Raw genomic sequence first — 144,179 nt, 5'->3', positions numbered from 1 at the left:
TCACAGCTATGTTTCTATCCTAACAAATTGAATGAATGCACCAAAAACATTTGCAAAATCACATTTCACACATATCATACTCGTTTTCATAAGTTCCTCAGAAACTTCTTTCACCATTGATCCACACTAAAAAAAAACATGGATCGCATTATTCAGATCAGAGGTTTGATTTGAAGGCGTCCGATTGATAAATCAAAGGATCGAAAATAGGAAGAACGACAAAAAAAACACACACACACACAATCATGAACAGTACTGGTAAAATAAAATGCAAATGAAACGATGTTTGCTTTTACCATGTAATCGGTGGTGATGAATGGATCATTAACAGCGACGAGTTCAATATCATCGCTCTGAAGAGCCACTCTAGCCACCAAACGCCCAATCCTTCCGAATCCTAAAAACATCACCACAAACACGCACAAAAACTCAGATCAAAATCAACTGAAAAACCTGATGAGAAGATGACATTACCGTTGATTCCAATCTTGATTTTGCCCATGATGTTCTCAAGCAAGAGTAACGATGAAAGACAGAGAGTGAAGCGGATTTAGAACTAGGGTTACAGTGAGTATGCATGTGATGGTGTATATATATATATATATATATATGAGGGGATTGGGGTTGGGGCGTTAGAAAAGGAAAGGAGGGAACGTGAGGCGGATTTGTCCATGGAGATCGGATCGGAGAGCGTGAAGACTGGGTCGGAAGTGGCCGAATCACCGTTGATTTCGAAGACTTCTGTCTCACGAAACTCCATCTTGTCCACCAAATTACGGTTTTGTTTCTATTTTTCTTTTTTATTAGGTAATTAATGAACGGATTTAGAATGAGTAAAAAGGTAAATTTACTTGGACGAGGATAGATTGCCCCTTTGGATTTGGACTCGTTCCCGCCTTCCCTTTCTTTAAATTTAAGTCGCTGAGCCCAACCATAGCAATGTCCTTCTTTGGTAAAGTTGTAGAAAAATAATTATAGAGATTATGATTTATAGTTTTGAATATAAATTATTAATTTATTTGGTACTGCTATAAAATTATAAATTTAAACAGTAGAGTAGTGTTTGATTAATAAGTTATAAAATAGTTTTTTACTGTATAATTGTTATTTTTATCCTTATATGATATAAAAATGATTATTTTGTCATTTTTCTCAGTTTTAGTTTTCATTAATAAAAGTTAATATAATTAGTATTAATTAATATAAAAATTGATACATTTGCTAAAAATGAATGGTATTATTATTGTCACAATTATTTTTCATTATAAATTAATTAGTATTAATTAATTGCTTAATTAGTATCAATTAATATTAAAATTATTAATTAGTATCAATTAATGGCTTAATTAGTCTCAATTAATACTAAAATTATTAATTAGTATAAATTAATTTTAATATTTAATTTTTATTAGTATCAATTAATATTAATAATCAACATTTGTTATTAATTAATATCAATTAATAATTAATTCATTACAAAAGTATACAATATTAATTTATTAATAATTAATACCAATTAATATTAATTTTTTTAATTAATATTGATTTTTTTCTTTTTCTTCAAAAATATACAATTTTTTATTTTTTAATTAATATAAAAATATACAATATGAATTTATTAATAATTAATACCAATTAATTTTTCAATTAATATTGATTTTTTTCTTTTTCTTCAAAAATATACAATTTTTTATTTTTTAATTAATATTAATATTAATTAATATTAAATATTTTAGTATTGACAAGAGCATTTAAGTAATTTTAGCCCCTTCACACCAACTGTGCACTTAAGTCAAAAATTTAAGTATCCTGACCAACTTTTTAAGATAAGTTGAGAAATAACTTGATTTAAGCTATGGTTAACTTAAATTGCACTAAACACAATATTTTAACTTAAATTAAGCTAAAAGCTAAAATAAGCAGCTTGTAAGATCTACCAAACAAGCTTAATATCTTATATTAATCAAATTAATCTTTTTTATGATTTTTTTTATTAGTTTTTTAAAATTTTTAATAAAAAATAATAATAATTTTTTATAAATGTGTAGACTAGTAATTTTATAATTTTTTGCGAAAAAATATACAGAATAATAAAGAAAAACGAAATTAAATTTTTTTAAGAGGTTTAAAAAGCCAAATAGTCAACATTTTTTTTTTGCTTATTTTGGATTTTTTTTTTAGAATTTTCAAAAATATATATTTTTAAAATTCATCTACACAAGAGGACCAAAAAAAATACTATAAAAATTTGCCATAATTTTTTTTAAAAAAAAAAAAAAAAAAAAAACACTAAAGACAAAATTAGGACAAAAGTGTTATTTAGGAATATCCAAACAACCACTCAATCGATAAACGTGTGCCCAATCAATTTTTTTTTGTTTTATGTAGAATATCTTGAGCCAACTTTCACGAATCAAACTTAGTCACTATAGTCCGAACAAGCTTTTCGAAACAAATTTTCATGTGATCCATCACCTCAAGCGGTTTTATGTTGGTTGATCTGAAATCTAAAAAAAACAGACCCTAAACCTCCCCCCTCAAGCCATTAAGCCGACCCCTTCAGATTGTGCCCAACCAATCTACTAACAAAGAAATTAGAGAACCTTTGCGTGCCCAATTGTTTTTTGTAGCTCACAGCCTCAGTAGTGGCTTAGGTAAGAAACAAAATTACCATGAAATGCACCCAACAAAGGAAATACAAGACACCCACCTAAGAACCACATCGCATATATTCATGATATTAACACAGATGGTATGGAATTTACAGCATAGGAGAGAGAGAGAGAGAGAGAGAGAGAGAGAGAGAACAGTTCATGAGATTTGAAGGAGGCAAAAAAGAGCATAAAACCAATTTTAAGGAATGAATTTAAGCCCTTTGCTCCTAGACTAGATGACAAAGCTTTAGTCACCCAGAAGAAGTCTCACCCCTTGGTACATTGCACCAGGCCTAAGATCATCCAAATTATCAAAGGTTCTATACCCGTTTATCTCCCTCAAACCTATAAAGCCATTACGACTGAGAAAATCCCGAAATTCATCTTCAGTATACAGAGTTTTGTCTTCGGCACGAACTGCCATGCTGTCAGACTCATCATACAGGCATACTTTTATCAAGATTCCTGCCAAACAGTGAGGAAAAAATATCTCTTAGCAAAATCACTACTAGAAAAGTTCCGGCCGTGTTTTGAAAAGCTGTACATTTTACACATACCTTCATCAAGGTGAAGAGTGTAATTGCCCAAAGGCATGTCTCTGTCAAGACTCCGAATGACATTATCCTCATCCTCCAACCAAAATGCCCGTTTAGTTCGTAAGCGAAAAGCAGACTTGATTGCCTCCTTTATTGCATCTGCAGTTCCATCAATACCAATCCTTCTAGTGTATTCACCCCACTTCACTGCTATGACCCTCCCACCATAAGCAGAGTTTCCCTCACCACCTGCCATGACATGCAAAAGGGAAAAGAAAAGAGAAGAAAAGAAGAGACTATAATTAAAATCGAATGTCATGCTTCAATCTGAATAGAGTGAGAATCCCAATTAAGTCAAAGCATCTAATGACTACTCCATAATAGACTCAGAAATATGCATGATAATAGATTCATTTGCTCATGTCCTGGCACGCATAATATTAGGTTGCCATTTACTCGTGCGACCTGGCGCTGACAAGCCAAAGTGGACAAGCGATTCATAACATAGATTATTCTGCTGTAAATGCAGGCATCAAGACTAAGATTAACAATTGTCTCCATGAAAATAAAGTGAGCTTTATTTACAAACAACATTCATATAGGTGAATACTGAAAAGTTCCAAGTTCCAAAGAAATGAAAGTGCACCATTTGATATCGCAGCAACATTAATAAAATATAAGTCCTCGTGATTCAAAAATATATGGGACTTGTTTACCCATTGAAAAATATTTTTCAATTACCACTAAAGTCATTATTTTTCCAAGTTGAATGACAACAAAAATAAAAAAAAAAAAACAAAAAAAGGAAGATACTTTTGTGAAAATGATCAAGAAGAAGTAAATGTCTAAACATACTTTGCCAGAAAAAGTAAGATTTAAAGAGAAGTAAATTAGACAGATACCATTTCCAGGGGTTTCTCTCCAGTTCCAAGGGGGTACTCCACTGGCTGCAACTGCATCAGCTGTGGTAATGGCAAGCGGGTCACCATCATGATCTAAAGATCTTTCGACGTTCACCGTTGACCGGCCACTAGCTAAACACAGAGCAAAACACAAGCCAGAAAAATTAGAGAAACACATGAACCAGTAGCGCAGCATATCAATTCAAAATTAAAAATTGCCAAAGAAATTATGCAACTTACCTACTACAAACCAAATGAAAGGAAAGGCTAAGTTTTAACATCTTGACATTAAACCATGTATAAGAGTGATATGATCATTGATCAAAATTACAAGATTAAATGCCATGCCAATTCACGACCAACTAGTGAGGTTTTTTTTGTAAGAAGCTAAAGAGTCACTGAATTTAATATAATAAAAAAATTATTAAACAGGTCCATAATGCACACAAGCTCCTATGGTCATAACTACTAAGATTAATGATCATCTTTATTGTTAAGACATATACTTTCTTACTCAATAAAGCATTAAATCTAAACTATTTGAAGTTTGTTATGGAAAAACTTAGAGCAATTGTTACTAACTGTATAATACATTGTTCCTCCCAATGTACCCATGTTCATTGAATATGACAAGAACAAGAGTATGAGATATGTTTCCAAAACCTGTATAATATTTAGATGCATCTACATACCCATACTCAACTTTTGGATACATATCTCAATAACCAAATATTTAAATTTAGGAAGATTTGACAAACATTCATACCCAATACTTGTATCCTAGTACATGAAATATACATTAGATCTGCATTTTATTCATATTTGAGAGCCTAATCTTGTTTTGCAGAGATAGAGCCAATTTATAGGCTTCATCAAATCTAATCGCCATATGAAAACCTTCTAAACCACTCACTCCTGCCCAATATCGTAACTTAATAGGACTCAAGTATCAAATCAGTAGGAGTCCTACAAGAACAATATGCACGTTGTCTTTTTGCAAGTCCTAGCCCACATCAACTATGCTGCATCAGCTTCCTGATGGATTGAAGACAAAGGGACTGCATATAAACTTTGTTCAAAAGGTATCATGAAGCCACTATTTGAATTAACAAACTTCATGAACCCAAAACACCACAATAAAAATGATCAAATCATACTTTTTCCCAGACATCAATTAACTTCATCAGCTGAAGATCCATGCATGCAATTTATTATTGCACTCTGAGAACTGAGCATGAAATGGAGACCAACTCTTAAACAAAATAATGAAAGATCAATGTCTTGTAAGAACTAGAAGTCCAAAGACCAATTCCTGAACACAGATAGACATTTTGACAACAAATTATAAACCCACCACTACATCAAGCAGCTGCATTCCAATTCACACAAAAATTATGGGATTAAAACAAGCCTAGGTATCAAAGTGGAGTAGTAGACAATTAAAAAAATACACAGAGAGTGGTAGAAACAATACATCCTCTACTCTTTAGCAGATTCAGGGTAAAATTGAAAATTAACTTTTGTTATATAATGATAGACATTCATTTTGGCATACAAGTAATCCATGAATGTTAGCCATAATATGGTAATAAGGTCTTGACATAGACGTGATGTTCCCATGATGAATCAATTGATTTAATGTGGGTATCACTCTTTCCTGCATCCTTCCAACTCCTGGCAGAGTTGGTGAGTTGTGTAATAGGCAACCATTTCGTGTGGTTGGGGTCAACATGTTAATATCTGATTCTATAAATAAAACAATTAATCCTCAAATATGTAAAAGTTCATTTATTCCTTTTGGTGGAGTGGGGGGAAGAAAAAGGAAATCATTTTAGAAGGCAACAAATAAATGAGATGTGCACTGTTAACTTGATAAAAAAATTGTACCGAAATGCTATGATAAGTCGATTTGTAGCGAAGTACCTTCCACTGAACCAAATGGGATATTGCCATCCTCAAGACCTGAGAAAGAGTACCAGGCAGGAAATCATTTAGCAGAACAAACACTGATACCTTTGCAGGAGAGGCACAAAGCAATATACTTATAATAAATAAAAAATAAAAAAACCCAAACCAAAGGCACCCCTTTTATAAAACTCTGGAACAGTAAGAGCAAGAAATAGAAATGTCAACATAAATAGCTAATTTTCACATGTGATCACAAAATGAAACGGAGTAACCCAAAAGGCAGTGGGTAGTTATGTATTTGGTAGTTAACAACTTCTGTTAGAGCATCTAAAACCCTTCACCAATTTTTCGTCTAAATTTATTCAAAATTTGAGTAAAAAGCTAGATTTGATATAAGCTACTCCAATCCTTTCATCAAAATCTTTTAAAAATTCCCCTCTTCTCCAATGCTTTATATTTTCAAATTCAAATTTGACGAGTTCTCAATTTCATAAAAAAAATAAAAAAATCTCTCCCTTGATTTGATGAAAGGATTGGAGATGGTTTTTTAGCATTTTAGGTGTTATTAAACATGCACAGATAGAAATTAGCTCAAAATGCAGAGTACATGTCTAGTTATAATCAAGAAAACATGAAGCCATCAAGTTCTTTTATCTCTTTCAGAAGCAAAATTTGCTTATTTTTTAAATGGAATGAGCCAGAGAAGTAACTCCAAAAATGGTAATCATGCAGTATACAATTGATTCTCCATACAAACATTGAATTTCCCAATTCGAAGTCTCAATCATTACAGATACCCACTTAACCCAAAGCAAAATTAAACTAGAGAGAAATAATTACCTTTATCAGAAAACTGAATAAACGAATCAATTTTTGAAGAACTTGGACCCTTATACAGACCATTCTTGCCCCTATCTCTGAGTAAGTCCTCGAGCTCCTTGTAATACAACATTTTGGCCGAAGCACTAGTCTTATCTAGGTGCTTAGCCTTCTTGAACTCCTTCAACAGGTTCCTCCACTTGTCTGTACACATAGTCGCCGATCGATCGAACCCTTTGTCTCTCATCTTGGCCGAGATCTGTTCCCACAAGTGTTTGTTCGACTTGGAAGTGTTGAAGAAACCATCAACATCGCGGCGAAAACTGATCAGACTCCGAGTCTCTTCCTGGACCCAAGTCTCCGCTCTCTTCTTCGGAGCTTTCACTTCGAGGTCTTCTCCGCTACTGTCGCCGAGAATCATCTGTTGCTGCTGCTGGTGATGGTGATGGTGATTGTGATGTTGATGGTGAGGTTGTAAGTCGCCATTGGAGGAGACTTCGATCACCATGTCTCTGTCTCCTCCTTCTTTGTAGAAGTGAATCGGAAGAGGCTTCTCTGACAAATACATGTCTCAGTCATATATGAACATGAAACCCTAAACTCGAATTATTATTACAGTCTAAAGATCCGAAAACAGAAATACATACAGAGAATTAGGGTTTACGAGAGGAGAACTGGGGATGAACTGGGGAGTCTCTGGCAGAGACTGGGGAGTGGGGATTCTGTCTCTGCGAGAAGAGATGAGAAGAGGAGAGAATTCATTCATCAGGGATAATCGTCGTACACGTGGCAATGGATATCGTGTGATCGAGTAATATAGGGCGTTGATTTGTTGTGTGTGTGTTTGTAATGGTTTTGTATTGAGCAATGAGCCTTTTTTTGTGGGGCTATATCAATGGAAGGGATCGTATGTAACACACAGGTAAATCTTTTGCGTACTAACGAAGTCCAACACCGCAGGGTTGTGATGGTCGCATCTTCTATGGTTATAATTAGGGGTTGTTTGGGTATCTAAATAAGTATATTTTTTGTCTTTTTAGATTAAAAAATTAAGGAAGACAATATAAATGTTTAGGTTAATTTTTTGACTTTTTATGAAAAATGTGTAATAAAAAATTATAAAAATTAATTTGTAGGAGAAAATTATAATTAAAAGTTATACAGCTGTAATTATTGATTTTTGATGAATAGTATTAAGTTTTTAACTTTTTAAATAATTTTTTAACTTTTTAATTTTTTCTAAGCATGCCAAACTTAACCTTAGCATAGTAGGGTCAATTTTTTTTAGGCAAAATTCAACCAAATCTGATGCTAATGTGTTGTGGTGGCACATGTGCAGCATTCCTTAGTATCCAATTTTCCATATATTTGTTTTGTAATGTGAAAAATTCTAAGGCTTGGTTGGTGAAGTGGATTGATTTTTTGATTTTTTTGACTATTTTAATTTGAGTTAAAAAGTTTGGTTTGGAAAGCACTGTTTAGCTTTTTTAACTTTTTTTATAAGAGGAAAGTGTAATGATTATGGGTTGAATGTGATGTTTTGTTTTTTGTAGCTAAAATAACCTATTTTGTCTTTTGTGGCTAAAATAACCAAAAAAAATCCCAACCCAACTTGCCAAACGGAGCCTAAGAGATTTGTTAAAATTTTTATATAAGTATAGCACTCTCGTGAATTAAAAAATTTGATAAAAAATTTAATAATTTTTTAAAAAAATTTAGTATTTTTCATATTTCTTTATAAGTGCATCGGTACACATTAATAGAACCTAAATTTAGCTATATATTTACAACATTTTTTTATATAAATTTGACAAATAAAAAAGACTTGCACCAAATACAGAAAAGCTTGCACCATATACCAAGTTTTAACAAGTGACAACCGAAATACAAACCAAAAAAAAAAAAAAAAAGCAAATATATAGGTAATTTCCACAATTACTATTTTCTCATCCTTCTCAAGAAAACAAGGAAAAGCTTAAGCAGAGTCCAAACAACTGCGAATTTTCTTCATCCCGTATAACTTAATTCAGACATTCAAAATACAAAACAGATGTACTTCCAAAGCCCAAAAACAAAAACAAAAACAAAAAACAAAAAACAAAAAACAAAAAAAGAAGACCACGAAAGAAGATTATCCATTGTACACATACATGACACCTTCATTAGCCACCACTTTATTTCTTCCATCTAACCTGACAACTAAACTGACTCACATGAGCAAAACAGGCCCAGAGATCCTCTATCTTGAGATTTTGATACAATCCAATGACAGTGAATGAATTGGGAACAAAGGGACGTGGATGTCTGGGAACAAAGGATCCTTGGCCAGCAAAACAGATTATTATTAACACCAAACGCCTAGGCACCATTACTCACACTTGACACCATTTCACTAGCCACCAGTTTATTTATAATCCTTTGAAGTGCAGAAGCACTCAGCCCACATTTACTGTCATCGAAGCAGGATCGACCTTCTTCAGCTGCTTTGCATAGCCGAGGATCCAAAGGCACCTTTCCAAGGAAAGGAACACCCATTTCGCTACACATTTTTGCAGCACCGCCACCACTACTATCAAACACTTCAGCATAACCGACCAAATCTAGCATTTCCGGTGCCTTCTCTCTCATACACTTTATAGCCCATTCTGTGACATCTCTTTGTTCGCCTGTTTCTGTCACCTTCATAAATTTGAAATCTGACACCGGTTGGCATAAGCCACTCATGTTCTCAACAACACCAAGAACTTTAAGTCCAACCTTCTTGCAGAAACTCACTTCTTTCCTGACATCAATCAAAGAAACCTGTTGTGGGGTGGTGACTATTATCGCACCGTCAATCCCAGTTGCTTGGAGAAATTGGACAATTGAGATGTGCTCATCTGAGGTCCCAGGTGGGGCATCGACTACTAGAAAATCAAGCTCGCCCCAGTAAACATCCTTGAGGAATTGTTTGATGATACCGTTCTTGCGTGGGCCTCTCCATATGACGGCCTCGTCTGGGTTGGGCAGCATGAAGCCAATGGACATAACCCCAAGGTTGGACTCAACATAGACCGGAGACCATCCAAGGTTGCTCTGGTGGATTTCCTGACCTTCTAGACCAAGCATCTTTGGGATGCTTGGGCCACAAATATCAATATCAAGGAGACCCACCTGAAAATCTTTAGCAGCTAGGGCAAATGCAAGTTGAGCAGAGAATGTGCTCTTCCCAACTCCACCCTTCCCAGATAAAACGAGTATTTTATGCTTCACAGTTGCCATTCGTTCTGCAATCCCGACTAAGTCTGCAAAAAAGCAGAACAAAGAAGAACAATACGACATAAGATATCAGGATTTTTTTTTTCTTTCCCTGATGCATGTAATAAGTTCCTATAGACTGCTTTCAAAATGCACATTAAAAATTTACGCTGAGAACAAGAAGTTGTGTCAATTTAAGATATACTGACCATCAAAGCCAGGCAACAAAGATGCATTTCCTGTGACATGTTACTGGCAATAATAAACCAAAAAGAAGCCAATGCAAAAAAGAGTTTATGCATCTTAAATCATATCCAATAATTGACAGTTTTGCAATTTTCTTTCCTCCCTTTCTCTTTTGTCAATGCAAGATAAGAGAAAAGGAGAAACAATCAATCTTACCAAACAAAAAAGCTAATACATTAGTGATTTACATTTTGGAGTGCATATTCCAAAGCATGATACACTTTTATTCCAAAACAGTAAATTTAGTCATTGAATTTCTTTTTTTCTAAAAGAATAAAAGAAGACATAATACTCTTTTAGAAATGTATTTCACATGATTAATTTGAAGAATAAATAATCTACATCTTGTTAGATATTTGATTGTTAAAAAGAAAATTGCTCTTAAAGAACTTCTAATAGTGTAATCTATATAAATCTACCCATACCATAATGAATTTTAGAGCATTTGCCATTCCCATTTTCGTTCTACGTACCCAAAAAAAAAGATCCCAATCAGGTGAGATTAACTACATGAATCCTAATTATTATTTTCTTAACGCACATAAAAGGATATCTACTAAACTTGGAAAATGAATTCATGGAAAATCCAATGCATTGAGGGAAGAAAATAGACAATAAGTTGCACCATTTCTCACAATTTATTACCTAATTTGTAAACCAAACATGAGAAAGAGTTTCTTTTTCATCATTTCTTATAAGAGTAAATTACAAATATAAATTTGCTTAAAATACATTCAAATTGCCCCTTCTGGACCCCCTTTCATAATTTTTTATTTGACAAAATTAACCCCCCCAAAAAAAATGAAATTTTTAACAACTCTTCTATATAATAATAAAATTATCTGAGTTGTTAATTGAAATATATTTTTAACAATATTAAAAATTATTAATTGAGTTAATGATTTACTCTTATATGAGAAACTTGAAGGGTGGGATGTAATTTGTAGAAGCAGATGAGGCAATTCATATATTAAGTAAACCCTTCATATAATTTATCATCAAAATCACTCAATCCGAACTTGATGTAAGAAAGAGAAAACTTTACAGAGGGAGAGAGGGAGAGGAACCTGGGTCAGGGCCTTTGGGAGCAGTAGCACAAATTTGCTGATTAGGGCAACCTTCACAGGCATCAGATTTTCCAGCAGATTCCGATTGGGGACCTGGGCAATCTGAAATCAAACGAAACCCCAAGTAAGTTTATATCAAAATAAAGAGAAGACGAATTGAATACAGAAATCATGATATAAAATCACAGACGTATTTCTGGAACACAAGGAGAGTATAAACAAAAGAATTACGTTCGTTGGCGTCTTCAGGGATTTCACCTCCGTTCTCCATTTCTTATCTTTGGCGTCTCTCTCTCTCTCTCTCTCTCTCAGAACATCTGATGAGGAGAGTATTCAGTTTTTTTGACCTAAGGCCGCCAAAACAGAAAGAAACGAATGAAGAGAGGAAAATTGCCTATATTTCTGGGGGATAATTGTAGGGGATAAACTGGGGCGGGTTACGTGGGATTGGGAGGTTGTTCAAATCTAATTCAGTTGTGCTGAGATATTGTCCAATCTTGAATTATAACTTAGGTTGCATGTTGAAGCTCGGCTATAATTAAATCTGAATTGTTTAAATTATAAATAAATGCTTTTTTAATTATACTATTAGGTCATGTTTGATTCAAAAGATTAATAGTGAAGTATTAATAATTCTATTAAATTAGTGTAGGATTCACTATCCAATTGGATTAATATTCATTGGATTAATAATCTCACCCTTACCCCATTACTAATAATCCTACAAATTTGTTGGATTAATTATCCATTGGATTAATAATCCTAAACCAAAATGTTAAAACAAACATGAGATAATTGGGCCCACGGATTAATAATCCTAATCCCATGCTCTAATCCACCCAATCAAACATGCCCTTAAATTATTAAAATTTAACTCTATTTATATATATTTTTTAATATAAAAAATTATTAATATTACTAAAAATAAATAATTTATATAATATAATAATGATCTTATTATAGTAGTTTTTATAATTTATTAATGTAATGACTAATAATTTATATATATATTTAATATTTTTTTATATTTATATATGTATAATTTGGGTTTCGAATTGTTCGGGTTGTTTGACGTCTTTGTCTAAGTCTGTCGAAATTTAATTCGAACTTTTAAATTTTTATCCAAACTCGTACCAAATTCAAAAATATTTTATCCAAACCCTAAAAAAATTTAAACTAGGTACACGTTAATCGGATTGAGTCCAGCCAAGTTGTACTTTTAGAAATTTCTGAAACGAAACGTCGTCGGATAGGGAATATACCACCGACTCTAATCCCACCATTGCATAATTAAAACCACAACGCCACGTGCTCGAAAATCAGATGTGTTTAGATCCTATTTTACACCACAATATACCCTGCGTGGTTTTGACTGATTTTCTACAAGTTAAGGTAGCGTTGGGTTGTGCTCGAAAATCAGACGTGTTTAGATCCTATTTTACACCACAATATACCCTGCGTGGTTTTGACTGATTTTCTACAAGTTAAGGTAGCGTTGGGTTTTGTTCTACAATCATTTCTATCAAAAACTAGCGGTAGCCGGTGCGATGCACGAAAAAATAGATTATATATATTTTGTGTGATAAATAAATCATCTTAATCTTAAATTATATCTTAATAGCGACAAGCCATAATATTAAGCCATCTAGGTAGATGTTAATAATTAACCCACAAAATTTTACAATAAAATTTGATAAGTATAAGAAATTATTAATTATAAAAATTGTTGAGAATAATAGTACCACAATCACTTGATAACATCTATACTATATATATAAATTTACTTGGACTTTTAAATCAGTGATGTATATTATCATTGTGGGATCAAATTATGAATAAATATCAACTTTTAATTATAATTTATAAGTAGTTTTTTAAAAAATTTAATCCAAGTTTGTTGCCTTACTTATAAAAAGAACTTCTCAAACAAATCATTAATTAATTATATTAGCAACTATCTATCTTTGATTTCCTCTATCAATGACACACTCATATCATATCAAAGTATAAATCATTCTCCATAGTTTGAATAATACTTGCATAGTTCCTATGTCATTTTAAAAAAATTAATCAAGATAAGAATGTCATAGTATTATAAAAATTATATAAAAGAATAGTTTTAATCCATTTTATTTATAAAAAAATGATAAAAAATTATTTGAATTGTATTTGAAAAAATATAACAAATGATAGCTTTAATCATTATGTACCCAAAAAAAAATCATATTGGTTACTCAACGAAAAAATAGTCAAATACAAATAGAGTCATGAACATTGAATTGAATCATATGGGCTCTAAATTGATAGTATAATCTAGAAAATCAACTAATAATGACATAGAGATATTGACAAATATGTAGTACTTCCCTATCATCTTTGTATTATATTCATTAATTTCATATATTATATGAAAGTTTTATTCTGCCTAATCCTTTAATAAAATAAGGATCAAGAAAACAAATTTGATAAGAAATTGATTCTAAACTTAATTATTGAAAAAACAAAAATTTTGAAGAGAGAATTTAGAGATGGGATTGAAGATATACTATAACGAATGATAGCCTTATAAAAAAATTAAAAAAAAAACATAACAATGATCTAATGCAAATTATTTTTAATAACTAATAGAAAGAATCTCAAATTATTACCTTTTATAAATATAGTGAAGAAAATTAATTTTGTGAGATTTTTGTGCTACCTTCTCCCATGTAGCCTTTATTATTTCATTATTAATACTATTATCGTTCAAAGCGATAATTTTTTTTTTAATAATCTTTATCATTTAGTAGATAATAATCAATAATAAAAATTGTCAAGAGAAGGTTAAGAATTTAATAGGAGATAAGAAGTTATAGATAAGAGCATTTCATAAGATAAAAAATTTAAAATAAAAAAAGATAATATGTGATAAGAGAAAAAAAAATGAGTAAATCAAAATAAAGATTTAGATATATATGTTTTTGATAGATATATAGATTAACAAATCATATCTTTATCTAAATTTTATTATTTTAATTTTTTGAAAATCAATTATTTAATCTTTATCTTTATCTGTAGGTCACGAAATTAATCTTTATAAATTATTTATCAATTTTTATATGTTTATTTATCTATAAGTCATGAAATTATTATTTTTAAATAATTTTTAAAATTTTTATCTTTATCTATAGGTCATGAAATAAATTTTCATAAAATATTTATGAATTTTATATGTTTATCTATAATGAAATTAATTAAAGTACGAAATGAGGGGGAAAAAAAAAAGAGAGTAATTTAGTTTTTTTTAAAAAAAAAAAAACAATTATTTAATCTTTATCTTTATTTGTAGGCCATGAAATTAATTTTTATAAGTTATTTATCAACTTTTATTTGTTTATTTATGGGAAGAAATTTTAAATTATCTATAAGTTATGAAATTAATTTTTTAAAATTAATTGTTTATTTTTTATCTTCATCTGTAGATTATAAAATTAATTTTCAGTTTTTATATGTTTATCTATATGGAGGAATTTCGAAATTCAAATCTTTATCCATAAGTAATGAAATTAATTTTAATTTTAATTAATCAAACAAATAAAAAATGAAGAAAAATAGAAAACATGAAAGGCAATCAAAGAAAGTTGCCACGTAGGAAAGAGAGTGTTTTAAAATTATGATAATTTAAGAATAAATATTTGGAGACTTTTGACAAAACAACTACATTTGGTTATATATATAGTATAGATAAATTAATTGGGTATCGTTTATTTATTTATTTATTTATTTATTTATTTACATTTATACTATATATTAAGCAAAATGGAGTTTTTAATCCCAAGGCCTGTGGGAGCTCCAATCTCCTAATCCTAATTTTCTAAATTTTTGATTTAAAAAAAAAAAAACCTCAGCATTTATTGACATCTCCCAACCCACAATCCCTTTTGACTTCTCTCATAATTATTGCAACACCCTTTTCAATTTCTCCCATACACTATGGTTACACACACAAAAATAAAAAAAGATAAGAATTTAGCTATAAATCTCAAAAAGATATAACATTTAAATTTAAATTATGATTTAATAATATAATTATATATTTTTTTTATGTATATCTATCAAAATTTTAAATCACTTAATGAGAAAAATTAATCAATTTTCTAAAATTATTGATTTTTAATTTACAAAATAGATTAAAAAAAACTATTGACTGATTTATTTATTTAATAACAAAAATATTTCATAATCTCTCCCTCCTAATCTCTCTCACAAATTTAAAAAAAAATATTAAAACTTGCATTATTGTTCTCTTCCCCAAAAAATCAGATAATATTTTTTATTAAAGTTGTAGATATCTGCCTATATTTTATATATTATATTATGACATAACAAAAAAAAATTAAAAAACTATTTTTTTTTAAAGTTATCTAAATAAACTTTAAATCAATAAAACTCACATGTCTATCACATATCTAACTCACATCATAACTTACCTAAATAATAATAATTAAAAACAAATGGAAATCATAGATAAATTAAATTTAAAAAAAAAAAGATACCCACAACTCCATCTTAAATAAACTAGCGGTAGCCCGTGCTATGCACGGGCAAGTAACAAAAAATGGTAAATAATGTTGAACATGCTAAAAATTAACAATTAAATACTATGATATTTATTTAGATGGGTATTGAAATAATATATTTAGTGATCTTACTATATTTAATTAAATAAATTTTAGAAGAAAAAAAAGTAGAACTGAAAATTAAAAGTAAGAGTGGATTCTGTAAATATAAGATATAGATAAAAACAAATTAAGTTTAAATTTGAAGATAAACTATAAATATATATATATAAGAAAATTAGACAAATCCTAGAAAAATGAGGTAGAGAGAAATTCAGTAATTGAAAAAAAAAATAGAGTTGAAATTTAAAATTAAAAAATAAGATAAGACAAACTTGAAAAGAAAAATAAAATCTAATATAACTCTAATAACAGAAGAAATGGAGAGGGTAATAATTAAAAAATTAGATAACAGTGAAATGTCACTTATAATTTTTTTAAATTTGTAAAAAAAAACTAAAATAAAATCGAGGTAGTATGTTAAAAATCATATAAGATTTAAGTAGCACTTATAATTTTTTAAAATTTAAATTTTGTGTAGTTAAAAAATAAGCAATTATGTTATGTTATTATACAAATTTTAACTCTATTTTGTGTCTACTACCTATAATTTAATCAAATTTTGTCTTCTAAAGCTACTTAATTGAAATAAGAAAGAATAAAAAATTATAAGAATATAGAAAGTGAAAATCAGATAAAAATATAATAAACTTAATTAAAAATCAAAAGCAAGAATCGATCCTATAAATATAAGATAAAGATTAAAAAAAAAATCAAATGCAAATTTGAAGATAAATTATACGAATATAGAAAGAGAAACTTAAATAAATTGCAAAAGTAAAAGAGAGCAAAAAACATAATATGAGATTTAAAACATGTGCTTCTTTTCACGTAAGATGTTAAAAATTTTGCATAATTGGTTAAATTACCCGTTTAATTTCTTTAGAACGTTATTTTTGTTCTCCAATCTTTTTGCCTAATTTCATATTGTCATAGAAGTTAGGTTTTGAGATTTATAAATTTATTTATTTATTTATTTCAAATATTCTTGGGTAAGGCATAAATTGATGAAGAAATTTGAATTAGAGTCAAACTCATCTTTTATTTTTAAATATTTTGAAAATCTTTTTTCTTTAAATATTTTGAAAATCTTTTATATCCATGCCATAAGTAATTAAAAAGTGAAATAAAAAATATAAAAAAAGATAAGAAAAAATAAGAAAATAGAATGAGAGTTTAAAAATCACAATTCACATATATAGATAATTGTAAACACAATCCGTGCATAGCACGGGTGATATGCTAGTACTATATATTAAGTAAAAGGGGGTTTTTAACTCCAAACCTTGTGGGAGCTTCAATCTCCCAATCTAAATTTCCTGATTTTTTGATTTAAAAAAAAATATTAGCATTTATTAACTTCTCCCAACTCCCAATTCTTACCTTCATAATAACATTTTAATGCATTAAGAACAACTATAAAAAAAAATTCTTTGAAATCCAACACATATGAATTCCTTGAAAAGTCCCAACACATATGATTATTATTCCTCATAATAACACTTTAATGTTTTAAGAGCAAGTATAAAAAAAAATTCTTGAAAAGTCCAACATATATAATTATTATCAAAATATTAAACTTTAATATAATATAATAATAAAAAAAGACATTTAATTCCTTAAAAAGTCCAACACATATTATTATTATCAAAATAATAAACTTTAATATAATATAAAAAAGGAAAAAAAAAAGACATTTAAAAAAAACATTTAAAAATCAAAATTCACATATATAGATAATTGTAAACAAAATCCGTGCATAGCACGGGTGATATGCTAGTACTATATATTAAGCAAAATGGGGTTTTTAACCCCAAGGCCTGTGGGAGCTCCAATCTCCTAATCCTAATTTTCTAATTTTTTGATTTAAAAAAAAAAAAAAAAACCTCAACATTTATTGACTTCTCCCAACTCAACCTCAGCATTTATTGACTTCTCCCAACCCACAATCCATTTTGACTTTTCTCATAATTATTGCAACACCCTTTTCAATTTCTCCCATATACTATGGTTACACACAAAAATAAAAAATAAAAAGATAAGAATTTAGCTATAGATCTCAAAAAGATATAACATCTAAATTTGAATTATGATTTAATAATATAATTATGTATTTTTGTTATGTATATCTATCAAAATTTTAAATCACTTAATAGGACAAATTAATCAAATTTTCAAAATTATTGATTTTTAATTTACAAAATAGATTAAAAAAAACTATTGACTGATTTATTTATTTAATAACAAAAATATTTCATAATCTCTGCCTCCTAATCTCTCTCACAAATTTTCAAAAAAAAATATTAAAACTTGCATTCATTTTCTCTTCCTCAAAAAATCAGATAATATCTTCTATTAAAGTTGTAGATATCTACCTATATTTTATATATATTATATTATAACATAACCAAAAAAACTAAAAAAATAAATTTTTTTTTTAAAGTTTATCTAAATAAACTTTAAATCAATAAAACTCACATATCTATCACATATCTAACTCACATCATAACTTACCTAAATAATAATAATTAAAAACAAATGAAAATCACAGATAAATTAAATTTTTAAAAAAAGATACCCACAATTCCATCTTAAATAAATTGAAAAAAAAATACCCGAATAGAAACCACACAAAAATAAAAATAAAAATAAAAATAAAAAGATATATCTATCTATCTATCTATATATTAAGCAAAATGGAGTTTTTAACCCCCAAGACCTATGGGAGATTCAATATCCCAATCTGAATTTTTAAAATTTTTTATTTGAAAAAAAAAACTCAGCATTTATTGATTTGGTCAAAATCCTCTGATTAGTATTTATTAACTTTTTTCAATCCACATATCTTTCCACATGCTTGCAATTACTGATTTGGTCAAAATCTCTTGATCAGTATTTAAAATCCCCTCATACAAATAATTATAGATACAATTCGTGTATAGTTACTGCAATACCATTTTCAACTTCTCCCATACATTATGATTAGTGATAAGAAAAAAATCTTAAAAAACATAATTTATATATTAAAAAAATTTAAAACAAATATAAATATCTATAATTATCCCGTGCATAGCACGGGTGATAGGCTAGTTATATATTAAGTAGAAAGAATTTTTAATCTCAAATTTTGTGGGAGCTTCAATCTCCTAATTTAAATTTCTTGATTTTTTTATTTAAAAAAAATCTTAACATTTATTAATTTCTCTCAACTCCCAAGTCTTATCCTCATAATAACACTTTAATGCTTTAAGAACAAGCATAAAAAAAATTCTTTAAAATCCAACACATGAATTTCTTGAAAAGTCCCAACACATATGATTATTATCCCTCATGATAACCCTTTAATGTATTAAGAACAAGCATAAAAAAAAAATTATTGAAAAGTCCAATACATATGATTATTATCAAAATATTAAACTTTAATATAATATAAAAAATGAAAAAAAGAAGACATTTAAAATAAAATAAAATAAAAACATTTAAAAATCACAATCTATCTATACTATATATTAAACAAAATTTGATTTTTAACTTCCAAGGTATGTAGGAGCTCCAATATCCCAATCTGAATTTTTTTAATTTTTAATTTTTAAAAAAAAAAAACCTCAGCATTTATTGATTTGGTCAAACTCCCATGATCAACATTTATTAACTTTTTTCAATCCACATGCATGCATTTATTAATTTAGTCAAAATCTCCTGATCAGCATTTAAAATCCTCTCAAACAAATAATTATAGATACAATCCGTACATAGTTACTGCAGTACTCTTTTCAACTTCTCCCATACACTATGGTTAGTGATAAGATTGTTAAATTATTTTTATAAAAAATCTTAGGAAACATAATTCACATTTAAAAAAAATCTAAAACAAATATAAATATTTATAATTATTTCGTGCATAGCACGGGTTATAGATAATTCACATATATAGATAATTGTAAACACAATCCGTGAACCTAAATTTCCTGATTTTTTGATTTAAAAAAAAATCTTAGCATTTATTAATTTCTCTCAACTCCCAAGTCTTATTCTCATAATTAACACTTTAATGTTTTAAGAATAAGCATAAAAAAAATTCTTTGAAATCCAACACATGAATTCCTTAAAAATTCCTAACACATATGATTATTATCCCTCGTGATAACCCTTTAATGTATTAAGAACAAACATAAAAAAAATTTATTGAAAAGTCCAACACATATGATTATTATCAAAATATTAAATTTTAATATAATATAAAAAAGAAAAAATAAAAGACAATTAAAATAAAATAAAATAAAAACATTTAAAAATCACAATCTATCTATACTATGGCGCTGTTTGGGAAAGACAAGTTCATGCTATTATAGCCTCATTTTGGATATAAACCAAAAAGCATGAACAGTAGGCAGAGGTGCAAATGTCACGACCCAAACCCGCCCCTATAGGTTTAGCACCGTAACCGGCCAGTAATCCAAGATTACCGAAGGCCTGCTTAATAGTAATACAGTAACACAGAGTACAGGGGCATGACAGAAGCCAAAATAGTAGATAAACAATGTCCAATGAGCTGTGACAGTTTGTATGCCAAAAAAACTTTTTCATTTAAATATATACAATCGGACGAAACAGTATGTACATATATACAATAATTTAGTTCAGGGACCTAATCCCTATTAAACAGTACAGTACAGTTTACAGTTTACAAAATAGAATAGAATGGGGAAAACTAAAACACCCCGTAGCCTTAGCTTGACAGGCTCGGAACCTCGCAGTGAGGCACATAGGTTGGCTTGACAAAACTGGAGTTTACCCCGACGCTACTAGCTGCAGTCTGGTGCCTGTACACCTACATATATATATGAGCAGTGAGCTAAAGCCCAGTGAATAACATAATGCGTAAAGGGGTTTCGAATGAATGTCCTTACAGTAATGAAATCAGTTCATTAAATCAGTATTTCAGTCGTTCAGTCAGTACAGTCATATGTGGTACATCCATTAGCATAACAGTACAGTAAACAGTAGGTCTTGAAAGACCGAACAGTAAATGATGGCCATCAATCAGTAAACAGTAGTGGTTCCAACAAGGGAACCGACAGAGATCTCTGTAACAGTAATAGTAAACAGTAGTTACTAAGGATACCACAATACAGTTCAGAATATAGGACATACATTCATTCAATTAACAGTAACAGTTCAGAAAGCAGTGCAGTTCAATTGTTTAGAAGATAATCATTTTGAACATATCTTTACACAATTGTTACTCACTGTCACGACCCAAACCCGGCCCTATGGGTTTAGCACCGTAACCGGCTAGTAATCCGAGATTACCGAAGGCCTGCTTCACAGTAATACAGTAAAACAGAGTACAGGGCCTGGCGGAAGCCAATACAGTAATTAAACAATGTCCAATGAGCTCATGAGATTTTTCATGCAGACTGTCACAGCTCATTGGACATTGTTTAATTACTGTATTGGCTTCCGCCAGGCCCTGTACTCTGTTTTACTGTATTACTGTTAAGCAGTCCTTCGGTAATCTCGGATTACTGGCCGGTTACGGTGCTAAACCCATAGGGCCGGGTTTGGGTCATGACAGAGTGGTATCAGAGCGATACTTACCACGAGTTATACCGCACACACATGTCCAAATGAGCTATAGGGTGTCCTAGAAAAGTTATTAGGGCATCTCATGAGCATGATAAGTGTGTGGTTATGTTATGACTGAATACATACTGATGTGGTAAACTGTTAAACAAATGACTGGTTATGTTTAAAAACTGTTATAACTGCTTATAGTGAAATGGACAATGCAAATGAACCTGAGTCCTCATCTACTGAGGCAAGAATGGAAAGAATGGAAAGAATGATGGAACTGATAACTGCTAGACTTGAGCAACAGAACCAACAGCCCCCACCTCCTCCTCCTCCTCCGGTACAGCCGGAGCCTAATGTGAATGTGAATGATGGGGATATTATTGCTCTCACCCATAAATTCAGCAAGATGAAACCGCCATCCTTTCAGGGAGGCCTTGAACCGTTAAAAGCTGAAGCTTGGGTTCTGGAAACAGAGAAATTATTCGAAGTGTTTCCGTGCTCGGAAGCGAATAAGGTATTGCTAGCTACCTTCACCCTACAAGAAGAAGCTAGAAGGTGGTGGATGTTGATCCGCGATACAAGCACTGTTATGACTTGGGCTCAGTTCAAGGAGTCTTTCTTTGAAAAGTACTTCCCTCAGTGTGTCAGGGATAGAAAAGTGACTGAATTTGAGCAACTGAAACAGGGCACCACGTCGGTTGCCGAATATGAAACGAAATTTACTGAACTGGCCCGTTATGCACCGCACATGGTGGATACTGAGTATAAGAAGGCCAGGAAATTTGAAGGTGGCCTTAATGTTGCAATTCTTGACCGAATAAATGTGTTGAAACTACCGACTTTTGTGGGTGTTCTCGACCGGGCATTGATGGCCGAGTCGAACATTGCAGCAGTGAAACAATCTGAAACACCAACAACTGAATGGCATGGTAATGGAAAAAGGCAGGGTTTCAAATTCAAGAAAGGCAAGCACAACCCCGCCAACAAGAAACAGAACACGGGGTCGACGACTAGCCCCAGCCAGGGGAGTGGGTTCATTCCACCCTGCTCTGTATGTGGCAACAAGCACAAGGGGGTTTGTCACAAATTATCAGGAGCCTGTTACAGGTGTGGCAAGGTGGGCCACATGGTTAGAGATTGTCCTTCTGCTCCTCAGGGCAATAGCAAAGCTGCAGCCAGCGGCGCAGCATCAAACGCTCCACCAAAACCGAACCCTAAAGCTACCGGGAAAGAGCCCATGAGGCAGGGGCGAGTGTTTGCCCTAGTACCGGGAGATGTGCAGAATACCGAGACCGTTGTGTCAGGTATTCTCTCTATCTGTACTCAAAATGCATATGTACTAATTGATTCGGGGTCTACACATTCTTATGTATCGCATGCTTTCTCACGGCACTTGAATAGACCCTTAGAACCTATGAACTATCTGCTAGCCGTATCATCACCCGTAGGAGGGTCCATGACATGTGCTTATATGTACCCTGCATGTGAAATCATTATTGGGGATATGCATCTGTTTATTGATTTACTGCCATTGAACATTGATCATTTTGACGTAATATTGGGGATGGATTGGTTACAAAAATATCATGCCACTATTGACTGTGTGACCAAGCAAGTTGTTTTCCGTCCACTTGGATTGCCTGAATTTGTGTTTAATGGGAGTAGAGTAGTACCTCCTCCGTATTTGATTTCATCTGTGAAAGCTGGTAAACTGAATAGAAAGGGATGTAAAGGGTATCTGTGTTCTGTACTGACTGTGTCTACTGATGATAGTGTTAAAACTGATGTGAATTGCATTCCTATAGTCAGAGAATTTCCAGATGTTTTTCCAGATAATCTTCCAGGAGATTTGACCGACAGGGAGATTGAATTTACCGTTGATGTGATTCCCGGAACACAACCAGTTTCTAAAGCTCCTTATCGAATGGCTCCAACTGAACTGAAAGAGCTGAAAGTGCAATTGCAAGAACTGTTAGACAAAAAGTTCATCAGACCTAGCACTTCGCCATGGGGTGCTCCTGTTTTGTTTGTCAAGAAGAAAGATGGCTCACTGAGACTGTGCATTGATTACCGTGAATTGAACAAGGTAACTGTGAAAAATAAATACCCATTGCCACGTATTGATGATTTGTTTGATCAGTTACAGGGTGCACAAGTGTTTTCCAAAATTGATTTTAGATCGGGGTATCATCAACTGAAGGTTAAACCAGAAGACATTGATAAAACTGCTTTTAGAACGAGGTATGGACATTATGAATTTTTAGTTATGCCATTCGGAGTCACGAATGCCCCTGCTGCCTTTATGGACCTTATGAACAGAATTTTTAAACCATACCTTGATGACTTTATTGTTGTATTTATTGATGACATATTGATTTACTCCAAGAGTATAGAAGAACATGAACATCATCTGAGACTTGCCCTGCAAACCTTAAGAGAACAGAAACTGTATGCTAAACTGTCTAAATGTGAATTTTGGCTTGACCATGTTATGTTTTTGGGGCATGTTGTTAGCAAAAATGGAATTTCTGTTGATCCGCAGAAAATTGAAGCTGTAGTGAACTGGCCTAGACCAACAGATGTGACTGAAGTCCGAAGCTTTTTGGGATTGGCTGGATATTACAGAAGATTTGTCAAAGATTTCTCCAAAATTGCCCTACCACTGACACAGTTAACACAAAAGGGGACATCATTTGACTGGACTGACCAAAGGGAATTTGCCTTCCAGGAGTTGAAAACTCGATTAGTGACTGCACCAGTTCTTACCTTACCTTCAGGTACGGATGGTTATACTGTATTTAGTGATGCTTCTCATAAGGGTCTGGGGTGTGTTTTAATGCAGAATGGGAGAGTTATTGCTTATGCATCCCGACAACTGAGACCCCATGAAAAGAACTACCCGACCCATGATCTAGAACTTGCTGCAGTAGTATTTGCACTGAAAATCTGGCGTCACTATCTGTACGGGGTGACATGTGAAGTATACACCGACCACAAGAGTTTAAAATATTTTTTCACACAGAAAGAACTGAATATGAGACAGCGGAGATGGCTGGAACTGATTAAAGACTATGACCTACAGATATTGTACCATCCGGGAAAAGCCAATATCGTTGCCGATGCATTGAGCCGGAAATCGATTGGAAACTTAGCCTATTTGCTTACAGGACAGAAAGAGTTGCTTTGTGACCTTGAAAAATCTGAAATTGAAATTGTTTTGAGAGAACAAGGTGAAATCTTAGCTGCTATTTCTGCTCAACGGGCACTGATTGAAGAGGTTAAAGAGAAACAGCAACTGGATGACTTCTTGAAGAAGATCATCGAGGAAAGAGAATCCAAACCGAGATCGGGATTCAAATTTGAGAATATTGTACTGAAATTTCAAGGAAGACTGTGTGTACCGAATGATATTGAACTGAAAAGAAGAGTTCTGCATGATGGCCACAATTCGAAATTGTCTATCCACCCGGGGAATACGAAAATGTACCAAGATCTGAAACAGAATTTCTGGTGGCCGGGAATGAAGAAAGAAATTGTTGATTTTGTATCCAAATGTCTTTATTGCCAACAGGTCAAAGCTGAACATCAGCGACCTGCCGGACTATTGCAACCCCTACCCATACCAGAGTGGAAATGGGAGCATATCACGATGGATTTTATCGTCGGATTACCTCGCTCCAGGAAAGGTATGGATTCAATTTGGGTTATTGTTGATAGACTGACTAAATCTGCTCACTTCTTACCTGTCAAGACAATTTATAATGCGGATAAATTGGCCGTGATTTATATTGATGAGATTGTGAGACTGCATGGAGTGCCTGTGTCTATTGTTTCTGACAGGGATTCGAAGTTTACATCGAGGTTTTGGCAAAGCCTACAGACGGCACTGGGTACTAAACTGAGACTGAGTAGTGCCTATCATCCTCAGACAGATGGCCAATCAGAAAGGACCATCCAAACTCTGGAGGATTTATTAAGAATGTGTGTCCTTGATTTTCAGGGAAACTGGGAAAGTCACTTGCCCTTAGCTAAATTCGCCTACAACAACAGCTACCATTCGAGTATTGGTATGGCGCCTTTTGAGGCATTGTATGGCAGAAAATGTAGATCTCCAATTTGCTGGGCAGAAGCTGGAGATGGGCCTTTGCTTGGGCCCGAGATTGTGTATGAAACAACTGAAAAAGTGAAACTGATACAGCAGAGACTGAAAACTGCACAGAGTAGACAGAAAAGTTATGCAGATGTCAGAAGACGGGACAGAGAGTATGAAGTGGGTGATCACGTTTTTGTGAAAGTGACACCAATGAAAGGCCAGACTCGTTTTGGAGTCAAAGGCAAGTTAGCGCCGAGATATGTCGGACCGTATGAGATTATTGAGAAAATCAATCCGGTGGCGTATCAAGTTGCGCTCCCTCCTGAAATAGAACACATGCATAATGTTTTCCACATTTCTATGTTAAGAGATTATCTCCGGGATCCGTTCCATGTAATAGAGCCTACCCACGTAGTGTTGAGTGATGACTACACTTACGAGGAACGACCTATACAGATTGTAAACCGACGAATCAAGACACTGAGGAACAAAGAGATCCCGCTGGTGAAAGTTGACTGGCAAAACCATGGTGGCATGTATGCCACTTGGGAAAGGGAAGATGACATGGCTAAAAGATATCCTGAACTGTTTCCACTAAATCCTGTTTTCTTCCAGAATGAAGGTAACTCGAGTTTAGGGGACTAAACTCTTTATAAGGAGGGGAGACTGTAACAACCCTCATACTGTTTACTGAATAATGACTGACTGATTACCAATAATCACCGATTACTATTAAACGGAACTGATAATGACTGATAACTGACTGAGAATTGAACTGATTAAGGTACTGAACTGACTGACTGAAATTGGAAACCGAATTGATTGAGTATATGTTAGTTAAATTGCATTCTATCTGTTTGACTGTATGATTATCTGTTCATGTTTATATGTTTAAACTGCTAATTGAAGGCCATATCGGCGGCCGAATTAGAAACCGATTGATGCTCCATGATCCTCAGAATTAATGTGATTTTATGGTATAATTATCTGAAAATTGATTAGGTATGATTAAATTAGGTCAATATTGATCAATTGCATAGTTTGATTTATTTACCATTTTGCCACCCATAGTGGCCCACTCAATACACACATTTGAGCCTTATGTACACACTTGAAGAACATTTCATCAGCCATTTCTCATTGTGCTTAGCCGACCTAGAGAGAGAGAGAGAGAGAATTGGTTTTCATCTTGAGGAATTGCTTGGAAATCGAAGAAATTGTTGAGGTTGATTGTTAATTTGAGCTCCCTTCTTGAACTACAAGACTAAAGGTAGCTCCATTGTCTTCTTGTTCATGCTTTAAGTTGACTCTTGCATGGTTCATGTCATATTGATGGAGTGTAGAGCCAAGACATGGTTTAGATGTTGAATTGAAGCTTAATTGTTGCATGCATGTACATATATTGAAGTTTTGAGGTTGTAGTCCATGTTTTCTCACATGCATGTCCATCCTTTGATCATACTCCATGAGTTCATCTTATTTTTGAAGGCTTGAGCTCTTTTGAAACAGCATTAAAGCTTTAAAATGATTTAAAGATCATACATGTCATGTTTGAGGATTGTCCTTGGAAAATGGTTTGAAATTGGGTTTGAATAAAACACCCTTGGGCTTTGATTTCTCAAATTGAGTTTTGAATCATGTTTAACTATGAGTTTACATGTGTTTTCTGGAAATTTAGCCCAAGAGGTCGAGTTTTGATGCTTTTGAACTTAGTTTTGAGCTTGGAGGTGCAATATGGGTTTTCCAGATTTCGCACTTCCGCTCGAGCGGGGGAAATGCCGCTCGAGCGTGGAATCCGAGCATCCAGCATCTCTCTGCACTGTTTTACAGTCCGCTCGAGCGGAGGATTGGGCGCTCGAGCGGAGTCTAGTCTCAAGCTCGAGCGAGCGTCGAGCGGAGATTTCACCCATCCAGTACTTTTACAGCACGCTCGAGCGGGGAAGTTTACGCTCGAGCGTGTACCTTTGTTGCATGACCGCTCGAGCGGGGAAACGTGCGCTCGAGCGGGACTCTGTTTTTCTGAAAATGCTTTTAAATGTACATCTTTGCATCCTCATCCCGTTCTAGGTATTCTTAGGCCTAGTTTAAGGCATCTTGTTGAGGATATAGATGTAGAACACACCGAGGCATTAGGGATTAAGTTGCTATCTTTCCCAACTGTGTAGCTTAGTGTGTGTTCAACCTGTGAACTGTGTAGGGTTGGCAACTGGGGAGACACGCTCTAGCATACTGTAGCCCAGAACTCTGTGAGTAACGATTGTGTAAAGATATGTTCAAAAATGATTATTTTCTGAACAACTGAACTGTACTGCTTTCTGAACTGATTACTGTTAACTGAATGAATGCACGTCCTATATTCTGAACTGTATTGTGGCATCCTTAGCACCTACTGTTTACTGTTACTGTTACAGAGATCTCTGTCGGTTCCCTCGTGGAGCCACTACTGTTTACTGACTGATGGCCATCATTACTGTTCGGTCTTTTAAGACCTACTGTTACTGTTATGCTAATGGATGTACCACATATGACTGTTTACTGTACTGAACAACTGAAATACTGATTGAATTGAACTGTTTTCATTACCGTAAGGACATTCATTCTAAACCCCTTTACGCTTTATGTTATTCACTGGGCTTTAGCTCACTGTTTATATATATATGTAGGTGCTCAGCCACCAGATCGGAGCTAGGAGCGTGGGTTAGACTCCAGTTTTGTCAAGCCAGCCTTTGTGCCTCACTGCGAGGTTCCGAGTTGCCATGCTATGGCTTGGGGGTGTTTTGTTTGTTTTCCCCCGCCTGTCTTCATACTGTCTAATTGTTCTGTATAGACTGAATGTTTACCGTACTGTTATCAAGGGATTAGGTCCCTGTACTGTGTGACTGTAAATTCTGTATAGACTGTACTGTTTGTATATGTTTGAATGCATGAAAAATCTTTTTGGCATACAGACTGTCACAGCTCATTGGACATTGTTTAATTACTGTATTGGCTTCCGCCAGGCCCTGTACTCTGTTTTACTGTATTACTGTTAAGCAGGCCTTCGGTAATCTCGGATTACTGGCCGGTTACGGTGCTAAACCCATAGGGCCGGGTTTGGGTCGTGACACTCACAGAGTTCTGGGCTACAGTAAAGCTAGAGCGCGTCCCCAGTCGCCAACCCTACACAGTTTACAGATTGAACACACACTAAGCTACACAGTTGAGAAAGATAATAGCTTAATCCCTAATTTGCCTCGGTGTGTTCCTACATCTATATCCTTATTAAGATGTCTTAAACTAGGCCTAAGAATGCCTAGAATGGGATGAGGATGCGAGGATGCACTTTAAAAGCATTTTCAAAATTTTTAGAAAACAGGGGTCACGCTCGAGCGTATGTTACTCCGCTCGAGCGGACATGCAGACAAAGGTTTCCGCTCGAGCGCAGACTCAACCGCTCGAGCGTATTGTAAAACAGTCAAAAGTGCTGGATAGGTGAAATCCATGCTCGATTGGACGCTCGACACCCGCTCGAGCGTGAGACACAATGTCCCGCTCGAGCGTCAATTATTCCGCTCGAGCGGACGTCAAAACAGTGCAAAGTACTGGGAGCACGAATTACACGCTCGAGCGCCAGTCACCCCGCTCGAGCGTGAGTTCAAAATCTAGAATTCTCAGATTTGAACTTCAAGCTCAAAATCAAGTTTCAAACACCAAATTCGATCCCCATGGGCTCATTTTCTGGAAAAACACTTCAAAATTCATAGTTTAGCATGATTTAAAACTCAATTTGTAAAATCAAAGCCCAAAGGAAGATCAATTAAACTCATTTTCAAACCAAATTTCAAGAACATAATCCAAACATGACATGCATGAGTTTAGCTAGCTTCCAAGCTTCCAAAACATGCTCCAAGTAGCCAATTGTTCAAAAAACAAGATGAAATCATGGACTTAAACACAATATGAACATGCATATAACATTTTACCATGAAATCTACTCACAACTCACAATTCAAACATGCATGCATAGAATGAGCTCCAATTCAACAATTTAAAGTTAATTCATGCCCGTAATCTCTAAACTTCCATAAACCATGCAACATATGACTTGATTACATGAACAAAAGGGTACAATCTCTACCTTAAGTCTTGAATCAAAGGCAAAGAGGCTCAATTATGCAAATCTCTTACGAGTTCTTCAAGTCACCAAGCTAAATGTGTTGAAATCACTCTATCCCTCTCACACTCTCTTTCTAATCGGCTATAGCTCACAAAAGGGCTGAAGAAAAGATATGCAATGTATATGACCAAGTCTCACAAGTGCCTAGCAAGTGGCCCTTTAGGATGGCAAATTGGTAATTAAGCCAACTATTGCAATTTAATACCATTTAGCTTAATTTAATCATGCCGAATCGATTTTCAGATAATTACACCATTAAATCACATAAATTCTACTGATCATGAAACACTAATCAATTTCTAGTTCGGCCGCCGATAAGGCCTTCAATTTGTAGTTAAACACAAAGGCATGAACAGATAATCAAACAGTCAACAGATAGACATACAATTAAACAGATATACTTAATCAATTCAGTTCCAGATTTTAGTCAGTCATTTCAGTACTTCAATCAATTCAGTTACCAATCATAATCAGTCTCAGTTCAGCAGTAATGTAACAACCCTCATACTGTTTACCGATTAATGACTGATAGATTACCGATAAACACTGATTACCGTTAAACTGAGCTGATTAAAGTACTGAACTGACTGACTGAAAACTGGAACTGAATTGACCGAGTATGAGTGTTAATCTGTATTCTATCTGTTTGATTGTTTATTTGATCTGTTCACGTTCCATGTTTAAACTGCTAATTGAAGGCCTTATCGGCGGCCGAACCGGGAATTGATTGATGTTTCATGATCATCATGATTTATGTGATTTTACGGTGTAATTATCAAAAAAACTGATTAGGTATGATTAAATTAGATTAAAATGAGTTAAATTGCAATGGTTGCCGTAATTACACAATTGCCATTCTTAGTGGCCCACTCAATATAACATATTTGAGCCTTACACTTGACCACATAACACATTTGATCAGCCTTTTCCTTGAGTTCCACCGAGAGAGAGAGAGATGAGAGCTTTAAGAGAGAATTGAGTTCATGTTTGTGAATTGGCTTGAGAGACTTGAAGGAAATTGAAGTGTATTTGCATATTTGAGCTCCCTCACTCCTAATTCTACACCTAAGGTAGATCATTCATCTTCTTAATTGTGTCTTTGAGTTGTTCTTGCATGGTTCATGTCTAATTGTAGAGCTAAGTCATGAATTGGTTCATTAATGGTGAATTGAAGCTCACTTCATGCATGCATGTTTGAATTAATGAGTTTTCGAGTTGAATTCATGGTAAAATGGTGCATGCATGTTCATAATTTTGTAATGGTCCATGTTTTCAACTTGTTTTGGGATCAAGTGGCTCCTTAGAACATCAAATTGGAGCTTCAAAATGATTTGAATTCATGCATGTTTGCATGTTCATATTGTTCATGAAATTGGTTTGAAATTGAGTTTGAATTAAACACCCTTGGGCTTTGATTTCTCAAAATTGAGCTTTGAACCGTGTTATTCTATATGTTTACAAGTGTTTTCTGGAAATTCAGCCCAAGGGGATCGGTTTTGATACTTTTGAACCTGGGTTTTGGCTTGGAGGTGCAATCTGGAATTCCCAGATTTTGCACTTCCGCTCGAGCAGGGGAAGTTCCGCTCGAGCGTGGAATCCGAGCATCCAGTATCTCTGCACTGTTTTACAGTCCGCTCGAGCAGAGGATTGGGCGCTCGGGCGGAGTCATGTGTCTCAAGCTCGAGCGGGCGTCGAGCGTCCGTCGAGCGGAGATTTCATCCATCCAGTACTTTTACAGTACGCTCGAGCGGGAAAGTTGACGCTCGAGCGTGTACCTTTGTTGCATGTCCGCTCGAGCGGGTAAACCTGCGCTCGAGCGGGAATCTGTTTTTCTGAAAATTTCGAAACTGTTTTCTGATCACATCTTTGCATCCTCATCCCATTCTAGGCATTCTTAGGCCTAGTGTAAGGCATATTGTTGAGGAGATAGATGTAGAACACACCGAGGCATTAGGGATTAAATTATTACATTTCCCAGCTGTGAAACTTAGAGTGTGTTCAATCTGTTAACTGTATAGGGTTGGCATTTTGAGGAGACGCTCTAGCCTACTGTAGTCCAGAACTCTGTGAGTAACAATTGTGTAAAGATATGTTCAACTGATTACCTTTGAATACTGAACTGAACTGTTTACTGAACTGGTATTACTGAATGAATGTATGTCCTTTATTTCTGAACTGTACTGTGGCATCCTTAGCACCTACTGTTTACTGTTACTGTTACAGAGATCTCTGTCGGTTCCCTCGTGGAGGCACTACTGTTTACTGACTGATGGCCATCATTACTGTTCGGTCTTTTAAGACCTACTGTTACTGATATGCTAATGGATGTACCACATATGACTGTTTACTGTACTGAGCAATTGAAATACTAATTGAAATGAACTGTTTTCATTACTGTAAGGACATTCATTCTAAACCCCTTTACGCTTTATGTTATTCACTGGGTTTTAGCTCACTGCTCATATATATATGTAGGTGTACAGGCACCGGATCAAAGCTAGAGGCGTCAGGGTTATTCTAGTTTTGTCAAGCCAACCACCGTGCCTCACTGCGAGGTTCCGAGTTCGCCATGCTATGGCTTGGGGTGTCTTTTCCCCCGCTGGTCCCTGTTACTGTTTTGTATTACTGTATAGACTGTTATTCACTGAACTGTACTGTTATCAAGGGATTAGATCCCTGTACTGAATGTCTGTAAATGCTTGTGTAGCCTGTACTGTTGTGATTATATGAATGCATAAGAAAAATCTTTTTGGCATACAGACTGTCACAGCTCAATGGACATTATTTATTTACTGTATTGGCTTCCGCCAGGCCCTGTACTCTGTTTTACTGTACTACTGTTCTGTAGGCCTTCGGTAATCTCGGATTACTGGCCGGTTATGGTGCTAAACCCATAGGGCCGGGTTTGGGTCGTGACAAGTAATCAGTGGTTAATCGGTAAAAAGTGACGAGGGTTGTTACAGTAAAACTCAACAAAAAATAAATAAATAAAATAGGTGTACTGCCATGACAGTGTATGCACAGCCTACACTGTCAAAGTGACAAGTTGTTACATCACATTAGAAATTACAGTTTTGTCCTTTTTTATCAATTTAAAAAATTATAATTTTAAGGACAAATTTGTCATTTTAAATTCAAACATCATCTCAACAAACTTTTCAATACAACAACTCAACTAAAAATCCATCTCATCTTCCCAAACACAAAAACTAAAATAGCCTACTAAAATAGTCAAAAAGCCAAAAAACCTCTAAAATAGCCTTTCCCAAACGAGGCCTATATATTAAGCAAAATTGGGTTTTTAACCTCCAAGGCATCTGGGAGCTCCAATATCCCAATCTAAATTTTTTTAATTTTTAATTTTTTTTTAAAAAAACCTCAGCATTTATTGATTTGGTCAAACTCTCCTGATCAGCATTTATTAACTTTTTTCAATCCACATATCTTTCCACATGCCTGCATTTATTGATTTGATCAAAATTCTCTGATCAGCATTTAAAATACTCTCAAACAAATAATTATAGATACAATCCGTACATAGTTACTGCAATACTCTTTTTAACTTCTCCCATATACTATGGTTAGTGATAAGATTGTTAAATTATTTTATAAAAAATCTTAGAAAACATAATTCACATTTTAAAAAAAATCTAAAACAAATATAAATATTTATAATTATTTCGTGCATAGCACGGGTGATAGATAATTCATATATATAGATAATTGTAAACACAATCCGTGCATGGAAGCTCCAATCTCCCAATTTGAATTTTCTAAATTTTTTATTCAAAAAAAAAAAGCTCAGCATTTATTAATTTGGTCAAAATCTCCTGATCAGCATTTATTAACTTTTTCCAATCTACATGTCTTTCCACATGGCTGCATTTATTGATTTCGTCAAAATTTACTAATCAGCATTTAAAATCTCCTCATACAAATTATTATAGATACAACCCGTGCATAATTACTGCAGTACCCTTTTCAACTTCTCTCATACACTATGATTAGTGATAAGATTGTTAAATTATTTTTATAAAAAATTTTAAGAAACATAATTTATATATTAAAAAAAATCTAAAACAAATATAAATATCTATAATTACCACGTGCATAGCACGGGTGATAGGCTAGTATTTGTATATACAAAAATAAATAATAATTTTGATATAAAATATTAAAATGAATACAAATGTGAGTATATGAAAGGGTAAACGATATCTGATTAATTTGATTTTTTACAGGCATGTTCTACTTGATATATTCTGAAATGTGAACGGTTTGGATTATCGAAATGGGCCCTGAAACAAGCCAATTTTTCGCACAACAGTGGCTATTGTGCCCCCACATAGCAACCACCCCCACACCCATAGTTTATATGTATTTAAAAAATAAAATATTTGTAAAAAAAATATTTTAAAATTTTAAGAAATACATAAAAATACAATATGTATTGTGTTTTTTTAAGTATATTGAAGTTAGTTACATCTAAAAAATATTAAATATTCGTTCTAAAAAAAAAATATATTAAATATTCAACTTTTTGATTAAAAAAAAAAAAGACAAAATCAGAAAACTCATTTTCTAAAAAGTACGTTCATTTTTCTATAACCAAACCATAGGTTTCCCTACGTGGGCATCTTTGTATCATTTTTTTATTATAATTTTAACTTAACATAAAATTAAATACTAATTTTTTGTTCAAATTAAAGGGTTGAATTTTATTTTATTTTTTTTACAAAAATCATAAATATGTTCTCGAGCACTAGTGGAGGTGACGACTACTGTTGGCAGGTATTGGATAGGAACGAACTAGGTGAAGAAGTATCTCCCACCAAACAACAATGGTTGGAAAGTAGATTTTCCAAACTAGTTCTGCTTTATTTAAATTTTTTTTTTTAAAAAAAAAAGCAAAATTGTCTTGTAAAAGGCGGGTCCCTCTGAACAAAATCTTCAAAAATACTTGTGCACCTACTTGTAAACAACAACACAGGCATTCACAAGTTTTGTGAAAAAATTCGTACAAGTAGATTTTCTGGTGTATGAAAGGAGGTATTTTGATTTGATTTTGTTCGCGACATTTAAGATAAGATGGTCAAATAATCAGTAATCTAGCAGTACGACATGCCATCATCCATACCATGACATACGCCATGCTTAACTTGGATTTTATATGTACATATACCCACCTTAATTAAAGGATATTTAGAAGTAATGACATCAGTACATGCGTAACGAACACTAGCACCCAAAACTTTTTTAATGCTCCCAAGCATCTTGAATTCACTCTGTCAAAAAGAAGACTTCTCATCCCACAAACATACATTTCATGAAGACCAAGTAGTTCAAAGCAAAGAAAGCAACTGATACAGGAGATAATTCATTAACAGAGTACAGCAACCACCAATTCAAACTCCAATTTGTATATTCAACAACCATGCCAACTCTGCAGCTGGTTGAAATGAAAAAGGGTACAGAAAAAGAAAAAAACCATCAACTCTTTCTTTGTCTAGTTTAGCTTTTAACTTCAATGGAGATAAAATCTAAATCTAACCACTGAGGCTTTGTTTGGGAGGTTGGTTTTTTGGTTTTTTTTTGGTTTTTTTATTTTTATTTTTTTGACTATTTTAACCTGGGTTAAAAAACTTAGTTTGGAAAGGACTTTTTGACTTTTAAACTTTTTTTGTGAGAGAAGATTGTAATAATTATGGATTAGATGTGATGTTTTGTTTGTTGTGACTAAAATAGCCTATTTTGTCTTTTGTGACTAAAATAGCCAAAAAAACCCATAAACCAACTTGCCAAACGGAGGCTGAATATATATTCAACAATCTGCACAAAGAAGCATCTCATTTGTGTGCCAAAAATATAATGGTGATACGATAAAGGAATATGTGATCGTGCATATACTAATGTAATGGAAACTAACAAGACTGCCAACGACTAACAATTCATAGAAAACTCTTGTTCACAACACCCAAATGAGGCAAGGAATTATGAGACAGAAGAGCAACAAATGAATATAACAATATGAATATTATCATTATTCAACATTTAAAGATTTTAAGCAATCACAACCAGATATTAAATTTGGCAAGGAATAACAACAGGCCAAACCAGTGTTTGCTGACTTTAGCTTAAATTCATAAACTTGTGTTAGCTTAAATTGATAAAATATCTAGACTTTGCAACACAAATAGCAACCCCACACCTCACCACCATCGCAATGTCCATGAAGAAGAGAACGCCTCGAATATCTTTCCATCTTTGCCAGCAATTCCAGCTTGAAAATGCATTGTGCCAAGTAAATGACACCCCTTTACAAGCAACACGTTATTTCCATAATTTCATCCAACAACACATAAGATACTTCACTTCCACAGGCAATCATTGAATTAATTTCACTGTCCTCTGGCTTTTTCATTACGATGCAAAACCTACATATGTTTGCAACTGTACCAAAAGATAGCCCTTAGTCCCAAACAACGTAGAATCAAACAGCAATTTCCCCTGGCAGGCAAGTATCACTGAAACATACACACATACCCAAATTTTTGTTTCCATATTCTCTCAGTTTTTCCAGAGAGATTTATTGTTTTAACATAAATTTTTGAAATTTTCTTTTGCTTTCTTTTTAAACCCCCCATAGGAGAAACAGAATACATCGAAGCTGAGATCCATCAAATGCATCAATGGAGCAGGTCTCGCAAGCCCAAGCGACAATCGAAGTTGTGATGTTGGTGCTCTTTTCTCTACGTCCATGAGCATTCAAGATATTGCAGGATTCCACGACTTCAACCAAGTACGTACCTGGCTTCCATTTTTGCATAAAAAACATGGACAGCCAATCATGCAGTTCATATCCCATAACTCACAAGCCAAAAAAGCATATACACGACATCAATTTCTTCTAGCCATAAAGGCAAAAATGGTACCTTGCCTGCTGGTGAAAAACAGTGCACTTAGAGTGAGCACCCATCTCTTCCTGCCTATTTTGACATTTCAGAATCTGCTTCCAACAATCCAGACAAAGCAAATCAAGGCAGAATGTCTCCTCATAATCACAGCCATCAACGCAGCACCCACAATGGATACACCGAGGTATACAAATTGTACAAGCCCTACAAGACTGGGTGGATTGATGTTTTCCTTGGCAGCTCTCTGCTGGGCAATCGTAGACTTGTCTGAGTTTTTGGCATTTTGGGCATGCCTCAATGTCAATAGCACGGTCATCGTTACAAGAGAGATACAATTGCCCACCGTGGTAGAACCGTGGTTTGTGGGCACTGGGCTGGCTATGGTTATCTGTACCTAGTAAAGACTTTAATTCTTCAAACTGCTCATCTGTTATACCATAAAGCCCACCAACCCTTATGTGTTTTATTCCAAGCTTTCCTGCTGACTTTAAGGCCTTTAAGTTGCACAAGATACCTTCAACACTAAGTCTCACACATCCTGGCACACTTAGCTGCATGATATGAGAACACAGATTTAGAAAGTGACTTCATAAAGATATTAAATAGGAGTAACCCGTTTTACAAATGAATATAATGTTAAACGATTAAATGACGAGGAACAAAGAGAAAACAGTCCTCAATGAGCATGAATTGGACTTCCAGAGAGCATAACTGCTTGAAAGATACCAGCAGCCATTAATTGCATGATTCTAAGATGTACTACTTCCATGAATTAATAAAGTTAGGCCACCTATGCTGTTGGAAATTTGGCACAACTGATGTTCATACATATAAAGGTTGTATGAACGTCCCATTACAATTGAAACATGCCTTTGTGTTTAATAAAGCTTCTATACATAATTCACATTATGCTATATGGAACAACAACATAACTACATTTATCATGTGTTTGAAACATTGGGACAACTTTATGCACAAAAATAATAAACACAAAATCACAGCGTAAACAAAGTTTTATTTGCTATAATACGAACCTTTGTCAGCCCTGCATTGCGCTCAAGCACACGCCTCAATCCACTATCGGAGATCCTCAAGCACCCCACTAGACTCAAGCATTGAAGAGTGCCTTGAGCCCTGCTAGTTAACTGCAATAGAGCATCATCAGTGATCTTGTCACTTAATGGCTGATCTATGTGAATACTCCTCCACAGAAGAGGATCGTTTTGAACTGCATCACACAAGGATTTGCAAACCCTTTCAATCGACAGAAGGTCCTTCACACCTAGATAACCAAGAGCAAAAAACAAAGCATCATGGGGAGCACCACCATCACCATCACCATCACCATCCGAATGGATTTCAGTGCAACCTTGAAATTCTTTAGCAGCATTGCTGGATACCCAATATTTATCATAGTTGGAGACCCAATATTTATCATAGCTGAAACCCACAAGCTCCTCTTTGTTGTCATCCAACAGAACACCACCATCACATAGTCCAGACTGTAATTCTTTAACAGACCCAATTGACGCCTCTTGGCTCCTCGGATTATCAGCCTCCTGATGGAACTTCACAGCACCATTCCAAACCAAATTCAGTCCCGCAAATACCCGATCCTCTCCCACCTCCACCTCATCTTGATCAGTAACAAACCCAAGAGAATGTAACTCCAAATCATTCTCAATATCCTCAAGCCAACCCCTAATTGCTGTAAGAGTAGTATTCAAACCCATATCAAACGGATCAGAAGGCAACAAATCAAGAATATCATCAGAGACCTTCTCAATTTTCTCCTTTTTGCATTCGTCGGAATTCTCAAATTCCATATTGAATTTCTTGTAATTGCCAAAACCAGCAGAATTCTTATCTGGGCATCCCTCAATTAGGTGCCCATCACCAGAAAACAAGCTCTCTTCCAACGGATGATCCGGAACGACAGAGTTATTTGAAAGATTCAATGCCATTGTTGATCCACCCACCTTAACCAAAAGCAAGAAACACAAACCCTATGACAAAGAGTGGATTACAAAACAACCAAATCAGAACCCTATTACACAAAAAGAACCCTCAATTTTTTGATTGCAAACTAAAACAAAGCACCAAAAGTTCTTTAAAAAACCCAAAAGGGAAGCAAAAAACTAGGGTTCAGGCAACATCAAGAAAATCATAAAAACATGCATACACGCATACAAATGCATCAAATCATGTAGAAAGATTAAAGAGTTAAGAAGAGTACGAGGCAGCAAGAAGATAAAGATGGAATTGAACAACAGACCTGTGATTTGCCAAAGAAGGTGGTTTTCAAAGAATGAAGAGGGCTTGATATAGAGAAACCCTAGATGATGAGAGGTACAAACAAGGCATTATATACAAAGATAATGCTAATATATTAGAGACCTGCGAGTAAAACAACATTCAAATCAGAATTGGAGTGGGAATAGAAAAGAGACGACAAAGAATTTAACCCCAACACAAGTTTGACCAAATTGCAGATATACATATATATACACACACATATATACAGCTATAGATACATATGTGTTTGATACATAATGTAAAACCAGAGAGAGATAGAGATCGAAGACGATTGCTAAATTTAGAGAGAGAGAGAGAGAGAGAGGAGGGTGAAGTGAACGGCGCGTGTGGAGGGAAGAGAAAAGATGTGGCGCGAGCCCTATTTGTCTCTCCTAATAAGGCTATGTTTGGAAGATAAAAATTAAGCACGGAATGTGATTTTCATTTCAAATTGTTTGAATGTATTATATGATGACATAAAATCTGATCTTTTATTTACTTTTTTAAAGAATAATGAAATTCTCATATTAAGTGAAAAATTCATTTCACGACTACAAATCATTTAAGAGTTTAAAAAATAATTAACTTGTAATATTTAAAATTTTATTATCTGTTGGAAAATAAGCCTTTAGCCAAATAAAACTAATAATTGCATTGTTAAAAGAATCTTATTACTAAAAAAAAAAAAAAATTCTTGAAATTAATAACTAGTCTTTTAAGGTCATTTGTCGAAGAGTTAAATATCTAAGCATGTTCGATTTATAGGAGATGTAACATATTTTGAAAAGTGGGTTAAAAGTTAATTTTTTAACTTTTTTTTATTTTTTTTAGTCACATCATCTCTCTATTTTTGTAAACATTTAAAAAAAATTAAAAATTAACTTTTAACTTACTTTTCAAAATAAGCCGTGATATATGCTATTTTAATAGCAAGTTATTTTGTCTACAATTTGAGTAAAAACAAGATTTTTATTTTTTATTTAATTGTTCCGGTAAATTTTCCTACATTGGGCATGTCATCTACTCATGCCAAATGTTCAAGTGTACATGCTTAATAAATGAAAATTAATCTCTATCATGAATTTTCGCTGTATTGCATGGATTCACGCTATAAACATTTATGTATGACTCTGAATTCACAAGGGGGGGGGGGGGAATTGATGAAATCTATTTGATCCAAAAAAAACAAAAATAAATCCTGTTTGTGAAGTCATAAAATGTTTCAAACTTTGAAAGTATTTTAAGCTATGAAATTTGTCATCTTTAAATCGTCACATAATCAAAAGGGCATCATGTAAAATAAATCATAAATTTTGTAACCATCAAAAAGTCCATAAATTTGTGATGACTTTATACTAATAACACACAATTTGCGTTATTAATGCATCGGATAACTATCGTCCTCTCACACAATCTACACTCTCATCCAAACAGCACATAAACTCCATGAAGTTGTTAATCTTGCAATATAATATTCCTAATTTATAGTAATGAAGTCAAAACTCTCTTCGTGCCCTCTTATTTAATAAATAATAGCATTAAAAAAAAAAAAGGAGTGTTAAAGGGAAAATTTTCACATATATAGAATTAAATCACAAATATATATAAACAAAAAGAGTTAATCTACATATATAGAATTAAATCACAAATATATATAAACAAAAATTAATGTTACACTTATTAAAAAATATAAACTAATTTAATAAAAATATACATTTTTTTTTTCTTTTCAAAAATGATTTCCGTCTCAAAAAATAAAGATCATATGAAAATAATAAGTGATTTTTTAAATTTTCATTTTTTTACAAAATTATTATTTTTAAATTTAAAACAAAAAATTGATCGGAGAACATCATGTATTTGACTATGATAAAAGTTAGAAGGTAAGCATAATTATAATATTTAATTTAAACTTGCAAAATTTTTAAATAGCAATGTGCTTGAGTTCAATTTTTTAGAAATTGATTTTTTTATTTTTTGTATTCTTTTGTTTTTAGTAAATATTTTTAAAATTTCAAGCAATTTTTTTCACTTTATTAGATACCTTAGATGTATCTAAATAATAAAATATTTATGAAAAAATATTTTAAAAAATTACTAAATTCACAAAAATATGAAAAATGTACTGAATTTTTTTTTTATATTTTTGGTATTTAGTAAATTTTTTAAAGATTTTTTCACAAATATTATATTTATATTAGGTGTCTCTAAAAATTAAAAAAATTACTTAAAATATTGAAAAAAATTAAGTGAAAACAAAACAGTACGAAAAATGAAAAAATAAAAAATTCTAAAAATTGAAACCACACAGAGTATTATCTTTTCATCCAATACAAACTATGTAACTTGATATTTACTAATATTAAAATAAAGTATATAAATTAAGCATATATGGCTTAAATTAACGTGTTTGCTAAGTATCTTATGATAAGTATCAAATTATTGCCAGGGATTATGTCAATACTCAAAGCAACGATTTTGACAACAAATTTTTTTATACTGATTAAAACAACTGGCCCACTAAATTATCTAATATTATGTTCTTTCATAATATTATTGCCTTAATCAACCTACACTTTATAATATCTATAATTAATCTAAATTTGTTATTATGCTGCCCATAATTGGATTTGTTGTAGCTTTCTGCAACAATCATAAATATGATTGACCCAACTATTTTCAATATAATCTTATATGATTGAAGAATAAAAACATAACACTAATTTTTTGGCATAAATGGTGAAAGTGTGTGGCTTAGGTAAATTGCACTGTAACTGAAAAGTAATATAGTGAGACTCGTCATTAAACATATTGTTTTACTCAGATTACTCTACTTACACTATACTTAATGGATTTAACGTTTGAAATTGAAATATATTTGCATAATTAATATTGTGTTTGAAAGTTAAATTTCTTCTTAATATTAAATATATATATATTTTTTTTGCTACATACTTATATGATTAATTACACAAATATTTTATGATTGTGTTTAAATAGGATTTTTTTATGTATATAGCACAGTTTATTTATTTTTATTTTTTGCTAGTAGTGGATTGGTTATATAATTTCAGAGCAATTGCAATAAAATGATATAAACTCAAAATCATTGCAAAAATGAGGAAGTATAAGATTTAGTCGCACAATCTAATACATGAATTGCTTGTACTTCTATGACATTACAATTATTTTGAGTTGATACTAGTTTTTTGCAATTCCTTTTGTAATTTTTAGGTCAAAGAATTGTGCGGAAGAAGAATATGAATTTGTTGATATGTAATAACTTTAGAAATGGGATTTTAGATGAAAAAAGAAAAAGAAAAGTAAAAGAAGGTTAACATCTTGTTTGGGTAAGACCTTGCTTCGCTGCAAGGTGTTGCTTGCCTACACTAACTTGCATACAATTCTTTATTTATGAGTTTACATATTCCTCATTCAATTGAATAATTAATACATTGCAAAGAATAAAAAGAACAAAAAAAAAAAAAAAGTGAATACAAACACACTTTATACATAAAAATGGATCACTTTATTGTCACTGTCATGTAGCAAACTAGCAAATTGAATGGTTCGATTTCTTACATGTAAAGGAATCAATGGGCTAGAGGAGACATTTGAGTGAAGGAAAAGAATGTAACCAATATTCTATATTTACGTATGCTAAAGATAGATTTAATTATCTTAAAAAAACATAAATAAATAAATAAACAAAAAATAAAAACAGCAAAATTCACCAGTGATTTATATCTTTTTTATTATTATTATTATTATTTTTTTGGTAGTATTGAAGTTATCACTGTGATTTCAGGTCCACAGGCTTTCTTGATTTGGATGCAGACTCTGATTATTGGGCCAATGCAATGCAATTAAGTGCTTTTGAAAAACAAGGCAAGGAATGGTTGGCAGCAATTAAACATATCATTCAATGTGGAACTCTGGACCATTGTAGGGTTGGTTTTGCCTCAACAACAGTCTCAAGAGTGAAACATTTTAAGGAAAAAAAAGAAAAAAAAAAGTATTTATCCAGAAAAAAACATTTTTATCTTTATTTCTCTTCGAGTTCGGATCCTCTGCCGTCACACCCTGTCATGCTTCCTGCTGTAGTGCTAAAACGGCATCGTTTGGGTTTTTTTTTTTTTTATACTTTTTCCTTTTCCCCTGTTTTCTTCTCTCTCTAAGCTCTCAAACAAGATAGACCTAAGAATCCTAAGCTACTTAAGCACGAACACTGAAGACGAAGAAGAGGGCCATGGTGGCGGCGAGGCCACAGCAACGACAGAAAAATAAAAAATAAAAATTTTGAATCAGTTGTCAATCGTTTTTACACCACACACAGAGAGAGAGAGAGAAGTAGATCGAAGAAGAAGAGAAGACGATCGCCGGCCGCTGACGAAGCATTCAGAGCCACCAATGAAGAAAAATTCGTTATGAGTCATTTGTTGGTTTGAATTATACTAATTCAATTTTTGAACCCAATGATGTCTTTGGTTTGTTGTGTGAAATTGACATTTGGGTTTTCTCTTGATTCAGATTGATGCTTGAAATTTTAAAGTATTTTTTGTTTTGTTTCTGGGTTTTAATTGGTTTTTTTCAGGTTATCCAATGAATGCAAATCGGTGTTGTTGTTCAGTTTTAGAAAATTGATGTGTTGGTTCATCTCTTGATTCAAATTGACGTTCAAAATGCCAAAGCTAGTGTGTTTAGTTTACAGGTTCAAAACATCCAGCCAAACAAAAGGCTAAAACAAAAATCTGAGATTATTTTCTTTGTTTCAAAAATCTGAGATTCCAGTTCTATTCATCAATTTTCACCAGTTTCAAACCAAGAGGGAAAAAGGAGGTAAACCCAAAATCACAAACAGAAAATCAGTAGAATTTCTATAGTTAGCTTTTCATATAAGAATGTCCAAACTCCAAATTTGCCTCTTGGGTGTTATTTTCGATGTGTCCATTGGCATCTTGATGATTGGTTTGAACCCATTTGATGATAGTGATGAGGATGATGATGGGAGTCTGTTTGAGAGGGGCATTGGCAGAGATGATTGCATTGTATGTGATGAAAGCTACAGACAAGGTTTTGATGAGAGTGAAGAACAAGTTTCCACAACTCATTTTCCTCTTTCTCCAGTTTCTCTCTCTCTCTAGCATTGGAGATGGCTGCTTCAAACTCGGTTTCTCTTTCCCAAAGGTTGAGAGCTGTGAGAGAAAAGAAAAGGGGAAGAAAAAAAAAATGTTCTGAAACGACTTTGTTTTGGAAGTATGGCAGGAAACAATTACAGAGGATCCAGACTATCTTTCTTCTGCATTAAGTGCAGCACCTGATTTGATTCAACCAATAGGACACAGCTGGATCTAGAATCCTGTGAACTGTCAGCCGCCGATCACTGTATCGACATTCTCTACATATTGATACTCCATGTAACAATTTTAAGTACAAGCGCATTAAATCAAAATTTCTCTCTTGCATTGGCTTCAACGCAAGTTTATTAGTATTATATTTTTAGTAATCACACAACAAGATTCATACTCTGGATCTATAATAGCCCATCAAGGTTACAGTGCCGACGCAATGTCACAGGACACTACTAAGAGCAGGCCCTGACAGATTTATAAAACATAGAGACAATTGTACGCTGGTATATATATATATATATGGTTATAGGTAGGCACTGACAAAACCTCATGGTCTCCAGAAGATTATGCGTGCAGGCATGCAAAGCTACTACAAGGTGGGAGGGATCCATATGTAGCCGTGTGTTTGAACATAACCAGCTCTTTCCAGCAACTGATCTGCTTCTGCTGGGCCTCGGCTGCCTGGCAGGTATGGAATTGGCTTGAATTCTCCATTATCGATTCTGTGGAGCATAGGTGTAAAAATCTCCCAAGCAGCCTGACAATTTAAAATAAAAAATAAAAATTACACATTGTAAGATTTCCAATTCGTACAGTATGACCAAATAAGTACCCAGATTTATTCTGTATACCTTCAACTCATCTCTACGAACAAAATGCTGCTGATCTCCCCTTATTCTGTGAAAAAAATAAAAACACAAATTTGTTATCAAACGGTTTGCCTTTGAGATCTTATTATTATTTATCACTATTAGTACAACTATTATTACTGTATGTCTCCGAGTACTTAAAACAAAGGCCTTAAATATGGCATGTATCAGGTGCACATAATGTTAATAAGCAAGGATTTAAACCATACGTGTCCAGAATTAGGCGCTCATAAGCTTCTGGAATGGTAACCCCTTGATAACGTTGCCCATATGACAAGTCCAGTTCGCTTTGAACAGTTGACATTTCCAAGCCAGGCTGCTTGACCTGCATGAGAGAGTAATCAAGTCAGAGGACATGTATGAAATTTGAGGGTACTTCTGCCAATGATTTTCTAGAGAACTTATTCTATCATGCATTTAAGGAGATTTAAAAGAGAACCTTGGTAAAATGCAAGAGAAAGGGAGAGGAAGGCAAAGATAAATGCAAATAAAACTAAAAGCCAACGTGAATTCTCTCCTGATTAGAATTTAGAAATCAAGTTTCATCATGCAAGTCCCATAGAACTTCACAACATTTATAGCCAAAAAAAAAAAGGTTTTTAAATATAGCAAGTACTTATGCATATGTATAAAAGTATCCTACAAGAAATATACAAGTTCAACAGTAAGTTGCCGTTAATTGTTGTAGGACTTTATGCCATCTGGGTACATTCAAGGTTTTTTTATTTCAAAACACCAAAATGGATTGTTGTTTTGACCACACTGTAAATAGATGAAGCTATAGGCCTCCTCCAACTAGGGTTATTGGATGATCATGCCTTAACAATCTATCTAGACTACAAAGTTTCAGCAGTACCATTAACGGGATCAAAAAATTTAGTTTGGCAAGCTATAAGCAGAAAGAGAAGAACCATAAGCCTGGCTAACCACAGATGAAATTCAAATTCGAACCTATCTTTGGATCATAAAACCAAGGTTTTGGAACATATAGAATGGTGTTCTCTAATAAAAATGTTGCTCCAGAAATTATCTGCCACTCAAAAGTTCATCAGACAAACAAACACAAAAAGTTTGATGGAGACAATAACACCTAATCTCAACTCAAGAAATAAGACACCTATGACACCATAATCAGGTACTGGCTAAAAAATTATGGGTATGATAATTCCAGTAAGTTATGAAATGTTTGAAACATTTTATGAATATGTGCACTCGTAAAATCACCACATAACAATAATCATTCCCATACCGTAAGCTTCATGTACATGGCCTCTAAAGGTTGCAGGCGTATTACAAATTCATTTCTTCCTTGCTTTTTACCTGAAGAAAATAATGTGATTTACCAGATTACAACATATTCTTCAAGCAAAGAATTTAAAACTAATCAGTTTAGACCAGATAACAATAATCAAAGAAAAAGGGTTATTGAGGCAATAATATGTGGTTTTGTAAGGATGTCATAATTTACAAACAAAATTGACCTCATGTAATATCTTAGAAACAGTAGTAATTCGGCAAAGGTTACTCAATTGATGTAAATCATACCAAAATGTTGCTTATTCTTTTTTTCCAATTCTTTTGGTATGTATCAATCTTTATTATATCAGAACTAGACTTTACTATTTGACATAAAGGCCTATGGTGTAGTCAAGTATGATATAGAAGACTTGAGAAGATGACCAGAAGTTGAAGAGAAGTAATTTATTATACTAGCATACCATACATTTGAATATATCACCAGGAACATCCTTAAATTGAACACGTATTTCTGCCTTCCTTGAATTTAACGCTTTCCCTGCCTTCATTATAAAGGGAACACCTGAAGGAAACAATTCATAAAGATTGTAGTCAGAACACAATGGTGTCTGGAATTTCTATTAAGTTAATCCAATGCTTAAGAAAAAGTAAAATACATAAAATAAAAATAAAAAAACACAAAACACAAAACACAAAACACAAAACACAAAACACAAAACAGAAATATAGAAGGTAAAAGAGTTTTTTTCTTCAATTGTGAAGGATATCTAAAATAAAAATACAAAGCAACCAAAATGAAATTGTATATATTTTATCATACCTTCCCATCTTTCATTGTGAATTCGAAGAACCACAGTTGCAAAAGTAGGAGTGTTTGAGTTATCAGGAACTGTTGGGTCGTCTGTATAGCCTTTGTATTGTCCAAGAACAACCTCATGATCATTAATAGGAAGCACCGATTGAAGGACCTGAATTTTACACTTAAGATCATCAGGGGGAACTGGAAAAGTCATGAAAGTCTAGGACTTAAAAGTTAAATCACAAAACTGTGAAAGAATGTCTAATATATCATAAAAAGAGAATCTCATAATAAGCACAAACACAACATTCATACAACATATCAAATTTTAATGTCTGTAAAGATTCATATATCCCTCTCAACTAAGTGCCTATTTCAAATAGCTTTTGTTCTTTCAGGTAGATATTAATCCACTAGTTGTCAAAAAGAAAGAGAGAAGTGCAAAGAAAATGGACGTCTTTTTTTTTTTTTTGTCCTTAAATCATATTTCTTTTCTTTACATTGATCGGAAAAGTATCTAGAGAGTTTTTCAATCTTAATTTTGGAAGAAGGGTATTTTAATGTTGTCAAAGCATATACATAAGCAAAAGACATAATAAAGTAGTTGTCCAGTTTCTATAAGAAAGTTATCCTGTTACACACCTTCACTTTCTCATCCCGGATATGCTCAGGCTTAAGAGAAACAGGCTTCTCCATAGCAACTAGGCAAAGAACCTGCAGTTGATATAGTATACATTTGTTATATGTTAAATAAAAAGTGAGAAAGAAAATGGGGATGCATGTTTGTGATAAATCTATCTTATAAAATGTAACTAAAACCATTGTCATCCAACCCCATGGAATGCAAATTATTCAATCACAACTAGAAAACATTAGCAATATCAATTAGCAAAAAAGTAGTAGCCAGATCTTTCATGTAGGTAGCAGAAGTTAAATGTGGAATTTTGTCTGCCAATTACTGAACAAAATCTGAAATTCATGCTATTTTTCCATCCCAGATAACCAGTAACAGAATGAATGTTACTGTCCAAAAAAATCTAGGTTGTTTGGTTCAGAAAAGTTCAATGGGCTGAAATACATTAAAGAGAACATAAATTGCATCCACCAAAGGCATGATACAAGAGGTTAATATGGAACTATCAACCTCAAAAGCTAAAGGAAGAAAACAACTATGGACATAAGCGAATGTAAATGTTTAATATTCTAACTTCTGAGTCTTTACAAAAGTACTTTCCACAGTGAAGAGATATTCAATGATTCAAATGTCAAAATATTGTTGTCTAAATATTATCTATCAAAACACAATGTCATGGACTCACCTGTAATAGATGGTTTTGAATAATATCACGGATGATTCTGCAAAAAAATAAATAAACATATTTAATACTGCAAGGTTAGTATCAATTTCCGGAAACAGGAAGAAAAGGGAAGAAAATTTGCATAAATTCTCCAAGATACTTTTCCATTTACAACTGTATCTGTTTCCCTTACACAGTCCAACATAATGATAATGTTGACAACTAGAACAAAACCAATCTACAGTACACAAATTTGAATCAAAAACATTCTTACTAAAAAGGAAAAAATCTTTATAGATTGTAAAACCTTGATTCTTAATTTCTAAGTCCTAATCAATAGAAAAATCTCACAACAAAACAACTGTGAGCTTCCATGGAACATACCCATATTCGTCAAAATATCCACCACGACCTTCAGTTCCAAAATCCTCCCTAAACACAATCTGCAAGAAAACAAAAAGGAAAAAAACGATAGCTAAAATAAGGGGAAAGAAAACATTAATGTTCAAGATTGTGGCACAAAATTTACCATATTTGCTCTAAGCATATTGACATTATTCAAGAAAAATAATGTTTAAGCAAGCCCACAATTACCAATTTAAAAGTAAATTAAATCAAGTTACTTTCACTGATTCACCTGTCCCGACAACAACAATTATTTAAAAAAAAATTAACAATTAAGGAAAAAGAAGTATGCTTACCTGTACGTTATCGATGTTGTCACGATTCCACAATGGCAAAAACAAGCGATTCGCAAAACGAAGTACCAACTGCAAAATTTTATTAAGTGGCATAAACAAAGAAATCAGCAGCTTGAACAATCTGAAGAAAATATGTATTGTAAATTTTAGAAACCTATATTTACCAAGTTTTGCACCAATTCCTTTCCCAAATAGTGATCAATACGATAAATCTGTGGTTCTTCAAATAACTCTCCAATCTGCGCACTCAGTTCCTCGGCTGAGCCCAAATCCTTGCCAAAAGGTTTCTCAACAACAATACGAGTCCATCCACCAAGATCGGCTGAAAAGGATTTCATTAAGCAGTTCATCAAGATCAGTACTCTTGAGGTTTTGAATCAAAAGGACCACAATGACCAGTATTTTCCCATTCAAGGATTACAAGATGCCAAATGTATAATAAAAGCAAATTTGATCCATTGAATTTCATGTACTTTTAAATCTAAGAGGAACAATAGCTCGCATCGTCACGTAGTAAATATAATAAACAAAGTTCCAATAAAATTCAGAATGACAGAAGAAAAATGCTTTATAATCAGGACAGATATAACCTGGAGATCATGTCATTGACACACGATTAATATTTCTATTCTATACTACGTACACAAACATGTAATCAGATAGAGATAAATATTGTGAACATAAGATCACATATTTCCATAAAACACACCAAGAAATAAATTGTTGCTACTCATAAAACATGTGGAGCAAGAAAATGACAGCCACCTGAACTCAATGCATAGCAGAATTGAATTCCCCTCCAATGAGCGTTGACTCTCATGGAAATTACTTTTTATTTTTCAGAAAATCACATCAAGGACTGACAACCAAAAAAGGTAGCGTACCTTACGAGAAGAATGACCAAATTATACTAGCATTATTTTCACAGCCACAAAACCACTTGTAGAATGGAAACACTTACATTTATTCATGCAATAGTTCTTGATCATTTTGCAGACAGATGGATATACTGACGGAGGAAGCGCAAGATAGAAAAGTCTACGGGATGATCCTTCTATGGTGTTTTTGGAGAATTCATGCCCATATATCTCCTTATCCAGTAACTGAAAACCCTCTGCAGAATCATAGGAGCCACATACATATTTTATCTGCATGAATTAATAAGAAAATTATTTACTAGTCACTGGATTAGAACAGAACTGTTAAAAGATCAAAGAAATAACGAAGATGTAATAGCTGAACTAACCAATCGCAAAAACTCTGATACTTCTTCCAACAGCTCACTAGAAGCACCCTTACCCTGGATAAGATATCTGCAATCATTAATGCCAGAAGGTCAATCAATCCCTATAATCACAGTACGCATATGATCATTGAACCAAACATTTAATGGGACATTCCAGGCTCACTGGAACTTGAAGTTGGTAAATATTACATGAAACGCACAATGACATGGGGAAAAAACTACAGGCGAGGAAAATGGAAAACTCACCCACGTATGCGATCTCTCAACTCATCATCGGAAATCTTGGTCCTTGCATAACCAAAGATATGTACTTCATTGGGTTGCAAAAATCCCTGCACACAGCACACCCCATCCAAAGTTAGCAAACTAGTGCAGTTGTGTTATTCTGAAGCTAAATCGTTGAAATGCGACAAATATACTGATTAGGAACATAAATAAATCCCATCAGACCTGCCGGTAAAGGTTGAAAAGGGCTGGAAAAGTCTTTTTCTTGGCAAGATCACCGGAAGCACCAAGTACAATAATGGAGAGACACCCAGTTTCAGGAACACCCGCATATTCTCTCGAAAACGATTCATTTCTAATAGTGGATCTTTTCTCGATGGTCCATTTACCTGATCCCATCTTCTAAGCTTAACACAACAAACAAGTTTGACCCAAAACTCTCACACAATTACACAAGGCAAATTCGGTTATTCCTTGCAATCTGCATATAAATAACCCAAAAATAATAAATGAATGACAAACAAAACTTTAAACAACACTGTGACAGTAATAATTTGCACTTGCATGAGTATGAGAGAACCAATTAACTTCATTCACTACCACCCACAACACAAGATCAGCTAATAGAGTTGAAAATCTAAGCTTTTTAACAGAGATCAACAAGAAGAGAAGTGAAAAATAATGAATTGACCATACTAGTTGACAATACATACACATGCATACAAAGATATGAAAAAAACTAAACAAATCAACTAAATGATTACAAATTGATGTGTACGAACAAGTGATTGGGAACCAAAGAAGTGAAATCGGAGTGAGAAATATAAGTAAAGAAAGAAGGGGAATTAGATCAAACCTGTAAGCTCAGAAGAGTGTTATGATCAATGGAAAAAACTGTGAATCAAAATCTGAAATCAAACAAGAATTGCGGAAGAGGAGAACAATCAAAGAGTACTTTTACAACCTTTCTCTCTAGTGAACGGTTTTTGATTAGTCCACCAACTCCCTCTCTCTGTCTCTCTCTTCTTACCAAACACCGTAGTCAGGCATGACGAAATACGGAGCGTGTACAACACTTGCCCTATATTTTTGGATTATTTTTTATTTTTATTTTTATTTTTTTTGTAATTATTGAATTTTGGGGTTGCTTGAAAAGGTCCAATTTGTCACTATGGTCTAGGAAATTTTCAATTTTAATCAATTAAAAAAAAATTAACGAAAAAATGGTAAGCAGTAATTACTTCATTCAAAGTTTAATTTTTTACTTGAAGGAAAAGTTTAAAGATGATAATGATTTGAAAACTCTGCATTTAAATTAAAATAATCCAAAATAATTACATTTGTAGGAAATCCCTTATATTTTCAAGAAAATGCAACTATTTTTTCTTACAAAATTTTCAAATAAATTTATTACTTTCTATTTTTTGAAACAAAAAATAACAATCATATGTAATGGAGTATTATTTCTCGGGTTTTAAATATTTTATGAACCAAGTTTTGAGGAAAAATAATTTGTGATGGGCATAAAATTTGTAATCATACACACCATATAGGCATATTTGTCCATTGAGATGAGATGAATGGTGAGATTGAATTACTAGTTAGATGAATGAACTATGTTATATTTGTTTTGAAAAATTGTTATGAAATTAAGAATACGATGAAATTACAAAACTCATTTAAGGAGGGAAATCATGGCAGACTTAGGTTTGCTAATCCAATGTCATGGTAAAAAGACTTTAGCCATGTTTGGTTTGATTTTTCGAAACTATTTCTAAAAAAAAATAATGATAATTAATTTGACAAAAATAAATATAAAAAAGATTCCTTTTAATTTTAATAATTATTTTGACTCTCGAAAAGATAAAACTATATAAAAATAATAATATATATTTTTATCAAATTAATTTTGAATTTAAATATATATATATATATATATATAGCTTTAGTAGCTTTATAATATAATCTCTCTTTTTTTAAAATAAAAATAGCTTTATAATCTTTTTTTAAAAATTAAAAATGATTCTAAAGCTACTATAATCTTTAGCATTATAATAGCTTTATAATATTTTTTTATTATAATAACTTTATAATTGAAAATTTATAGTAGCTTTATAATAGAATCACATTTTATATAATAAGATTTTTTACATAATTTTATAAATTTAATCTCAACTCATTAATAATTCATTTATATTATATTTATGAAAATGTAGTCACGTGGTCCACACGGTGATCAAAGTATTGAGGTTAGTTTCAATGATAAATTGTTGAAAAATGTTTGGAATTCTCTTTTAAGAAGACTCTCATCATTTTTACAGTGATGTGGGTCAATGATGTATTTGTATTTTTTTTTTTTCTTTATTTCTTACTTAGACTAATCACAAGTAAGTAAGAGTTGTGAAAGTGATATTTTATGAGAGTCTGAATCATTGCCGTAAATTGTTAACCGCTGGCTGGCTTGTACATGACAATGGTATGAGCATCATACGACAAATTAACCAAGTTTAAAATTGGTCTTTCTGGTTTGTTCCAATTTAATATTATTATTTAAAAAATCTTTGATCAAAATGCGAATATCCGGATTAATAAAATAAATAATTAAACCATGGGTGGTAGAGGCTGCTTTTCAAGTTCACATTTAAAACCTAACTATGATCAAAGCATGGGTGGTAGTTGTACTGACACAATTTTCAACAGCCACAGCAGAAAGGTAGGGCTCAACAGCCACAGCAGAAATGAAGTTGGTTATTACAAGTCTAATTTATTAATTATAAATTATAAATAGACCTTTAAACAAAATTAATTTATTTATAGTTTTCTTAATTTTTTTTTTTTTTTTTTTTTTTACGATTCTAATGACTTCTTAAAGTAGTTAAGTTAAATCTTTTAACAGAAAATTAGTTTCTCAAATGGCACAAAACTATTTTAACAAAATAAGTTAATAATGCCCTGTTTTGGATTAGCCTATTTGAGAAAAGTTCAAAAAATAATTAAAAAGATTTATAAAAAAAAAAAAACTTATCACTAAAAAATTAAAAATTAACAATTACCAAAAGCTCCAGCCTTTTATAGACTAAAAAAATCAATGTCAAAATCCCCTAAATTTACTTTTAAGTCGCAGCCAAACAACACCTTTAATCAATAACCTCACTTTTAAGACTGAAAATAGGTCGAACCGTTCACGAACAATTTTGGCTTGACTCGTTTATTAAACGAGCTGAACTCGAATTCGAATAAACTCAACTTGTGTATGTTTATTTAAATTGTATAATAAATATATTATTTGTATATTAAATAATATAATAAATATTTTTATTTAAATAATATAAACAATATTAAAAAAAATCTTATCGAGCTAAACCCGAGCCCAGTTATTTATTGAGCCAAGCTCGAGCTCAATAAACGAGCTCGATAAGCAAACAAGCCAAACTCGAACTAGGCAAAGCCCGGTTCGGCTCAACTTGTTTGTAACCCTACTCACTTTCTTAACGTTCCATTCTCACTTTGATGCATTTGGTGAACTTTAAAGACACTCTAAAAATTGTACAGAAAATGCCAATGGTGCACAATTGTGCAAACAGATAATCGGTTGAATAGCAGTTAAAATAGAAAATCGGTTGAAAGTAGTTACATAAAAACTTTTGACTCTCTGTCCTTACAGATTGTACCTTTTACTGATTACTTTACTATTGCTGTGTTTGAAATTCTGTTAGAAAAATGACCAGTTGGTTACAGGACTTTTCCCACAAAAACATGGTGAGGCCATCCTTACCATTTGGTAAGTAATATTTTGTATAATGAATACATTAACTCCGATATATTTATCTATCTCTCACATATGTGAAACCCGAGTGCACATGTACTAAAAAAGAATGGGACACCAATAATATAAAAACCGGACACAGATGTTCTCGGAGAGTTCAGATTTAATTCAGCAATTAATAGAGTAGATGGTCAGATTGATGTCAATGTTCAGCCTCTTAACAGGTCCAGTGAGCGGTGAAGGAAAATATTAATGACTGTTCAATGGATTAAAGATGCTAATGAATCATGACCAACCAAGAGATAAAATACACTCATTCAAGCCACGAAAACAAATACCGAAAGGAACCAAACATGTAGAAAGGAGATTGGAAACGAAACTCGTAGCAATATGACACAACTATTGACATTAGTATCTGAAGGGTTGGTTCATTATTTCGTATCACATGTATAGTACTGATAACTTGAAAGGTCAATGTAAACAACATAAGGATTGCCATGAGAAGAAACATCCTCATGTTAGGTATTGAAGCTTTTTAGAATCAGAAGGGAGAAGTATATGCCAGTTCAACAAGGATCCAAAGATCCAAAAAGGAAATAGGAGCCCACATGTAGAGTCATATTACAGTCTCAGCCACTTTGGTTTCACAGCTTTTTTGTCAGTTGGCTTTTGCTCTGGGACAGCAGGGGAGGATGGACTAGCCATTGCAAGCTCTGGGGCAGCTTCAGCTGGCTCTGCCTGTTCAGGGATGAATTCCAAACCTTTCAGAGATAATACATCCTCTTGAAGGAATGGACCTGAGATTGTGGCACTTTCATCACCTGGAAAAAGAAAAAACGATACAAGATTAAATCTAGGGCATTGGCCACTGCGAGTAAAGCAAAAAATCAATGGAATAATAACACATGCCATGTTCACAAGGATATAATTGCTTCTTTTTTTTTGAAAATTAGAATCCACTCAGATATTCACCTCGAAGCCAAATTCTATCCACGCAGTCAAAAACTAACCATGTAAATATACCATAGTATCCACAATCCACAGAAGAGAAAAATATGCAAAACCTGAATTCCACCGTTAGAGATTCTATTTTGTACAAGAAATATTAGCCCAATTATGTTGGTTAAGCCATAAAGAGGAATTGCTTTTCACTTAATCTTCCACAAGTCAGACCGGGTTTCTACACGTTCCCTTCCATCAACAACATTCATTGGACCTGAGTTTTTTTTCTCATCAACTAACAAAATCATTATAACTAGCAAAACTAATATGGCTCTATCAAGGTCCATTTGTATTGTTTACCATGGATCTCCAAAATTCAAACTGTATAAGTCAATTTTATTTTCAGCAACGGCTATAAAAAATAATTTTAAAACATCTTCCTTTTCATTGGATTTCTCTTCAAGACCATCTTGGTCTTTGGTTCCCTAAGAATTTACATTTGAAATCAATGTTTAAAAGAATAGAAAAGAAACAAATTAAACATCAAACCCCATATTGGCAGAAGTCTTGTGCACTGGGGGCCGCCCTTTTTATTATTTTAAAATATTGACTGAATGCGTAGTGATTTCAAATACATCAGCTTTAAAATGTTGGATATGTAAGACCAACAAATTAGCATGGTTAGCTGATCCTAACCCCACCACTATAATTAATTTAGGGAGCACAACAAATTCAAAGGAAGCACCTCAACAAGTAGGACCGTAGGACCAATCTTTTTTATTGACTTAAATTCACCAGATTTAAAATGAAGAATATCTAACAATCACCTACCCAAAAAAAAGATATCTAACAATCTGAGCTGACAATTAGAGTGGTTAGCTGATCCTAGCCCTCATTAGGATTAATTTTGGGAGCAAAATACAGTTCCTAAAAGCCTGAAAACTGCTAAAATAATAAACACAGCTTGTTATTCAGTAGAGAGCCATCCCATAACAAAGAATCTAACATAAAATGCAACACCACTTACATGTAAAACCCTAAGCGATTCAGTATCACATTGTTTTTTGCTTGATCTAAGAAGAGGGAGAAAGAATGTTCAGCACTAATTACAAATGAATATAATGCAATGGTTGTTTTCCAATCTCAAGTATCAGACAGATTAGAAAACATTCAATGAATTGACCATTTGATGTAAGTAAAAAGTGCTAAATATACTAATGGTATGCATCAGAGAAACTATTTGTACCTAACAGTCTTTCATGAGAAATTGTGTATAATCACCCAATAGCCATACTATATGTGCTTGACAAAAGCTAAAACCATTTTCTTTCTCATGAAAAATTTTTGTGTTTGTGAAAAATATCCATACTGTACATACTTGACAAAAGCCAAAACCCTTTTCTTTCTCAAGAAAATGTTTGTGTTTGTGAAAAATATTTAACATTAATTATGAATCTATATACAGTGTCCTATGTACTAAACCAATCGGTGCATATTTTACAAACATGGTTCAAATGTCTAATGAAATTTTTGAGATTTCCAGCTCCAGAGGGACTCTACAAAACGAATTGTGACACACCCCAAAAATTTAGGGACTGGTTGACAGGTCCACATCACTGATAAAATTGACCAAGGACCAGCTATTAAAGGGATATGCTGCAGTGGTAATCAAACATGCCACCATCACACATAATAAACCCTATTTAAAAGACAGGAAAGTAAATTGTGAAGCGGTTTTATCAAGGAGAAAAAAAAACCGAGGCCAATCCAGAACCAGGTCAAAGGCACAATTATTGTAAAGGTTGAAAGGAAAAGGGACAACTATAAAGCAAAAAAAATAAGAACAAACAAAATTTAAACTTACATACTAACCTTTCGGTAGGTCATAAGAAAAATACACAATTGCACCCGGAACAAAGCCAGCAGAGTGAAAATTCTGTGACATATCTTTTACTTGCTTCTTCGGAGGAGTAGTATCTAAAAAAATAGAGTATTTGACATGTGGCAGTAAGATAGTATAACCAATAATTTCTAAGAAGACTAAAATATATGTATAAAGAAACTATTTCAATACAAATGATACTTACATACATAAAATGGTAGTTCTGGTTGAGCAACCACTTTCTTTAGAAGATCAACTATGCTCTGGATTGCCTCTGCTGGATGAAATGTGGCCTCTAATGTGCAATTATCAGGGAAACGCACCCTAATCACAGCCTGCATAATGCAAAATAAGCAGATAAAAGTCCCTGTGATATAAAACCTCGTCAGATTTGCCTAAGAGCAGAATGTATAGCGATGAAGTCTACACTAGTTTTGTAACTAAAAAAACAGAAAAAAAAAAAAAAAAAAAAAAGGAAGCCTAAATTAGTTTTAAATATATATATCACAATTGATCTAACACAAACCTTCGTTATCCTTGATCTGTGAGCAGCCTCTTCAGCTTCTCGGATTTTTCTTGTCTTCAAGAATTTATCTGCTCATAATTCCAGGTGATGCAATTAAAAGAACATAAGTATCCAACAGTAACAACCTCATGCATGGATATGTATGCTTAGGAACATATATACACAATAAGGCTTTATATACATTATGTATTTCCTATTTCTATACAGCAAGAGAGAGAAAATATAGTTCAGATAAGATGAATGTCCTTTATTTTTGCTGATATATGGTATAACCAAGAAGGTTGTGGGATAAGATTTCACAAACATTTTGTCCACAAAGATGAGTAGATACTTTAAAGCAGAAAGAGGAGTCACATTTATCATCTTCCTCAGTCCTTCCCTTTTTTAATGAAGTCATGTTTGTCTATAGGAAGGTTTAGCTTTAGATATCCAATTCTTACCAAATCCTGCAACAGGAGTCATTTGCACAGTGCACTGCCAACAACACCCCCCAACCCACTTCATTGGAAACGATAACCTCTTCTTCTCAATCATTTGTTCTGATATATATACTATAGTCATCATATATATTACCTTCCTTTTTGGTAGCCATAATTCGGTAATAATCCTCCGCAGTGAAGTCATAGAAGTCATCTGGCTCCTCTGCCAACCAAAGTGAATCATGCATTTTAAGAGGGTACTCCAATACATATTCCAAATAATTAGAGTACTTCATAGGTAATGACGAACAATAATGGCATAAATGGTTTAGTGGTCATACCACTCATAGACACATTGATGGGTGTTGGAGAAGCATTTGGGGTTTCAAACACACGGATTTCTCGTCCAAATTTTTGTTTCGCAGCTTCAAGCTTCACCTGAAATCAATCACCTAAGAAAGGTTATCTGAACCAGCATATATCAGTAACCAAATAACATTAAGCCTACATCCGGTCTAACTAGGATAATTCACCCATTCCAAAGGTACATATTAGAAAAGCATTGACACTTCTAAGAAGGTGACATGTTTATGTCCAACACATGTCGGACATACATCCAAACATGTCCCACTATAAGCTCCGTTTGGGAATATGGTTTATGGGTTTTTTTGGCTATTTTAGCCACAAAAGACAAAATAGGCTATTTTAGCTACAACAAACAAAACATCACATCTAACACATAATCATTACACTCTTCTCTCACAAAAAAAGTCAAAAAAGCCAAAAAGTCCTTCCCAAACCAAGCTTTTTAGCCCAAACTAAAATAGCAAAAAAAACCAAAAAGCCAAAAAACCAACTCACTTCCCAAACGAAGCTTATATATATATTTATTATTTTTAAAATTCAGACCCGGACACTCTTCAAGTACTTGGGGGACACGCGTGTCCATCACTTAGACATATACATCTGGAAAAAATAATAATAATAAACAAATAATGTCGCAATCAACCAATATTATAATGATTGTGCATTTGCATTACTTAATTCTGCTCTGTTATATTCAAAATCAACTTTCTTAGCAGCCAATGACATGTTTACTGCAAGGCTGCGTACATTGTTTACTCCGTAAAAGCCATGATTTGCAGCCTAAAGTATAAAAGGGACGAGGCAGATAGTTCATTCCCAAATGGTTAGCCCATCAATATTTGTGGGTATGTGCAACAATAAGGTTGCTACATTGCAACCTGGGCATCTTGGATTCATATCACGGAAACATCCTTTATAAGGCTACGTACATATTGTTAAAATCCACCTACTCTCCACGTACTTCACCCACTTAAACCTACTCCACTAAACCTAACCCACTACACCACTACCACCTCACCTACTCCACTAAACCTTCACCCACTTAAACCTACTCCACTAAACCTAACCCACTACACCACTACCACCTCACCTACTCCACTAAACCTAACCCACTACACCACTACCACCTCCCCTTCACCTACTCCTTACCTACTACACACTCACCCTCTTCTATATATAGGAATCATGAATCATTGTAATAGATATTAATATAAATCAATCAATAATACATTAATTTTAACATGGTATCAGAGCAAGGTTAAGAACTAGTATTTTTCGCTTCACCGGCGGGCGGCAAACTCGCCTTGACCGCCCGCCGGACCTCAACCTAGTCTGCTAAAATTCTCTACACTTACCTTCAAGTTCCCTTTCTTGTTGTTCTTCGCCGGATCTCAACCAATTCAAATCTCTCTCTCTCTGCAAGCAGTAATCACAGTCCACACGGCACCAGGACCACCATTCTTCAAACTCTGTTTCTGGTCTCAACTCAATTCATCATCGAAGAGAGAGAGAGAGCCATGGCTGTGTGCGCCACCGACACGACTCGAGCCCTTTCCTGCCGAAACAGCCACGCCGCGTCGAACCTCAAACTCATCTCGATCTTCGTGATCTTCTTCACAAGCGTAATCGGCATATCATCGCCGGTAATGCTAGCTCGGCTGTTCCACGGCAAGTCGGTCTACGACAAGGCGATTCTCTCTACATCGCTCGTCCACGTCCTCCCAGACGCCTTCGACGCCCTCGCCGACTGCCAGGTGGCGTCTCAACACCCCTGGAAGGACTTCCCCTTCTCCGACCTCGTCACTCTAATCGGAGTCCTCGCCGCCCTGTTAGTCGATCTAACCTCTTCCTCGCACGTCGATAGCCATGGAAAGTCGAGCATCTCCCTCTCGGCTCTCTCTGCGCAACTCAGCTCCACCTCCTACAGACGCTGTGACCTTCAAGGCCTCTCAGGAGTGGTGCTTTTGAGCTGCAACCTTGCTGACAAAGCTCTTTCTGTTTCCAAGGTGATTTCCATCAAGGAAGAGGCCTTCATGCCGACAAGCTTAGGAACTAGCTCCTCTGCAGAGCTATTGTGGCTGGTGACAGGTGTATCCAACTTACAAGGTTTTGATTCCACGTCTTTGGCTCATGTGCGGGCTATATCTGGTTTTAGCAAACCAAACCAAAATAAATAAATAAATAAATAAATAAACATTCCCACGTGATACTATTGGGAAGGCATCTACCATCCCACTCAAACTCATCAGGAAAGTGGCCCAGCTGTTGCACACTTCCACAAACAAATATAATATATTATATTATATAATAGTTAACATAATATTTAGTTAACATAATATTTATATAATATATTATATTTTGATAGCCAAAACCGGCCCACGGTATTAAAAACCTCCCATACACTCCAAATCAACGGGAAAATCAAACTTGAATCTTCCTTTACAATGCACCACACTCTCTCTCTCTCTCCACTTTATCACATGGGCTTGTATTTTCTCTCTCTTCCGTTTGATTTCAAATTCAATTATTTTTATTTATTTTCTTCAAACCATTTTTAATCTTTTTTAAATACCCAACTTTCTTTATTTTCTATCTATATATCTATCTTTTTTTATTATACTATCTTACCCAAACACAACACTGTCACCATTATTTATTTATTTATTTATTTATTTTGTTTCTTTTACAAATTTGGCTCACCTTTCTTTTTCTTTTTTTTTTTATTACTTTCCCATTCAAATACTTCTCTTCAAAGTTATTTTCTTTTATTTTCACACAAAAACAAAAAAACAAAAAAAAAAAAAAAAACAAACAAACAAACAAACAAAAAAGAAGAAGAAGAAGAACTGCACACCAAACTCATTTTATTCATGTCGGGGCTCACCCCGATCACCATGTTCCACCATCACCGAAAAAAAAAAAAAAAAAAAAAAAAAAAAAACACAACCAACCACACCAACAGGCGGGATTTTTCTTTCCCTTCTCTACTCTACTACCGGTTTCTTCTTCTTGCTTTTCTCTTGGGTGTCCCGTGACTGCCCAGCCTCCGTGCTTCCTAGACCACCAAGCAAGTTGCCTCCTCCCTGCTCCTCCACTACAGCATATGGCGGACCTCCGAATCGGAACATTGTTAGCATATTATATTAGCCGAAAGTTTCACTAAGGTCTGTCTGTAATCATTTTGTGCCCTCAGGGATTATCTTGTAATTGACTCTCTTGTAAACCCTAATCTTCATTTTATAAATAGAGGGTGATATTCTATCACACCCTTAAGCTGGTTACTCATGAATACTCGAGCTTCATGGTATCAGAGCTGAACCTCTAGGGTTTCGGCTCACCTTCGTTGGTAGACCTTACACCAACGACACTCTAGGGGTGGAAGCTTACCTGGGTGGATCATCACTCAGCCGTCAGCTCGCCTTCCTCGCCTTCCTCTGTCGTCTCCCTCACCTCGTCAGCTCGTCTTCCTCACCTCGACGATCTCCTCAGCTCGTCTTCCTCGCCTTCCTCTGTCGTCTCCCTTACCTCGTCGATCTCCTCGCCTTCCTCCGTCAATCGTCGCTCGTCGTCATCGTCCTCAGCCTCTGTCACTGTGGTATGATCTCAGCCTTGGTATATATAAATATATATATACATATATCCTGATATATATATATATAAATATAACCTGTTATATATCTTTATATATAAATATATGTATACATAAATAAATCAATATATATATATATAAAAAAAAAAAAAAACTCAAAAAACAAAAAAAACAAAAAAAACAAAAAAACAAAAAAACAAAAAAACAAAAACAAAAAAAAAAAAAAAAAAAAATGGTTTCTTAATTTTGATATGTCTTTATAGTGGTCATTGCGCCTGTTATCTCACTACCACCTTCCGGATTTGTGATTTCCACTAGTTTTGTTGCGGGTTTGGTAGTATTGTATCCATGACAGATTCCACCAGTGTGTCCCCTTCTTCTCAAACACCAAAGAGTGAGAGTCCCATTCTACCTACTACCATGACTGAGAACCCCAACCCTAGTCTGAAAATCACCACCTCTCTATTTAATGGTCAGAATTACCTAGCATGGTCTCAAAGTTTGACTATGTTTTTGAAAAGCAGAGGGAAGATGGGGTATGTTGATGGCAGGATACAGGCACCTAGTACCACTGACTCAGGTTATGACCAATGGGAGATTACCAACTCTTTGATTATGAGTTGGCTTATCCATTCGATGGTTCCAGAACTTGGTGAGGGCTACTTGTCTATGGAGACTGCCCAGGATGTTTGGGAGGCTGTGGCTGTTACCTATTCCCGCAAAGGAAATTTTTCACAAGCATTTGAGTTGCGCCGATCTATTGAGAGCTCACTTCAGGGGGAGCAGACTGTTCTTCAGTACTTCACTTTCCTCACCAACGGCTGGAAATGCCTTGACCACCTGGAAGACTATAAACCCGTTTGCCCTGCTGATTCTGTCGGGTACAAGAAGTTCATCGCACGGGAACGGGTCTTTAAATTTTTGGCCGGCCTAAATGTGGAGTATGATCCAGTTAGGGGTCGAGTTCTGAGTATGGACACTCTTCCTTCACTTCAGGAGGCATTTGCCTATGTCCAAAATGAGGAGAGTCGTCGGTCTGCTATGATGTCCCCTGTCTCTACTGACCGGTCCGCATTACTGTCTACTCCTCGAGATGGCCTCAACCTGCCTCCTCCGTCTGCTGCTAAGGAGTCTGTATTCTGTGATTATTGCAAGAAGCCGCGGCATACTCGTGAGACGTGTTGGAAGCTTCATGGGACTCCATCCGAGGGTCGAGGTGATCGGTCTGGTTCTCGAGGAGGTCGGTCTGGCCACTCTCGAGGACGTGGTTCCTATTCCCGGGCTCATCAGTCTAGTGCCATTGATACCCTTGAGTCTAATGCTACTTCTGTTACCCAAGCTTCTGATACTGAGCTGGAGGATGCTTTGCGCCAATTGTTGGACCGCCGATCTTCTACTGCCCTTAGTACCGCCTCCTCGTCCTTTGCCCGCTCAGGTAACTTAGCATCTTCTCCTTGTGCTTTCCTGGTTCATACATCTTTGCCTTGGATTATTGATTCTGGTGCCTCAGATCATATGTCTGGCTCCTCTGATCTTTTCTCTGTCTATAAGCCCTCTTCAGGTCAGGACAAAGTTAGGATTGCCGATGGTACTGTTTCTTCCATTTCTGGAAAAGGTTTAGTCCAAGTCACTCCTACCATACATCTATCTTCTGTTCTCCATGTTCCCAAGTTTTCTGTTAATCTGTTATCCTTAAGTCGTCTTACCCAGGATTTGAATTGTAGTGTGACGTTTTTTTCTGATCATTGTCTTTTTCAGGACCTTGTCACGGGGAGGACGATTGGCAGTGGTAGTGCAGAAAATGGTCTCTACTTCCTAGATCAACCGGACAAACTTGCTTATTCTTCCACCACGTCTTCTACTACCCCCGTTGATTTATGGCTATGGCATCGGCGTCTTGGGCATCCCTCATTTCATTTACTTAAGCATTTATTTCCTTCTAGTTTCGCAAATCATCATGTGTCTGACTTTCTTTGTGAGTCTTGTCAACTTGGCAAACAACATAGAGCTTCTTTTGCTCCTAGTTTGAATAAAAGTTTCGTTCCTTTTTCATTAATACATTCTGATGTTTGGGGTCCCTCTCGTGTTTTGTCTGTGAAAGGTCATCGCTGGTTTGTTACATTTATTGATGATTTTTCTCGTACTACTTGGGTGTATCTCATGAAAGATAAGAGTGAGGTTTTCTCTGTGTTTCGCACTTTTCATAAGATGATTTGTACTCAGTTTGGGGCTACTATCAAAATATTTCGTTCTGATAATGGCGGGGAATACATAGATTCTGGGTTAGGACAATATTTCTCTACTCATGGCATTATCCATCAGACCTCTTGCACAAATACCCCTCAACAAAATGGGGTGGCCGAACGCAAGAATCGGCATCTTCTTGACATGGCTCGGTGCATGTGTTTTTTTATGAATGTGCCTCGGCCCTATTGGGGCGACGCTGTTCTCACCGCTGCCCATCTTATTAATCGTCTCCCTACCCAGGTCTTGGACAAACAGGCTCCGCTTCACGTCCTCCTCGGTTCTCCGTCCTTGTTTTCTATTCCTCCTAAAATATTTGGTTGTGTCTGTTTTGTCCATAATCACTCTCCCTCTCGTAGTAAGTTGGACCCTCGCTCCCTAAAATGTGTTTTCCTTGGTTACTCTCCTACTCAAAAGGGGTATAAATGTTACCACCCTTCTTCTCGTAAGTGGTTTGTGTCCATGGATGTAACTTTCTTTGAGTCCCAGTCCTTTTTCTTGTCCTCTCCGGTGTCACCGTCCTCATTTCCGGGGGAGCCTTGGTGTGAACTGAGTCCTGTGCCTCCCATGGTGGAACCAGTTCCTGTGCCTCCTATGGTGGAATCAGTTGTTCTTGCACCACCCTCTACTACTGTGCTTCCTATGGTGGAACCCGTTGTTCTTGCACCCCCCTCTTCTACTGGGACTATCGAACCCACTGTCACCAAGAATAAGGACGGGCATGTTTATGTCCGGGACATAGATAGAAAACCAGTTAACTGGATACACGGGACCGTTTCTGCTACTCCACTGCCATCTCCTGCTTCTGATGAGAGTCTGGGTAACTTTGAATCTCTTGAGTCCATTGATCTTGATGTTCCTATTGCCAAGAGGAAGGGTGTGAGATCTTGTACTCAACATCCTATCTCACAGTTTGTATCATACTCTCATTTGTCATCCTCATATAGAGCATTTGTGTCCAATATTTCCTCTGTTAGCATTCCTAACCATTTTCAGGATGCTCTTGCTACCTCTGAGTGGAAACTAGCCATGATTGAGGAAATGAAAGCACTTAAGAAGAATGGCACTTGGGAATTGACTGAGTTACCTACGGGCAAACGACCTGTGGGATGTAAATGGGTATATACTGTGAAACACAAAGCAGATGGGTCTATTGAGCGTTACAAGGCAAGACTTGTGGCAAAAGGGTTTACTCAGACATATGGCATTGATTATCAGGAGACCTTCGCACCAGTGGCTAAAATGAATTCAGTCAGAGTACTTCTCTCTCTAGCAGCTAATCTAGATTGGCCGCTTTATCAATTTGATGTCAAGAATGCTTTTCTCCATGGTGACCTCGAAGAAGAAGTATATATGGACATTCCTCCGGGTTTTGAGGATCATCAAACAGAAGGCAAAGTATGCAAACTACGGAAGTCATTATATGGTCTCAAACAGTCTCCAAGGGCTTGGTTTGAGAGATTCACTCAGGCTATGGTTAAATATGGCTTCAAACAAAGTCAGGCTGATCACACATTGTTTGTGAAACATTCCTCACGCGGTAAGACTACAGCACTTATTGTTTATGTAGATGACATAGTTCTTACAGGCAATGATAGTGGGGAAATACCTCTGTTGAAGAAATATTTAGCTAAAGAATTTGAAATCAAAGACTTGGGAAGCTTGAAGTATTTTCTGGGAATTGAAGTTGCTCGCTCTAAGAATGGGATATTTATCTCACAGAGAAAATATGTGCTTGACCTATTGAAGGAAACTGGGATGCTTGGCTGTAAGGCATGTGCCACCCCGCTGGATCCCAATCAAAAATTGGGGGATGATGACGGAGGAGAAATTGTGGATAGGGGGAGCTATCAACGATTAGTGGGTAAGCTCATTTACCTATCTCACTCTCGTCCTGATATTGCTGTTGCTGTCAGTGTAGTTAGTCAGTTTATGCATGCTCCTCATCAGATTCACTTTGATGCTGTCATGAGAATCTTGAGGTATTTGAAGTCTGCTCCTGGTAAGGGTCTGTATTTTTCAAAGTATGATCATCTTCGGGTAGAAGCCTATACAGATGCTGACTGGGCTGGGTCAGTAACTGATAGGAGATCAACTTCGGGGTATTGCACATTTGTTGGCGGCAACCTAGTTACTTGGAGAAGTAAGAAACAGAATGTGGTTGCCAGGTCAAGTGCAGAAGCTGAGTTTAGAGCTATGGCACAAGGTGTGTGTGAACTTTTATGGATCAAATTATTGTTGCGTGATCTAGGTATTGATCAGACGGACTCCATGCGGTTATACTGTGATAATAAGGCCGCCATCAACATCGCTCACAATCCAGTTCAACATGACAGGACAAAACATGTTGAGATTGATCGCCACTTCATTAAGGAGAAACTCACTAGTGGTACCATTTGTACTCCTTTTGTCCAGTCTGGTGAACAACTTGCTGACATTCTCACCAAGGGGATTGGGAATAAACCATTTCATGACATATTAGGCAAGCTGGGCATGAGAGATATCTTCGCACCAGCTTGAGGGGGAGTGTTAGCATATTATATTAGCCGAAAGTTTCACTAAGGTCTGTCTGTAATCATTTTGTGCCCTCAGGGATTATCTTGTAATTGACTCTCTTGTAAACCCTAATCTTCATTTTATAAATAGAGGGTGATATTCTATCACACCCTTAAGCTGGTTACTCATGAATACTCGAGCTTCAAACATCACGGTGGCCTTCCGCTTCAGCTCCTTGTTTTCTGCCTTTAGCACACTTATCTCTGCTCGCGCATCCTTATACATGCGTTTGAGCAGAGCCAGCTGGGAGTTTAACTGTTGCACCTCATTTGTCCTGCTCTGCAGCCGGTGCGACAAGTTTGTGACCGCAGTCATGGTTTCCACACATGACTTCAGAGTATACTGATTGGCCTCAATATCAGTTTGCACCGCCATTTTTTGCTCCACCGACCGCATCGGAAAGTTTAACGGAGCAAACACAGAGGTGTTTGGTTGAGGTTCACTGGCCACCGCACCAGTTCTCTCTCTTGTTGACTCATTGAGGTCGGGAAAGAGAGTGAGCAGCCCACGGGAAGACGAAGCCATTTTCTGGGCAACAGAGTGTTACAGCGTATTACAGAGTTTCTCTCTCAGCAAAGGAAGAATTTTTCAGAGGTTTCTCTCAGTTTTTCTGTCTCAGCTTCAGCCTCAGCCTCAGCCTCCGTCTTGGTTAAATAGCCGAGGCAGCCACGCGTATCACGCGCCACTTGACGCCAGACGACAAACGGGCGTGCCAGCCAAGGCACTCACGTGCCTCGCCATCATATCTGGCACGCCTTTTTATGGATTGGGCACACCTTTTGATGGCACACCTTTTGAGGGTGCGATTTTTTAAGGATCCGACAAGACTCTGTAAACTGTCCCGACATTGATTCCGGTTAGCTCCTTCATGGGTCCGACAAGACTCTGTAAACTGTCCCGACATTGATTCCGGTTAGTTTCTACAAGGGTCCAGCAAAACTCCGTAAACTGTCACCACAACTGTCACAACATTGTCTGCTACAACGGTCCGACATGACCCCATAAACTGTCTTTTACATCGGTCTGACACCGCCATCCAGTGTCCTCTACACCGTTATGACACCGCCATACAGTGTCCTCTACATGGTTATGACACCCCCATACAGTGTCCTCTACAACGTTATGACACCACCATCCAGTGTCTTCACCAATGGTCTGACACGACCATACAGTGTCTCTTATCCTCTTTTATTTTTATGTATTTTCTTGTTTTGTTACTCTCTCCAAACTCAAGTTGGTTAGTTCCTATCCCCCTTGAGTTTGCGGGGGGCTGTTAAAATCCACATACTCTCCACCTACTTCACCCACTTAAACCTACTCCACTAAACCTAACCCACTACACCACTACCACCTCACCTACTCCACTAAACCTTCACCCACTTAAACCTACTCCACTAAACCTAATCCACTACACCACTACCACCTCACCTACTCCACTGAACCTAACCCACTACACCACTACCACCTCCACTTCACCTACTCCTTACCTACTACACACTCACCCTCTTCTATATATAGGAATCATGAATCATTGTAATCGATATTAATATAAATCAATCAATAATACATTAATTTTAACACATATGACATTCTCCGTACCCCACAGTGGTGTGTGAGCCTTACTGGGACTGCCATCTAGCTGAATTCCTAAAAGGGCTAACTACCAAGACATAATTACAACCACGACCACTAACTTTTAGATGACGTATAACTAATCCTACAGCAACCAATATCACTGTAACACTTAGGCCCCGTTTGTTTTGGGAGATAGAATGGAGGGGATTAATAGTGACGGGATTATTAGTGACGGGATTGATAGTGACGGGATTAATAGTGAGGGGATTGATAATGAGGGGATTAATAATGAGGAATTGTTAAATTATTTTTATATAAAATAATAAAAAAAATAAAATTAAAAATTAAACATTATATTTAAAAAAAAAATTCCCTATATATAAAAAATAAAAAAATTTCTAATCCCCTCACTATTTTCTAATACCATCTCTACCTCCTCCTTACCAATCTCCCTTCCAAGGGTATTAGTAATACCAAGGGACTAATAGTCTCAAGGCTATCTCTGCAAACAAACAGGGGCATTAGTAATACCTTGGTATTGTTAGTCCCAATATCCTCCCTATAGCCTAAAACAAACGGGGCCTTAGGTAGTATTTGGTTAATTGAAATTAAACGGAATGGAGTGATCATTTCATCAAAATGCTCATTTCCATGCTCGGTTAACTAACAAAATAGTGATAAAATGCATTACAAACGGAATCATCATTCACCATTTCAAGGGAATGGTCATTCCATATGAGAGCTTATGGACTGATCATTCCATTATTCCATTCCTACTCATTCTAGTGAACCAAATGAAGCCCTAGTTTGATCCTACAGTGATACATGTCAATATCTTACAAAATCCTTGGATTGAGCGCCGGGGGGCTGCCAAGATCTAAGTATCTCCAATCTTGTGTAATATTAAAGTGATTGCAAATTTTCCTACTGAAAGACTAGACAGACCTCCAAACACTTACACATTACATTCATACTGTCCCCCAATATGGAACTTGAATTCTTGTTTTTTTCCTTCATCGATTCAATTCAATTACATAATCGATAAAGATGACTCAAGATAACTATATAGAATCACAATGCTATCAGTGAACCACCTAAAGAACACCCTATTTACTCGAATTTCTTTCAAACCCAAACTTTTATTAAAGTTTATCAAACCAAGAAACATTCAAAACAAACAAACAAATTGGTTCAGCAAGAAAGGGGGACCGACCATACTCCAATAATCTATTAATAATCGGGCAAGACAAGTTAAAGAAACTTTGGGAAACCCCAATATTATGAAAAACCCAATTCGACCCATCATCATGAAAGCCAAGACATTCGTAGTGAAAAACAGTTTAAAGAATCGAGGGACAATAGAAGTGAGGAAGAAATCGAGTAAAGTAAAACCTTAGCTGATTCAGAGTCCATTGGATCCATCGTTATGAGCCTCCTCCTCTTTTGGGTTGATGGAGAATCAATTCTCATGAGCGAATAAAGCAATTCCAATCTCTCTCTCTCTCTCTCTCTCTCTCTCTCTCCGATTTATGTTCTCATTGTCCTCTTGTATATCTTTCCTGCTTCCGCCGCAGGACCGACTTTTGGCAAGTTAGTCTCTTTTTTTCATTTTTTTTTAATGCGAAATCTATACTTATCTATACCTCAGCATCGTTTGCGAACTAGTTATTTTAATAATTTTTTAATTTTTTATAAAAAAATATATTGAAAAATAAAAAAATGATATGATAATTTTTAGTAATTTTTGATTTTTTAGTTAAAATAGTCACTCTCCAAACGAGACCTTACTATCTATGGTGTTGTTTGGTGTAACTGTTAAAACAGATTATACATTATAACTTAACAGGTTATAGATTATGTCTTTAATTAAAAGTTGTTAATCTGTTTGGTATAACTGTTGGATTATAGATTCAAGATACTGACTAGTGTTTGTTAAATAAGCTGTGAAGTAACTTTTCAATTAATTTTTATTTTTTTTATTCACTATTTGTCTGCATTTCTCATAAAAAATAATAATAATATTTTATAGTCCATTTAGGTCTTTTTTTTATTTTTAAAAAAATAAAAAAATTTAAGAGTATAACGTGAATTAATATATCCACAGCAGAAGCTAATAATCAGAACTAGTGGGTGAGCAGCTTCTCAGAATCAGGGGGTGAGCAGCTTCTTAGAATCAGTTTTTTTGACTTAAAATAAGTTATTAGAATCAAAAGCTGTTTAAAATAAGTTTAACCAAACAATCCAAAATAACTTTTTAAAAGCCAGAATCCATAAGTTGGCTAAAAAAAATCTCACCAAACACCCCCTATATATTAAGCAAAATGAAGTTTTTAACCCGCTTGTGGAAGCTCCAACCTCCTAATCCTAATCCTAATTTTCTAAATTTTTGATTAAAAAAAAAAAAAACTTCTGCATTTATTGACTTTTCCCAACCCACAATCCCTTTTGACTTCTCTTATAATTATTGTAACACCCTTTTCAATTTCTCTCATACACTATGGTTACACACAAAAAAAAAAATTAAAAAAATAAGAATTTAGCTATAGATCTCAAAAAGATATAACATCTAAATTTGAATTATGATTTAATAATAGGCTTGTGGAGCTCCAATCTCTCAATCTTAATTTTCTAAATTTTTGATTTAAAAAAAAAAAAAAAAACTCAGCATTTATTGACTTCTCCCAACTCACCATCCCTTTTGACTTCTCTCGTAACTAGCATATCACCCGTGCTATGCACGGATTGTGTTTATAATTATCTATATATGTGAATTGTAATTTTTAAATATATATTTTTTTTAAATGTCTTTTTTTTTTCCTTTTTTATATTATATTAAAGTTTAATATTTTGATAATAATCATATGTGTTGGACGTTTTAAGGAATTAAATGTCTTTTTTTATTATATTATATTAAAGTTTAATATTTTGATAATAATCATATGTGTTGGATTTTCAAGATTTTTTTTTTTATACTTGTTCTTAATGCATTAAAATGTTATTATGAGATATAATAATTATATGTGTTGAGACTTTTCAATTAATTCTTATGTGTTTGATTTTAAAGAATTTTTTTTATGTTTAGTCTTAATGCATTAAAGTGTTATTATGAGCGTAACACTTGGGAGTTTTCAGAAGTTAATAAATTTTAAGATTTAAAAAAAAAACAAAAATCAGAAAATTTAGATTGGGAGATTAGAGCTCCCACAAGGCTTGGGGTTCAAAACCTCCATTTGCTTAATATATAGTAAGTATAGATTATTGCAACACCCTTTTCAATTTCTCTCGTATACTATGGTTACACACAAAAATAAAAATAAAAAAGATAAGAATTTAGTTATAGATCTCAAAAAGATATAACATCTAAATTTGAATTATGATTTAATAATATAATTATGTATTTTTTATTATGTACATCTATCAAAATTTTAAATCACTTAATGAGACAAATTAATCAATTTTTCAAAATTATTGATTTTTAATTTACAAAATAGATTAAAAAAACTATTGACTGATTTATTTATTTAATAACAAAAATATTTCATAATCTCACCCTCCTAATCTCTCTCACAAATTTTCAAAAAAAAATATTAAAACTTGCATTTCTTTTCTCCTCCGCAAAAAATTAAATAATATTTTTTTTATTAAAGTTGTAGATATCTACCTATATTTTATTTATTATATTATAACATAACAAAAAAAACTAAAAAACTAAAAAAAAAAAATCTTTAAAGTTTATCTAAATAAATTTTAAATAAATAAAACTCACGTATCTATCATATATCTAACTCACATAATAATTTACTTAAATAATAATAATTAAAAACAAATGGAAACCACATATAAATTAATTTTTTTTTTAAAAAAAGATACCCACAACTCCATCTTAAATAAATTGAAAAAAAAAATACCCGAATAGAAACTACACAAAAATAAAAATAAAAATAAAAAGATAGATATATCTATCTATCTATATATCTATACTATATATTAAGCAAAAGGGGGTTTTTAACCCTAAGGCCTGTGGGAGCTTCAATCTCCTAATCCTAATTTTCTAATTTTTTGATTTAAAAAAAAAAAAAAAACTCAGCATTTATTGACTTCTCCCAACCCAACCTCAGCATTTATTAACTTCTCCCAACCCACAATCCCTTTTGACTTCTCTCATAATTATTGCAACACCCTTTTCAATTTTTCCCATACACTATAGTTACACACAAAAAAAAAATTAAAAATAAGAATTTAGTTATAGATCTCAAAAAGATATAACATCTAAATTTAAATTATGATTTAATAATATAATTATGTATTTTTTTATATGTATATCTATCAAAATTTTAAATCACTTAATGGGATAAATTAATTAATTTTCCAAAATTATTGATTTTTAATTTAAAAAATAGATTAAAAAAAATTATTGACTGATTTATTTATTTTTAATTTACAAAATAAATTAAAAAAACTATTGACTGATTTATTTATTTAATAACCAAAATATTTCATAATCTCTCCCTCCTAATTTCTCTCACAAATTTTTTAAAAAAAAATATTAAAACTTGCATTCCTTTTCTCTTTCCCAAAAAATCAGATAATATTTTTTTATTAAAGTTGTAGATATCTACCAGTATTTTATATATTATATTATAACATAACAAAAAAAAACTAAAAAAAAAATCTTTAAAGTTTATCTAAATAAACTTTAAATCAATAAAACTCACATGCCTATCACATATCTAATTCAAATCATAACTTACCTAAATAATAATAATTAAAAACAAATGAAAACCACAGATAAATTAAATTTAAAAGAAAAAGATACCCACAACTCCATCTTAAATAAATTGAAAAAAAAATACCCGAATAGAAACCACACAAAAATAAAAATAAAAATAAAGAGATATATCTATCTATCTATATCTATACTATATATTAAGCAAAAGGGAGTTTTTAACTCTCAAAGCTTGTGGGAGCTCCAATATGTCAATCCTAATTTTTCTAATTTTTTGTTTTTTTTTTTAAAAAAATAACCTCAGCATTTATTAATTTCTCTCAACCCACAAGATTTTTTGACTTCTCTCATAATTATTGCAGTACCTTTTCCAAAACAAATAATTTGTGTATTAAAAAAAATTTAAAACAAATATAAATATCTATATCTATATCTATCTATTTATTTATATCTATTTCTAACCCACAAGTTTTGTGGGAGTTTCAATATCTAAACCTTAATTTCTTAATTTTTTTGATTTTTTTTGAAAAAAAAAAAGTTAGCATTTATTAAATTCTTCCAAGTCTTTTTAATTTTTTCAATACACACACTCCTTTTAACTTTTCACATACCTATTGCAAATAGTGAGTCTCCTTTTTGTTTTCTCCTTATTGACTTCTCACTTCTACACTTTCAACTTCAATAACCACGTATGCAAACAGTAAGTCTTTTTTTGTTTTTTCTTTCTTGATTTTTCCTTTTGTTTACTGTTTTAATATTGTAATTAGATAGCGCATAAAAATATTTGTGATTTGTCTAGCGAATAAAAAATTATAATTTGATTTTTTAATATGATTGAAGTTAGATAAATATAAATCTTCACAAAAAGAAAAATGTGATTACAATTAGTTGAATGATTCTTTTTTTTTAATGTGATTGTAATTAGTTTAATAGTTCTTTTTTTTCATTTATTTATTTTATTATGGGAAAAATGTGATGTGATTGTAGTTTGTTCAATGGCTCTTTTTTTTAATATGATTGCTGTAGTTAGTTCAATATTTTTTTTTAATGTTATTTAATCTTTTTATTTACTATTTTAATTTTATTTTTAATATGATTGAAGTTAAATAAACATAAACACTTACAAAAAAAAAAATGTGATTGTAATGTGATGTGATTGTAGTTTGTTTCAATGGTTTTTTTTTTTAATATAATTGTTGTAGTTAGTTCAATGGTTTTTTTTTTAATGTTATTTAATCTTTTTATTTACTATTTTAATTTTATTTTTAATATAATTAAAGTTAGATGAACATAAACACTCACAAAGAAAAAAAATGTGATTGTAGTTAATTCAATGGTTTTTTTTTAATGTGATTGCAGTTAGTCAATGGTTCTTTTATTTATTTATTTATTTATTTTATTATGAGAAAAATGTGATGCGATTGTAGTTTGTTCAATGGTTCTTTTTTTTTAATGTGATTTAATCTTTTATTTACTGTTTTAATGGTTTTCTTTTTAATTATTTATGGAAAAAAAATAATTGTAGTTAGATAGCATAAAAATATTTGTGATTTGATTTGATTTGATTTTTTTTTATTTGGTTTTTAAAGTACCAATTATTGATAATGATTAGATTGTATTTTGAAAAAAAAAATTGTAATTAATTTTTTTAACTTACTGTGTTTTTTGAAAAAAATTTGTAAGTGATTGTAGTTTGTTCAATGCTCTAAATAATCTCAATTTGAATTTCTAAATTTTTTATTAAAAAAAAAAGCTCAACATTTATTGATTTGGTCAAAATCCTCTGATCAACATTTATTAACTTTTTTCAATCTATATGTCTTTCCACATGCCTGCATTTATTGATTTGGTCAAAATTCCTTGATCAGCATTTAAAATCCTCTCATACAAAAAATTATAGATACAATCTGTGTATAGTTACTACAGCACCCTTTTCAACTTCTCTCATACACTATGATTAGTGATAAGATTGTTAAATTATTTTTATAAAAAATCTTAAAAAAACATAATTTATATATTAAAAAAAATCTAAAACAAATATAAATATTTATAATTATCTCGTGCATAGCACGGGTGATAAGCTAGTATATATTAAGAAAAATGGGGTTTCTAACCCCCCAAGTCATGTGGGAGTTTCAATATCTCAATCTAAATTTCATAATTTTTTATTTTTTAAAAAAAAAACATTAGCATTTATTAACTTCTCCCCAACCCCCAAGTATAAAAAAAATTATTTGAAAAGTCTAAACACATACGATTATTATCCCTCATAATAACACTTTAATATATTAAGAACAATCATAAAAAAAAATTCCGTGAAAAGTCCAACACATATGATTATTATCAAAATATAACAATTTAATATAATATTTAAAAAAAATATTTAAAAATCACAATTCACGTATATAGAAATAATTGTGAAGTACATATGAATTCCTTGAAAAATCCAACACATGATTATTATCCCTCATAATAACATTTTAATGCATTAAGAACAAGCATGAAAAAAAATTCATTGAAAAGTCCATCACATATAAATTCCTTGAAAAGTCCTACACATATGATTAGTATCAAAATATTAAATTTTAATATAGTATAAAAAAAAAGAAAAAAAAAAAAGACAAAGTGGTGAAACATAACCCGTGCATTGCACGAGTGATATGCTAGTATATATTAAGTAAAATGGGGTTTTTAACCCTAAGCCTCGTCGGAGTTCTAATATCCCAATCTAAATTTTTTGATTTTTTAATTTTTTTTAAAAAAATTTATCATTTATTAACTTCTCCCAACCCCCAAGTCTTACCCTCATAATAACACTTTAATGCAATAAGAAGAAGCATAGTTTTTTTTTTTTGAAATCTAACGCATATGAATTCTTTGAAGGCAGTGGCTTTGGTCCAGTCCAAGATCAGACTGGACTGTGCTGTTGGGCCCGTGGGAGCCTACCACGGGTCCCGTTTTGATAATCCGAGCCGTTCAATGTGTAGAATTCGTCGAGTACTATATGCTTGTAAAAAATCATGTTGATCGGATATCGATAGCTATATGAACAAAACAGTTTTTTATCAATCGTTAATTGTTTCACCGTCCATTTTTTTTATACAAAACTGATTTGATCACATAGCTATTGATATCCGATCAACGTGATTTTTTACAGGCATGTAGTACTCGACAAATTCTACACATTGACGGTTCGAATTATCAAAACGGGCCCAAAAAATAAGGCCCCATGGGGCGAACTGGACGGGTCCAGCCTTGATCTCAACTTGATACAAGCTGGACCCTTCTTTGAAAAGTCCCAACACATCTATACTATATACTATATACTAAGCAAAAAGGGGTTTTTAACCCCAAGCCTTGTGGGAGCTCCAATCTCCCAATCTAAATTTTCTGATTTTTTAATTTAAAAAAAAAAAACCTTAGCATTTATTAACTTCTCCCAACCCCAAATCTTACCCTCATAATAACACTTTAATACATTAAGAACAAACATAAAAAAAATTATTTGAAATCCAATACATATGAACTTTTTGAAAATTCCCAACACATGATTATTATCTCTCATAATAACACTTTAATGCATTAAGCATAAAAAAAAAATTCTTGAAAAGTCCAACACATATGATTATTATCAAAATATTAAACTTTAATATAATATAATAATAATAAAAAAAACATTTAATTCCTTGAAACATCTAACACATATCTATACTTACTATATATTAAGCAAAATGGGATTTTAACCCCAACCCTTGTGGGAGCTCCAATCTTCCAATATAAATTCAAAAATGCTAGAGGCCCAAAAAATTCTACCAAAAGTTTTACCAAATGTCTCACATGGGTGTGGGACCCACATTTAATAACTTCTCCCAACCCCCAAGTCTTACCCTCATAATAACACTTTAATGCATTAAGAACAAACATAAAAAAAATTATTTGAAATCCGATACATATGAATTTTTTGAAAAGTCCCAACACATATGATTATTATCCCTCATAATAACATTTTAATGCATTAAGAATAAACATAATTTTTTAAAAAAAAAAATCCAACACATATGATTATTATCAAAATAGTAAACTTTAATATAATATAATTAAAAAAAACATTTAATTCCTTGAAAAGTCTAATACATATGATTATTATCAAAATATTAAACTTTAATATCATATGAAAAAGGAAAAAAAGAAAACATTTAAAAATCACAATTCACACATATAGATAACTAGCCTATCACCCGTGCTATGCACGGGATAATTATAGATATTTATATTTGTTTTAGATTTTTTTTAATATATAAATTATGTTTTTTAAGATTTTTTATAAAAATAATTTAACAATCTTATCACTAACTATAGTGTATGAGAGAAGTTGAAAAGAGTACTGCAGTAACTATACACGGATTGTATCTTTAATTATTTGTATGAGAGGATTTTAAATGCTGATCAGAGAATTTTGATCAAATCAATAAATGCAAGCATATGGAAAGACATGTGGATTAAAAAAATTAATAAATGCTAAATTTCTTGAAAAGTTCAACACATATGATTATTATCAAAATATAAAACTTTAATATAATATAATAAAAAAAAGATATTTAATTCATTGAAAAGTCTAACATATATGATTATTATCAAAATATTAAATTTTAATATAATATTAAAAAAAGGAAAAAAAGAATACATTTTTTTTTATAAAAAAAAAGACATTTAAAAATCGCAATTCACATATATAGATAACTAGCCTATCACCCGTGCTATGCACGGGATAATTATAGATATTTATATTTGTTTTAGATTTTTTTTAATATATAAATTATGTTTTTTAAGATTTTTTATAAAATTAATTTAACAATCTTATCACTAACCATAGTGTATGGGAGAAGTTGAAAAGGGTACTGCAGTAACTATACACGGATTGTATCTATAATTATTTGTATGAGAGGATTTTAAATGCTGATCAGAAAATTTTGATCAAATCAATAAATGCAAACATATGGAAAGACATGTGAATTGAAAAAAGTTAATAAATGCTAAATTTCTTGAAAAGTTCAACACATATGATTATTATCAAAATATAAAACTTTAATATAATATAATAAAAAAAAGACATTTAATTCATTGAAAAGTCTAACATATATGATTATTATCAAAATATTAAACTTTAATATAATATTAAAAAAAAGAAAAAAAAAGACATTTTTTTAAAAAAATAATAATTAAAAATCACAATTCACATATATAGATAATTGTAAACACAATCCATGTATAGCACGGGTGATCTGCTAGTATGATTATTATCCCTCATAATAACACTTTAATGCATTAAGAACAAGTATAAAAAAAAAATCTTAAAAAATTCAACACATATCATTATTATCAAAATATTAAATTTTAATATAATATAAAAAAAACACATTTAAAAATCGCAACTCACATATATAGATAATTGTAAATATATTAAGGAAAATGGAGTTTCTAAACCCCAAACCTTGTGGGAGTTCCAATCTTCCAATCTTAATTTTCTAAATTTTTTATTTAAAAAAAAAAGAACCGCAACATTTATTGATTTAGTCAAAATTCTCTGATCAGCATTTATTGACTTTTTTCAATCCACATGTCTGCATATATTGATTTGGTCAAAATCCCTGACTAGCATTTAAAATCCCCTCATACAAATAATTATAGATACAGTCCGTGCATAGTTACTGTAGTAGCCTTTTTAATTTATCCTGTACACTATGGTTAATGATAAGATTGTTAAATTATTTTTATAAAAAATCTTAAAAAACATAATTTATATATTAAAAAAAATTAAAACAAATATAAATTTTTATAATTATCCCGTGCATAGCACGGGTGATAGGCTAATTTTTTATAACAACAATGCTACATCTATTAAATTTGGATTCATCCTAATTATTTCAATTTATATATGTCAATCATCTGGACGGTCACTTAGCTAGTCATCTAAAAGCATTTCTAACGGTTGAACAAAATTTTCATTAAATTTGAGTAAAAAAAAGGCATTTGGCTCAATCTGATAGCAATCACTTCAACGGTGTATTGTAACTTTCATCAAAATGTACCAGACGTCTGGGGGGACGACCTGCCCGTCGACTGGAAAAAGCAAAATCTGTACAAGAATTTTCAAGCTTGAGGGTCATCCGAGTGGTGGACCCCGGGGTCGACCTCTCAGTGTAAAATCTGTACAAAATTTTGCGCAAAATTGATCATCCGACGGGTCATCCGATTGGTCATCAAGTGGGTCATTCGGTAGTTAAAATACAATGGTAATGAATAGTATTTTGGTGAAAGACCCAGCGTATTCTCAGTTTGATGAAAGTTTTGTTCCGTTCTCATTTTGATATCAATTTGGTGAAACTATTAGAGTGAAAAAAAAAGGGTGAGTTTTTCATCAAATTTTAAAATTTGATGTAAGATTTAATGCACCGTCAGAGATGGCCTAATAGCATGTCAATTATCATGGTCACCTAATAGGATATGATTATCAAGGTAAATGATGATTGACATACCTATAGACAAAGATAATAAGTGGATAAGAATGACTCTAATTGTTTGTACGACTTATATAATTTGGATATTCGGACAATTTTAAATACGAGGAATAAATCATTTTTATTTTTATACTTTTTTTTGGAAAATTGTATTCAAGTTGAAACAAAATAATATTTTATTGAGAATTTTTTGCAAAAAAAATTGTGTTTTATGTCATAATTTTTATTATATAGGACACATATTTATTTTACATTAAAAATATATAATTATTTTAATTTATTCTTATTTAAAAAATTGTTCGAGAATTGATTTTTTTAAGAGTTTTTGAATTTTAACGAAAAGACATCTAAAAGATTATGAGATGTTTTGAGAAGTTAGTTAAAAGTTGATTTTTTTATTTTATTTTTTTCTTTTTATAAATAAAAAAAATATGAGAGATAATATGACAAAAAAATAAATTAAAAGCTAGCTTGCCAAATGAACCGTATAGAAAGTTGGTTGACTTTTTCTAATAAATTTTTTAATCAGTTTCCAAACGTGTCCTAAATGTCTTAGGATTGTTTTGGAAAGTGGGGGAAAAAAAAAAAAAAAACTTTTTACGTAGGTCTCGTTTGGCAAGAGGTTTTTTAGTTAAAAAGTCAAAAAATCAACAACCTATACTACAAAGTCAAAAATTTTATTTTTTCTCTATTTTTTGCACATCTTTTCATAAAAAGTTAAAGAGTTATCCAAAACATACTAGTTTTTTTTACATCGTATTTAGCTAAAAAGCCAAAAAAATTACTAAAAAAATGTATTTCCAAACGAGGCCTTAATATAAAAATAGATATAAAAAATAAAAATAAAAAATTCAAAAGAGGATAAGTATCAAATAAAATATTTTTGCTTTAGTACATTTATATCAAACAGTATATTATTGTAGTTGTATTTTTTTGGGGTATAAATTGAGGTAATTATATTTCCACCCTCCTAATAAACTCAGGGCAAATCTTTTTTCAACACATATCCCTATTAATTTAATTATTAAGTAATTATCTCAACCCACATCCTTAAAATTACAAATAAATCCTTCACTCATATACACACATTTTACCCTCAAAATACACACACTTTAATTTCCACCCATTCTCGTGAAGACCAAAGTGACCCCAATTTACATTTGTACTTCAAACAGGAAGGAAGAAGAAGAAGTTCAAACAGGAAACCAAAAAAAAAAAAAAAAAACTGTACTTTTCTCACCTCCATTGAAGATTTCAAGAGCTCCATTGAATATCTACTAAACACTGTTGAAAACCATGTTTAAGGTAAGAAATCTTTCAGTTTTATTATTACATTTATCATTTTGTTATTAGATTGACAATTTTCGGATCTCTCTTCACTCTATTGGCATGAAAGTATGTTTGTGCGGTAGCTGGAAGTGCTTGGCACTAGGTTTCCGAATATATGTGTTTCATTCGGAACTTGATTTCCGAATATTATGCATAATTTCGTCCATTAAGTTCCGAAAAAAATTCATAACTTAGTAGTTAAACCTCCAAATCAATTCTCTCTCCCTTTCTCTCTGTGCAACTTTTGCCCCCACCATGGCTGCTTCTGATAAGAGAGAAGAAGCACAAGAACAAGAGAAGACAATCCCTGTATTCACTGTCCTCAAGAACAACACTATCCTCAAGAACATCTTCCTCCTCGACAACCCACCTTCAGTTCCTGATCCCAAACCCTTCAATCCCCTAAAAAATAGCGACCAAGTTTAAGAATTCAAGGAAACCTTGCTAGTTGAACGACACCCAGATTGCAATATTATGTTAGAGCACCCCAGCAAAGTGACTACAAAAGAAAAATTATGATTTAATTTTTTTTGTTTCAAAAAGTGTACATTGAGATATTTTTATTTCTAAAAGATGTGTATAAAGAATTTGTATATATAATATTAGGAGTGTTGATCAATAGCTATTATAGTAATTTTTAATTAGGATATAATTGTGATTAATCTAATTTTTCTTTAATTGTGTTCACTGAGTTCATTAGAGTGGTGGAAATAGAATTTCCCTATAAATTGGCCCTTAATAAAATATGGACAATTACCGTTAGTTCCACGGTTGGGCCGGCCTCTTATTCTTGGGCTCGCCCCAATTTTTTAAACTTTCAAACAATATAGCTCGTCCAATAAAAATTTAGGCCTTGTTTGATTTGGCTTTGCAAAAAAGATTTTGAAGAAATTTTTTTGAAATTTTGTTTGATTTGTAATTTTTCTCAAAAAAATTTTAAAATGACTTTCTTTCTCATACACATCAATCAATCACTTTTTTTCTATTCTCTCTATTTTTCAATCCTTTTTTCTCTCACATACATTCACTCAATTGCAACAAAATATCAAATCATCTCAAACTCCCAAACGTCAAAACTAGTTTCAAAATATATAACCAAACAAATTACAAAAATTTCTAAATTCTCTTCTTAAAATATTTTTTTAAAACTTATTTTAAACTATCAATTAGAATTGTGCATAAACAATTTAGAGTTTTTTTTTTTTTTTTTTTTTTAAGTCTGATGATCAAAAAACATATTAAATAAGATGCCACTTTCTTGTGCACAATAATGAAAATAATAAATAAATAAAAATCTTAAACCGTTATAAGTCTCACAAATATTTATTTAACCGAAATATCTTTATTTTACATAAATAACTTGCATAGTGTGTCAAATGGATTCCTTTTTTTGTCTCGAAATTTTAAAATTTTAAAACTTTTTGTTCTACATGTCAATTTTTTTTTATCAAATTTATATGTTTTGAATTTTTTTGATGAAATATATATCAAGCAAATTCTATATTAACTATAAAAAAATTCCCTATAAAAAAAAAACTATAAAATTTTGAAGCGGAAATACAAATTTAATGATAGAAGATTGAAATTTTTTCTCATTTTGAAAACAATAGTTTCCCAAATAAAAATAAAAAAGAAATTTCGTAACTGTTACAAAAATCAATGACCTTTCTATTTTTTAATAAAATTTCAACTATGCAAAAAATTGTGAATTTTATAAAATTCTACACAATAATTGTGAAAAAACACAGTTACTCAAATAAAATTGTGAATTTTTATAGTTAAAGAGATATTAATCTAGTAAATGTCAAATCTCCCTAGTTTTTTACATGATTTCATATCCATTATGATATTGTCTGATATGTCTCAATGGGTAGATTAAAAAACAATATATATATAACGATGGGTAATGATAAGAATATCAAATTTTTTATTAAATAAATAATTAAATGTCTTACATGAATGTGGCACATCAATGTGAGACATTTAGACACTTATGTGAGACGTTTAGTTATTTATTTGGTAGAAAATTTAGAATTTATAACATTTTCTATAACGATTGCATGCCATGAAAATTATGACATTTCCAAATTTGAAGCAAATAAAAAATTAACTAACTTAACAGCTGAACAACACCCTTGGCCTCTTTTGGGAACAAGCTAATTTAGTAACTTTTTGATTATTTGGCTAAAATATGAGGTAAAAAAAACTAATATGTTTGGGATGACTTTTTGACTTTTTACGAAAAGATGTGCAAAAAGTAGAGAGAAAAGAGAATTTTTGATTTTTTTGTATGAATTATTGACTTTTTGACTAATTTAATAATTTTTTAGCTAAAAAAGTGGATTCCCAAACGATGCCAAAATTAGTTGATGGGGGTGCACTTCATTGAGGGGCAAAATTGTCTGAATCTGCACTAACCATTGGCTCCATTGTGTAAAGATTATTTGGCACCTAAGTTAAGCAATTTGAAAGTCATGGCCACTTTCAAGCATTATTTTTGTTCTATTCTATACCCCACTGCCATTGATCATGTCACCTGTTTTTCTTTTTCTTTTTTTTCTTTTTTATTTTTTTTAAAACTCTTGTAAGCACCAATGCCTACCCAAAAATGAAAAAATAAACTAATTTATTTTAAATTGCCAAAAAGGAAAATATTGGGAAATGAAGATTTATAGTAAGTCAACAATTTAAATTCAAGATGGGTAATGTAAAAGTATAGAAAATGCAAGTATCAAAATAACATCGTTTGGAAACATGTAAAAAATAAATCAATACGGAAATAAGTAGAACAATGTATAAACAATTGAAACATAAAATGATTATTAAAAAAAAATGACAAGAATTGGGTAATTGAAAATGTATTAATTATATATTATGTATTATGAGAGGTAAATTACGAGTTACGAATCATGTGTTGTCAAGCAAGGCTAGAAGGTGGAGCTGAAATACCATTTGGTTAAGCTAAAATACCATGGGTAGACCAGCATAAGTCAATTCAGACACCAAGCTAGTAATAGGTTCATATGGACAATCTAACCAGTCACGTTCCACATGTAGACTAATTCACTTATAGAAATTCATAAACGCATGACACAATTTTATATAAAACAAAATAATAACGAGTGTCAAAAATCTTTCAATTACTTAAACGGTCATGATTTGAGACTATATAAACAAGCCAAACCAATCTAACAAGGTACACACCAACTTACACTCAAGCTACATCTTTTTTTTAAAAAAAATTGTGTATATTTGGGCCTCGTTTGGTATGTGTTTGTTTTAGTTTAAAAGTAAAAAAATTACTAAAACAACCAAAAAAATCATAACCTGTACAAAAAAAGTCAAACATATTTTTTTCTCTCAATTTTTTATATATCTTTTCGTAAAAAAATAAAAAGTCATTTCAAATATACTAATTTTTTTAATCTCATATTTTAGCCAATAAACCAAAAAGTTAATAAGAAATGTTTTGAAAAGATAGTTAAAAGTTACTTTTTGACCATTTCCCAAAATGAGCCTAAAGTATCCTACTCTCAAATGAGACCTTAATCCACTACTTTAAGCTCATTTTGAAAAGTGGGTTAAAAGTCACTTCTCAACTTTTAACCTGCTTTCTTCTTTCATAAAAAAAAAAGCCAAAAAACAGTTTTTAATAATCTTTTCAAAATACCCCGGTCTTGTTTGGGATAAATTAAAAAAACCAAAAACTAAAAAAGTTACTAAAAAAAAAAACAAAAAAGTTTATACTATTCAAGGATAGCTTGTGGGAAAAGCCACTAGAGCAAAATTATTATTTTACCATTTGAATTCAGGCCTCGTTTGGGAACAGGCTAATTTAGTAACTTTTTAGCTATTTGGCTAAAAAGGTAAGTAAAAAAAACTTGTATGTTTGGAATGATTTTTTGGCTAAAAAGATGTGCAAAAAGTATAAATAAAAGAGAATCTTTGACTTTTTTGTATGAGTTATTGTCTTTTTGGCTAATTTAATAACTTTTTGACTAATTGGCTAAAAAAGTAAGTCCCCAAACAGGGCCTCTCAATTACCTAAAAAGTCAAAAAGTCAATAGGGTAAAATTGTCATTTTAATTTTATTACAATATTTTATTACACATTTTTTGGTAAAAATTTTAAAAGTTATTCCAAACATATATTTTTTTTTTCCTTGTATTTTTTTAACAAAAAATTCAAAACATGTACTTATATAGCAGGAGTGTTTGGTGTGGATTATAAGCCGTGATTATAACTTATTTTAATTTAAAAATCTGTGTCAAATTATTTGGTACAACTTCTATTTATAATTTTTTAGATATAAATAACTTAAATAAACTAAGAAAAATTAATTATTTAAGAATCAAAAAATAGATACTTTTAATTTATATTTTTTAATTATTAATTTTTAATTTATAATAAACTGCACCAAATAACATCATCTCAAACAACTACTGACTTAGGCATTCAAAAGTCTCGTAACTGACCATTAACTAGAATATGACTGACCTTTTAACTATAATTATTATTTTTTTGAGTATTTTTCGAACTATCCAACTTTTGTATCATAAGGCCAAGTTTGGGTAATTTAAAAAAAGTTAAAAAGTCAAAAAGTTACTCAAAAAGTTAAAAAGTCATCATTATTCACCAAAAGTCAACAATTACGGCTGCACAATTCCCAATTCTAATTTTCTCCTACAAACTAATTTTTATAATTTTTTATTACACATTTTTCCATAAAAAGTAAAAAAGTTAACCCAAACATTTATATTTTCAACCTCAACTTTTTAGTCTAAAAAGACAAAAAATGCACTTATTTAGTCTTCCCAAACTTGGCCTAAGTAATCCGACGCTATTGGTGTGATATGTTTTTATTAATTTAAAACACATCTAAATAATTTAGGGTATTTGGATCTGAGGACATACTATTATTAAATAATTAGATTAATATAGTTAAAAAGTTAATAAAAAAATAATTATTCTATCTATTTTTTGTACATGTCATTTTCCTAAAAAATAAAACAATCAACTAAGCAACAATTCCAAAAACAACTAATTGATTAAAACTTAAGGGAAATTCTAATAAACACATTTTTAAAAATGGTATACCATACACACTATTAGTTATACAATTTTTTTAGAGTACTGCTGTTAGCACTTACCAAAATTCTTTGGACTCCCCATTTCTTTGGACCTCAGCCCTAAATCCTAAATTTTAATAATATTTTTTTAGACACCCCACTTATTACCAAATCTACCCATATTCATAATATTTTCATAATGAAATGCACACCCACCTGAATCTATTCCAACATTAACCTTAGCCTAAATCCACAAATAAATGCATGCAATTCACACCCCCAGCCACATCCACTCTCTGCCTCCCTCTCTTCTCTCTCTCTCTCTTCATCGGTGATGTCTTTTCTCTTTCTCTCTCAAAACCCCTTTTGTTTAGATGAGAAAGTGAAGATTTTTCTCTCTTTTCTCTTTCTTTTCTCTCTCTCTCTTTCTCTCTCAGAACCCTTTCAAAATCCTAGCTTTTCTCTCTCTTTTTTCTCTCCAACATTAAGCACATCTAAAAAGTGGTTCCTGAAAACACAATGCATTTACTTGTGGGGTTGGCGTTCTTCGTCGATTGGGATTTTGATGACGTGGGCCTCTTTGGAATTTGTCATTGATTGGGAAATTCAGATGAGAAAGTGAAGATTGATATGAATTGTAAGAATAGAAAATAATGTATATATATGAAAAACCAATCTCCATAATATTTTCAGAATAAAAAACTAATCTCCATATTTTCACAATGAAATGTACACCCACCCAATTTGTTCACCACTGTGTAGCCGAAAAAATGTATTTTGTTCAGAACTATTTTGTCGAACAATAATGATCCTGTCAGCACTGTACGTCCGAACAAAATTTGTTTATCACTGTATAACTTGAATCCATTCCAATTCACAATTTAAAGTAACATGCATTAAATCATTTCAAAATACATAACTTAAATCCATTCCAATTCACTTTTTCCATTCTAAAAGTTAGTTTAACAAAGAAAATTACATAACTGACTATCTGTATTAATGTTCGGAACCTATATATTGAATGAAAGGATTATGTTCAGTACTGTATTACCGAACATAATTCTAACAGTTAGCAAACCAGTACCGAACAGCTCGAACGAAACAGGAACGACCGAAAACAACTGAGAATGTTAATACAAGACAGATAAATGACCAAGAATGTTGTCCTCGTCTTCCATTGCTCTATACAGTGAAATAAGTGATGAAGTATACGTTATACTTGAAGCAAAACTTTCAAGTTCAATAGCGTTGATGATGGTGATGAAGATGACACATTCAAGATTTAAGATGATTATGAAAAATAATAGATTTAGGATTTATGTTAGTTGGTTATGAAAAGTAATAGGTTTAGGGTTTACAAATACGGAATACGTATAGTTGGAGTTGGAGGTGGGGGTAGGGGTGGGGGTGGGTGTCCAATATTATAGAGTATTAGTTCTTATTGATATGTGAGTGTTCTATTTAATAATGTCTTTTAATGTAATTTTACTTTAGGGCATAATTGTAATATAAAAAAAATTATAAAATGGGGGGTCCAAAGAATTCTGGTAGGTGCTAATAGCAGCACTCTTTTTTTATTTAGTTATGACATTTTTTTTTTTTACTCAAAAAATTAAAATTATGACATTTTTTTTTAAAAAGGTGCATATGCTGCACACTTACAGGCAACCTTTGTTTTACAGATTAAATTGGATGAGATTGTTAGTCAGGGAATAGTTAATAAGGATATTGTTAATATGAGAATTGTTGGTGAAGAGATTAAGTGAAAGTGTGTTTGTTTTAATGATAGTGTGAGAATGATTAGTAATGAGATTGTTAAATTATTTTTATATAAAATAATAAAAAAAATATTTATACATTAAAAAAATTATAAAACAAGTATATATATACAAATAATAGGCTATACTTGGGAGTAAAAAATAAAAAAATAAAAAATAGCACTATTCCGATCAATCGAACAGACGACCAGATACACTATCATCCCCAAATTATTTTTTCAATCCCACCTCTCTCATAGCTATACTAATCCGATCACTAATTGGGCCAAGTTTGTTTTGCGGTTTAAGTGACCAGATTAGACTATCATGGTTGTGGGTCCCACCCACAGCATGTTTGGTAGTGAAATGTGAGGCCGAATTGATAGTCAAAGGGGCTTAGTAATCCCCTCAATAGTGAGATTAGCTTGATTGAGTTTTGGGTGAGATTAGAAAAATAGTGAAGGGATTTAGTCTATTTTATATAAAAAATTTATTTTTTATTTTTATCAAGTGCACCGGTTTGTTTAATATTTGTTAATATAAAAATATTTTATTTATTTATTTTATATAAAAATAAGCTAGCGATCTCATTATTAGCCATATCCTATACTATCATCAAAATAAATACATTTTTACTTAATCTTCTCACTAACAATCTCCGCATTAACAATATCTTCACTAACCATACTCTCATTAATAATCTCATACAACTTAATCCGCCAAATAAACGTGGCTTTGGAGTGCTAGTCTAGGAGCTCTAAAAGTGAATCAAACATGAGATTTTGGATTTAAGCTCATGTTTGTTTAGCAGGTTAGGTTGGATGAGATTGTTGGTGAGAGGGTGGTTAGTGAAGAAATTGTTAATATGAGGATTGTTAGTGAGGAGATAAGTAAAAGTGTTTTTATTTTGATAATAGTATGAGAGATGATTAGTGATAGGACTATTAAATTATTTTTATATAAAATGAATAAATAATTTATTTTTATATTAAAAAAATAAAACAAATATTAAAACAAACGTGTGCACTTGGTAAAAAAAATTAAAATTAAATTTTTTTATATAAAATAAACTTAATCCCCTTATTATTTTTCTAATTCCACAAAAAACTCAGCCAAACTAATCTCCTATTGAGGGGGGATTACTAAGCCCATTGGACTATTAACCCGCCATTTCATTTCACTACCAAATATGCTATAAATGAGACGCACAACCATAACAATCCAATTCAACCACTAAAACCGCGAAACAAATATGGCTTAACAGCCATCTTAGAGCATCTGCAGTAGAACCCCTAAATCATTTCCTTACCTATTTTAAGGGTTGGAGCTTCCTTTATAAAACCCCATTAGCTCCCTTATAAACCATCCTAAATTAATATCTGCAACTCATATCTGACAGTGGTATGAGTGATCTGGGCAAAACTTATTTCGCCGGTTATCCACCCGAATGTCTCGCCGGTCGACCTCCTAGACATGTGACCGGTCGACCTTAACTATGTGTTGTGTGCAAAAAATAGATCTTACTAATTCCTAACCTTAATATTTTACATCTTTCAATATGATTTTGCAAAATGTACTCTCTCTCTCTTCTCTCCACTTCTAAACCTCCACACACCCATGGAAAAAGAGTTTATGCTTGTGCTTGCATCCAAGCATTCTAATTTGGCATGACAGCCGACACTATACCCTCTGTTGGGTTGCTTTTAGATACTTGTAAGGATTGAGGAGTTGCTTCAATCTGTTCTTCTGGCAATGGCAGGTATTTAATCTGTTCTACAGAAAGTAGAGCTCTAAATTAGTAGATTTTTCTGTGATCATTCCATAGTTGTGAATCTGTTTAGATCATTTTTCTATGATCATTCCATAGCTGTTAGGGTTGTTTGGGGTGTCCTAAATAATTTTTTGTTTTTTTGGATTAAAAAATTGAAGAAGAAAATATGGATGTTTAGGTTAACTTTTTGACTTTTTATGGAAAAATATGTAATAAAAAATTGTAAAAATTGATTTGTGGGGAAAAATTAGGATTGAGAGTTGTGTAGCCGTAATTGTTGACTTTTGGTGAATAGTGTTAACTTTTTAACTTTTTGAGTAACTTTTTAACTTTTTGGCCTTATTCTAAGAAGAAGATGAAAAAGGTGAAAAATAGGGAAAAAAATATTTTAATAATATTTTAAGAAAATAATAGAAAGTTTGATGGGAAAAATAAATAAAAAAGTAATTTTTAAAATAAGATATAAATATTTTAATAATATTTTAAAATAAAATTTAAATAAATTGATGGGGATGCTCTTAGGCCAAGTTTGGAAAGTTGTCAAAAAGTCAAAAAGTCAAAAAATTACTCAAAAAGTTAAAAGTTATCACTATTCACCAAAAGTAAAAAATTACAATTGCACAACTCCTAATTTTAATTTTCCCCTACACACTAATTTATATAATTTTTTAATACACATTTTTTTATAAAAAGTCAAAAAATTAACCAAAGCAACCATATTTTTTTTCCTCAACTTTTTAGTTCAAAAAAATAAAAATACACTTATTTAGAACACTTCAAATAACCCCTTAGTCCAGGCTCTTTCCTCGTGGGGTTAAATAAGGAAAGGAAAATGAGTAGAAACTCTAATTAGAACTACCACTAATGATGTGACCTATTGTCATAGTACGTGGTGTGTTTGTTCTTTTTTTTTTTATATTTTTAACTTTTCTACTTCATTAGTGATGAGTTTAGAGCCACCGTTGGGTTAAACAGAATGGCCAGAGTGATTTGATTTGAGGGTACGAAGAACAGGCTTGATGGGCATGCGAAGCAAGGAATCACATCCCATCCGCGAAGTTGGCCGGCAACAAACAGTACACCAACAGGTCACCGGCGCACGTTAGAGGCGTCCCCTCTTCTCCCATTTCAAAATTCCCCCAATCGACTCAAATCGTGATTCCTTTATCCCTGGGGGTTCTTGGGCCCCACCCCACAAACTTTAAAAAAATTCAAAAAGAAACCCCCTTTCCATCCCAAAAATATACAATCGCACCCAAACGTTGAAACTTCTACCCTAAATCACGCTCTTTACGTAATTAAGCAATTTTCCAGGGACCTGTATTTGAAAATTACAACGTAACATTTTAAGCAAATTAAAATAAAAAACCAACCAAAAACACAGAGGAAAGCCGAGAAGAGAGAGAGGGAGCAAAATTACAGATGTAGAGAGAGAAACAGAGGCAGAAAGAGAGGAAATCTAGATAGAGAGAGAGGGGGGAAGTGAGAAGGTGATGACGATGGACAGAGAAAAGGAGAGAGAGATAGAGCTAGAGAGTGCAATGTACACTAACTGTTTGTTGTTAGGGCTCGATCCATCGATCATCGGCATCGGAGCCAACACCGGCACCCCTCGGGTCGGTCTCTTCCGTCACTCAAACCCTAAATTGGGCGAACAGCTTCTCTACTTCATCTTGTCTTCTCTTCGAGGTCCAGTTCAATCCGCAAAAGTACTCTCTCTCTCTCTCTCTATATATATATATGTGTGTGTGTGTGTGTGTGTGTGTGTATCTTGCCTGAATTTACTTTTGATTTGATATCGATCTGTTATGTTCAATTTTCTAACACTGAGATCTTCCAGGACTTCGATAAAGTTTGGCCAATTTTCGATTCTGCGCAGTCACGCGACTTTCGGAAGGTAATTTTATTTGATTCGCATCAAAACTGGCTTGATTTACCATATATAGATGTTGAGTCTATGTTATTTGATTTACTATCAATTTGTTTGATTGTTTGTGTTTGTTAGGTTGTGCAAAGTATAATCAGTGAGCTTGAATCGCAAGGGGCACTACCTAGGAGCAATTCAAGGGTTTCGTCGCTCGCTACGTGTTGTGGACCGAGGTGGGTTGATGGACATGTTTATTGTGTGGTTATTTTATTTCTTCAATCAATGTGGGCTATCTTGGAACCGTTGTGTTATACTGACGATCATCCAAGATGTATTGTATTCTATTGTTTTTTTTAGTTGTAAATTGCCATTCAGGCTGTCTCTATAATAACTATGTTGATGAATTGATCAATTTTGGAATTGTGGTATGTAGAATGTGTGTTAGCAAGGGGACAGAGGCTTTCTGATGCAGAACTGGTTAGGAGCTTTAGGAAAATGCTTCTCAAAATTGGGGTTTTTGGCTGGTTGAGGTTATGGGAAGCTGGTTGGCTTATGGTTTAATAAGACAGGACTATAGGAAAAATGTTTTAGGTTTTGGGGATTGGCTGGAATTGCTTGATTTCGAAAGAGTGAGGTCTCTGAATTTTAAGATTTATGGCTGTTGGAAGTTTGGATAGCAAACTACCTTATGGTTTCTGGGTTGAACTAGGGGGGGCAAAATCTGGAGGAAGAAAGGGGGTTTAAGGGCTGTAAATAGTTATTTATTTATTTATCTTTAATATATATATTTTATGAGTTCCCTGGATGGAAGAAGAATTATGATGGAATCACCCTCAAGGTTAGGTTGAGACAAATAATCTTTGTTTATGGGAAAAAAGATTATATGGATACTCATAATTTATGGGTTTTTGCCTTTTCAGACTTCTAAAATTCCAAAGTATGGCCCTTCAAATGCCAAGACTATTCTAAATCCAGTGTAGACTACATGAAACCTTCATACATAGCTTGTCTCATAATACAGTTGATTGATATTTACAATGGACTACAGTCAATGTCCAGAAAAACCTAGAATTACCAACAACATATTGGACTAGAGTAAATACAATAAGGAAGACATGAGAGACTACCATTTTCACTTCCCCTTTCATGAAAAAACATGCATCGTATGATGTTTATTGCAGTTGAAGTTGATAATATCATATCTGGACTGCAGATTTGTTGAACTCTTGTGGCAACTTTCTTTGCATGCTTTGCGGGAGGTTCATAGACGAACATTTGCAGCTGATGTTGCTTCTAACCCGCTTCCTGCTTCATTGACAGATGTAGCTTTCTCGCATGCAGCTACGCTACTTCCTGTAACAAAGGTAGTTCTTATTCTTATTATTACTATTAATCAGTTGTTTGATACGGTCACTTTCAAAGAGACTGTAATATAATAAAAAAACATGGTATTGATAGGAGATATGTAGACGGTAAAACCTTTTTGTTTGTTTGTGTGTGTATGTGTGGAAAGATAGTTAATATCAAGAGTTATTCTTGCTAATTGGTTTTCACTTTTCATTAATAGAATTGTTTTTGTGAAAAAATAAGTGATTCAACTTCAAGATTTGATGTTGGTGTACCTTGGCAACCCTTAATAGGAGTGCATTGGTTCATATAAGGCAGCTTAGGCTTCCCCCCAAAGGCTGCATGTTACTTTACTGTTAAGCACTGAGGAAGAAAATCAATGTGGCACCACATACATAGGGACATGCCCATATATTTTTTCAGCTTCTGTCAAAAAATGACTTTATTTGATTTTTATTTCTTCTGACTTGAGCTTTGTATGACTTTACAGGCTAGAATAGCACTTGAACGGAGGAGGTTTCTGCAAAATGCTGAGACAGCAGTCCAAAGACAGGCTATGTGGTCAAATTTGGCTCATGAAATGACAGCAGAATTCCGTGGTCTTTGTGCTGAAGAGGTAGAAGGGAAACTCATTCACATTAATTTTGGGTTTTATGATTACTAGATGTCTTTATCTTTTTATAGGGCTTTAATTTTGCTTACACTTTGCTTTGGATTCCTGGAACTCAGGCTTATTTGCAGCAAGAACTGGAAAAGCTACATGACTTGAGAAACAAAGTAAAGTTGGAAGGGGAACTGTGGGATGAACTTGTATCTAGCTCAAGTCATAATTCTCATTTAGTTCAAAGAGCCACTCGCTTATGGGATTCTTTATTAGCTCGAAAGAGTAAGTACAAAAATCTTATAGATCTCTTTGTAATGCCTGTAGTGCTTTTGTAGCATGTAGCTTGGTTGGAATTTTTTTTTGGGATACACTACCAATAAGTCCTAATAGTTGGACATCCTCATTTGGGAACAGGCGTTTTTAGTAACTTTTTGGTTTTTTGGCTAAAATATTATGTAAAAAAAACTAGTATGTTTGGGATGACTTTTTGATTTTTTACGAAAAGATGTGCAAAAAGTAGAGAGAAGGGAATCTTTCACTTTTTAGTATAGGTTGTTGGATTTTTGGTTTTTTTTTGTCTTTTTGACTTTTTGGCTAAAAAAGTCACTTGCCAAATGAGACCGCCCATCAACTCCTATTGAAAATAAGTTTTAGTAATATTGTCATTAAAAATATTTTTTTGTCACTATTTTTTTTTGCAGATGTTGCTAAAAATTGACAATTAGTGACTTTTTTTTATCACAATTTTTATAAATTGTTGTTAAAATTTACAATTAGTAACATTTTTCTGTGACGAATTTTTCAAATTGTCATTGAAAGTTGAAAATTAATAACTTTTTTTTATGATTATTTTTTTAAACTGTCGCTAAAACTTATAATTAGTGACATTTTTTGTGACAATTTTCAAACTGTCGCTGAAAATTAACAATTAGTGACGTTTTTTAATAGTATTTGATGAAAAACGTCATTAATTATCATAGGACCTATTAGACAATAAGTCCATTTATTATGACTTACATGTAAGTTTTCATTTTTTTTGGGGTGATAACTTATGAGATACTTCCTATATTTGATTGAAATAATAATGTTTCAGGCCTTTGATGGGATAAGGCTTTCTTGAGATGAGTTGTACCCTTGTAGGCATTGGTGAGATTCCAGAATAGCTAGTGTGATGTTTGCTCAAATCATCTTTGTTTCTGTCTCCCTGTGTAGCCCATCTCCATCTCTCAATGGCCTTTTCCTTTCTGTATTTATTTTTAATTTTTTTGTGTCGAAGACAAAATCAGACTCATCAGACCTCTTTTCTTTGAAGTATATTTTATTTATTTGTTGAGATTGGATTTCATGATAAAGAGAAGAACAAAGTCATTGAACTTCTGCCCCAACTGCTGAGACATCTCACCCAATTGTGATCATTCATCTAGTCACATGCAGGATTAAAATTTTATATCTAGTAGATCTTCAATTGTTGGTTGGTCTTTGTGTTACAAGAATGGCATTAGGATAAGCGAAAAGTATAAGGTCTGTTTTTCTTCATCTTCGGATCTTTTTGTCACATTGATGGGTTAATTTGTCAAAAGCACAAGTTGATCTTGAACACCTTTGTTTAGGATCGAATGATGCCTGAAGCACCCAAAATTCATCTTGGCTCCGTTCTTTTGCAGCACTATGTCATTGTAATAATGTAATATCTTCAATGCTGAAAAGCGTAACTTAGATCTCCACTGGGTCAGAAGATGTTTCAGATGTTTTTTCAAACTGATAGGTTGGTTTGTGACATGGAAAGGTCTTCCTTATAGCTGTTGTTTGTTCCCAATGTGTCTGGCATTACACTTATTCTTCATTTAATAAATCCATGAACTTTGTTATGGACTCCACTTTCTACCATTATTTGAATGATGTGTGACTTAAGTCTACTGTTTTGCTGCGAAACCCTTCTTGAGTTCGCCAAATTTATCTCGTGATCTTCAGAAATTGTAGACATCAACTACTTGTGACCAATATATGAATTATTGTTATTACAACTCTTACCTCTATGTCTGGATGAGATTTACGTAGATGCTGAGAAGCTTGCATATGTAGTGATGCTGCGTGAAAAATTGAATATCTACAATGCGAGCTAAGTTTTTTTTGCTAATATGCTAATGCATATTTCTGGTGCATATATATATGCGTATTTTCCTTTTATACACTGATTTTGATAGACTAGTGTAAAATAACAGTATGCATGATTTTGTCACTTCCTTTGCACTTTCAACAATCATCAATGTCTATGAAGAACTTGCTTCTTTGTTGAATAGTGTGCCTTCATGCTTGACTTGCTTGCATCGGGCTAATTGCTTTTAAATTGGACATCACCTCCTTTCCACCTTGCAAATTTCTCTAATTAATCTAGTGACTTATCAATGGATGACCTTGACTGCATACTGTTTTTGCATTCAAGCATGAAATCATTCTTCACTCACTGATCTGAATAACCACCACCAAGGCCTCCTTTTCCTTTGCTCGGATGATAAATCAGCATCATAAAAGTGTTCCTTCAATTTTGGTGCTTTTTTTTTTTTGTCTTTTTTCGATACAACGGGAAGGATCAATTGGTGCTATAATTGTTTCATTTCTGCAGTATCTTCTTCATAGATATTGATAGTTACTACGACTATGTGCAGGTCAACATGAAGTTCTTGCCTCAGGCCCTATTGAGGACCTGATAGCTCATCGGGAGCATAGGTAATTTCCTGTGTTATATCATTTTGTGCTTCTGCAGATGACATTTGCCCATGTACATGTTGTGTTCTTGTGTAATGTATATTGTTCCCAATTTAGGTACCGCATCTCTGGATCAGCTTTGGTTGCAGCTATGGATCAAAGTTCTCAGGTACCTTATGCAGATGTTTTGACCGTCCAGCCTGGTAATCTATTAGATGACAAAGAACAGACAGATGGATCATATGCCAATGTAAATAGAGAAAAGCCAAACAATGGTTTTGATTCTTCTATGCAAAATGATGAAAAATTTTCTCGAGTGGACGATAGAAGTGGAAGAGTTCACCCCACTGTTGATATAGCAGAAATTCTCCGGCGTTGGACGCATGCCTTACAACGTATTCATAAACAGTCCCTTCAGCTGGTACGCTATTCTTATCAATGGAGATATACTTTGTCTGGTAGTCTTGAAAAGCATTTGATTCGTCCTGTATAGCTAACTTCTTCTTTGTTGTGTGGCTCAAAACTAAAGCCATATATCCTATCAATAAATGTGATACATTTCAAACTACTCATAATTGTGATATTATTGAACTTGACTAATTGTCTCTGGGTTGGGGAGGTTGAGTTAACTGGTTCAAGTAGAGACCTGATGTCATGCTGGACTGAGAGACTGAGGGAGAGAGATTTTGGTTATATCCTACCTAATTATTTTCCAGGAAAATGAATATGCCTTACCAACATTACACTGCTTTTGTTTCACTCGTTGTCATAGAGAGAGTGGTTGCTTACTGATTAGGTTACAAATATGCAACATGATTAATTTGTCATAAGAGAGTTTTTTTCCTCACGTGATCTATCCATGTGTGCTTTTTGTGATTTCGCCAGATCAAGGAAGAGTTGTGTTGATTTTTCTTTTGAACAAGTGCATGCCCTAGAATTCCTGTCATCAACTGGCGTTTGTTTTTCCATAGACCATTCATTTTTGCATGATTCCATGAAGAGTATTGGTTATTTTGATTCAGAATAATCTTTCATGCATTGATAGTTTTCTCATGTATTACCATGAAGCTTAATTGTCAGCAGAATTTTTTTTGTTGCAAACTTCATTTTTAAAGAAAACATCATTTATAAGGAGGTTGTCACTGTATATGTTTCTTGTTGAAAAGGCTTTCATAGGTAATTTTCATTTTTTATAAACCTAAAACTGTAGCTGTCCATTAACCAAATCATGTTGTACTAATTAGAAAATTAATCTTGCAATATACCATACTTGACATTCTGGATTGTGACTAAGCAATTACTTATGCTGAGTTTCAGCTTTCAGTTTTCCTTGCTTTCTGTCTATTTTGTTGTCCATTTCTTTTTACAAATCTTTTGGTTAATATATTCTTTGGTCATCATCTCTGAGGCGGTTATCATATTGTTTTACACTACTTGTGTTGTAGGCAAAAGCTAATGATGGGGAGGGTCCTGAGCTTCTTCGAAGTGCACATGATGGCAGTACTAGTGGCCATGCTGAATCATTGGCAGCAACTCTTACTGAACATCAGCAACACTTAGCTAGCATACAGGTAAACAAATTCGATTTCTGATTTTGAGTTGGGGTGGTAGTATTACTTTCTGTTTAAAGCCTGAGTTTATGTGGTAACCAGGCCTAACTTTGAGCAGTTTCAATTTTTCAGTTGCTGCTTGATATTGGGCGAATTTTATTTTATTTTTTTAAATGTCATGGGCATTTTCCGTTGTTCTTTTTATTATTCTGTTTAATTGTGCGCATGATTTCAATATAGTTATTACAATACATCTTTCTTTATGTTCTATTATTACATTCAAACAAGCTCAATTAGTACACATTAATGTGTGTTTGGGAGGGAAAAAATTGGGTACACATCTAACCTTTGGCATAGTGCACAAAGTGGTTGCCTCGTAATTTGAACCCATAACCTCCAGGTTTAGTAGGCCAAGATTTTACCATCGAACCAATGGTCACCCCTTCTAATATTACATTCATGGGAAAAAAATTGTTTCAAGTTGGCAACTCTTATTTCTCGATTGCCATTTTCTGCCATTGATATTTGGCAACTGGTGCTATTGTGTTTTCTAGCAGTTGTAACCGCAAGTTTTCAGTCTCAAAGTTCAACTAATTGCATTTTTTTACTTGGGTGAGTGATTGACAAATATTCATTGTTGCTGCGATTTTAAACTGGAAGAAGAAATTGCATGCTTTACATGCATCTAATTTGGAGTTCAACCCTTGCAAGATTTTTAATGTGCTTAAATTGGCAGATATACTATCTAAAGGGTTGATGGCTTGCCAAAAGGAGGACGTTGTTAGAGAAAGCAGTGTAAAATCTTTAAACCCAACTTGGAAGTTAAAAATGAATAAATGGGACATGTGGTTTTATTTAATTCAGGATAGAAAAGTGGCCATGGAAGTTACCTTGTGAGTGGGTCGGGGAAGTTGAAATTGGCGTTAAAGGAAGTGGATAGGTGTTTTGTGATTGATGAATGCTTTTTGAATGATTAGATGGCAACAGATTGGGTGAGACATTTTGTCATTGAAAATAATTTAATTTATTTTTTAATGAAATTTTATTTCCAATAGCATTCTGTTCCAGAAAAGTCAGTCAGTCATATTTTTTGGGCCATTTAATCATGAAATGAAAGTGCATCAAATTCTGCCGGTTCTATCCAATTACCTGACTACGCTGTTAGTTAACTGATTTACTTGGAGAATGAAGTTGATTGCTCTGGATTTTTCACAATATACATTTATTTCTAGTCTAGTTGCTCTTATAGTTATGAGTTGTATGCTGAATGCATCTGAAACACTTTCTACTATATGTTTTGCATTAATCTGGACGGTCACTGTATTTCAAGATTTTTCTCATATTAAAATTTGTGGCATGTAGGTGCTCATCAATCAACTGAAGGATGTTGCCCCAGCAATACAAAATTCAATAACAGAGCTTACAGAGGAAGTGAACAGTGTTTCCTCCAATCTTCCCCCAGCTACCAAGCATAATGGCAGATCAACCTCACCTATTCAAGCACAGAGCATTGGAAGAGCAACGGTGACTGTTCTGTGAATGATATTTTTTCATGGAGAATGTTACCCTCAACATTTGCCCAGCCTTCTGTATTTGCATCTATAGTGCTAATAATGCTTTTGAATTGTACAGGAAAGTAGTAGTGATGAAGTTGCTGATGTGGCTTCGAGATTATCAACAGTTCAGCTAGAGAAAGTGTCAGCCAGTCCCCCTGCTTTAAAACTCCCTCCTTTGTTTAGTGTGACACCAAATTCTTCTGCGAAAGGTGGGAATGTGCAAAAGCGACACACCTTAGCTCAAACTAATCAAATAGAAAATATTTCAGAAAGGAAGTCTCTGGACCAGCCTCTGTCAAATAGTAATCACGCTGATAATCCCCCACAAGGTTCTTAGTTTTCTGTTTCTTCTCCCACTTTCCATCAGCTTGTGAAAGGCATTTGACATTCCAGTTAAAATATTTAATTCTTATTTTTCATATTTCCAGACAGTGACAATTCTTATGTCCAGAACTTAAAGCGGTCTGTCAGAGAAGCTGCTCTGTCAATGCAGTCTTGCAATTTGGAATCATCACAGGACAATCGATCTGATGATAGTTCTGAGCACTACTTTGTTCCACTTTCAGGAACTGGGTTTTCTCATATTGGCCCAGATAAAAAACTAGGTCCAGTAAGGAGTAAAATGTTGTTTGCATCTCAAGACCTTTCTGTTGAGAATCGTGCTCCAAATGGTCATGCTCAGAGCAAGTACAAGGAACTACCACAAATGTTAAATGACTTGGATTCATTTCCTGAGTATGACAGTGTAAGTGATTTTCTCTCAGCTGCTGGGTCAAATTTTACAGTTTCCGATTCACAGAAGTCGTATTATGACACGGGGGAAGTTCAAGATCAAGTATTCTCGCCTCCTTTGCTAATGGACACATCATTCTTTGGAGATTCTTATGAAGACTTACTCGGTATGTTGGTGCGGCAACATTATTTCTGATTTCCTTGGCATCCATTAATGCCTGTTTCTGATTTCCTTGGCATTCATTACGTGTTAGTTAGGTGTCTTGTCTTTGTAATCATGCTACGTATATGATGCTTGGAATTGGACATTCTTTAGTTCCCAGTTGCTTTGGGGAAACGACACAGGTTGTCTCTAGTATCATATATTTGTCTGAAAGTTTCAAAATATGACATGAGTTGTAAGCACAAAAACAAAAGCATGCACAGGAACAGTTGTGCAAAAAGTCAACTATTAGGTGTGCCTTGCTTAGGAAATTGTTAAATATGAAAATTGTTTTTCTGGAGGATTTGATTATCTGGTATGAAGATATCCTTCACTTTTTCTAGACAAATCCATCCATTTGAAGAACCGTGGTATACTTGATGCGTGATTTAGATGCTGTCAACTGCTTGATTGTAGATCATGAAATATTTTTCTTAATTTCAATTTTTGTTTTGAAAGTTTGTTTTGTTCCTTTGCAGCACCATTATCAGAAACTGAAACCGCCTTGATGGAGCGCTAAAATCAGACTGTGGACGACCCTACTGTTGTATTCTCCAGGAGATAATTAAGTTGCTGTTAACTTGTGTTTTCATTTATCCATTGCGATATTCTTCTATCCAATTTCTTTGTGTATGAAATGGTTGCCTGTATGAATCTCTGTTCCTTCTTCCAGCCTTGTCATGTATGCCCTCTCCTACATATGCACATCCTCTATCCAGTATTCAGGAGCATAGCTTTGACGTTGAAATCATAATCATGTGCCAATTGATTCAAGTTTTTGGAGACTAGAAATCAGTGCCCAACCAAATAATCAGTTTGGTGCGAAATTCTACTGGGGTTACCTTTACTACCTCTTCCAGACCTTACTGTATGCAGAAGCCTTGTGCATTGGGTACGACTTTTTGTTTTGTTTTGTTTTTCAGATTGTCTTGTGTTGGTTGACTCTCAAAGTTAATTGTCGATGAACTAATTTATACGTGTTGATTTATGCGTTGCATGGGATACATCAGTTTCTGTTGCGATTAGATAAAATGTGAGAATTTTCAGTCTTGGCTGTTGCAACGTTCTTCTACTCTGTAATTCATTTATTCTATATGGCATCATTTGTATTTTTTTTGCTTCTCACCGTATTACTGACATTTTAAAGAGTTTTTTTTCCATTTATATATATTGTGTCTATTGTTCTTATATACCAATTGTTCTGAAGTTGCAGAGAGAAGAAACAAATTCAGAACTGACACAAGTTTCTTGAACTGTTCTTAATTTTTATGTTTTCAAGTGTTTGGTTGTCTATTGTAATTAATTTTGTGATTTTCCATAATCTTCTTAGTTGTTTTTAATTCATCCATGGCCCAAATCATGCAATTGGGATGCACCAAAAGAAAAATATTGAGCTGTACAATTGCTTTTCTTTGTCTGTTTTGGTTGGCCCATTGCACTATTTTTGGTTTGACCTTTCTTTTGGATCCAGATTGATTGAATTTGTTGGGCTGAGGATTTCTATTGGGATTGTGAACCAATAGATGAAGGATCCTGATGGTGATGCTCCACCAACTTTTATGGTTGTGGGTTACAATTTACTTTCCAAGTTTTGGCCAATAACTACTTAATTATTTTTAAAATAAAGAGTGTAATTGTTTTACATTCATAAAATTCATAAAGAATTTTTATTAAAGTTTTTCACTTTTAAAATGAAATGCCTTTTAAGAAGGATGAGTTTTAATTTTAAAATTTAGAGTGATCAAATCTCAACAATGACATGGACAATAAGCATATCATGGCCAATTTCACTTTTACGTTATGTTATGTTTGGATTGAGCGATTTGGAGAGAAAAAAAGAAAGAAATGGAGAGATATGTATTTTTCTTACTTGTTTAGATAATCTAAGTGGAGAGAAATGGAAAGAAATTGAGAGAAATAGAGGGAAATTCATTTCTCTTACAAGCTTCATTTTTAATCTTCCCAAAAGTGAAGGGATTGGGAGAGAAAAGAAATTACTGTTTTCATAATATTAATTTTGTCCCTATAAAAATAAAAGAAATAAAATGATTAAAAATATGAAAAGGTTATTTTGGTAATATAACATAAAATAATTTTTTTTCTTCCTTCTTAATGAAATCTAATCAAACAAGAATGAGAGAAATTATAATTATTTTATTTCTTTTAGTTGTTCCTTATCCAAACAAAAATTAGAAAAATCACAATTATTTCATTTTATTTCTTTTCTCTTATTATTTAAGTAATCATTTCTTTTCTTTTCCTCCTAAATTTTCACACACACTGTTAAAGTCAAGTACATCGCTTATGTCTCCATCAATGTAACTAGCAATGCGCCAGCAAATTGTCAATAATAATTTAGAATTCAAGGGTTTTAATGATTCTTACAAGTTTACTTGGGACTTTAAAAATGGCACTTCTTTACCAACTGTTGCATATAAATTTATGAGCCGTGCTACCGACCCCCAGTGGAGCGATTTTCACTGATAATCCCAGTGAGGTGTCGCCTCTTCATTGGTTGAAAAAAATAATAATAATAATTTTTTTTGCACCAATTACACGCGACCCCAGTACTCCCACCGGGAGTCGGAGGCTTTTTTCTAAATTTATTCCGTCACAATATTAGAAGTTTGAGTTAGTGAATTAGGGTCATCAACACAATTAGTGCATAGAAATTTATCCAATTGTCAACAATTTTTTGATTGAAAATCTAATAAATTTTTAAAAATATTAAACTTTGGTTTGCTTTTATTTTTGATAAATTTTAAATCAGTTTTAATTCAACTGATTATGAGTGGAGTTCAAATAATTTACTTTTTTATTACAAATTTATATGTTATTTTAAATACATATTATAAACTTAAACAATTGAGTTTGAATCTAGCTCAAAAATTTAATCAACTTCACAATATATTTAAATGTAATTTAGTTTAGTCAAATACTAATCAAACTGAATAATTGTTTGATGTTTGCGTTTAAAATGAAATGTTACTGTCTATATCCTTATTTATTTGAACTAAGGCCCTGTTTGTTTCACTGGATATAACAAGGAGGATATAATATAATGTGAGATTTAGTCAGGATATATAATGAATATGATATATATATTGGATAATATATCTCTCAATTCATGCTTGTTGACTTGATATATAAAACTGGATATGTATTATCGATGTTTGTTTCACAAAATATATTGTGGGATATAAACAAGTAATTTTCAAGATTACCCTCATAATATATTTTAAATACCCATATTGGAACTAATGCAAATAAACAAATTAAAAATTCAGAACTAATGCAAATAAACAAATTAAAAATTTATATTATTTTTTATTGGAACAAATTAAAGATTCATATTACATTCAATAATTTTTCCAAACAAAAAATAAATTATATTACATTAATGTCAACCTGATAATGATAAAAAAAAATTATATTATATGAAATTCAAAAATTATATTAAATTAAATTCAATAATATTGTATTATATTAAATTCAAAAATTATATTAAATTAAATTCAATAATATTAAATTAAATTCAATAATATTATATTATATTAAATTCAAAATTTATATTAAATTATATTATATTATATTCAATAATATTAAATTAAATTCAATAATTATATTATATTAAATTTAAAAATTATATTATATTATATTAGATAGACTAGAGGGTGAATTGGACCTTTTAAATCATATCCGAAACTATGGGATATGATATAATGGGGGATGGTGGTATTGTATATCCTCCAATTTTAGGAGATATACAATTTCATAGTATATTACTAGCGGTAACATGTGCGATGCACGGAAAAATAGACTATATATATTTTGTGTGATAAATAAATCATCTTAATCTTAAATTATATCTTAATAGCGACAAGCCATAATATTAAGCCATCTAGGAAGATGTTAACAATAATTAACCCACAAAATTTTACAATAAAATTTGATAAGCATAAGAAATTATTAATTATAAAAATTGTTGAGAATAATAGTACCACAATCACTTGATAACATCTATACTATATATATAAATTTACTTGGACTTTTAAATCAGTGGTGTATATTATCATTGTGGGATCAAATTATGAATAAATATCAACTTTTAATTATAATTTATAAGTAATTTAAAAAAAAAATTAATCCAAGTTTGTTGCCTTGCTTATAAAAAGAACCTCTCAAACAAATCATTAATTAATTATATTAGCAACTCTCTATCTTTGATTTCCTCTATCAATGACACACTCATATCATATCAAAGTATAAATCATTCTCTATAGTTTGAATAATACTTGCATAGTTCCTATGTCATTTTTAAAAAATTAATCAAGATAAGAATGTCATAGTATTATAAAAATTATATAAGAGAATAGTTTTAATCCATTTTATTTATAAAAAAATGATAAAAAATTATTTGAATTGTATTTGAAAAAATATAACAAATGATAGCTTTAATCATTATGTACCCAAAAAAAAAATCATATTGGTTACTCAACGAAAAAATAGTCAAATACAAATAGAGTCATGAATATTGAATTGAATCATATGGACTCTAAATTGATAGTATAATCTAGCAAATCAACTAATAATAACATAGAGATATTGACAAATATGTAGTACTTCCCTATCATCTTTGTATTATATTCATTAATTTCATATATTATATGAAAGTTTTATTCTGCCCGATCCTTTAATAAAATAAGGATCAAGAAAACAAATTTGATAAGAAATTGATTCTAAACTTAATTATTGAAAAAACAAAAATTTTAAAGAGAGAATTTAGAGATGGGATTGAAGAAATACTATAACGAATGATAGCCTTATAAAAAAATTAAAAAAAAAACATATTAATGATCTAATGCAAATTATTTTTAATAACTAATAGAAAGAATCTCAAATTATTACCTTTTATAAATATAGTGAAGAAAATTAATTTTGTGAGATTTTTGTGCTACCTTCTCCCATGTAGCCTTTATTATTTCATTATTAATACTATTATCCTTCAAAGCGATAAATTTTTTTTTTAATAATCTTTATCGTTTAGTAGATAATAATCAATAATAAAAATTGTCAAGAGAAGGTTAAGAATTTAATAGGAGATAAGAAGTTATAAATAAGAGTATTTCATAAGATAAAAAATTTAAAATAAAAAAAGATAATATGTGATAGGAGAAAAAAAAATGAGTAAATCAAAATAAAGATTTAGATATATATGTTTTTGATAGATATATAGATTAACAAATCATATCTTTATCTAAATTTTATTATTTTAATTTTTTAAAAATCAATTATTTAATCTTTATCTTTATCTGTAGGCCACGAAATTAATCTTTATAAATTATTTATCAATTTTTATATGTTTATTTATCTATAAGTCATGAAATTATTATTTTTAAATAATTTTTAAAATTTTTATCTTTATCTATAGGTCATGAAATAAATTTTCATAAACTATTTATGAATTTTATATGTTTATCTATAATGAAATTAATTAAAGTACGAAATGAGGGGAAAAAAAGAGAGAGTAATTTAGTTTTTTAAAAAAAAAAAAACAATTATTTAATCTCTATCTTTATTTGTAGGCCATGAAATTAATTTTTATAAGTTATTTATCAACTTTTATTTGTTTATTTATGGGAAGAAATTTTAAATTATCTATAAGTTATGAAATTAATTTTTTTAAATTAATTGTTTATTTTTTATCTTTATCTGTAGATTATAAAATTAATTTTCAGTTTTTATATGTTTATCTATATGGAGGAATTTCGAAATTCAAATCTTTATCTATAAGTAATGAAATTAATTTTAATTTTAATTAATCAAACAAATAAAAAATGAAGAAAAATAGAAAACACGAAAGGCAATCAAAGAAAGTTGCCACGTAGGAAAGAGAGTGTTTTAAAATTATGAGAATTTAAGAATAAATATTTAGAGACTTTTGACAAAACAACTACATTTGGTTATATATATAATAATATAGATATAGATATAGATATAGATAGATATATCTTCTTTAAATTTTTTTTGCAAATATGAGATATGTGGACCTTACAGTATATAATATCCAATCTCACCATTTATATCCTGAAATCAAATAGGGTCTAAGTCTATGAATCCCACTTTAATCACTATATAAATGTATTTCGAATAGAAATTTATGATTGAGATTAATTTGTATAATATAAGTCCATCTATAAAATAAATTTAAATCACAATATAACAATTTAAAATAATTTCTCAAAAGTTTAGTATGAATTTGGTGTGGTTTTGGGAATTGGGTGGTTGGGTTGGTTTTTTGGTTAAATTTCCTAAAATGATAAAATTAGCTAAAAAAAACTACCTAAATTAGAATCATTTTATTTTTTTCTCACAAAAATTAAAAAAATTAACTGAAGTAAACTTTTTAGTCTGAATCAAAATAGTCAAAAAATCAATCTAATTTTCCAAATGAAGCCTATTAGTGTTATTGGTGGTGTTATCTGCACCAATTAGTATACTAATTAATATACTAACACTAATTATAATATTATTATTGACTCCGCTCATTATACAAATTATAAATACTAAAAATCTTTTAAATTATACTATATCATTAATTTAATATATTAGTTAATAGATTAATTGGTGCATATAGTTATGAGTAATGGTGAGACCCTAAATATTCTACTAAAAATTTTATCAAATGTCTTACATAGGTATGAGACCTACACAATGTGGATCCCATGTGGATCCCATAACCATGTCAGATATTTGGTAAAACTTTTGGGAACCATGTCAGATATTTGGTAAAACTTTTGGCACCTCTAAAGCATTTTTTATAGTTATTTGAGTTTTCAACAAATGACAATTTAATTGGGAGGAAGACCACGCGCTCCTTGAAAGGCGCGTGATTAGGAATATGTTTTGTGCAATTTCCATTTCTACCCATAGTTTTCATACATTCAGAACTCAAAAAGCACAATGAAAAGTTGAATTTGCGTAGATTTTGAGGGTTATTTTGGTCAAAATACAAGACGACTCAAAGTCTACGGAAAACCAAGGCAGAAGTGTTCTGAGGTTGAAATCCCTAAAACGAAAAGTAGGAAGGAAAATGAAAAAGAAAATAAACGAAAAATAATTCTCGCGAACCAAACACATCAACAACAACAGCATCATCATTATCATCATCATCATCATCAACCACCAGAAGAGATTGCTTTCTTCCCCCTCCCTTCCTTCTTCTCAGTTGGTTCCTTTTCAGATTTCGATCACTATATCACTTTCTGTGCTTCGCTTTTCTTGGTCTCTTATCAGGACAATCAAAACATTCATGTAAGTAGAGCAAGAACTCTAATAATAAAATGATGTTCTGCACTTTACTTTCGCTTTAGTGCTTTTGATTATTCTTGTAGGTGACACTTTGATGAAGAATGCTATCTGGGTTTTGTAGATCATGCCCAGATCTCGTTTTCTTTTGATCTAGCCGAATAGCTCTGAATCTTTGTTTAACTGAAAGAGAATATAAAGGGGTGAGTATGCATCTTACTTCCACCCCCCTCCCCTTTATGTGCTGAGGAACATAGACAAGTCAAAGTTTCTTGTGTTCAATTTTAACATTTGTCAGATAATTATTGATTTGCACTTGTTATATGCATCTGGGTTCTCACTACAATTTACATAACGACATTTAATTCGTGTTAATTGAAGACAAACTAGGTGTTTTTGTCTATATTTCTGTTGATAGTTGGGAAATTTAATTTAATTAATTTTTTTATTTATTTTTGGGTTTAAAACTTTCTTGATAGGGATTTCTGCATATAGGAATTTTCATCATATGAATTGGATCTGATTCCTTTTGGGAGATGAGAAGGGGATTCAACCACTTGTACTGGAACTACCATCAATTGCTTAAGAGCATGCTTGCCGGTTTATGACTGCAGAGAGGATAAGATGCCTACATAGTGGATTGGATGTTGTTCCCGATCAAAATGGTGGATTGGATCCTCTGAGGATTGCTAATACTGCCTTGAATTTGGTTTAATGGAAATGGGTTCCATCACTTCTTCTGATAGCACGGCCATCATTTGTCATTGATTATGTGGCGTCTGCTCTGAGAGTGTTGTGGCCAGTATCGGGTTGTTCTACAGTTTGCGTGACAAATTTTTAGCTTGTCATTTTAAGTTATGATCAAGAATTTTCTTAATAGGCTCCCACGGAAGCCATCCAAGTCAGCAGAAAATCGTGATGGGGGAATGTCTACTACCTCTTCAAATGTTTCCGCCACTTTACGAAGTGATTTAGCAAGTAGTCAGATTGGGAACTTGAATGCTACTTCTGTTCCGGGTCTTAATTCTACTTCAAATTCAGGAGCAAGTCAAGGAAATAAGATCCCCCAAGCTTTGAACTCAAAGTCGAATGGGAATTCAACATTTTCCTCGTACGAGGCATTGCCGAGTTTTAGAGATGTTCCCAACTCTGAGAAGCAGAACTTGTTCAGCAAAAAGCTGAACTTGTGTTGTGTTGTGTTTGACTTTACTGACCCAACAAAGAATTTGAAAGAAAAGGACATCAAACGACAGACGTTGGTAGAGCTTGTTGATTATGTTACTTCCACAAATGGAAAATTCACAGAACCTGTTATGCAAGAAATTGTAAAGATGGTGTCCACAAACTTGTTCAGGACACTCACTCCTCAACCTCGTGAGAACAAAGTTTCAGAAGGCTTTGATATGGATGAGGAGGAGCCCATGATGGACCCAGCATGGCCTCACTTGCAAATTGTGTATGAATTCCTTTTGAGATTTGTGGCATCACCTGAGACAGATGCAAAATTGGCTAAGCGGTACATTGATCACTCTTTTGTCCTAAGGTTGTTGGATCTCTTTGATTCTGAGGATCCTAGAGAAAGAGAGTACTTGAAAACTGTTCTACACCGCATATATGGAAAGTTTATGGTGCACCGCCCATTCATTAGGAAAGGGATCAACAACATATTTTATCGTTTTATTTTTGAAACCGAGAAGCATAATGGAATTGCAGAACTGTTAGAAATATTGGGGAGTATAATTAATGGGTTTGCATTGCCACTGAAAGAAGAGCACAAACTCTTTCTTGTTCGGGCACTGATTCCACTTCACAAACCAAAATGCATACCAATGTACCATCAGCAGTTATCTTACTGCATCACACAATTTGTGGAAAAAGACTGCAAGCTCGCTGACACTGTTATAAGGGGATTATTGAGGTATTGGCCTATCACAAATAGTTCCAAGGAGGTCATGTTCTTAGGCGAGCTGGAGGAGGTTTTAGAAGCAACTCAGCCCCCGGAGTTTCAGCGCTGTATGGTACCCTTGTTCCGCCAGATTGCTTGTTGCTTGAGCAGTTCACACTTTCAAGTAGGTAGTTTTACTAATTTCATCATTATTCTCGTAATCTCATATCTATTCTCAATCATTTAAATAATGTTTCTGGTTGTAGTGGCAGAGTTAAGCATGTATACTTGCCACCAAAGATGTCAGCAATCACAATTTTTCACCAAGCAACTCCATGAGCTCATACTTTTACCTTATATAGATTATGGAAATCCAACATTGTTTATTTACTAGGTAACCTTTCTAGGCCACCAGTGCATCAGCAGCCAATGGACCAAATATGAGATCATGCTGGAATTTCTTTTGTCTTTTTTTAATGTAATGTGTAATTACATAATAATTGTGAGTCTGATGAAAGTCTAAAATTGCATTACAAGGCTACTTCTAATGCATTACTGCTTGCTGCAAACGTATAAAACAGAAACTATAGTTCATGGATCATATATGAGCAAATTTAATCAAGTCTTACTCTAAAGGTAACCATGTAGTGAGATTTTATGAAGTGTTTCAGCCATAGCTTTTAACTTGTCACCACATACGACCAGATTTAACACACTTCTCAATCTGTTTTGGATCCCAGAGTGTCAAGTTCCCTTTCAAACTGAAGTTGGTTGCAAGTGGAAAAGAAAAAAAATGAAAACTTATAAAGTTGGCCCTGAAATTTGGGTGAAAGATTGAGGACAAGGACATCAATATGCCTTGATAGATGGTTGCTTTGCCTTCAGAATTTGCCATCGGTTGAAGTTGGCAATTGATAATAGGCTTGAATAGAAGAGCCACCATGGTGAAGTCACGGGTAGTAGAGAAAAATCCGTCATAATAATCTCTCCCACATAATATAGACTTCTAATTCCCTAGAGTAAGTAAATAGAAAGATGGACATAAACAAATGAGCTCATAAGCTCCTTTCCTTGGGCAGATCAATGGGTCATACAGTAGGCTTCACATATTTAATAAATCCTTTGCTGTAGGTGTCCATTCACAAGAAGATATGTTAAATTACATGTTAACCTGTGATGATTAGACAGGTTTGATGCATGAGATAGTTTGATTGCCAAGTTAAACTTTGTGGAGATGCATGTGTGTTCTGAACACATGAATTTGTGTTATGTTTGGCTATTAAACATAGGTGAGCTTCACTTGATAGTTGATTGCTAGGAACCAACTTTGTGAGAGCTACCTGTGCGTTCAGCAGAAGGGAGTTTGAATCTCACAACCAGTTCTGCTGTAGTTGTAAAAGCAACTTGTAACTGGAAGTTCTAAACATGTATAACGTAAGGCCTTATGAAGGTACATTTGATCAAATTATTGATTGGTTAAAATTAAAGTGAAAAGAAAACTCCTTTTTCCAAACATGGTTTGGAAGGTGGCTGGCTGTTGCTCGTGTACCATATTTGAATGAAGAGAGATTGGAAAACATTTGAGAAAAACTACAGATATCTCTTATACTGACATTTGTTGTGAGCATGTAGGCAGTGACGTGTACCTTACACGTCAGCATAGGTATTTACACTTGTTAGTTTTTAAGGGACATATGTAAGGTTCATGTTTTTTGTACTAGCCCAGCCACATTGAAGGACACTCTGGCATTATCCCCATGGGAGTCAGCTCCGGAAACTTGTGTCTTGTCACTGCAATGTTCATCGTTAATGTTTTTACACTGCACCGCTTACGCAAGTTGATGTCTTTGGTACGCACGACAAAATTCTAGGGTTCTTGTGTCTTGGAGTCTACGGATGGAGGTTTTGCTGTGGCACTATGCCCCAAACAGGTCAAGTTGTCTTCAGCCAGTCCTACTGAGAGAGAGAGACCGCATAACTAATCTTGACTACAAAATTTTGAGGATTGAGGCAAATCCTAACGGAATCTGGAATATTCGAATAATTGGTTACGATCATGTGACCTACCTGCTATAAACAGAAGGTAGTAGCAGTACTCTTTTACATCACAAGTCTGGACATTCATTGTATCTAGAGAGGTCTGTCTTGAACTATGAGCTCTCTACTTAACTTCATTGCCTCTCTCTCTCTCTCTCAGCTGAACTACTCCATCTCTTCTCTAGTCCTCTGGGACTCCAATGTCTGATATGTTCTACTACTTGCTAGTGATTGTCTAACCCCCAGTCAACTCTCCACGAGATCAGGATTTACTGATGCTTGCTATATCAAGGGACACACGACATAGATTTCGGGGAACTCTAGCATGCAAAGTCCTCCATTAGCTTGAGATTTATATAAAAATTAGAATTTTTTGCATTCAATGGAAGATCTGTTGAAGGTCTTCGTCTAAATGGAGGGAGTCTTGAGGGAACAGTGTAATTAAGTGTCTAAATTGTTCACTAAATATGTTTTTATTTATCAAAAAAAAAAAAAAAAAAAAAGTGTCTGAATTGTTCACCTGTTGCATTCACTTACAACAAGAAACAACCAACACTCTACTCTTAACTGGTTTCGAATGTTATGATGTCTCTCAGAAAATATTCTAAATTCTCACCCTGGACTGTGGCAAAAGACTCTAAGCATATACTCTAAATGCCATTGGATTCTCAAAAACTTCAGTAGTCACCGCATATATTCTTTTGCGGTGCTGCCATTTTTCATTATTTCATGATGGTACTCCAAACTTGTGTTTCCACGATAATTTACATTTGTTAGGTGTGTATAGGATGGCAATTGGTTATTGACTTCATGTTTACATTGTTAATTAGATATCTCATATATATTTTCGTTTGATGGAACACACTTGCATGATATGCTTTATTTGGAGATAATATAAATGGTTTTATGTTTCTGGAGAGTGCGATGGTTTAGAAGTTTTGTTCTTATGGAACATGTTTGATTGTATACTATGATTTAGTTTATTGCGTTTGTTAATGAACTGTATTTACAGGTGGCAGAGAGGGCATTGTTCTTATGGAACAATGATCACATTGAAAACCTAATCAAACAAAACCGCAAGGTCATTTTGCCAATTATCTTTCCCGCCTTGGAAAAAAATGCTAGAAACCACTGGAACCAGGCAGTACAGAATTTGACATTAAATGTCCGCAAAATCTTCTCTGATATTGATCCGGAGCTCTTTGAGGAATGCTTGCATAAATTTCAGGAAGATGAAGCCCGGGAAGAAGAAATTAAGGAAAAACGAGAAGCCACATGGAAACGCTTAGAGGAGATCGCTGCAATGAAAGGTGCTAGTAATGAACCAGTGCTTGTCCACCCTAGGATATCCAATCACACACCGTCAGGCTAGAGAAGATCAGAAATTCTCTAGTTTTGGGTTTGTCAGGTTAAGAATGGCGAAGAATGCCACTGTGCATGAATGAGGACTGTATATATGGGCTCGGGGTAATGGAAAAAATGGGTGTTTTCATAGCACTGCGCTGCACAATTATATGGAGGAAATTTGGTAGGTGACTTTTGGGCTTTTGTTTTATTTTATTTTATTTTTTTGTGTGTTGGTAGTGTCTAAAGAGGGGCGACATTGAAAGAGCATCATTTTGGAGGTTGTTTAACATATTTTTGAATTGGATTTAATTTAAATGTGCACTTGAATTTATATATGTATCATTATCCTATGTTGGTGAAATGGAATATCTTGCGTGGCATGAGTTGTAATCCGATTCGTATTAAACTGGCAAACAATATTTGATTATGCTTCTTGACCTACTTCCATTTTTATTCATGGGTGGTTCAAGTGTTCAAAGGCTCTCATTTTTTGATCTCATTTGCCTTTAATATGAACAGTTCAAAACATTACATATTGTTAATATGAAACAATTGCAATAGATTATTGGACAATACATTAACAATATATATATATATATATATATATATATATTCATGTAGAGAAGTGTGATGAGCAAAAAAGCAAACATCTGGTAGAGATATGAATCCATCTCTTGACTACGCAAAGGAGGACTTGAAAGTTGCAAGCTATCTCAGTTTAAAATGAAATAAAAAGAAAAGAAAAAAAAAAAAAAAAAAGGTCAAATGAAGGGATAGCTGCTTTGAAAGATAGGTTTTTTTGTTTATTAATCAAGAAAATAATGTGGATGGTGGTGAGGAATGGTGATGATAGTGATGTGTGGTGGTGATGAGTTGATGGAGATATTAGATCAACACGGAAATGATATACTTGCATTAATGGTGATAGGAGGCAGATGAGCACTTGCCAATGATGACCATGGTAATTAATTCACATTATAAGGTAAAATGTTAAAATTATTGAAATGAAACGCATTTTTTTTAGGGTTTTTTTTTTTAGGGTCCATGGTATTAAGATTTTATAGTATAAAGGACATCTAATATTTTCATAATGTCTAAAGTCCCTCAATTTGATTTAGAGAAATTCTGCTCCAGAGAAATTCTGGACTAGAGAAATTTGAATTTTTTCTGAGTTGAACCCAGAGAAATTCTTTGGAAGTCCAGAATTTCTCTGGAACTATAAAACTCTGATTTGACCAATTTGTCTTTTGTTCTGCTGCTGCTAATTCAATCTCAATTTCCTGCACAAACAAATTAATAATTCTTCTATGAGTTTGTGATAAATTTTCTTTAAACTTAATGCTATGAATTTCTCTGGGTTCAACCCAGAGAAAATTCAAATTTCTCTAGAACTATAAAACTCTGATTTGATCAATTTATCTTTGGTTCTGCTGCTGCTGATTCAATCATAGTTTGAATGGAGAGGTCTGACAAAATGTTTCAACAAATAGTAAGGCATTAATATATGAAATACTGAGCAAGATTTGAAAAACTCAGCAAGATTCCAAAAATAATTTTGTAAAATTCAAGGATTTATAACAGAGGAGGAATAGTAGGTATAGCATATCAATCAACATAAGAACTGCAAACATGAACATGCATGATAACTAGCTATATCAACATTACCTCTTTAGAGAAATTTTAGTTCAAACCCAGAGAATTTCTCTGGGGATACCGCTCACCACTCCAACCTTCAACTTTCCTCTGCTTCACCACCCTCTCTTTCACATATATACATATATATATATATATATATATACTGCACATAATCATTATTGCTTTGCAGCTAGGTTTGTTATCTCGGTCCCAACAAGAAGATGCAACGTTTTCTAGCATCAAGGCCTAATTCCAAGAAACCAAATAGACTCAAAATTCACTTTCATTCTATAAAACAAACCAAGCCCCAGTAGTCCTCATTTTTTTCCCACAAAAACTCCAAGTGACCTCCTTTACAAAAAGCATAAACAAAACCAAGTCAGACACAAGGAGTCAAATTCATTGTAGAAAGCCAGCCAAAAGAGGAGGAAGGAGAAAAAATTCTAGCATACATTCGATTATATTTAGGGGTTGTTTGGGATGATCTAAATAAGTGTACTTTTTGACTTTTTATGAAACATGAGTTGGGTTTGGGTTGGGTTTGAAGTGATGTGTTAGATAAGTGATGTGACTTAAATAGGATAGTGACTTTTTGACTTTTTAACTTTTTTCAAACATGCCAAACTAACCCTTAGTGTTGCTTTGCAAAAGAACATAAAAATCTAGGCTGCAATCATTATCTTCCCGAAAAGCAAGTACTATGACATTGATGGCATCAAATCGGGCATTCCGAGGCCCCATGAGAAGAGGCGAGCCACGTTGGTCGCGTCGGTGCACCAGAACTCCACGTAGCGGAACCGCTTGACTGTGAACCGGTTTGTTTTAGGGTTGGTACGTACGAAGTTTGAGAATTCCACTAGCTTGAACCCCTGCGTAGAGTTGTTAACTTGCGCATCTCTGCCATTAATAACAGTCTCAGCTTCCTTCTCCATTTTCGGCTGACGCCATTTTTAGGTGAGAATGAGAGAGGGGTTTCTGGTGCGCGAAGAGGATTTCGGAGAGAGAGGAAGTGCTGCTCTGCAGTAGAGGAGCAGAGACGAAGAGTCAAATTTCTCTGATATATGTTTAAGAACCTTAGACATCAAAAAAAAAATTTATGGATCTCTTCCATTATGAAAAGTGGGAGAGGGACCCTAGACCAATTTTTTTTTTTTTTTTACTCTCAAGTGATAGTGAGATAATTAGTTCACAACGTGTTTTAATTGTTAAAATTATTTAGATGAATAAGTAGTATTAACAACTAAAAACATAGCTTTCGTTCTAATAATTATTAATAAAATTTATTAAATAATAAAAAAATTATCTAATCATAGAGTTTTGTTCGATAGTTGACCACTAAAAACGAAAAAATTACTAACGAAAGTTGTAAAAGAGTAAATGTTATCCAACACTTTCAATTTTTTCAAAGATAAAGATTATTAATTATAGAATAAAATTATATATACTAATTGGTATACTAATTAGTGTATTAACAGATGATGTGATATTATTTTAAAAGTTTGAGACTTTGTAGTTTGTAATGGGCCGGGTCCATAATTTTAAAATTGTAATGTTATAGCACATGCTAATATTCTAATTGATATACCAATTAGTATATATAGCACCATTATTAATTATATTTCTACATCTATGGGAGTATTAATTGATAAAAACTTTTGAATCAAAATTATTTATTATCTAAGATGTCATGCTAGCATCTCTCAACAATAATTCAATGTTTAGATAAAAACAAAGAAAATCATAAAGACTCAAATTACTTTATACAGGAAATTTATTTACATACTATTACTCAAGAAATTTTCTGAAAAAAACAAATCATTCCATTCCACTCTACAAGATATCCACCATATAAATTGTTTTCTTTTCAAAAATACATTTCAATCATACTCCCAATTTTAAAAGGAGGAACATCCTTAATTTGGATTGGGCAATGCTATTTATAATTTGGATTGAATAGTGCTGTTTTTACTCACGAATCCTATTTTTATGATTTGATCTATTTATTTTATTGATTATATTTTTTAGTAAAAAATATGATAAATTAAATAAGTTATGATCCTCAGATGATCTTTTTTTTTTTTTTTTTTAAGATATCATTTTTAGTGACAAATATAATTAGTTGAATAGATTATGATTATCATATCAATTTGTTTATTTATTTTGATGAAATATACAAAATTTTTATCAAAAAACAAAAAAAAAATTGAATTATCAAAACAGTAATATTAGAAATCTTAAACATTTTAGGAAAAATTAGTCTAAGATCCCTCCCTAACTTTTGATAGGAGGAAAGGTCCACAATAATATGTTTTGATGGCTAAGGTCCTTCAACCTTATTTTAGGTTATAAAATACTTAATTTACCCTTCTTTTTAACATAAGTTTGTTTGGATTTTGACAAACTAAATATTCTATTGCTGACTTCATGGTAGAGATTTTGGAAACTGTCTTCGTTGTGGAGATTTCGTCGGAGATTTCATAGGGATTTTGCAAGTGTTGCAGTGGACTTGACGATAGTGATTGCTACAATCGTGTAGGTGTTACAGTGTGTTGATCGTATAGGTTTTTCAGTGGAGTTGAATCAGGTATGCTTTCGATGGAGATTTCACATGGAATTTGATTTTTTTTGGAATTTTATGTAAGGATTCCGATTTTATATTAGTTTTTCGAGTGTATTTTTGTATTAGGTTTTTGTTTTCAGTTTTGATCAATTTAAAAGAGAGAGGCTAGCACAGTGAAGTTGTTTATGATTTTTAGAGTTGATTTTTCATTCTCTGTTATTGATCAATTTTAAAAAGAGGCTAGCTTGATAGAGTTGATTTTGATTTTTGGAGTTCATTTTTCATTATCTGTTTTTTGATCAATTTCAAAAAGAGTTGACAATGTAGTTGATTTTGATGTTTAGAATTCATTTTTCGTGCTCTGTTTTTCATCAACATGCTGATCAATGATAAGTTTTGTTCTCCATTTTTTCAAACGAGAGAAATTTTTTTTAAACTAGAGGAATTTCATTCTCTACACTTTTGTTGGTATAGTCTAGAGAAAATTGTAAGTTTGTTATTATAATCCAACGAAAATCACAGAGAAAATTATAAGTTCACATGGACCTATTATTAGAAGTTTCTAATGCAGATAAAATCTTAGAAAGTGAATGTAAGTTCTTAAATTTCTTTGGACTTTTATTTGTAGTTTAAAGAAAATTATAAGTTTGTTATTCTCTTTCAGTTTGTAGTTCAGAGAAAATTATAAGTTTGTAGAAAGTGAATATAAGTTTTTATTTCTCTGAGTAAAAGTTATTTTTTGTGTTTTTGCTTTCAGTTTAGATGGACAGTGCAGTGTTTTTTTGTTATCTTGAAGGTGTATATAAGTTTGTAAATTTCTCTAGATTTTGATATGAGTGCAATATTGCAGAATGACGCAGAGAAAATTGTAAGCTTGTAGTCTAGTGAAAATCACAGATAAGCTTATAATTTCATAACAGATCTTTTGTGTGATTTTTGTCTATGATTGTGTTTAATAGTTAACAGTAAATTTCTCTGTGATTCTCTCTGGATTCGTTAAGTTTTCTGTGATTTTGTTTTTGTTATTTTGAAGGTGAATATAAGTTTGTAAATGTCTCTGGACTTTTATTTGAGTCCAGAGAAAATTATAAGCTTGTTATTTTAATCCAAAGAAAATTATAATTATTAGAAATTTCTATGGACTTTTATGTTGTTTTTGTGAAGTGTTTTTATGTTGAACAAATTATTTTTCTTTTTTTTTTTTTTTTTTTTCAGTTTCGATGGACAGTGCAGTGTTGTTACTGTGCAAATATGGGAATGATACTATTGTCATCAATGTTTCATGCGAATTGAATTTTGAGAAATTGGTTGGCATTTTGTGTAAAACATAGGAGAATTTGAAACTTGAGACGATGTGTATTTCATATTCTATTGTGGGCCATCCGAATTGTATGGTTCGAAATAATATTGATTTTCTAAATATGTTGAGGGTTGTTTGTGCACATGGTGTTGATATAGTTGATGTTTCAGTTATTAGGTATAGTACTTCTGATCAAGAGGATAAAGCGGGGTCTAATTGGGTAGATGTTGTGCATGGTGAATGTGATAGGCTGGTGGATATTGAAAGGAATTGAATCTCTAAGTTTTGTTCTTACCAAGAAAATGTGTTATTGTCAACTGGTTGGCGAAATAATATTAGGAGTGTTGGACAAAAGTTTGAGGGTGATGTGGTTGAGTTTCATATTGTTTTATGCAAGTATGCTATTAAGGTTGGTTTTCAGTTTACGTATGTAAAAAATGACAAGTTGAGAGTTACGGCAGAATGTGCATATAAGGAATCAAGGGGATGTATGTAGTGTGCACATGCTTCAGTTGAAAAAAACAAATGGGTTCTTTTACATAAGAACTTTGAACAATGAACATACGTATGGTGTGACGGTTCATACTAGTAAACATGCTAGGATGATTTCCAGCTTAGTTTCTGGGCTGATACTTGAAGAGGTAAGTGCAAAACTTTTAACTTGTCCAGTGGATGTTGTTAAAGAAATGAAAGACAAGTATGAGGTCTCAATCAGTTATAACTGTGGTTTGTTGGGGATTAAAAAAGTAAAATATAGTACATATGGGGATTCTTGTTTGTCATTCAATCAATTACGGTGGTATTTTGATGAAGCATTAAAGAACAATCCAGGTAGTCGTTTTGAGTTTGATTTTGAAGATAACAAGCGTTTCAAAAGAGTGTTTGTGACTTTTCATGCATGCATTGCTTGTTTCAAATATTGTCGGTCATTGCTGTTTCTTGATGGAACATTTTTGAAAGGACGATACAAATGAGTTATGCTTGCTGCGACGGGGAAATATGGGAATTAAGGTAATTGTAAATATATCTAATTTTATCTAAGTATGTGAATTTTCTATACATGTAGGAATTGAGTGAATGTGATTTTTCTCTGATACTTTGAATTTTTTCTGGTTTTGGCCCCTGTGTGAATTTTCTCTGGTTGTGGCCAATGTGTGAATTTTCTCTGAATTTTGGTCAGTGTGTAAATTTTCTCTGGATGTTGTCATTGTGTGAATTTTATCTGTAGTTGGTCACTAAGTGAATTTTCTATGGATATTGTCATTGTGTGAATTTTTTCTGTAATTGGTCACTAAGTGAATTTTCTCTGAATATTGCTAATGTGTGAATTTTATCTGTAGTTGGTTACTCAGTGAATTTTCTCCGGATATTGTCATTGTGTGAATTTTCTTTGTAGTTGGCCACTATGTGAATTTTCTCTAAATGTTGCCAACGTATGAATTTTCTTTGGAGTTGGCCACTAAGTGAATTTTCTCTAGATGTTGCCATTATGTGAGTTTTCTCTGGATTTGACCACTGTGTGAAGTTTCTTTGAATGTTGGTAGTGCCAAATTTCTCTGGTTGTTCATTGTTCTAATTTTCTCTGCATGTGTATATCTAATATGCTTGTTCCTATTTGTTTTTTAGGTTTTTTTCCTATAGTTTTTGCTGTTGTTGATGCTGAGAATAAAGACAATTGGTGTTAGTTCCTTGAACATTTATGTAAAGTATTGGGATCGGAGAGGGTAATATTTTTCATATCAGATCGACGTTGTGGTATTGTGGAAGGAATTGCTAGGTTTTTCCCTAATTGCTTTCATAGATTTTGTTTTGAACATCTAAGGAGAAATTTGAGGGATAAGTTGTCATGTGGAAACACAAATTTGATTAGGGAGACGATTGTGTCAAAGTTTTTAAAATGTGTATATGCGCCAGCAAAGGCATCATTTCATTTCAAGTTAAATCAATTAAAAAGTGAGGGAGGAGACATTGTGAGTGTTTTCTTGAGAAGTTTACCATATGAAAATTGGAGTGATGCATATTTTAAGAGGAAACGTTATGGTGAGATGTATTCAAATGTTGCTGAGTCATTCAATTCATGGATACGAGAAGCTCGGCACTTGCCAATAACAAATTTGGTGGACAAGATACGGTTGCAAATCATGAACATGAGGTCTGATAGGAGGCTGCTCTCTAGTAAATGGAATAAAGTTCTCTATCCTCATATGGATAGTGTATCGACACTTGTCAAGGTCATGCCATTGGTTGTAAAGGTTAAGTTCTTTTTACCAACTGTGAATACTTTTGTTTTTTCATTGTAACGTTGAATTATTATAACTACGTCATCATCAGATTTCCTAGATTTCCTTGGATCCATCATTCCAGTGGTTTGAATTGAATTTAAGTGTTTGAAAAAATGAGACAACAAATGAGAGGTTGGATCGGTATTGAATATTGTAATGAGCTCTCTTTCTTTGAAGTTTAATAGGTTTTTTTCCCTTTGAGCTTGAGTCTTTTGAAGCTGGGGTATTCATCTTGATGTTAGTTGCTTCACCACCTTGGACTTGTGTGTTTTGGCAAAGAGTTTGTGGTGTTTTGCTGCTTTTTGATCTTAGATCATAAGAAGACTGAGAGATTTTCTGTTTCTTGCTCGGTGTTTTGTTGCTTTTACGTTTTGCCATTTCTAGACAATGATGAAAACAAAAAGATGTCATCATTAAATTCCAGAAAAAAAAATTGAACATGCTAGAAAAAATTAGATATGTTAGAGAAAATTACACATAAGGGGGAAAACTAAGGTGGTCAGGAAAAATTATAAATGTTAGAGAAAATTAGACACTGAAAATTAAATATCAGAGTACTAATTGTTTTCCCGTGAAATACATCTAGCTACAGAAAAATTTCATTCCTAAAGAAAATCAACAAAGCAACATAAACATGCTAGAGAAATTTTCAATAATTATTAAAATTATATATAGAAGTAAAATATAGCTAGAGAAAATTCAAAAAATAAACATATAGCAAGCACAGAAAATGAATGACAGAGAAAAGTGAACATGGCAAGTCAGAGAAAATTTTCATTCCACAATTAGTAAGATAAAATAAACAAAACAACGCAAACATGCCACAGAAAATTACACAACATTGAACCAAGAATTGAACAAAATAAACATACTAAAGAAAATTACATATTCCAGAGAAAATTTCCAGTCTATAGTATTAAAATGCTAGAGAAATTTACATACACAACCAGAGAAAATTAAACATAATAGAGATACATAAGGAGACAAGTGATGTGACCAGAGAAAATTATAAATGCCAGAGAAACTTAAACACAGACAAGAGAGTAATAGACATTCCAGAGAAAAATAGATATTCTAGAGAAAAATACACATTCTAGAGAAATTTACAAAGTAGAAAAATTTATAGACAAAATCACAAAAATATGTTCAAGAATAAGATCAAAACACAAAGAAATAAATTTTTTTTTTTTCAAAATAAACATACCAAAGAAAATTCAAAGAAGAAACATACATCAAGCAAAAACTAGAGAAATTCAAATGCCAGAGAAATTTATAGATAAAATCACACAAACATGTTCAAGAATAAGTTCAAAACACTGAGAAATAACTTTTTTCAAATTCATGTAGTTTTTTATTACGAAATTGAAACCCTAATTAATGGAATGTTAATATATAATGCAATTAACTGTGTTTCTGGATAAAAACTAGTTGAATTGTAGAAAAATTTACCAGAGTTAGGATGAAACGCTAATTACGAACTGATATGCCCTGAGATGAAGATGCGATGTGACGAAAATGAACTGAGATGACGATGAACAGTGAAAACATGGTCAGATAAATTTGTGAGAAAAGAATGTGATTTTTGTAGAAGATAATGAAACTTTAATGTCGATGGTGAAAATGATCTTAAAACCCTAATTCTGCTGTTCGCTTGCTCGTGAAGATAGTTGGATGCTTGGAATGGAACTCAGTCATCAAAATCTAGTTTTGTTTCTGTGTTGATTTGTGAAGGGTATTTTGGTCCATGAAATAATTAAAAATGCGAGCTACATTGTTCAGGGACCTGATGCATCACTTTTTTTTTTTGATGTCCTTTATGCTCTAAATTACTATTATTAGAGACTTTAAAAAAAATTACCCAAATATTAAACATTTTTTTTATCAAAATTAAATAGGTGATAAAGTATACTAGAAGAGATGCCTTCGTTAAAAAAAATATAATAAAATAAAATTGCTGCACCGACGCGAAAATTAGCATACGTCACAACAACACAAAGCTCACCTGCACTCTAGCAGATCCGTGCTCCACGTAAATGATAAACGGAGGCCTTTACGTATCACGTACGTACAACTAGTTAAAGCACAAACTAACTCTGAAGGAACACCGAACCGATGATCGTAGCAGAATATAACCCACCCATTACGGCCATCACATGTTACGTAACCTGGCACGGAACGAAACGAAACCCGCCACAGTCCCGAAATGCCAAACCAACAAAACACACTACTGTAATGTCTGTGCGCATTACGCACCTCTCTCTCTCTCTCTCTCTCTCTCTGGTTCTCTCAATCTCTTTCTCTCTCTACACGCCATTGTTGAATTATTGGATTCATAATTGAAGCAATCTCAATTCGCGAACCTTAAAGCTTGAATCTAAATCATAATCTGATGAAACACGATGAATTTTAGAGACTAACTGGTGTGAAGATTTAGAGAGTGAGGGAGAGAGAAATGCCTACAGTTGCTGTAAAGCTTTACAGTGTATTCTTCAAATTCCTTCTCAAACACCGTTTACAGAACCGTATCCAAAACCCTCTCGATGAGACCAGCAAGAGCCCATTCGGCGTCACGTCGCGGCCGGAGGAGTCCGTCGCCCCCGCAAACCCTTCCTTCTCCGACGGCGTCGCCACCAAAGACATTCACATCGATCCTTTAACTTCTCTCTCCATCCGAATCTTCCTTCCCGATACCTGTTTAGTGTCGTCCGATTTTGATTCCAGAACTAGGGTTAGGGCTTTGAATAAACGCTCTGATCTAGAATTCAGATCTGTTTCTGGCGAGCCGAATCAAGCTCTGCTCCGTCGCAACAGCTATGGACCGTCCAGGAAGGGCAATGTAGTGACTGATACGGAGACTCACAGAAGGAACAGTTATGGCTGTAGTGCAGATGATTTGAATTTGAAGCCCGAGACTGACGTGTATAGAGGCTACTCGCCGTCGATTGGGAACTGCCGGAAACTGCCAGTGATGTTGCAGTTTCACGGCGGAGGGTTTGTGAGTGGGAGCAACGATTCGGTGACGAACGATTTTTTTTGCCGGCGGATTGCGAAGTTGTGTGATGTGATTGTTCTTGCCGTGGGGTATAGGCTTGCACCGGAGAATCGGTACCCGGCTGCGTTCGAGGATGGTTTTTCGGTTTTGCATTGGTTGGGAAAGCAGGCGAATTTGGCAGAATGTGGTAAGTCGTTGTGGAATTCGCGAGGCGGTGGGGCCGATTTGAGGAAATCGGACGTCCATAGGCATATTGCAGATGCATTCGGGGCATCCTTGGTGGAACCTTGGTTGGCGGCTCATGGAGATCCATCCAGGTTGCTTTTTGATCCCACTGTTTAATTGATAACTCTTGCATATCAATTTATTAATATTATTAATGAATTAAACAGAGTTTGTAAATAATTAACTAGGTTATCACAACTGTACCTGGAAATTGAGTAGAATTGTTGCTTATGGGGGATTAAATTCTGGTGTTAACTTGTGCCTTTTACTTATGTGCGAGTGGCTAGAATGAATAACCAAGTTGCCAAAAAGATACTACTATTCTTGGAAAAAGGCACAAGGAATATGTTTAGTCATTTTTGTTTAAGTTGTATTTGGTATTATGCATTAATATAACCAGATGCTGCCTTATTCTTTGTTTTATACCTTGTATGAATCTACTGTGCTAGTTGATGCTTCCACTTTGGAACTCCACTTTGAATCTCCTGTGCTAGTTGTGCTAGTCTATAGTTATATTACAATTTAGTTTTGGAGGTTTCATGTTTGACTGCTTTTGGCTTTTTGTCCATGAGGGATTTTATCCCCTACCCTGGTTTCTGGCACTATGGTTTTTTGTAGGTCTTGACTTGGAGAAGTTATTGGTTGGTCTTGGGGCATCGTCATGTGGTGCCCCAATGGTGTTGTGATTAGTGGAGGGAAGACTTACGAATTTGTGCTAGGTGATTGGAGAACATGAGGGGATATGGTGAATTGTGATTGGTGTGGGGTATGGCCATGTGGCGTCCCAAGACCAACCGATAATTTTTCCTTGACTTGAGGCATTGAAGATCCTGTGACATTTTTTCTTGAAGAAATTTGCTTGTTGGTAATTATTTTTATTTTATTTTAGAGTCAATCATCAAATTAGTTCTGCTTGGGTAACAATGGGATGCATGTGTTTAGGCAAAACGTAAGAAAAGAATTTCAAGTTTATGATTTCATTCCAATAGGTTTGCATTCCCAAAGTGCAAATTAATTCATGTTTTAAGACATATGGTTATCTCCTTCTGTGAACTGTCAAAAAGGTATTCTATCTGCTAGTTTTGGTGATGGTGGGAGTGATCTGATTATTCTCTTTTTGCAAGCTTGTGTGCCTCTTACTGAATTATTTTTGCTCATCAAAAACCAAACAAAATTAAATTAAATTAAAAATTAGGATTACTTCTTGGTGGTTGGGGATTTTGTTTTATCTTTTATAAGTTATTCAGCTTTTTGGGTTTGGGTAATGTGATCTACCAATGAGACCCTTTGTAGATATCTATAGGCAATAGCAAATTAGCAATTGGTGTCATGTAAATTTGCAGAGGTATCCAGTTTGTCCATTCATGTGTGTAATCCCAAGTTACCAACACAGTTTGCATTATATCTGAGATAGCAATAAAAGAGCTATTAATTTTTCCTGTACTGTTCTTGGTGTCTGCTGAACAATTGTAAGGCTTTGATTGCGTTAGATTATGATGGATTGCCTGTTTAAAGCTGTCAGCTCTTCATTGTTTTGATGGAGCTACTGATGAAGGTTTATAGAAAATTTTGTCTTGCCTGCTATTTGTGGCATTAGTGGGAAAAATAGAATCTGCCAGTATTATATAATGCTTCCCAAGTGGATGTGCCACTGGATGTTTAAATGAAGCATGAATCTAGAACATATGGCATGGTGGAAGAATGGAAGGTAAGGACCATTATAATTCTTGTATGTTAACAGATGAAGTTTAGTAATAAATGAATAAAATACTGCACCACATGGCAGTCTCTTAGGCCCCGTTTGTTTTGGGGTTAAATAGATAGGAGGGGATTAGGCTGGAGGTGGGGTTATTGAGTGTTGTGTTTGTTTGTAGAGTTGGGGAGGAGATTAGGATGGAGGAGGTGATATAGATGGAGGTTGGAAGGGGGATTGAGATGGAGGAGGTGAAGATGGTATTAGAAAAATAGTGAGGGGATTAGAAATTTTTTTATTTTTTATATATTGGGATTTTTTTTTAAATATTAATGTTTAATTTTTTATATTTTTTTATTTGTTTTATTATTTTATATAAAAATAATTTAACAATTCCTACATTAACAACTATCATAAAAAACAAACACAATTTTACTCAATCCCCTCATTAACAATCTCCTTCATTCTACCTCTGAAAACAAACGGGGCCTTAGGGTGTGTTTGTTTTTAAGGATTAGGCCATGAGATTGGACTAATAGTCCTTTGTTTGTTGCAAAAGTTTTGCTCTGGACTATTAGTCTCATATTTGTGGGACTATCCTATCCCATTGGTGGGGGGATAGAAATTATGTGATAACTCATCCCATGGAATTAGCCAATGAAATTATATTTTTGCCTTCTAGTATTTAATTATGTATTATATTTAGTAAAATTTAAAAAAATTTAAATGTCTCAATTTAAAAATAAAATAATTTTATTTAATTTTTATTTTTGTTTTATTTATTTAATTTATTTAAATATTTTTTTATAGATATTTTATTGATGTTTTATTTTAAAATTTTGTTTATATTTTATTTAATTTCATTATTTAAATTTTAATATATGTTTTATTTTATTTCATTATTTAATTATTATTATTATTTAAAATAAATTTATTGAAAATTTTAATTAAAAAATAACTTATATTTTTATTTATATTTAATTGATTTAATTTTTAAAAAATAAATTTATTTAATTGTGCAAAAAATAAAATAAAATAAATTTTTATTTAATCTAGCTAAAAATAATTAAAATATTAAAGCTATGTTTAATATTACTATTACTTAGTAAATAATTGAAAATGATAAAATTGTCATTTGAGCATTTATCTTTTTTCATAATATCTTAAACAAATATTGGATTCACTAAAATTAGTCCAATCCAGACATCTAATCTCATGACTAAACAAACATAGGATACAAATTTAGTCCAACCAAATAGTTCGGAAACAATGTATCCCAAGACTAATAGTCCGATGGATTACAATACTCCCTTATCCAGTCCGTCCAAACAAACGCACCCTTAAAATATAGTAGAATGATGTTTTTGTTTTTGTTTTTTATTCAATTTTTTTTTTGGGGGGGTGGGGGGGGGCTGTATATTCGGGGGATGGATGGGCATTTAAATTTGAGAAAATTTAGAAATTCAAGAAAAATTCTTTATGATTGGTTTCAGGCATGTCTCTTTGAGGGTCAGGTCATTGTCTGACTGGTGTGCGTCTGATTTAGGAGCTAAAAAAATTTATTTATTTTTTTATTATTTTAAATTGAGGTAATGATATGATCACCGCCATTCCAAGAGACAGATAGGGACTAGTAATTTTAATAACCAATTTGTCCTTTTTGGAGTCTCACTGGAGCCAACTGTGCTGAAGAATATACTTCATTAGCTCTCTCTGCGACATGTTCCCAAATAATGTTGTTCTCTTAGGTTATAATTGGAGACAAAGGACAAGTTGCCTTGTAATCGCATCAATTCCCTAGGTCACCTCAACAACGAACAATTGGGGTTTATTTCAGTGTTTTGGGTTGGAGATATATATATATATATATATTGTGATTTGATCTGGTAGATGATAATGCGCCTGCATGAAGAAAATTCAATTTAAACCCATCCAAACCTGGCCTATCCCAGGCTTTTGTTATATGACAAGGTTATGGGGGTGCTATAAACCTCTGACATGTTTGACATTTTTTTTGAAACAGATGTGTTCTTCTTGGGGTGAGCTGTGGCGCAAATATTGCAGACTATGTGGCTCGGAAAGCTGTTGAGGCGGGCAAACTTTTGGACCCAGTCAAGGTGGTGGCACAGGTGTTGATGTATCCCTTCTTCATTGGGAGTGTTCCAACGCATTCCGAGATAAAACTGGCAAATTCTTACTTTTATGACAAGCCTATGTGTATACTAGCATGGAAGCTCTTTTTACCTGATGAAGAGTTCAGCCTAGACCACCCGGCTGCCAACCCCCTCATACCAGATCGGGGACCACCTCTAAAGTTCATGCCTCCTACACTGACAATTGTAGCGGAGCACGACTGGATGAGAGACAGGGCCATTGCTTACTCTGAGGAGCTCCGGAAGGTAAATGTTGATGCACCTGTTCTTGAGTACAAAGATGCTGTTCACGAATTTGCAACCCTTGACATGCTTCTTAAGACTCCTCAGGCCCAGGCCTGTGCCGAGGACATTGCTATCTGGGTTAAGAAGTATATCTCGCTTCGAGGTCACGAGTTCTCTTATTGAATTGAAGATATATCGCAAATGCAGAAACACGTCCATGTGTCGGGTTCTAGATTGTTAAAAAGTTTTCCCATTTACTCCATTGCTGTGCCTCTTTTTGTAAGATAGAGAACTTGTCTGGGAGTAGGATTTAGTTTGTGAGATAAATTTACATCATGTTTTGAGTAATCCAATCCAAGTTGGGATGCCCTTGTTAACAAATTTTTTTTACCCATCAGGTGTATCAAGATGAAATGTTGCCCATGAATTGAGTGTTTAATGAAAATAGACAAATGATTTATATTGCAAACAAATTAAAAGTATAGTGTTTAAATTGATAAAATTAAAAGTTCATTATTTATTTTGTTACAATAATCAAATTTTAAGTTTTCCTTTTTCTTCTAAATTTTTCTAAATTTTTTTGATCTGTGTTTTTATCGGTCATGAAAAAATAATAAAAATTGAGCCCATTGGAAGCCCATTGCTCTAAGATGTGACAGCCACCGGCCCATCGGGCTCCAAACTAGACCGGATTCTCTCAAATTTTCTCTATACAAATTTTCGATTTTCATGGCATAATTGCTTATTTTAAAGGGAAAATCGGTTTAAGGTCCCTATCCAACTTTTAGTAATGGATTAGGTCCATAATGTGTTCTTTTGTAGCCTAAGGTCCCTCAATGTTATTTTAGAGTGTAAAATACCTGTCTTACCCTTGTTTATAATATACGTTGTTTTGAATTTGGTAGCTAAAGATCATATTGATATTTTGTGGGAGATTACGTAAGGATGAACTTGACGATTCAGATTTTTGTGGAGATTTTCTAGGGTTTTTGTAGGTGTTGAAATCCTGTTCGTTGTTTGTAGGTGTTGAAATCCTGTACGAGTTGAAATCGTGTTTGTTGTTTGTAGGTGTTGATCGATCATGTAGGAGTTGAGATCTGGTTCATTGTGTTTGATTTGATTTCATGTGGAGTTGAATTAGATAAGTTTTCAATTTTTGATTTGATTTGATCGTGTAGGTGTTGAATTAGGTTTTTGTTTTTAGTTTTGATCAATGTGAGAGAGACGAACTCAGTGTTGTTGTTTTTTATTTTTGAAGTTAATTTTTCATTATCTGTTATTGATGAATTTTCGATGGAGTTGATTTTGATTTTTGGAGTTGCTTTTTCATTCTCTGTCAACATGGTTATGAGTTGTTTTTTGATACTCTGTTTTTCTGCGTTTTTGTGCTCTGTTTTTTTTGTTCACTTTGCATTTTTTGTGTAGTGCAGAGAAAATTGCAAGTTTGTTACTATAATTGAACTCAAATCACAGAGAAAATTGTAAGCTTGTAGTGCAGTGAAAATCACAGAGAAAATTGTAAGTAGGCAGAGAAATTTACAGACGTAGTAATAGAGTAGTAAGTGTTTTGTTTTTTTTTTTTTTAATTTTTTGAATTGAATGTTTTGTGAACATAACAGATTTTCTCTGTGATTTTTTTATGTGCTTGTGTTTAATATATTTTCGTCTCTTGATGTTAATGTGTTTTTGTTTTGTTATATTGAAAGTGAATATAAGTTCACAAATTTCTCTGGACTTTTCTTTGTAGTCCAAAGAAAATCATATGATTGTATTACAAATGATAAGTATTACACATTTCTCTGGACTTATATGTTGTGTTTTTATATGTTTGCACTTTTCAAAGTTTTCTGATATGTTTTCCTTGCACTTTTCATTTTTTTTTTTTTTTTGCATTATTCATGTTTCTGGACTTTTCTTTGTAGTATAGAGAAAATCGTAGGTTTGTTATTATAATCCAATGAAAATGACAGAGAAAATGTTAAGCTTGTAGTTGAGTGAAAATCACCCTTGAAGTTGGTGTCTTGATCTTGATGCTTATTGCTTCTTCAACTTGAACTTGTTTTTTTTGTGGTGTTCTGGTACTGCTACTGCGTTTTGATCTAAGATCATAAGACGCAGACACAGAGACTTTTGGTTTCTTTTTCGGGGTTTCTGGGGTTGTGTTGCTTCTGCGCTTTGCTATTTCTATAGAATGAAAACATAAACATTAAATCCCATAAAAATTACAAGGTAGCAATGATTACATAATAGAAAAAATTATAAGGTAGCAACATAAACATGACAGAGAAAATTACACAACAGAGAAATTTTGAGGAAATGGAGCATTGAACAAAATAAATATGCTAGAGAAAATTAGACACAAGACATAAATATAGTGTGGCCAGAGAAAATTATAAATGCTACCAGAGAAAATTAGACACACAAGTAAGAAAAGTAATTTGGCGAGAGAAAATTATAAATGCCAGAGAAAATTAGCCACACCAATAGAGTGGTAAGCCACAGATAATTTGCTTGAGAAAATAATGAAGAAACATAAACATGCCAGATAAAATTACACAATAGAGAAACACAAATGTAGCAAGCCAGAGAAATTTACAAAAACAAGAACATAAGAAGCTTCAATAAGAAGCCCCAAATGCACAGAAAGCAGTTCAATTTTGACAGTTGGAATGAAAGCAACCCATCATCAGTTGGAAGCAAAGAAATTTTGGACTTCCAAAGAATTTCTCTAGATTCAACCCAGAGAAAATTCAAATTTCTCTAGTCTAGAATTTCTCCGGAACGATAAAACTCTGATTTGATCAATTTGTCATTGGTTTTGCTGCTGCTGATTCAATCACAATTTCCTGCACAAACAAATTAATAGTTCTTCTACGAGTTTGTGATAAATTTTCTTTAAACTTAATGGTATGAATTTCTCTGGGTTGAATCTAGAGAAAATTCAAATTTCTCTGGATCACTTTAAGCCTTCCTCTACTGCTGCCTCTTCCTCAAGCTTCTTTTTCCAATATTCTTCAAGTAGGGGTCCAAATATTGCTTTTCCAGAAACAACTCCAATTCTACTAGACCCAAAAAATCAAAAGACGTTATATTCAACACAGAGAAATTTTGAACCTGAAGATGTTATATTCAACACTAGATATATATATATATATATATATGTGTGTGTGTGTGTGTGTGTGTGTGCTGACATTGTATATATATATATGTATGTATCATATATATATATATATATATGTTTGCAACCATAGATAAAATAACTAAGAGTGACTGTTTGATTATGGTTGCAAATGGTTTTAATTGATTAATTATCATATATATACTAGTCAAGACAGTAAGCAACAGATTGTATATATATATATGCATGTATCATATATATATACATCTATCAACTCCACGCCACTCTGTTTGTTTACCTAGAAAATCAAATTTGCCAAACTTAGTGCTTTTGTTTGCTGAATTTGTTTTCGTACTCGCCGAAAAATACCCAACACCAGTACCGGCATCACAAAGGAGAATATCCAGTAGACAGGTCAAAAAAATCAACTCATCTGAAGATGAACAGACGTAGGGTATTTTGGTCCAAGAAATTGATAAAATGCCCGGGTATTTTGGTTAGGGACCTGAGACAGTATTACATTTTTTAATGTCCTTTATGCAGAAAATTGTTATTATTAGGGAGCTTAAAAAAAAAACCTATTTTAAAACACATCATATTACTCATTGCTTAACAGTGGTGTTCGCAAAAAATTAATCCATATCAGTTTATCAAATAAAGAATGTTGATTGAACGGATTGATGGATAGATGCGAATCGGTTAAGCATTTTAAATTTTTATAAATTTTGAACATAATACAACAACTTGTCACTATTTTTTTTTTAATAGCAATTAAACTCAACATATTCAAAAGATTATCAAATACCAATAATAAATATATATAAGAAAACCATGCATTATCAAAATTATTTCATTATTTTTTTTATTCAAAAATTATTTAATTTGATTTAAAAAAAAAAAAACAAAACTAACCCTTATATTTTCCACACAAAAATACTTTTGTCATTTGATCAAAGAATTTCCAAATTAAAAACACAATAGAATATTTAAATTTTTTTCAATTGAAAACACAATCAGAGTATCTAAATAAATTGAAAATACAAAGTCTTACAAATTGTTAGGGGTGCTTGTGGTTTGGCTGTTCGGTTACGGCCAAAGTAACCTCAAATCTGACATTCGTCCAAAACTAGACGGATTGAAAAAATCAATTCGTAACCGTCCGTTTATTATCACGCACCCGTTCAAAATATGACGGATCAGTTCAATTGATTTGGACAAATCGAAATATCCGCTGCTCATCCCTATTGCTTAGGATTTGGGAAACTTTTTCATTACTTAAGATTTGGGAAACTTTGAGCTATTTTGAGAAAATGGTTATAATCAGTTTTTTGCGAGAGAGGGAAGTGAGTTATAATATGAAAAGTGAATTATAACCCATATTCCAAAAGACCTATTTACTTTGGGCATTCAAATTAAAATCCCTACAATTTCATTTATAATAATATAAAATGATAGACGTTAATTGTTAATTTGTCACGTATCCAACCTCTTTTACCACATTATTGAAGTATATTTGGGGTCTTAAATGTAAATTTATAATATTATTATTCTAAATAATATAATTTGTAATTTTATTTATCAATTTAAAATATGAAATTAACACTTTCCTTTGATTTTATTTTGTCATTTATAAATCCCTCGCCAAATTTTAAGATCGAACGGAACACAACAACGTGTTCACCCAAACGGGCCAAATCCCAGTCCGACCGACTACATAATAATCATCACTTTCCCAGTATACAACTCACTACTTTCTTCCTAGCAATAGTAGTGTGTCCCTGCTCTGTCTCTGGTCGAAGGCTCAATCTTACGAACACTCTCTGGCAGATCTCTCCGATCAGGTAACTTTACGCCTCCACTTGACCTTCTTCTTCCTCCCTCTCTTCTTCATTATCCAGATCCGATTCACAAATCAGTTCGCCCTCCCCTGCCCTGCCCTCAATCGATTTCAGTTTTTGTGATGAATTCCAGATTCAAAATTTTCTTTTTCTCATTAACCAAACGGAGCAGATACGAATGTATATTTAAAGATTTCTTGTTACTTGTAATTGATCAATCTGGTTGGGTTCATTCTTCTCTATAATTTGCTTTTTCACGTTTCTTGCTTGAATGCTTATAATTATGTGCTCTCTTGCAGCAATTTGGTTAATCTAATTATGCTTATCACTGTTTCTCTCTGTGCATTTTAATAATCTATTATGTTTATCTTCTTTAGCTTTTAGGACAAATGATACAACTGTTTACATATTTTGGTGGTGTATGACTGCTAAAATTTCTTCAATTCTGACTTTGTATTACTAATTTTTTTGGTTGTTCATCAACGTTGAACTTTTTCACATGCACTGGACCATCTCGGGGGAAAAAGTTGATGTGGAATGGAAGTTAGTACAACAATGCAAGGTTTCAAAGCTAAAATTAGGGTAGCAGCCGTGGTTATTATTTCCATATGGATTGGTCTTGCTGCTATTTACGGTTTGGTAAAACCAATTTCAAATGGTTGTGTCATGACATACATGTACCCTCAATATATTCCGATCTCCTCTCCTGCAAATGTATCATCCTCAAAGTATGGGTTGTATTTGTATCATGAAGGTTGGAAGAAGATTGATTTTAATGACCACGTTAAGAAGCTTAGTGGCGTTCCTGTCCTCTTTATTCCTGGCAATGGTGGTAGTTACAAGCAGGCAAGCCTTTTTTATATGTCACATTTATTCATGTGATTTGTGTTTCTAGCTATTTTTAGTTTGCAGAGTTTGATGTTTGATGTTCTAAAATTAAATATTTTCAACAAACATAACTTGCTTTCGTCATATAATGATGACATAACTAATCCTAATCAAGGATGATAAATAAAAGACTCACAACCAAACAAGTAGCCCTAACTAATCAATTACTAAAATACCTTAATACTAAAAACTAGAGCCTTGATGATATAATGTATGATGTATTAAGAGTTCATAAAATGTCCATATTGTTTGCCCCTGCTCACTTTTTTTTTTTTTGTGGCTCTTTTGCCCGTCTCATAGGTAAGATCATTAGCAGCAGAATCTGATAGGGCCTATCAAGGAGGCCCACTTGAGCGTACATTTTACCAAGAAGCTTCCCTAACTCTCAAAAAGGGAGGCGTAAATATTGATGCAGCTGGCTTTGGTTCACCTAACCATTATATTTCAAAGCTAGACTGGTTTGCTGTGGATCTTGAAGGTGAACATTCTGCAATGGATGGTCGGATACTGGAAGAACACACGGAATATGTAGTATATGCAATTCACAGGGTATCGATTTTATTGTTTTATATGTACAGCATAACATATGGAGGTTGAATTGTATACCATATTAGAATAAATGGCCTAGAGTCTTTGTTATGCAATATGAAGGCACTTAAAATCGTAATCTTTCCCAACAAGGTTTTGTTACTGCTCAAAAGGAGTTCTCAAAATGATTTTAAATCATAAGAAACTCTGTACTAGCTTTTTGACATTTGCCTCACATATTCAATTTGGAGTTTGTATCCAACATAAATGAATCATCCATGACTATCCATGTATTCAATGAATCTTTCTTACTGGCAGATGACCAATTTTTTAATTAACCTTCTCTTATACCCTTAATTCTTACAAATGCTTTCAATTGATTTAATTTTCACTTATTTTTTTTTCTTGAAACTAATCATGTGTTTATTCTTAAAGATTCTGGACCAATATAAAGATTCTCGTGATGCTAGAGTAAGAGAAGGAGCTGCTGTGTCTGGGAATCTGCCAAAAAGTGTGATATTGGTGGGTCACTCTATGGGTGGTTTTGTTGCTAGAGCTGCAATTATACACCCACATTTAAGAAAGTCAACTGTTGAAACAATTCTCACACTTTCAAGCCCGCATCAGTAAGCTTTGTCATTTTATTCAATGGCTTTATTGTGCTACTTTTTTATGTGTTGATTAAGATTAAGAGAGTTACTTTACCAGGTCACCTCCTGTGGCATTGCAGCCATCCTTGGGTCATTATTATGCACGTGTCAATCAGGAATGGAAAAAGGGGTATGAGGTCCAAACTTCTCGAAGTGGACGTTATGTGTCTGATCCTCCACTCTCTCATATTGTTGTTGTCTCCATCTCTGGTGGTATTAATGACTACCAGGTAATTGTTTTCTCTTTATCTTATTAGAATAATCAAATACACATGAACTCATGCATATAATACCTATGAATTTGAAGAAGCATTACTGTACTCATAAGAAAAGGAGCTGCTAACAAGTAACAAAATAAAGTGGAAATAGTAAATATATATAATATGTATTTGTGCAAATGGAAACAATACCTCAAAAATAGGCATGTGTGGTGCCATGGCCTATTATAGACAAATAATACATATATTTTTTTTTCTGATTACTAGTTATTGGAGAGTCAATTTTTTTTGTTAGTCCAACTTGCACACTATTGAATACCTTCCCACAAGAATTGACATAAAGAGAGGGTAGAATTTTCATTTTGTAAGTTAAAAAAAGCTTACACCCAAACGCTTATATGGTTTTACCAAAAGCTACCAATAAAAACAACTTCCTATGGTTCATACCAAACACTCTTTCATCACCAATAAAGCAGGTTTTGCACGAAGAGTTTTTGGTTTTAGTTTCTAGATTTTCTGTGGCTATTCCAGATGGTCATAACCTATGAGTGACCACTATAAAATCAGAGGGCATGAAAATAACCCCCTGCTGATGAAATATTGTAAAACTGACCTGTAGCATAGTGAACTCGTGATAAATATAAAATAACACTACAAAGCTCAAACTTTTGAGTACGAAAGACCACATGTGAGTGCCTCTTGGAATTGTAACACTTTCCATATTTACTGGTTATTTTCTTGAACTTTTTATGGCCACTATCAGGTTGACTTGTCCACAATTGAAATCTAGATTCTAGAGCTAATTTGTTCCACTAAGATGTGGGCTGACAATTAATAGTAGAAAATCTGGTTGATAGAAGATGACCTCCCTGTTACTGGATAGGTGACATTGATCATTTGAAATTTAAAATCTGACAATCTGCTTCTTTTTAGAACCATCTACTCCTGCAAAGAACACACTATTCCAAATTTGTTACATGTAAAGTTAAACCAAACCAAGCCTTAAGTCCCTTGGGGCGAATGTCTATCTTCTTCAAAATGCTATGGAATTTAAGTTTAATTCTTACACTGAACAAACTAGATAAGATCTTTGTGACATGTCAAATAACTAAAGATATTGAGCTTTACATTGTCAGAACTTGAAAACAGGAGTGCTGAACCTCAGTCAGATGAATGAGAAATAAAAAAATGGAAAATTCAATTAATCAATACATTTTGCAAGGTAATCAATACATTTTGCAAGGTTTTCTTTGAATAATTAAAATAGAATGGTAGAAGATTTTTTTATTCATTTTTATGCATAATTTAAGTATCAAAACAACCACCTACATGCACTGTATTAATTAAAAGAAGATATAAGACTTCAGAGATTAGTTTTGCTTTGATACAATGCCATAACTAATAAAAGAATGAAATATGAAAAGAGAATTACAAGAGGAAGCAGGAGAGAATGAATGGGAAAACTCTAACCTGATGATGCAAGCCAGTGCAGGATTGTACAGAAACTACCAGACCCCAAGTGATATGCAACTCTTTTTTATATGCTTTAATATAGGGCTTTTGCTTTAATTTGTTGCCACAGCTGTTTCTCTGGACACTATCATAAGGTAACTAGGTGGATATGTGTTGACTCCTCTGCTGTAAAGTTTGTCTGTCTGTTCTCTTGTTTCTTTGGTGTTTTCCTGCAAAGCTGTGAATTTACCTGAGTTTAGCTGCATGATTGGATATCAATGGATATTTGATTTTTCCTTTGGTTGTCAGTATATTTTTTTTCCTTCAAAAGTTTGTTTTATTTTATTTTTGAGTGATCAATCATATTTAACTTGACTTGGTGGGTGATACCATCTTTTTTGCTTTCTGATATTAGGTGAGGACAAAGTTAGAATCTCTTGATGGTATAGTGCCTCCTAGCCATGGTTTTTTGATTAGCAGTACAGCCATGAAAAATGTGTGGTTGTCAATGGAACACCAGGTTATTTTGTGGTGTAATCAACTTGTAGTGCAGGTGAGTAGAATTTCTTTAGAACCCATTTTAAATTCCATCATAGACAATTCTGAGTTCTATGTTCTTATCTCAGGTGTCCCACACTTTACTCAGTCTGATAGACCCTGAAGCAGGTCAACCATTTTCTGATACACAAAAAAGACTTGCAGCATTCACAAAGATGCTTCATAGTGGGATGCCACTGAGTTCTAATTGGTTGAGACAATCACTATTACCTCAACAGGCAACCCATGATCCCGTTCAAAATGGAAAAAAAATTACTGGTACCATCAATTTCCACTATCTTTCTATGCAGAAAAAAGCTAATGTCTTGTTCTATGTTGTATGCTTAATTATCTTTTGAATGATAACAGCAAGCTTGCTGAAGACATTTTTTTTATGGTGTCTTGGAATTCATAGTTCATCAAGCTTGGAATTTTGGAGCCTAGGGGAATTTTGGCTTTTCTTTAACCATGCATGCTAGTCTATGTTATGCTTTTCATTTTAAGGTTTTCAGTAAGTTGCATCAATTTGCAACCTGCTTTACCATAAATATTGAATTTGATGTTGGGTTTTAAGTTCTTGCTTAGCAGAAAAAACCCTGTTGTGCGGTTTTGACTATGGCGTAACTACTAATGTATATACAAGAAATAACAATCTTCCATTTTTACTTGCCTGAATTTGACCCAATTCTGTTGATTTTTCTGGCTCTTTAATTACTGGAATATTCACTTCTAATTTATCTCATATTATGATTCCAGAAATTGACGACCAAATAAATAGTCTCCTTTGATATGTTAGTACAAATATGTGGAAATTGTTTTATCATACTTAAAATAAAATAAGAAATTAAGGTAATGAGTAAGATTTCATGGCAAAAACTCTTTGGCACATGATGATGATTGGTTTCATGGGGCTTGGCTAGAGTGCACTAGACCAAATTCTTCGGAGATGTTCATTCTTAGTGGCGACTCCAATGGAGGAAAATGCTGGATCTCTGCACAGAATGCTAATGATGTGAGTCGATTGTGGGAGAAAAGTTATTAGGATTTCAGAGGTGTAACTTTTAATGTTAAATCAAATAGATTGGTTGAAATATTCTTCCTTTTATCTATCATGAAGGTAAAAATCCTTGGGCATACTGGAAAATCCTTTGAACAATCTTGTATTTTAATTTATTTTTTATAAAATGATGAACATATCCCAACAGAATGTGAAATCTGTTGTGTCGTGACAAATAATCATCGCGTGGAGGTCAAGAGTTATAGCAGAACTCTTGGTTCTACCTCAATATTAACTAGTCAACTACATTGTAATTTTATGGAATTTTTTATGGGTCATTTCTATTTTTGTGGACATGAAGTTGTTTGTTTTCTATTCCTCCCCTTCCTTTTAAATATTGGGAACTACAAAGTTTAGAGAAGATAACAATTTAAGTTGTGATACTTGCAGGATCTCAATGGCATACACTGTCTGCTTGTCCCAGTAATGTTCGTTGGACTGATGATGGCCTTGAAAGGGACCTATATATTCAGACATCTACTGTCACTGTTTTAGCGATGGATGGTAGAAGGCGGTGGTTAGACATTGAGAAACTGGTGAGCTTGGTCAAAGTTGTTATTTTGTGGTTTAAAATTACAGAAACTCAATTCACTTATTTTTAATCTTTTTCTTAGGTTAGATGTTCAACTGTTTTTAAGAGCTTCTTTAATCGTATTCCCTGTTCCTTTCATGGCTCAAGCTTTCGGGCAAAGTTTGAGACAACGGTGTGGGTTGAACTTGCTCACTGAATTTACATCTACAAGATTTTGAATTTAGCTTCAGGATAAATTTCATCTTTTTGGAAATGGAATATATTCATGACAATTCATAATAAGTTCAAGGTTTTTGAAATGATACCTGTCCAGGGTCCTTTTGCATCGTTTTAGGTGTTGGTTTGTTGTGCATTATTTCTTTGCTACTTTGCTTTTATTTATGAATTTCCAAGCCAAGATTATACAGCTCACGGTTTAATTTGAATGATTAGGGGTCCAATGGAAAAGGCCACTTTGTACTTGTTACAAATCTTGTCCCATGTTCTGGGATTAGATTACATCTTTGGCCTGAGAAAGGAAAATCAGCATCAGACTTGCCTGTTGGTAAAAGGGTTCTAGAAGTGACACAAAAAATGGTGCACATTCCATCAGGACCAGCACCAAGGCAGGTACAAAATGTTGTACTTATGATATCCAATCCACTCTATGGGAGTGCTTAATTCTTGTGTAGGTTAGTTTCATGTTGTTTGTGTCAGCTCCAGTGGAAGTGATTATCAATGTAAAATAACATGAATTTACACTGATTAAAAAAGACAAATAAGAGAAATTTACACTTATTTGTGAAGTTGTGAATCTGAATTGCTATCTGAGTGTGGTTAGAGTAGCAGATTTTAGTAAGTTGGTTTGTTTGACATGCTATTGTAGCTGATTTTTTTGTTTTTGTTTTCTAGATTGAACCAGGTAGTCAGACTGAGCAAGCTCCTCCATCAGCTGTATTTTTGTTGGCTCCTGGGGATATGCATGGTTTCAGATTCTTGACCATCTCAGTTGCACCTAGTCCGGTATTGTTTCTTTAATTTCGTCTGTTGTCTCACGTGTGCTCTCCATTTCATAGTACCACAAGTATATATGCATCAGCAGGTTTTGTGAAACCTTTTGGCTGCTTGTTTTTGTTTATATCAGAAAAATTCTGGCATAAATTCACCGTAGTTAATTTTCCAAAGCAATCTCAGAAATCAGGGCAATGCATATTATTTGAAAAACATTGTTTGTAGCATGACTTTCTCTTTAATATTGCTAATGCAATTGCCATTGGAAAAACATGAGATCTTTAATAGTGTCAGAGCCACTTTCTTAAAGACTGGAGATGCACTGATGTTTTTATTTCTAATTTTTCTTTTCCCCCTTTTGTTTTATGTTTGAATATCTTGTTTATTGTGCCCTTCCTTATGTTTGAATTTCTTTTTGGAGTGTTGCCTAAAAATCAAAGCATTGATGCTGTTTGCATTAGCCTTGCCTGGAGTCCATGTCCAGCCTCAATAAAGCCTTTTATACACAAGTTTGCTTTGAGTGGCTGTGTTGTTGTTGTTGTTGTTTCTTTTTCTCTTTCTTTTCTTTTTTTTTCCCTGTTGCTAAATGAATTTCTATTTTCTAGTATGATAATATTCTCATTATGCGTTAATCTTTGTTGGAGTCTCTCATTTTCTCGTCCTGTATGCATGTAATATTGTGATACTCTGTTGATCATACAGATTTTATATCCTATGTATCTGCAGTATCTTTTGAATGTTACTTCTGCTCTTGTTGAATGTGATAAGCATTTCTTAGTTACTTTTGAAAGAGGTTTAAGTTGAGAATGTATGCATTATGACTTTTGGGCTCTCAGACTGTTTCAGGAAGGCCTCCACCTGCTGCTTCCATGGCAGTTGGACAATTCTTTAGTCCAAAAGACGGGGAATTAGAGTTGTCTCCTCAGTTGTTGCTTCTCTCAACTTATTCTCCGAAGGTCAGTACTTCCATAAAGCAGCTTCTAGGTGTGTGATTTAATCTGGATTATATAGTTTTATTCATCTACTGATGGCTTCATTACTTAAATTTTGCACAGGACATAATATTGAAGGAGGACCATCCTCTTGCTTTCAATATGTCATTTGCTATTAGCTTAGGTCTTTTTCCTGTTAAACTATCTCTGGAAACTACAGGATGTGGAATAAAAAAATCTGTACTCCCCGTTGAAGAGGCTGGAGATCTGGAGAATGGCAGTAAGGCTTTCTTTATGTATTTATTTCCATGAAGTCAACCTGATTTCGGACATGGATTATATATGTATTAATTTGTGGATTATAATGAACATAAGCAACCTCATTAAGGTTTTCTTGTAGTTGATGATCTTGTATAATTTGCGCATAGTTGGGTTGCAGCCCCTTCTTTTGTCTCTTAATTGAAATTTTACTTATCAAAAAAAAAAAAAAAGGCTTTTCTGATTGTCAGGTTTTCATACCCTGACAACATCGTCCTCTTGTGGAGAGTTGAAAACATGGAAAAGATGGTTTTCTGAACTTACAATTTAAATATGAATTTTCCATTTGTTGAGTGGTCAGAGTTTTACTTAGGTGTTTTAACCTTAACATTGACACAATAATAAACCTGTCAGTTGATGGCAGTTTCTTAAATGATAGGATTTGGACTTACTAGTATGAATCTAAAAACCACTGAAGGTTCGGGTTCTTTTGGTATTTTGAATATTGTATATCTTCTTTGGTTTGATTTAAATTTGGACAGTTGGGGCATCATTATTCTTCTTTTCAATGTTTAGCTTAAAAAATTATGATCTCTGGATTTCCCTACTATCAGAGTTTTTTTTTTTTTTCCCATTTCTTTTGATCAGGTTTTTGTTTTCTATTTCTGCTAAGGGTAGCTCTTTCCTGGTAGCAGGACTTTGCAAACTGCGCTGTTTTCCACCTGTAGCCCTTGCTTGGGATGCTACATCTGGTCTTCACATATTTCCAAATTTGTATTCTGAGACAGTTATGGTGGATTCTTCACCAGCACTCTGGAGTTCAACTCAGGGGTCCGAGAAGACTACCGTTTTGTTACTGGTATTGTCATCTAATGTTTAATAAGTTTCCTGTCTTGTAATAACCATACAATATTGGATTAATACAATTTGCGGTTCTAATTCTACAACCTTAAAATTAAAGGTTTTGATTTCTGCGTTATGTGCAGGTGGATCCACATTGTTCATATAAAGCGAGTGTGGCTGTCCCTATCACTGCTGCAGCCAAAAGATTTTTGCTTTTGTACGGTTCAGAGGTGAAGATTTCAACAGCCCTAATATGTTAACTGCATTTTCAGCATTAAGTTCGCTTATTTGGATCTGTTATGCATTTGGCACTATGGATTGCATCACACTTTTTCATGTATTGCATCAAAAGTTGTGTTCTATACATAAAACATTACTGTTCATATTAATTCCCATGCTGTGTGATGTTTGCAAATCTCATGTTTCAGAAGTATGATCTTTCTATCTACACTATCGGCATGAAGCCAAAAGGCATTAACTTAGCGAACATTTGGCAAAGAGTTTAAGGAATGAGTTACAATCACTGTTTTACCTCTTGCTTAGCTGAATTTTTTAGTATTTCCAATTAGGTGCAACAATATGAAGTTATTGTTTTCTGTTTTTAATACAAACTGTACAGTAAAATATTTCTATAGCACAATCGCCTGATAATCAGGAAACTTCTCTTCAAAAAACCGATAAACATGAAAACATAATGTTTTAAGGATGCAATATCTAAGAACTATTTAACTTGTAACCTCTGATTTGGCATCACATCTTGTAGAAAGGAATCAATTGCAGAGTCTGAGAAAAATGGAGTGCTTAGTGGAATTCTTGAGTTCTGTTGTGCACGCACATCCATAGTTGGTCTCCATTTCTCAAGCTTTCTGCAATCTATAGCTGCAACAAGAGTGTACCTGATGTTTCCTAAATGTAAATCAAACTAATAAACTTCTCCAAACTTCTCAATCATAGTACAGTTCTCAAAATTGATGCATGGCATTCTTTTCTGCATATTTACATCCATCTGTGAAGGTTGAAGCACTAATTATATGGTCAGGGTTGTGCATTTTATATAAACATTCTTCCTTATGGTGTTTAGTTATGTTAGTTTATATGTTACAGATTAGTGCTGAACTTATTGATTGTTATATGCATATGAATACTTCTCAGTTGTTAGCTTTTTCGAAATGTGGCTGAATTTTCTTGATGTCATTGGACATGATGCTAGAGCTTATCAATTTTTATTATTCATTTTATGGGACTGATTTATGCAGATTGTTGGTTTCTCCATTGCCATCGTCTTTTTTGCTTTAATGCAGCAGACACATGCGTGGGAGCTTGATTTACCTATACCTTCAATGTTGTCAGCTGTAGAATCCAATTTGAGAATGCCATTGCCATTTTTTGCCCTAGCCATTGTACCCCTTTTCATTGCCTCATTCCTTTCCTTTCTAGCATCCGAACCATTTTCTCCATTTGTAAGCTTCATCCTTGTCTCAATAGTTTGCTATTTATTTGCAAATGGGTCCGTAATCCTTTTGATATTGATCACCCAATTGGTTTTCTATGTGGCTGCAGTTGTACATGTTTTCATCAAGACACGGTTAGTGCTCTCTTGTGGGTTTATTACTGTTATTTTGATACAATTTTGATAGTAGAATGACAAAAATGTCTTTTGCCATCTTTTTTCATTTGTATGGGTGATGCTTTGCTAGTTTGGATTGTACGAATGTTGAAGTACGTCTTCTTGTCAACTAAGATGAGACAATATTTTACAGGTGGCAATTGTGGGAAGGAAACTTTTGTTTTGGGTTCTCTCATTGGTTCCTCAATATTTCTTCCAGTTTTTTATCATTCAAGGTAAGTTCCTATTTATAACACACTTATCTGCTTCTAGCTCAGTGTTGTATAATTAGGCTAGTATAGATGTCTGTTCTCAAGTTTCCTTCAACATTTATAGTTATTGGTTGTATTAACTCTATTACAGCCTTGGTCTCTACTTCTCCCTATTTTTTCTATTTTCTTTCTTTTTTTTTGACCTGGCTTGTTCATGGAACAGGTGGTAAGGGTTTTAAGGGTGAACCCATTACTTGTTACTGCACTGGTTGCATTTACCTTGGTATGCTTTGTTCATCCAGCTCTGGGTATGTTTATATTACTCTTATCTCATGCATTGAGCTGTCACCGTGCATTATCCAGGTACTAGTCCAAAGTGATACCCCTTTTTCTCGTTATCTTATTGTTTGGAAGCATGAATTGCTGAATAAATTGCTTGATGCTCATTGTTCATTGTTTTTCAAATGTATTCTTGGATTTTTTATATTCTCTTTTTGGCTTGTACAAATTTTTTTATTTATTCAGTATGTTACTCTTCCTAGCTTTAAAAAAGACACTACACACAAACATGCATGCACACAATGGCAAAGCAAGTTAAATGCAAAATTCCCATATTATCTATCAAAACAGAACATGCATAAGTAGTTCAGGGACTTCAAACACAACCACCTTCATTGTGGTTTCTTGATC

The 144,179-nt window shown here is 33.0% G+C and overlaps 10 protein-coding genes across 30 annotated transcripts in view; 4 read left to right on the top strand and 6 right to left on the bottom strand.

The window, feature by feature from the left end:
* Nucleotides 1-805, bottom strand: part of LOC114260707 (glyceraldehyde-3-phosphate dehydrogenase, cytosolic) — a 4,572-nt gene extending 3,767 nt beyond the window's left edge. Inside the window, exons 1-2 of the mRNA XM_082925416.1 lie at nucleotides 475-805; nucleotides 297-397 (exon numbers count right to left, since the gene is read on the bottom strand). Of these exons, the coding sequence (XP_082781542.1) occupies nucleotides 297-397; nucleotides 475-502 (129 nt within the window). The 5' untranslated portion in view covers nucleotides 503-805. The remainder of the gene's footprint in view (nucleotides 1-296; nucleotides 398-474) is intronic.
* Nucleotides 806-2,711: 1,906 nt separating this feature from the next.
* On the bottom strand, nucleotides 2,712-7,773 carry LOC114260708 (trihelix transcription factor GT-1). Of its 2 annotated transcripts, XM_028200873.2 has the most exons (6): nucleotides 7,467-7,772; nucleotides 6,841-7,374; nucleotides 6,016-6,054; nucleotides 4,093-4,224; nucleotides 3,212-3,439; nucleotides 2,712-3,119 (listed from the first exon to the last, which is right to left on the bottom strand). In XM_028200873.2, the coding sequence occupies exons 2-6, from the start codon at nucleotides 7,325-7,327 to the stop codon at nucleotides 2,902-2,904; spliced, it is 1,104 nt and encodes a 367-aa protein (XP_028056674.2). In that variant the 5' UTR covers nucleotides 7,328-7,374; nucleotides 7,467-7,772; the 3' UTR covers nucleotides 2,712-2,901. The 2 variants fall into 2 exon arrangements, with proteins under 2 accessions (XP_028056674.2, XP_082781535.1); XM_082925409.1 differs by having other exon boundaries at nucleotides 6,841-7,773.
* A 1,028-nt stretch (nucleotides 7,774-8,801) lies between these two features.
* On the bottom strand, nucleotides 8,802-11,954 carry LOC114260709 (cytosolic Fe-S cluster assembly factor NBP35). The gene is made up of 3 exons (XM_082925402.1): nucleotides 11,601-11,954; nucleotides 11,370-11,471; nucleotides 8,802-10,103 (listed from the first exon to the last, which is right to left on the bottom strand). The coding sequence occupies exons 1-3, from the start codon at nucleotides 11,638-11,640 to the stop codon at nucleotides 9,178-9,180; spliced, it is 1,068 nt and encodes a 355-aa protein (XP_082781528.1). The 5' UTR covers nucleotides 11,641-11,954; the 3' UTR covers nucleotides 8,802-9,177.
* A 23,913-nt stretch (nucleotides 11,955-35,867) lies between these two features.
* Nucleotides 35,868-39,525, bottom strand: LOC114260710 (F-box protein SKIP14-like). Its single transcript, XM_028200875.2, has 3 exons — nucleotides 39,043-39,525; nucleotides 37,802-38,773; nucleotides 35,868-37,318 (listed from the first exon to the last, which is right to left on the bottom strand). The coding sequence occupies exons 2-3, from the start codon at nucleotides 38,729-38,731 to the stop codon at nucleotides 36,761-36,763; spliced, it is 1,488 nt and encodes a 495-aa protein (XP_028056676.2). The 5' UTR covers nucleotides 38,732-38,773; nucleotides 39,043-39,525; the 3' UTR covers nucleotides 35,868-36,760.
* A 4,978-nt stretch (nucleotides 39,526-44,503) lies between these two features.
* Nucleotides 44,504-51,664, bottom strand: LOC114260712 (glucose-6-phosphate 1-dehydrogenase, cytoplasmic isoform). The gene is made up of 16 exons (XM_028200876.2): nucleotides 51,446-51,664; nucleotides 50,815-51,070; nucleotides 50,611-50,696; nucleotides 50,365-50,431; nucleotides 50,080-50,266; nucleotides 49,283-49,440; nucleotides 49,119-49,187; nucleotides 48,802-48,860; nucleotides 48,439-48,475; nucleotides 47,762-47,833; nucleotides 47,141-47,288; nucleotides 46,787-46,882; nucleotides 46,313-46,383; nucleotides 45,273-45,388; nucleotides 45,046-45,091; nucleotides 44,504-44,951 (listed from the first exon to the last, which is right to left on the bottom strand). Exons 2-16 carry the CDS (start codon nucleotides 50,986-50,988, stop codon nucleotides 44,784-44,786), a joined length of 1,554 nt encoding a protein of 517 aa, XP_028056677.1. The 5' UTR covers nucleotides 50,989-51,070; nucleotides 51,446-51,664; the 3' UTR covers nucleotides 44,504-44,783.
* Nucleotides 51,665-54,722: 3,058 nt separating this feature from the next.
* On the bottom strand, nucleotides 54,723-70,067 carry LOC114260714 (plant UBX domain-containing protein 1). Of its 2 annotated transcripts, none has more exons than XM_028200877.2 (7): nucleotides 69,847-70,067; nucleotides 58,466-58,562; nucleotides 58,279-58,347; nucleotides 57,706-57,773; nucleotides 57,385-57,514; nucleotides 57,170-57,274; nucleotides 54,723-55,176 (listed from the first exon to the last, which is right to left on the bottom strand). In XM_028200877.2, the coding sequence occupies exons 1-7, from the start codon at nucleotides 69,922-69,924 to the stop codon at nucleotides 54,977-54,979; spliced, it is 747 nt and encodes a 248-aa protein (XP_028056678.2). In that variant the 5' UTR covers nucleotides 69,925-70,067; the 3' UTR covers nucleotides 54,723-54,976. The 2 variants fall into 2 exon arrangements, with proteins under 2 accessions (XP_028056678.2, XP_082781509.1); XM_082925383.1 differs by having other exon boundaries at nucleotides 69,668-69,865.
* Nucleotides 70,068-90,947: 20,880 nt separating this feature from the next.
* LOC114260715 (AUGMIN subunit 6) lies at nucleotides 90,948-101,308 on the top strand. Its single transcript, XM_028200878.2, has 13 exons — nucleotides 90,948-91,333; nucleotides 91,465-91,521; nucleotides 91,630-91,724; nucleotides 92,705-92,855; nucleotides 93,329-93,454; nucleotides 93,568-93,724; nucleotides 96,109-96,169; nucleotides 96,266-96,569; nucleotides 97,594-97,719; nucleotides 99,061-99,222; nucleotides 99,331-99,583; nucleotides 99,683-100,153; nucleotides 100,668-101,308. The coding sequence occupies exons 1-13, from the start codon at nucleotides 91,118-91,120 to the stop codon at nucleotides 100,706-100,708; spliced, it is 2,220 nt and encodes a 739-aa protein (XP_028056679.2). The 5' UTR covers nucleotides 90,948-91,117; the 3' UTR covers nucleotides 100,709-101,308.
* Nucleotides 101,309-107,085: 5,777 nt separating this feature from the next.
* On the top strand, nucleotides 107,086-113,155 carry LOC114260716 (serine/threonine protein phosphatase 2A 57 kDa regulatory subunit B' theta isoform). Of its 12 annotated transcripts, none has more exons than XM_028200881.2 (4): nucleotides 107,086-107,502; nucleotides 107,583-107,699; nucleotides 107,992-109,565; nucleotides 112,431-113,155. In XM_028200881.2, exons 3-4 carry the CDS (start codon nucleotides 108,354-108,356, stop codon nucleotides 112,788-112,790), a joined length of 1,572 nt encoding a protein of 523 aa, XP_028056682.2. In that variant the 5' UTR covers nucleotides 107,086-107,502; nucleotides 107,583-107,699; nucleotides 107,992-108,353; the 3' UTR covers nucleotides 112,791-113,155. The 12 variants fall into 12 exon arrangements, with proteins under 12 accessions (XP_028056682.2, XP_082781465.1, XP_028056680.2 ...); XM_082925339.1 differs by having other exon boundaries at nucleotides 107,992-109,569; XM_028200879.2 differs by having other exon boundaries at nucleotides 107,166-107,502; nucleotides 107,976-109,565.
* A 9,414-nt stretch (nucleotides 113,156-122,569) lies between these two features.
* On the top strand, nucleotides 122,570-128,303 carry LOC114260718 (putative carboxylesterase 11). Its single transcript, XM_028200887.2, has 2 exons — nucleotides 122,570-123,851; nucleotides 127,476-128,303. The coding sequence occupies exons 1-2, from the start codon at nucleotides 122,995-122,997 to the stop codon at nucleotides 128,011-128,013; spliced, it is 1,395 nt and encodes a 464-aa protein (XP_028056688.2). The 5' UTR covers nucleotides 122,570-122,994; the 3' UTR covers nucleotides 128,014-128,303.
* A 4,255-nt stretch (nucleotides 128,304-132,558) lies between these two features.
* The window catches only part of LOC114260719 (phosphatidylinositol deacylase), a 14,201-nt gene continuing 2,580 nt past the window's right edge, over nucleotides 132,559-144,179 (top strand). For 2 of the 8 annotated variants that reach the window (XM_082925251.1, XM_028200889.2), the window contains exons 1-17: nucleotides 132,559-132,789; nucleotides 133,314-133,632; nucleotides 133,975-134,223; nucleotides 134,638-134,828; nucleotides 134,911-135,082; nucleotides 136,938-137,075; nucleotides 137,149-137,338; nucleotides 138,507-138,652; nucleotides 139,081-139,257; nucleotides 139,540-139,650; nucleotides 140,475-140,594; nucleotides 140,694-140,850; nucleotides 141,524-141,687; nucleotides 141,815-141,901; nucleotides 142,928-143,256; nucleotides 143,432-143,513; nucleotides 143,713-143,852. In XM_082925251.1, the coding sequence (XP_082781377.1) occupies nucleotides 133,324-133,632; nucleotides 133,975-134,223; nucleotides 134,638-134,828; nucleotides 134,911-135,082; nucleotides 136,938-137,075; nucleotides 137,149-137,338; nucleotides 138,507-138,652; nucleotides 139,081-139,257; nucleotides 139,540-139,650; nucleotides 140,475-140,594; nucleotides 140,694-140,850; nucleotides 141,524-141,687; nucleotides 141,815-141,901; nucleotides 142,928-143,256; nucleotides 143,432-143,513; nucleotides 143,713-143,852 (2,762 nt within the window). In that variant the 5' untranslated portion in view covers nucleotides 132,559-132,789; nucleotides 133,314-133,323. Of the gene's footprint in view, nucleotides 132,790-133,313; nucleotides 133,633-133,974; nucleotides 134,224-134,637; nucleotides 134,829-134,910; nucleotides 135,083-136,937; nucleotides 137,076-137,148; nucleotides 137,339-138,506; nucleotides 138,653-139,080; nucleotides 139,258-139,539; nucleotides 139,651-140,474; nucleotides 140,595-140,693; nucleotides 140,851-141,520; nucleotides 141,688-141,814; nucleotides 141,902-142,927; nucleotides 143,257-143,431; nucleotides 143,514-143,712; nucleotides 143,853-144,179 lie in introns of all 8 variants that reach the window. The other 6 variants (XM_082925244.1, XM_082925238.1, XR_014366729.1 and 3 more) reach the window with 5 other exon arrangements.

This window comes from Camellia sinensis, chromosome 1 (genome assembly GCF_055761805.1).
Source record: "Camellia sinensis isolate YWXY chromosome 1, ASM5576180v1, whole genome shotgun sequence".
Taxonomy (NCBI): domain Eukaryota; kingdom Viridiplantae; phylum Streptophyta; class Magnoliopsida; order Ericales; family Theaceae; genus Camellia; species Camellia sinensis.
This window is presented reverse-complemented; position numbering and strand designations above follow the sequence as displayed.

Excerpts from the sequence above, each read along its gene's own strand:
- LOC114260709 (XM_082925402.1), bottom strand. The coding sequence starts at position 11,640 with ATGGAGAACGGAGGTGAAATCCCTGAAGACGCCAACGAAC. Across the intron at positions 11,472-11,600 it reads CCCTGAAGACGCCAACGAAC|ATTGCCCAGGTCCCCAATCG; the intron begins GTAATTCTTTTG and ends GTTTGATTTCAG. Across the intron at positions 10,104-11,369 it reads TCCCAAAGGCCCTGACCCAG|ACTTAGTCGGGATTGCAGAA; the intron begins GTTCCTCTCCCT and ends GCTTTTTTGCAG.
- LOC114260715 (XM_028200878.2), top strand. The coding sequence starts at position 91,118 with ATGACGATGGACAGAGAAAAGGAGAGAGAGATAGAGCTAGAGAGTGCA. Across the intron at positions 93,455-93,567 it reads GTGGTCTTTGTGCTGAAGAG|GCTTATTTGCAGCAAGAACT; the intron begins GTAGAAGGGAAA and ends CCTGGAACTCAG. Across the intron at positions 97,720-99,060 it reads AACACTTAGCTAGCATACAG|GTGCTCATCAATCAACTGAA; the intron begins GTAAACAAATTC and ends TGTGGCATGTAG.
- LOC114260716 (XM_028200881.2), top strand. The coding sequence starts at position 108,354 with ATGATCAAGAATTTTCTTAATAGGCTCCCACGGAAGCCATCCAAGTCA. Across the intron at positions 109,566-112,430 it reads TGAGCAGTTCACACTTTCAA|GTGGCAGAGAGGGCATTGTT; the intron begins GTAGGTAGTTTT and ends CTGTATTTACAG.
- LOC114260708 (XM_082925409.1), bottom strand. The coding sequence starts at position 7,387 with ATGTATTTGTCAGAGAAGCCTCTTCCGATTCACTTCTACAAAGAAGGA. Across the intron at positions 4,225-6,015 it reads CCCATTTGGTTCAGTGGAAG|CTAGTGGCCGGTCAACGGTG; the intron begins GTACTTCGCTAC and ends CTCTGTGTTTAG. Across the intron at positions 3,120-3,211 it reads CACTCTTCACCTTGATGAAG|GAATCTTGATAAAAGTATGC; the intron begins GTATGTGTAAAA and ends ACTGTTTGGCAG.
- LOC114260714 (XM_082925383.1), bottom strand. The coding sequence starts at position 69,763 with ATGATGATGGGTCGAATTGGGTTTTTCATAATATTGGGGTTTCCCAAA. Across the intron at positions 58,563-69,667 it reads TAATAGATTATTGGAGTATG|GTGAAGCTTGAAGCTGCGAA; the intron begins GTCGGTCCCCCT and ends GATTGATTTCAG. Across the intron at positions 58,348-58,465 it reads CATCAATGTGTCTATGAGTG|AGGAGCCAGATGACTTCTAT; the intron begins GTATGACCACTA and ends TTTGGTTGGCAG.
- LOC114260712 (XM_028200876.2), bottom strand. The coding sequence starts at position 50,988 with ATGGGATCAGGTAAATGGACCATCGAGAAAAGATCCACTATTAGAAAT. Across the intron at positions 50,432-50,610 it reads TTGAGAGATCGCATACGTGG|ATATCTTATCCAGGGTAAGG; the intron begins GTGAGTTTTCCA and ends TAATGATTGCAG. Across the intron at positions 47,289-47,761 it reads TCCGGGATGAGAAAGTGAAG|GTCCTTCAATCGGTGCTTCC; the intron begins GTGTGTAACAGG and ends TGTAAAATTCAG.
- LOC114260710 (XM_028200875.2), bottom strand. The coding sequence starts at position 38,731 with ATGGCATTGAATCTTTCAAATAACTCTGTCGTTCCGGATCATCCGTTG. Across the intron at positions 37,319-37,801 it reads GCAATGCAGGGCTGACAAAG|CTAAGTGTGCCAGGATGTGT; the intron begins GTTCGTATTATA and ends CATATCATGCAG.
- LOC114260718 (XM_028200887.2), top strand. The coding sequence starts at position 122,995 with ATGCCTACAGTTGCTGTAAAGCTTTACAGTGTATTCTTCAAATTCCTT. Across the intron at positions 123,852-127,475 it reads GCTCATGGAGATCCATCCAG|ATGTGTTCTTCTTGGGGTGA; the intron begins GTTGCTTTTTGA and ends TTTTTGAAACAG.